The sequence below is a fragment of the Pezoporus flaviventris genome, unplaced genomic scaffold (assembly GCF_033815535.1).
Source record: "Pezoporus flaviventris isolate CSIRO_AGI_PZ_B2104156 unplaced genomic scaffold, CSIRO_AGI_Pfla_v1 ptg000007l, whole genome shotgun sequence".
Classification (NCBI taxonomy): domain Eukaryota; kingdom Metazoa; phylum Chordata; class Aves; order Psittaciformes; family Psittacidae; genus Pezoporus; species Pezoporus flaviventris.
This window is the reverse complement of record NW_026892555.1, coordinates 67,740,647-67,844,349: the sequence shown is the minus strand read 5'-3', so window position 1 is coordinate 67,844,349 and position 103,703 is coordinate 67,740,647. Positions and strand designations below refer to the sequence as shown.

Sequence of the window (103,703 nt, the reverse complement as noted above, 5' to 3'; positions counted from 1 at the left end):
TCTGATGTCTCAGGAAGAAAAGAGGCTGGGTGGGGAAAGGAGGGGTGCCTAGGAGCTGAAAAGGGGAACATGCTTGGGTGGAAATGAAAAGCAAAACAAATGTCAACTTTTGTCAAAACAGAAGTAACAGTGTGAAACCGGGCAGCACAATAGTACTGCTCTGGGGCGTTACCACCCTGGGAAAGAGAATGTGAGGGTTCCCTGCCTGTCTCTTCTAACTTGGTCTGACAAACCAGAATGCCCACTTTACAAAAGGCACAATTGTAAAATATCTGAACATTTTTTCATCTAATAATAAAAGCATAATAATGAGATTATTTGCTTCACTGTATTGCACTTTTATTGAGCATTCTCTGAAAAAAAAAGCAGAGATTCCTGCAGCTCTTTACTATACAAGAATGCTTACATTGGAGGTCCCTGGGACTGCTTGTATATTCTAGTGTTTGCAGGCTTAAACTGTGTTTTTGCAGAATGTTTTGAAAGATATCAGGAACATTACCCCACTCCTGTGGTTTTAAAAATAAATGTGAAGTCCTTAGTTACAAAAATTACCGTGCTTAGAAGTGGTGTTTCATTTGAAAATTAAACTCCAGCCTGCAGGAACATTAGCTTGTCTGTTTCACTCTGTTAATGTTTGTATTAATATTTCAAAACACCTCCATAAAGCCATAGCAGCACAGCCCAAGCTACATGCCTATTGTATTTTATCTGAGTGGTCTTCTGAATGTCAAATAGAGAGCTTTCATTGTGGTAAAATTACATTCCCGTTTACCTGGAGTTTAAAAAGACAGTGCATTAGGACTTCTGCAGACTAATACTGCTCTCACGAGTCAGTGGTAACTCAGTCTGGTACTTCATGTGGTGACTCAAAATACAGACATAGGATGCAGATGACCATGGAAGACATGGAAGTCATCCATAGGCTCAACTGGCCCTCTGCAGAAGGGTTGGATTTCAACCTTTTGAAATGTAAGTGAACAGACTCATAGGTGTGGGGTTTTTTTTTCGGTGGAAAACATAGTGAACTAGAAAACCAGCATGTCTAAAATTTGACTGACATTTCTAAATATTTAGGCCAGTTCTGCTCATTACTCATGCATATAATCACAGTAGCTATTCCTGCAAGTAGAGGAAGCAGACTCAAATGTAGTGTCTGAAGTGGAATTTTTTTTAATGAATGACCAATTTTGTCTCGGCTTCTATTTCAGTGTGTCATTTATCTTGATTAAGTAGTAAATCTCTTCCATCTTGTTATTTAGAAATCTAATTCTGATTTCATCTTTACAGTATTTAAAGTATCCTACTGAGCATGATGTTTTTGTGGGAATTTGCAAAAGTTCAATAGCACTCGTTACTTGTTTGCAACAGAAATACTCATTTGTTAAAAGCTAACAAGAAAAGTTTGAAATGTAAAGATGTTTCATTATTGTGCTTTTCTGACAGAATGTGTAATACTTGTGTAATTTATGTCCTCAGAATAACACCTGTATGTACGCTCTTTCGTATTTAATAGAATAAAATGTTGTTGTAAAAACATCTTTGAAATCATTGTTTATTGCAAACAACTCAAAGTCTGGGTGAAATTCTGGCCTCATCGAGATCAGTGAGACCATTTCCTTTCCCTAGAGCTGTCCTTCCAGCTCTTCAACCACAAACCAGTAATGCTGCATGGCAGAGGTTTGGTGGGGAGGCTCAGCCATAGCCAGTGGCAGCCAACAATTAACCTTTCACTGTTTCAGTGAGTACAGGGATGTGATGCATTCTGAAGGGAAGAATTTGTCACATGGGTATATGTAGGGTATATATGTGTACATACATGCATCTGGTGTGTGTGTATGTATAAATCTATACACATCATATATAGGTATGTATATACATAGATACCTATATATGTGTGTATCTCTATACATGTCTTTCAATACATTGATTCTGTGAAAGTCTAGTAACGAAGACTGCATTAGAGGCTTAGGAATAACACAAAAGCACTTCAGACAGAAAATACCAACACTACTTCTGCCCAACATTTTGAAGCACACTTGTAAACAAGGAATGGCACTTACTGAATGAATCCCCCCTTGCCCTCCCCTGCCCCTGTTTTCACAATGAAGTCTGCTAGCTTGCAATAGTCTGATAGCAAGATCCCTTACAACAACATATCTAGACATGTCTGACAACTCTGGTAATTCCAAAGAAAAAGATGTCGCTTGGAGCATGACAAGACTCTGTCTACATTAACAAATAGTGCTTTATAATGGTAGTACACCTGGAGTGCAGAATGCCAGAAGCTCAGTGCCTGCCATCCACAATACGCTTTTTTTTTTGGAGCTGTGTACCTCAGAGGAGCTCTCCTGTGGTCCTATGGATAGATGGTGCCCATTAGCATCCGCAGCACACTGGTTGTGTCCCAGATCATGTTTTTTATCCATTAGCTGTAGTTTTCACCAAAAGGAATGTCACTCACGTACTCTGAGGCCAGTTGGTATTGCATAAAAAGCACAGTAAACATGGACAATTGAGAGATCTGCTTAAAAAGCATACTCTTCATTTGAGCTAACACAGTAATGTTGGGCCACCTTAAAACACAGCAGATGCTCATGCTGGTTTCATGTAAACCTCACAGGAAGCACAGCAGTAATGTGTGTACTTCTAATAGGAAAACTTATTGCAAAACTTGTTTTTCAAATACTTCTGTATAGTCCGTATTTTCCATCAACAAGATGATTGAAGTGTTTTTCCAGAAGACCGCATCATAAACACAGCAACAACAGGAGAATTAATGCCAAGTTCTACATTGGAAAAGGCGTAACTCTTAAGGTCTGTATGTTGATCAAATGAGTTATTTTGATTCTACACGTATGCAAGAAGCAATGACAGTGAACCTTTCAAAGTTATTGTGCAAGTGTACAGGAGATACAAAAAGGTTACATGCCAATCTTTGAGACTCTAAGTAGAATTTGCAGCAAACTCTTCTCCACTGCCCTGGATTGCTTTCAAGTCTGACAAGTCTTAATTTGCTGGCCCTATTTTGTAAGCAGTGTTCATTGAGTCTGAATACACTTAAAGGGACTATTCATTAGAACACAAAAATTTTTTTCTTTTTTTTTTTTACTGATTCTGTTTTCAGAGGGGAAATCTGAATGACCATTTGCAGAACCGTCACTGCAGACTACAGGCTATAAATTCAGTCCTGAATGGTGAATTTCTACTCTCCTTTCTCACCTTTGTGCCGAACTGAAAGTGTAAAATCTGGCAGTGGAGACTAGTTTAACCTTGACAATCATCTATTCGCATCAAAATACTTGGGTGCAATGAGATCACTACTGTTCACGGCAAACCTGCTTGTCCAGATTGAAGGCCAGGAAGGAAGCAACTCTTACATTTAAGAAAGGTTCTCTCCTCAACTCATTTCTGAACAAGACAGAAAGGACCCATTTTGGTAGCACCAGAGTAACTGGAAAGGAAGCATCCCGTCTGTTTTTTGACTGTGCCACTCTCGTATCAGTTTCACATGAGGGTGCTGATAGCAGCCTACCATGGAGCAGTCAGTCAGCATTGACAACATCCCACGTTAGGGTGTTGTTTTACAAGTTCTGCACTATCGTGATCTGCAGTCCAAATCACAGGGAAAACCCTTAAGAAAATGGAGAAACTTAATCTGGTGATACACTGGTTTAGTGCTCTCTGTATGAGTGCTGTTTTAAAGTGTAAATTATTTTGGAACCTTTGTAAAGGCTGTGTTAAAGGCTGCGCTTAAATTACCACAGGTAAATTAAAGACAGCAACACTACAGGACACTACGTTAGACCCTTGAAAATATTGTACCTGCAGAAAGTGCCAGTGAAAGTGTTGTTTTACTTAAACATCCAAAGCAGGGATGAGGTCTTCTAAATTCTGCTGTGATGCATTACCTCAAAAACAGGGGGAAAGTGAGGTGGAGCAAACTGCAGCCTCCACAGCCCCAAACTACTTTCAAGTCTGGCAACTGATGTGCTGGTTCTGACGGATCCAATATTGCCAGTTTCCTCAAATGACAGATCCTGGCTTTCAATTCTTGGGCCATTAGAGATTGCAAAACATGTTCAAGATTCCCAAGTGTATCAGACTGGCTGATTTCTCACCTCCTTCTCGCAGACAACCAGTCCTCTCAGAGAGAGCTTGCTTTTAAAACACATGCCCTACCCTTTCTCGGGGTACATGCTGTTAGCTTGGGTTGTAAAGAGATCACTTTTTGATTTACTAAAACTGAAACAATGTTATTGCTGTAATTTTTATTACTTTGAAATAACTTGTAACTAAAGTAAAGTCAAGAAGGTTTTCAAATCTGCCTTCTGGCTTTTGTCTTTTTCTTCTAGCTCAAGCATCCGTTTCAGTTTAGAAAAGTGAAATTTGGAGTTTCGGGGAGTCCTGGAAGCAGAGCTGGAAGCAGAGCTGGTTGCTGCCCGTCCAGATACACGTGTTCTGAAAAACAGAAGACTCAAATGTTTTAAAGATGAGGAATGAGAATTAGCATAAAGTAACTATGAAAGTGCACATATATAATTTTAAAAAACCTGAACCTAAGTAGTGTATTTTCATGGGAAAGTCAGCAATCAGAAGCATAAATTTTTAATGCCAATTTTAAGCCAGACATTTCACATTCATGCCAAAACCAGAATTACACATTCCTTGCACAGTCGCTTTTCATTAGAATCTTTGATTTTAAAGGTCGGAAAGCTAAAACTGATCTCCTTAATCAGACCACTGAAGAAAAATAGCTATCAATTTAAAGTTTATTAAGTGACTGATCTGAAATCAGTACATGACACTCATTCCCACAAGACATAACTAACACACTCTACTCAGCAAAACACCCCTTTAAATAGGAGAGAAACAGGTACCTGGGAAATGATGACGGACTGTTCCCTTTAGATCCCAACCTACTGCAGTTTACAGGTGTCACTTTGTTTGCAGACTGAGTTTTTACACCTGGTGTCCTCAGGGTAGATTTAGTACTTGGAGTGCCAGAATTTTGCGTCATGGTAGCCAGAAAATCCCTGCTTTTACCATAATGCCTTGTTGTTTTGTTGCATGATTTGCAAGTAACCAGCTATGGAGAGAAGAAAGGAAGTATCAACTAGTTCTTTCAGCCTTTCCACCTTTTATGTTACAAAGCCATTGTGAGAATTACCCAAACTATTCTCCAAATATCATGATACAAATTAAATATTAGCTTGAGTGAAACATGAGCTATTAAAAAGCAACACATACTCTACACCTAGCATTTTCATTCAGGCTTTGTAAGTCAAACACATCCTATGGGCTTATCTAGAAATGACTCCAATTCCCTAGCAACTAATGTCAGGAGACCCATGCCTCTGAATGGAACATTGTACAGTGAAATACAGAAAATAATCCTGTCACAACAGAAAGATTAAACAGCACCTGAACTGGATAGAGGGTATATTAAATATACATTAGTATTCATATTTTTCTAAAAACCCGTGACATCCAGTGTGATCTAAATTCATTAACGTATTCTACCACTGATGAAGTTATATTACACACTTGCCAGGGAGTCTTAAGATAAAATACTTAAATTACCAAACTCTCAAAACCAGTCATCCACAACTAATAGCAACAAATCTTAGTGAACAAATAACTCTGAGTTACATTCTGAGTCCCCTTCTGTTTGCAGTGAAAAAATACTTGCTACAACAAAGGTTCTAAACAAAGGGCACTTTCTCTTCTCTTCTGTTTACTTCTAGGCTGCAGGGGACTTCGAGCAGCACAGTAAACTGCAGAGGTGCATCAGAACAGATAATGTCAGACAGCCACAGAGACCATCAGATATTCCTAACATCTATTACTGCCATGGCAACTACTCTTATAAGGAGACATGAGAGTAATATTGTGAGACAACTTTCTGAGGCACGCAATTACACTGACTGAAAAACACAGTTACGTGGTGTTTCTGGTCAAATTAACGTATTTCAAAGAACATCAAAAAAATGTCTAAGCAGTTCTGAAAACATCTATACCAAATCACTCATTTCAGTGTGCATATTTCCCTAAATCCAGATTGCTTAGAAAGAATTACATCTAAAAATTCCAAAATTAAATGTTTTCAGTTGTGTTGCGACTGTCTCTAGGTGTTATTTTGTCAGCCTAACAAACCGAAAAAGAGAAAGATCGTTAACTTATACAGCTCAGGTATTGATGTATTTTTCAGTTCTAAATGAAATTCAGATGGGAAAAAACAAACAAAACAGCATCACATGATGATTTAGCACCCCACAGAATATAAATGGAGGCAAACACCTTATAATGCAGGAATTAATGAACTAATCATAGCACTGTCCCGCTAGTTTCCATTCCCTGAACTGCATATGCAGTTACCTCCAACAATTTTTAACAGCTCTGAAGTAGATCCTTTGTTATATGACTTTTCATGGCAGAATTATTCTCAAATCAAGTTCTACTTGCTAAGAAAGGTATCAGAGGCACAATCTGTCACACTGTTGCTAGGTTTAAGTTTTTGGCCACACTCCAGATTTTCATTTTTGCAAGCCTCAGGTATTTGATTATAGGGATCTACATCACTGCTAGTTTTGAAAGCTGCCAGTTGCTGATAGCGTTTTAAATACTTAAAACCATAAATACTTAAATCATAACCCACAATGTAAACGCAAGCAGAACCGAGCAAAACCCAAGTTTAGCAAACTGTAATTACATGCCAAGATTAGAGCATTAACCAGAGATTAAACAGGATCTATTTAAAACTGAATTTTAAACTACTCACATCAATGCTCAGTGTGTCCTACAAACTTCTCCAGCTACAGAATAAATCTAACAACCTATTGTAATTCCACAGGACAATGTCCATCAGTTGTCTAAAGAGACAATTTTTAACGTATGCTAAACGTTTGTGATGCCAGAAAAATAAAGCAAAGATTCCAGCTTCTCAGATGCCCTTTCTGCTGCTCAACTATGATCTATAATTTGGAGAGAGCAGTAGCAAAGGCACCTTTCTGGAGCACCTTATTCAGCCCCGACAGCTCAGAACCTCTGTGATATTTCCCCAGTTTATTTTTATGTTATTGACTCTAATAATTCTGGGTTCCACAGCTTTTACTCCCCAAACCAGCAGACTCTCATCTGAGAAAATGCCAAGTGTGCCAGCCAGCAACTGCCAGGCACAATACAGCGCTGTCCCGTTTCTCAAAACATGCGTTCATATAACCCGTTTTAATAGTAGTGCATGGAGATTTAATACTAGATTAAATGTATACTATTATTCTTCAAATAGTAGTAGTTAGTATGAAAAACAGTAATTAAATCTTACATTCTGGAGTGATTTTAGGTGGAAGAACTGAAACCTCAGGAGCAACATTAACTTGTTTAAATTACCTGCGTGGTTTGGTTTTGAAAGACTTCCTATAAACAGTAATAGTCAGACAAATGTAAAAAACTCAGCTTGTACAGAAGGTAACAATAATCTGCTGTAGCTGTGTCAGTCTACTGAAATAAGTGAAGTAAAGCTCATTGAGCCGAAGTATTTTTACTGATAAAACTGGGGAAAAAAATTACAATCTATGAGTCACTCAAGCCCTTTAGAGCTGAAACAAAGGCAATAAATGGTCAAGCTATGCCTATTGGCAAAACCAGCCTGAATTCAGTCATGTTTTTCTTCTTAGGTATGTTTTGGGGTATTCAAAGCAATGGACTTCTAAAGATTCTAATGGATTTTAGGATGTACATTTGCTGTATTAAGGCTCTGCATCTTGCAGAGTTGAAAATTCATAGAAATTTAATAGAATTAATAGAAAAAAAAAAAAGCAACAGGCAAAAACCTGGAACTTCTGCCATTTTTTGCAGTTATGCTGATGGTGGAAGCCAAAAGCTTCCTGGCAGGAAAATATTACTTAATTTTCAGCAAGATGTTACATATCTGCAGACTCTCCACGCTGCTCTAAAGAGACCACAGGGCAGGCAGAGCTGTTTGTGCAGCTTCTCTGATATGTGGGATTGGCCTGGTTTTGTGGGGAGGGGAAGCTTACTGTTCTTGTCACTGTACTCATGATCTCTCTATTGTAGGGGGGGAGAGTCTAAGAATTTTGATTGTGAAGTTGTCCCAAAAGAAAGGAAGAGTTACATGCTCCTGAAAAAAAAGAGAGAGATGTGTAGGTGTGCACTCATTTTCTAAGAGAAGGATTTCAGGGTTTCTGAAACTTCAGGTTTCAGGAAAATATCAGGTATTTGGCAGCACCAAGTAAATAGCCTTACCAGAATACTTCTTGACTCCCTGTACTTTTTCAGAAGCTTTGTCTGTTTCATATTAAGTTTGTGGTTCTTTGCCTCTCGTTTCAGAATCTTCTCTATCTGTGGGGTCGCTTTCATCTTCGGTTTGAGACGCACCCGGTGGCTATCAGGAAGCAGGAACTGGAAGCAGTAAGGACATACCCTTTCTAATCCATGTTCCTTACCTATGGATTAATAAAGGTAGACTTAAATTTACATGAAATAATTATGGTTTACAGGCAAACACTAAAATGGTATATTCCTATTTTAACATTCTCTAGGTTGATATGATTTTACGTTTCAGGTACAACTAGAATGCAAGAGCACCAGTATATGCACCAGTATGCGCTCAGCTGAGCACAAGTCGTCATCCTCAATTTACACAGTATGCAATTGCCAATTTTCCTGAGAAAAGATGCAATTCCTTCCTAAAAATCATTCCTGACAAAGGCTCACAAATCTGCAAGGAGCTCCACGCAGGCACACTCTCCTGCCAAATCAGCGACACCAAAGCCTCATAAAGTTGTCTGCCTAAGGGCAAGAAAAGGACAGCATCTCAGCCTGGGGTGGAGAAACACTCTGGGATAAATTTCAGACCTAACAGAATCATAGAATAGTTAGGGCTGGAAAGCACCTTAAGATCATCTAGTTCCATGGACAGTGACACCTTCCACTAGACCATGACGCCCAAGGCTCTGTCCAACCTATCCTTGAACTCTGCCAGTGATGGCGCATTTACCACTTCTTTGGGCAACCCGTTCCAGTGCCTCGCCACCCTCACTGCAAAGAACTTCTTCCTTATATCTAATAATAGGAGGCACGCTCCTCATCCACCTTACTACTTTCCGCCGCCAGAGCTGTCTGTACTCGAGTATCCCTCTCCCAGCCCAGAAGGTATCACCAGGACACCTGCCATTCCCACCGGCAGCCCCGAAGCGCATGCTGGGGCAGGGGGAAGGGGGAGATGAAGAAGAAAGGAAAGCCTGCTCTCTGCAGACCGCGCTGTCCCGCCGCGGCACAGCCGGGCAGCCCCTCTCTCTCCTCCGCTGCGGCCGGACCCCTCACTCGCCTCGAGACTTGTGGAGCGTCCACCTGCGCGGGAGAAGGCAAGGCACAGCGTCACCACGCGTCACGTCACGGTCAGCGGCCACGCGGCGGCGCGCCACGGCAGGCGCGAGGACACGGGGCGGGACTACCCACATGCGTCACCGGTTACCTCTGTTCCCACCCCCTCCAGCCTCGTTCCCTCGCCGCTTCGCTTTCCCCCTCCCGTCCCCTCCTCTCCCCGCGGGTTGCCGCGTCACGGCGCGGGGTGCTTACAGCAGGAACCGCGCCTGTCCCGGGCAGGCGCCCGCCAGCTCCTCCGCTGCCACCTCTTGGAACCACCGCTGCCGCACCATACCGCCGAACGCCCGCCCCGCCGGAAGCCGCCGCTAGACAGGTCCGGCGGGCGGGGAGGGAAAGGGGGGAAGGAGGGGGGGGGGGAGGATGTGTAGCGTTTCGCCGAGGCCTGGCGGGTACTGCGGCCGCAACACCATGGTTCCGGGCTCGAGCGGGCCCGCGCTGCCCCTCTGTCTGGCCCGGTTGACGGGGAAGGGGAGGGGCCCTTGCTGCGGGGCGAACCGGGAGGCGGTGGGGCAGCCGGGGGTGGGTTTCGCGCCCGGCCGTGGGGCATGTGCTGCCGGCGGCCGTTGGGGCGGCAGCAGCGTCCGTTTGGCTGTGAGGGACGGGGCGCGGGCGACCCCGGTAGTTTGGAGGGCTGCGGAGAGTGGGGAGGGGAAAGAGGCGCCCGCCCCCTCGGCGTTGGCGCCCTATGGGAAACGGTTCCCGTGTTGCTGAGCCGCTCGTGTCTTCAGGTGGTGAAAGTTATTTTTTTTTTCTGTCGGAAAGAAAACTTTCACCTCAGGGTAAAAAATTGGATGTCTTGTCAGGAGTTGTGAAAAACCCCATCCCGCAGCTCCGGAACCCCGCTCGATGGTCAAAAGTGCCGAACTTCAGTGATCTGCTCTATTTAGGTGCCCTCTGATGAATTTTGGCAACTCCATAATAATACCCGACTTGCTTGGACCATAAAGGGTTAATCTTTACGCACTGTGCTAAGCATGACAGGCAATGAACTGAGCTGTCTCCTACACATGGTGCTGTTTAGCGGGAGTAGACTAGGTGTCCCTGTAAACAAAGTAAAATAGAAAGGCGTCGGCCTTGGCCCTGTTGAGCAAACTGGTAAAACATTGGTAAAAGAGAGACGTTATCCATGAGTTTCAAGAAATTTAAATATATATATATAGGTATATAACTTTTAGGGGAAATTTTATGAATATGTGTGTATTATTGTTGTATAATGCCTGCTTCTGAGAACCCCAGGCAGTTTGGTGGAAGGATCCCCTGTGTCTCCAAGTGCTGCAATAAAGAATGCCTGCTTTCTAAGATTTGAACACAAGTCTGAGAGAGTGTTATTTACCGACTTTTACAGTATCAATGCTTTGCTTTATTATTCTGGATATGTGCTACTATTAAAAAGAAAAAACACCCTCAGCTTTTCAACGTTTGATGTGTGTTTTATTAATTCCCTCGGCCCCATTCATTTGCTAGACATTCTTCTTCTTTGATCTGTTGGTAATGGTGCTCATTTAGGAGAGGTATTCATCTGAGCAGGCTTCAATATTCCATCAAGGAATTTGAATAAATATAATTATTTCTTATTTTCTAACATGGAGTAGCTGAGGGCATCAGGAGTAGAAAAGCATGAGAAGAACTGAATCTCTGGACTTCCTTTAATAAGAGAGCATTACAGTGCAGTCAGTAAATCTGGGCTTATTAATGAAATGTTCATAATAGCTACAATTAGGGCCTCTGCTGACTTTATTTTTGAACTAAAAATGAGTTTTCCAAGGGTCCCTCCAACATCACATTTTTTGTTGCCAGGTTGCTGGCGTTGTTGGTGATGGGGTTTGTATGAACTCTGCCTTTCCTCAGTGGGAGAGCAGGGATGTCACTTAACAGCTATTTAAAACACAGCCAGTGTTTATCGGTCAGCAGAATTTTGGCAAAAGAGAGATTCCCATTTACTAATAGTGGTGGGGAAAAAAACAGGTGTGTTTTTTTGCATACAAGTAAGCGACAGTAATTTCAACACTTTTTTTGGGGGGGTGGGTGGGCCTGTTTCTATCATTTCTTAACTATGTTTTCCCCATAGGAGAGTTGGTTGTAGAGTCGGAGGAATGCTGAGGCAGGATAGTGCCAGGTACTCTCCCAGCAAAAGAAAAACATGCTGGGGATTTTAGTATTGTTTAGAGCTGGGACCTGACCTCTCCCTGCCCCTAGGGGTGGTGCAGGTGGGCCACAGCACTTGCAGCAGCACCTTGGGATAACTTACTTTTTGTGAGAGCAAGTGCCAGAGTGACTTGGTTAACAAGCACTGTACCATGCTAATTAAGCAGTAACTAATAGAAGGTAAAGGATGCGGTTTTATTCCCCCCCCCCCCCCCCCGGTTTTCTTTCCCCCCCAGTCTCTTCCAGTCTCTCTGAATGCTTATGCATTTTTTTATTCTTCTGTTCCTGGAATTATGCTGGGCAATTCTTTATGTTAGTTCACTGGTTTCTCTGTGCATTATAGATTATTTTTGTCCAGCAAGCAGTGCACACACCACCTCTCAGTGCCATTTGTATACAGCATGTCATGTGTGTTGTCCCGGTACCTGTCTCATAAGACAGGAAAGGCAGGAGCCGTGTTTCTCGTTTTAAGTGTGGTGCTGAATATACAAAGCACATAAAACTCTAGAGACAAAGGGAAAATGAACAAGAAACCGTGGTCACTGATTCATGGCTCTGTGCGAGCCCCCTTCTGCAGAACTCCCATCAAAAGTCAGTATTTCTGTGCATCCAGTGCTGGCAGGGCCAGTCCTTTAAAACCAGATAGTCCTCAGCTTCCTGGTACAGTATTTACGACAGTGGTGGGGTGAGTTCGCCCACATTTCAAGGCAGAATGTGTTCATCTCTACTTTTTCCTGGCTTTTATTCACCAAAAAAACACATTAGCAGACCCGTGTTACTAGCTGCTTCCTGCTTCTGTTGCTTAGTGTTTTGTCGCTACCACGGCTGGCCAACAAGCCGTAAATCTTGCCTGGTGTTTTGTAACAAAGGAAAAAATAGAATGATTTGTGTTGACTTTTGGTCATCGTGTATCATAATTGATTTGAGGGCGGGCGGTGGAGGAAAGCATACTGTGTTATTTGTTGCTCGCCAGTTCTCCGGGAAGGCGGTGTTAGCAGGCAGTCAGTAGAGGGCAATAGAGAAATACAGTTTGTGGTACCTAAAGGATTTGAAGCACGGATTATGTGTTTACAGAAAAGAAAAAGAAGAAAAGAAGAGCCAGGAGGATAGGTTGTTCAGTTTACTACTGGAGACCTGACTGTGACAGACCACCAACACAAAATTTTGAAGGAGAGCAAAGACAACCTTCTGCAGCATCCACGACTCTCTCCTGTTTTCTTTGGAGTTATGCAGGATAACTTAGCCAGAACTTACTGATGACTGCATATTCAGTGGGCTCGGGAATGGACTGGGAGATGCGGGAAGGCACTCTTTGGGAGGAACAGAAGAGGAGGCATTTCAAAGATCCTGCAGGTGAATGAGGTGAGCAAACTCACAGCTTCTCTTTCAGATGAGATAATAGATGTCAGTCAGCTGTAGGAAAGTCATGAGCAAACTGAGCAAGTGATTGAAATTATATGAGAATTCTGCTTTTTCAGGCATGCTGGTGCAAGACTAATTTTATCCTGGGGAAAAAAGAAAAAAATAAAAAGACCAGAAAGAGGATAGTGATGCTACAAGGATAAGCATTTCTAAGCATATGTTATTTTGGAGACAGGCTAAAGCTAGTGAGTTGGGTTATGTGTAATATTTTATATTGGAACTGTTTGAAACATGCTCATCATTTTAGAAGGTTTATGTGCTATAGCTTTGAGACTCTACAGATAAATATATAAAGAAGATGTGGCTAGTGTTGTTCCTTTCTTAGACGGGGATTTTTGCTAAGCTGTTAGACAAATGTGACTTGGAGGTTTGCAGAAATTTATTAAGAGATTTTGGATGCATGGTGGGAATGCCCCGAGATTCTTCAAAGGCTTTATTATCAGAGAGATACTGAGAAGTGATAACAAAGAATATAGCAATAACAAAAGGAGTTAAGCCACAGAAATCAAGGGGTTGACAGAGGGCTGGGAAAGCAGAAAAAAAAACCAAGAGACTAAGTTAGGAAATAAGCATATGAAACACTTTTCTATTGCCAAGATTTCAGCTGGTGTCACCATAACACTTAGAAAATATCCTCAGGATGCTGGGAACCATTAAAGCAGTACAGATTATCAGAGGATAAACTTCCACTTCAGCTGTCACCAGTACCAGAGGTGACCAATAAGAAACGTTTGGGAAATAAAAGATGAAGAATTGAAGCATTGACATTCAGGGGATATCACAGAGAAAGTGCAAGGATATCTAGAGGTCAGTCAGACAGTACCCATCTGAAACAAGGCAGGCTGATAAATAAAAGGAATAAATCATATTCTAAAAAATACAAAGCTTTGAAAAGCTAATTGAAGGGAAAGTTATCTAGCGTTCCTCTTGAGCCTGGTTTTATTTTGTAAGTGGTATGATAGATAAGACCACTACACATTGAATTTTCTGTGCTTCAAGTGCCCAAATATATGAAAGATTAATATGATGATTGTTTAGACATTGTTTAGAACGCAACTTCCTTGCAGTATGTACCTCAGGAAAGTGAAAGATAATATATATATAAAGCATGTCACCATTTTCCATGCGTTAGCAACATCCATCTGACAGAGAAGGGACTCAATGAATATAAGAACCCCCCTGAGCTTGAAAGCTAGAAGTTCTAGTTCCAGTCTCCAATATTTTCTTCCTTTCTTTCCATTTCAAGTGCTCTAAATCTTGTATACCCACAAATCAATTCTTTCAAAATGTAATAGAAATTAAAGGTGGTATTGAGCAAAACCCTCAGAAACATGCCTGCAGTTTAAGGAAATCCATACTTGAGTACCAACTCCTCTTTAAAGTAATTTCTGGTAGAAATTATTAGTTCTTTATCTCAAATGTGAAGCTCTAGGGCAGTAAACATTCTCTTACAGCTGATGCCTATTTTCAGTGAAATTAGCATGATTGCTTTTTCATGTTTGTTAAATTGTTTCCTCACAGATTATCTCTCTACAGATATAAAAAAAGGGATTTTTGTAGCGGGGAACCACACAGGTCAGAGGCTGGAGCTGAGAAATCGGAGCTACTGCTTGTTCAGGTCTGGGTTTTGCTCTGCCTCTGTGTGACTTTGTGGTACCATAGGCCTTTTATGGTCACCTTATGAAGTGGCCAGCCTGGCATCTTTCCTGTGCTGAGGGCTAGGTTTTGAATGGCAGGCTGCAGACGTTGTACAGGATGCCCTCCTTGCATAGACATTCTGGGAAAAGCCATCGTCTGGTTGCAGTGTTCCTCAGTACATACACCAGTCTGCTCCTATGCCAGTGCTGCATATGAGTCCTTCTCAACTTGAGTTATAGGAAGCTATTCTTTCTTTTTCACTCATGAAACAAAGAGAAAAGGTTCAAATCTCAAGCCAAAGTTCCACCTGTGAAAAAGATGCTGTTAATTAATGTGTTAATTGTCATGTAAACCTCTGGCTTAAGGAGATGTGAAATAACCCCTACTGTTAGGAATATCAGTGTGCACAGGAGTTTGTCCCAGGCGCTCAGGGTCATTTATTGCTGTGCTGCAGTGCAACCCAGGGCTGCTGTTTCAGCCTCTTGCCAAAATAGGAACATTCACTTTATGATGAGTCATCTGGGTTTCACTTCGATCTCGAACTCACAAGGTTCCCCCACCCTGTTGTTCTTTGCTGTATATTCCAGGCCCTGCCCTGGAGGCCTTGCTTTCCCAGCCCAAAGATGAGGTGGAACCCTCTTCAGCAGCTGTCCTGTAATTAACTTGGAGGGGACTGCTAATGAATGAATGATATGGAGCATTTTCTCCCTCACTGAAGCTGAATGTGCAGCATTCCTAGCCTTTTCTGGCCTGGAGTGTGGCAGAGCAGTATTGGCGACTGAGTCGGTGTTTGCCACACACTGCTAAATGTTACCTGCAACAAGACAGAAAGGGAACAAAGTCAACCAAGGGAGGCTAGATATTTTCCATATCGGTCTTATTTACTTATGAGCAACACAGAAGAGCTATATATTTCAGGAAAACTTCTCTTGCTTTTTCTTTTTTTCCTCGTGGTGCAAAACGGGGATGGGGAAGTCTTATTTTTTTACTTATTTTTGCTTCAAATTATTTTCTTTTAATTCTGAGTGATCTGTTCTCAGTTGGCACTGGGTTAAGCATGAGGCTGGACTAGATGACCTCTAGAGGTTTTCCAACATTACCCTGTAATTTTCAATACTCATGCTGTTATTTTGGATTCTTCCTGACTCCAAATTACCTGGGAGAGAAAAAAGAAAACACAACAAAACTCATTACTATTTTATGATAATTTTCTTTCCCCCCTATTATTATTTTAATTCATTTGAAAATGGACCATAGACAATAAACCAACCCCAGGTACATTCAATAAATGTGTCATGGAATAGTTCTTTGCAATTGTTGGTTTCAGGGTTTTGTGTTCTGGGTTTTTCCATAAAATGCTTTAGCTATCATGTTCAGGCTGCTTAACAGAATTGCTGTTAGTCAGCTGAGGGCTAAACCATTGGAGGGCTGTACTCCCTGCTGCAGTCAAAAAGTGGCTTCTCACTGGTTATAGTATCCAAAGTTGGTATCACATCTAAGAAGCTGGCATCATTGCTGGTTCTTCCAGTTTTATGCTTGATAAGTTAGATGTCAAGAAGGGGTGGAATATTTATTGCTAAAGTATGTGGAATAATATGAACTTGAAAGATTCATATAATTTTTTTCAGTAATCAGTTTTGGATAAATTAATTCAAAATTAAACTGTTTGCTCAGCTGACATCCTTAATTCATCATCCTTGCCAAGACTGAGATCTTCAAGGCCATTTCTAACAGCTAAATAAATGTAACTTCCATTAGCTATGATTAGAAAGCCTGATGAAGCACGCAGAAGATCTGAATCTTTAGAGATGACAGTGATGGATATAATCTAGACAGGAGTGGTAACAGAGTTGAACTGGTCCTTATCCTGAACTTTACACCACTTTCACAGTTGAATATGGGTGGGTGGTGCAGTGCTTCCTGTCTGCTTCAGAACTGCTGCTGAGGCATTGCGGTAGCACAGAATACCTGCACTGGGAAGAGAGCACTTGAGTCTTCACTGTTGGTAATGTGGCATTGTCCCTAGAGCTTAGTCTTTTAAAGGAAAAACTGGAATGGAGGGAAGTAACTACTTCATAACCTGAAGCAGCTACAGTAAAGAGGAAAAACTTCACATGACACTAATATAATTAGACTCCAGTATTATTGCCTCGACTAGTGATGGAAAACAGGAAACTTCTTCCGTGAGGGCTGTGTTACAGCTGCATAATTCCCCAATACTGAGAGGAGCCAGCCTTTCTAAAGTTGGCCTGCATGCAAGGCCCTCAGCTTTCCTCTGCTCCTCAGAGATTTTGTACAGAAAACAGAACAGCAAGGGGTAGATGATTCAAAAGAATATCTTTTTTTTTTCCTAAAACCCCATAGGTCTCTGCTTAAGCATCTCAAGCCAGAAGAAGCTCAAAGAAGTTAGATGCACCTATGTTAAACAAACATCATCAGAGTTGTCATTAACTTGCACCTGAAGTTTGGGGAGGAGGGGATGATGCAATCTCCAGGCTTTTTACAGAAGACCTACAGCCATAGGTTTTCATGTATTCTTTTAGTTATTATCAGTAATGCTTAAAAGTAGTGTTCATGTATGGTCTGCATCAGTCTCCTGAAACGTCATTTTGGCCCTTAGTGAAGAAAAGACTTGTTTTCCCTCTTCAGAAAAATCATTTTAAAGTGGCCAGACTGATGGCATGGCAAACATAACAAAATTTGTCAATTCACAGTCAATTTGTGTAAATGAAAAATACTTTTTTCTTTACTGTGTCTTTAAGCATTTTCCTGCTGAAAATATTTGTGGGTTTGGTTGTTGTTGTTTGGGTTTCTTTTTTTATTAATCTCACCCTTCTCCCTAGGCCAGTTTGAGGTCTCTGCATCCCTTAGCACTGTTTGAAAAAATGATCTGGTTCTCATAAGAACATGGTTGAAAGTTAGGACAGTGGAAAGCCTGAAGGAGTAAAGGTCCAGATAGAGATGTACTGGCAGGTGTAGGAAGAGCTTGTCAGGGTGTCTCTTGGCTCTATGTTACTGTTTCATTTGCTCTGCTGGTTAATCATTTGCTTGAATGCTCAGGTACCATGGTGATGGATACACTACCAGTGCCACAGACCCTGCATGCTGCATATTCATTAAAACACTATTTTTGAAAGGAAACACTAAATAAAATACAACTTTTGAAAATCCTCAGCCTAGCAAACGTTGTTTACTTTCCTCTCTTAACAATACAAATTAGCATGGTAGGATGTAGGCTTTCTCCTTGCCTTTTAGGTTTTTTTCTTCTGCTGTTGATATCCACAGCTTTCTCATGAAAACATAAGTGATTTGAAAGGCTTCAGACTACTTCCATATGTTGAGTAGGGCATGTTTATGCATCGGCCTTTCTGTGCAGCTATTAAGGTGTTTGTTTTGTTGTCATCAATATTAAAATCGAAGAAAGGGCCTTGGAATAAAGGCAAAACACATCTTTGTTAAGTCCCAACGGTTTGCTAGTGTGACCTTCGTGAAACTAAGAGTATCATGTGCAACTTTCAAAATCCTGGCCAGCAACTAACCACTGGAATGCCAACTAGCAAATTGTTCTTCCTTCTTCTCCAAATATGAAGCCTTCTGCTGGAATACCTTCAATGCAGCATCTCTTCTGCAGTGTTACGTTGTGAGGTCCGATCCTCATGTAGACCTCTGTTGCCCTTGTTACTTTTTATAGCGCACTGCTATATATGTATGGTGCCTGCCACTGGAAAGTTATCCCTTAAGCAATCGTTTCCCACAGAGGACATTACTGTGCTAGCATCCCTTCAAGATAACTGCACAGAATGCAGAAACAAATGCTCTCTTATCATGACTACCTTATGAGTTTGCTCCTGGTTTTGGTATCTTGGATTGCTTCACAGCATTGCTCTCTGAACAGTGGTGCCTGGAGCAGATTGAGCTAGCATGCTGGCAGTCTGTGAACCCCCAGCAGATGACATGCCCAACAGGCAAACTGAGCCACAGAGCAGGGAATCAAATAGAGCTAGATGTAAGGTGTGCATCTGCAGGAGCTGGATAATTGTTCCTCAAACTCCACTGGTCATAAAAGCTCGCTTTAACTTTTGTTACATCCCTCAGGAAATGGAAGCGACATCCTTTCCTTCTTACATTTCTTTCATATGATAAAAAAGCAATGATTATTATTAATTTTTTTTTTTTTCAGGTCTATCTTACCATCTGCTCTGACAGCAATTAGCTCACCAATTGGTGTGGGCCGAGTTCCATTAATATATAGTAAAAGCATGCAGAAAAACTCAAAGCTCAGACAATGATGCAAGGATGCTCTTTATGTCTCTCTGGCATGAGGTAGGAAGCACCTGTGATGCACTGCTTCCCAGAAGTCAAAGACACAAGCAGTGAAGACAAAGCAACACAATTTGATCTCCCATATCACTGGATTAAAAAAAAAAAAAAGTAAAATATAGTAAAACCACTAAATATGGCACTTTTGTTAACATTTCTGAGCAAAGCGTGAGTGAGATTTGTGGAACTTGTGGGTCAGGAGAGTCCCTAGCCTTCTTCCTGTGAGATCTGAGCTGATGTTGCAGGGGGGTGGGAGAAAAACAAGGACTTACCCTTTAAGGATTTAATTTGGAAGGCACTGGAAGCAGGATTGCTTCTTCTCTATCCTTCTGCAGTATGGGACTTTCCAGCTTGGCATCATCTGGTCCTTGAACTCTCTAGGGTCTACCAATCCTGTAAAATGAACAGGTACAGCAGCTCTGCTCTGCTCTGGTGTTTTACTGGGGAGAAAGAACAGCCCTTGAAGAAAGTGGAAAATGCCTCCTGTGACTCCAGGACCCAGCCACCTGACCCAGGTGGAGGTCAGGCTAGACCACAGAGGAAGGCAGCAAACAGGGTTCAGGCTAGTATTGTGGGGTATCAAAGTAATACTGTAACAGTTCTGTCACAAAACTGGGCTGTGGCATCAGAATAGACACTACTACTGAGATGGCAAACATCTACAGTAAAGAGTCTATGAGTTGTCCTTCAAAATGCTTTTGTTGCTGTGATGTTGCGGGTGATGGAGGCAACCCTTCGAACCATTTCCTTTGTTTCATTAATCTGCAGTAATTTCTTTGCTGTTCCTTTGCATTAAATCATTCATGGCATTCACAGGTATGGTTCAATTAAATCCCTCATCCTTCTTTTCCCAAGGGTGTTCCATTTTTGAGATCCACCCTAGGAACACATGTGAGTTGAGCATGGATAGAGGCATCTCCTGCCAGCAGACCTCTTTTCCATGGACTATTGTCTGGAACTTGGCAAGCCTTTGGAATCTTTCCTGGATGAGCAGTTCTGGATTATTCACAAATTTTTTTGTGAGCTGAAGTGAAAATAAACATGAGCTTAGGACTCTGAGCTCAAACTGAAACCCGGGTTTCCCAATTAAGCCCAGAACTGAGAGTTTTAATTTGGCCCTTTGTGGATTATGATCTAGTGACAGAATTAGGTTTTCAATCTGAATGGCATCCAGGTTCTGTGATACTCATGTAAACACACTAGCTTAGTGCTTGCAGTATGTTTACAGCCTGCTATTCATTTCTAACCGGTGGCTTTTTTGGCCACAGTGGGAGAAGCCTTGGGCTTTACCGTTGGTATTGGGTTTGGTACCTTCTGATGGTAACAAAATCTGCAGATGTACAAGTATGATAAATGCTCAGATATGAGGGTCAGAAGTGAGTCCATTTCTAAACAATCTTAACATCTGTTGGAATGGGCAGAGAAAGAGTTTATGTAGGTTGCTCATCTGCAGCCATTGACTGTTCACTTTCAGAAAATCAGATGCCGGATTTTTCTGTCCTTAAAAACATGGTCATTTTGGTTTAAAACAATAGACCCAAATGCAAACTGAGTTCAAGTTTTCAAAGTGTCTAATTAGCAACAGGTATTGGTACACCAGGAAAGCAATCACCTGGTGTTGTATTGAAAGGGTTAATGAGGAATTAAAGAGAGGAAGAAAAAGCTGCTAGAGTTGTGTTTAATTTTTCTGTCTCTTTGCTGTCTGCCAATCCTTTACATGAGTGCTAAAAATTTCATAAAAAAAAAAAAAGTATTTTAAAGGCCAATTTAAGAAACTGAACACGCAATACTAACTTTGGAAAATTGCAGCTCTATTTTCTGACACAATTTTACATTTGTGACTAAGGGAAAACTTGATTATTTCAGTGGATTGCTGGAGAAGGAGATGGGAATCTCACTTTATCCATTCTCACCTTAACAGATTAACTTGGAAACCTTCCTTTTCAAAGAAGATAAAGGTGTCAGAGTGAGTTCATATGGAACAGATGGGTTTTCTGGAAGAAGCCTTCAATTTGATAAACTTCCAGAAAACATTCACATGACTGGCAGGAGACAAAGTACCTTTGTTGTGAATGTTTGCTGGTCACACTGAAATTGATTCTGCCTTGGGAATTGACTTCAAATGAGATTAGGACTTTGGTTATAGACTGGTGTGAGTGTTAAGGATGAGGACACTGATCATTAAAGCTGTGTCAGCTTCTCAGCAATGAATTGATGTTCTTTTTGGCTTAAGTTCAATGTTCTTTGAGTGAGAACCTTTGATTTACATTAAGTGTTTCTCAACTATTCTTGTGGGGGTATTAAGCTGATGTCGTGCTACTGTTTGTGGAGCCACCAAAGAAACAAAAATCAAAGAAATCCCACAGAAAATAGTTTAGTGGCTTCTGTTGAATGAGCTTTTTCTTCCCTCTTGCAGCTGTAGAACATACTGGCATTGCAGGTAGGTCATCTGCTAGCTCCCTTTCAGACCTTTGCCAATCCTGCTTCATGGATCAGCCAACAACTGCCTCCCTGCCTCCTGAACTGTGCTTGCACCTGTTTCCTCTTCTGGAATAAGCACTTTTGTCTGAAAAAGAGCATTGACAAAGGCTAAAGTTGCACACCCAGCCTGGCCTGATGTAAAGGACATAATATTTTCTTGATAGCTATAGAATGAAAGCGGCAGCTGTTACCATGGAAATCGTCAATTTATGAAAGAAGAGATTTTGAGGAGGCTGAACATCACCACTAATCTAGGAGATTGCAGTCAAGACAAAAGGTTAAAGTTGGAGATGTGATGATTAGGAGATAGCCACATTTTTGATAATGTGAGGATGGATACAAAGGAATTCTGTTTGATAAAAATACTGTTGTCCTGGCTAATCCCTTGAACCTATTATTTTGGATACACAACATGGATTAGACTAATCCCTAGTATAAATCCAGTGATTTGTTTTCAGACACATGTAAACTTAATGGGTATAAACAGGCACTGTGTCCTGGAAAGGTTCTTTCATGTACTTTCTTAAGATGTATTTTAAGAATTATTGTTTTACATTCCCTTCTTGGAGACATTTTCCTGGGTTTTGTTTTGTATTTTGCAAGTACAAATGTCTTCTCTGTCCAACACATTTTCTGGGGTGTGGAAATTACCATGCTTCTTCACATTTCTCCTCAAATGTGCTAAAAATGTTATCATCAAATAGAGAATAGGCTTTGTTATTTCCGCTGCACTTCCTCTGTTGATTGACTGTGCCAAGACAAAGTGAATAAAACATCATCTGCAAACAGGAATGTTTTGGGCAGATCCTCTCTACTCATTCAAAGTGCCAAATCTTCACTCTCTTCAGGATAAATTCATCTTGCCACAAGTTCTGAAAATGCAGCAATATACTATTTCTTTTAAATTTCTCAGCTTTAGAGCACTGAAACCCCATCTGCCAAACTTCATCTGAGCAGCTAATAACAATTCTAAAGCAATTCCACAGTTTGATCTGGATTATTTCAAGAAAGACTTAATTATTCTTAATTGAAGCTCCTGTTGATTGTGTTTGTGTGAGCCCTAGCTATTCAAGTAATCTTGGGCCATACAGTCTTCTATTTATTTATTTTCACTTACAAGTAGCCTGCATTATCACAGAAGCCTTTATCTGTGTAATTAGTTTTACATGGATTTTGTAATGAAGACTCTATGTGAAAAATGGAATGATAAATGTTTTTGGATATGTCCCCCAAGATGGCACCAAAAATGTCAAAGCAGTAAAAATATCACTACAGTATTCATGGAAGTGCTGAAGGACATTCTGGGACCAGTAGAAACAAGCAATAGGTCTAGGCAATTGTAAAGAGCATTATGGCATGTGATACTGCAACCACATGTAGTTTTGCCTTAACTCTTCTGTCTGGGAGACTGTTTAAGAAACTCATAGGCTTATTGTTAGGTCCCTTCTGTATAGCCTAGAGGAAAGCGTGGCATATATACTGCCTGCCCCCCTCAGCTCCTGCCTCCCCACCTCCTCCCCCTCACTGTTGTTGCTCTTTAGCATAACACTTTTTCTCTCACCTGGAGGCATCTTTCTCCAGGCGTTTCTAGTTCTATCGTTACTTAACTCTTCTATTGCTAGGCTAAACAACTTAGCTCTGTTAGGGTCTTTGCAGGGAGGATCTCCGTTTCTTCACTAATTTTAGAAGCTACTCTGCATTTTTCCTCATTTGAATTCATCTTAATTGAATGTATATAGGATTTCAGGTGAGGCACAGCCCACACTTTGGGCGTGATCACAGATGTCTCCCAGGTTCTGCTGAAAATCTCCATCCTCGTGTCCTACAGTCTCACTTGCATTTTTCATCATGTTACCTGTTTAGTCATCCTCTCATTGGTAACTATGGTCCTCGTTTGTCTCTACCTGGTCATCTCCCAGGTTACATTTGGATTTTTTGCACATACTACCCCATTTCTATGGCTCTCGGCTTGAAGCAGCTTTATTTGTATAGTTCCACTGCTCTTCTGGATTGACAATATAGGAGTGCTCAGGCACTATTGTACCTGGGTCACAATGATCAAGAACTATGGAAGGACAGCAGAAGCACCAGGATGGATCCTGGTGACCTTCACTGTTAATCTCAACTGATTTGACTCGTCCCTCCTTAATGGCACTTATCTGTTACTATTTCTTTAGCTGTTTTTTAACCACCAAAAAAGTCTTCTCCTTAGTCCTTAGATTTCTTAATAATGTATAACATGGGGTCAGATTCCTTCCTAAAGTTCTGAAAGATGAGCTCTATTACACTTCATCCATTCAGAAAATCACCTCATCCAAGAAAATTATATGGATAGTTTGTATGTTGTTCCTTGCTACATTTCATTCAATTTTTCATTTCTATCTGTATCTTTATATGTTGTCTTCCTTAAAATGTATTTTAAGGCCTTTCATGCTAATGAGGTCAAATGGAAGAGTTTGTCATTTCACAACTGCCTTCTCCTCTTATATTTCTTCACAGATTATTTATTTAAGTAAAGAAACCATGTTTATTACTTTACAGTTTCACTCCTAACTTGATGGTGCTATTAAAAATATTTGTCACTGAACCAGCATTACACATGTTGAAAGATTTTAAAAGTCAGAGATAGTGATAAACCAGACACCAAGACTGATGCATTTAAATTTTTTGAGTCAAGCTTTTAGCTGTGGTAGTTTCTATTTGCATACCCACGTTCTCATTGTTCACCCTGTCATTGTCTCTAAATTCAACTGAAACCTTCTGATTAAAGACTGTGGCAAAATATGTATTCGAGGCCTTTCTTTGTGTTGTCTTTAATCTCTACTGCATCTGTCCTCCACAGTGGCACAGCATTTTTCCTTGTCTATTTATTTTTTTATTTATACTGCCAAAGAGCCTTCTGCTATTTATTTTCATATTTTGCAAGGTACAACTCAGTTGTGTTCTTGGCAGTTAAGACTTTATGACTTCTTAGATATTTCTAGTTTGTGGACACTACCGTTGGCATTCTGTGTGGACTCTGCTTATTTCCAGTACCTTTACTTTTGACACCGTTACTCACTCAGGTTAGACCTGGGATCTCTTCTCACAATGTCCCACTAGTTGCTGGCTTCAGCTTTGTAGAAGCTACTTGTTCAATTTATTGTCCTTTATCTAAACTACAGAGTAGACATAACTTGAGAGAGATTAAATGCCATTTTTATTGACGTTTTACAATACTTTACTGTGTTAGTGCAATTCTTAAGTTCCTATGCCTATCTTGCTTCTCTCTTGTATAAATAATCCTACTCATGTCATAATAAAAGCTGTGAAGATTATTTGTGTGAGAAGAGGGTTGCAAATCAGGGTCTGCCTTCCTGAAAGTACTTTTACCAGGTGCAGCATTTTAACACAATGGTGCCTTTTTAGCTGAACTGTAAAAGCTGTTGAAGAGATGCATGTGCAGTATCAAAAGAAGTGCTTGGAAACTGAAGGATGCAGGGATTTGTCCAGATGCCCAGTATTTCTTCAATAGCCTTTTTGCCACTTGGATGAAGTTTTATTTCTGGTTTTAAAGTATTAATAGATTTTAATGGGCACCCTGGTGATTTGCAGATGTACAAGTACTGTACTGAGTGCTCAGGAAAATGGTCTTTCACACAACTAAATTTTTGCATAGAAAGAGTTTCTTGGTAACTACATATTACTTGGATTTTTGTCTGGTCTCAAGTTACATCATGGCTGTATTGCATTAACACTGGAAAACCATATTCAGCAGCAGACACTGCCCCAAAGAACTTGCAGCTGAAGTACATAAAATACGTTTGGGCCAAAGGGAGAAATCATCTTTCTATGATCACTGTGAAATGTGGGAAATAAGCCAGTGTCACCCTCTAGGGCATGACCAGTAGCTGAACCCAGTCTCCTTCACTCTCTTCCAATCAGTTGCAGGGAGATTTTTCCTATTTTCACCCATTACAGTCATTAGTAGAAGGAAATATCAGTAGGATATTGGGAATGAAAAGAGACAAATTTCATTTTGTTTTCTTACTGTTTCACTTATTTTAATAATCTGTCACTATATGACAAAGTAGTTGGTAGAAGGAGAAAGCATAGTATGCTCTCTACATAGTGTTTTTTAGAATCATAGAATAGTTAGGGTTGGAAAAGACCTTAAGCTCATCAAGTTACAGCCCGCCTGCCATGGGCAGGGACACCTCACACTAAACCATATCACCCAAGGCTCTGTCCAGCCTGGCCTTGAACACCGCCAGGGATGGAGCATTCACAGCTTCCCTGGGCATCCCATTCCAGTGCCTCACCACCCCTGCAGTAAAGAACTTCCTCCTTATATCCAATCTAAACTTCCCCTGTTTAAGTTTTAACCCTTGTCCTGTCACTACAGTCCCTAATGAAGAGTCCCTCTCCAGCATCCCTGTAGACCCTCTTCAGATACTGGAAGGCTGCTATGAGGTCTCCACGCAGCCTTCTCTTCTCTAGGCTGAACAGCCCCAACTTTCTCAGCCTATCTTCATATGGGAGGTGCTTCTGTCCCCTGATCATCCTCGTGACCCTTCTCTGGACTTGTTCCAGGTTTAGCCAATCCAGTAGTGGAGTATATATTAGCCATTCAATCTGTAGCAAGGAGAAGGCAGCGGATGTGTCAAAACCTGATCTGGCTGTTAATTTACAAATTTTGAACAATAGCATGAAATGACTGAGAAAAGCAGTAAATGACAATGTCGAAAATATTTTTGGTACATAAAAACCTTCCTTTTAGATTGAGCCTATTCATAAGTAATATGACACACAATTCGGAGAAGATATTAGGGAGTCTCTTGTACATTTAGATTTTCAGATTAGCTGGTGAGCTGCACAAATGTGACCTGAATTACGACTCTCCTGTGGTTTCTACTTACAAATCCTTCTACTAGAAATAAATTATGAAATACATTTAAAGTAATGAGGTCATGAAAAAAGAATGTTGGGGTTTTTTAAACCTAATGGACATAGCTACTTTGAATAGTGTTGTGGGGTTTTTTGCTGTGGAATAAAAAAAAACCAAAAAACCGTTCAGGTCTCTTTCACATATAAATACATGCATTTATTTCAGCAGCATCTCAGTGAATCTAGGTTTGACCAATAAAACTTACCTGGAATGTCACTCCTGGGTAGTCAGAAAGATTCGGGGATGATGAGTGAGGAATCTGGATGTGATTCAGTGCTTAATGCTGTGTCAGCTTCACAGCAAGGCAGGATCCTGGGTCATAGGAAAGAACAGCGAATCAAATTTTGTTTTGAAGAGTGTAATTTCATGTATGTACAAAGCTATTACTTACGTCTCTGGCAGCGAAGCTATGTATTATATTTACCAAAAGAGCATCAACAAATCTCATAGAAGTGGTCACATAATGGTATATTAAGGAATTTCAAAGAAATTCTGATCAAGAAGGTACTCAGGCTATGAATACCTACGGAATTGTCAGGTACCAGCGCAGTGTTGTAAAGAGCACTACAAGAGGGTTTCCGCTGGCACGAGTGTTGCAGTTACTCACCCAACAAATCTTTTGCTCAGTAATTCTTATCAAAAACAACAAAAAAATCTAAATAATTATACCACTGGTAATGTTCTTTCCCCAATCTCTGTTCTAAAACAGCCAACACAAATCTTTGTTTTGTTCTCTTTTTCTGATTGTTGGGTTTTGGTTTTTTTTAGGGAAGAAGTTGGTATCCAAACAATTAGAAACTTTTCCATCAAGGATGTGGATGGAATAGGTTAAATGAGGATAATAAATCATGGTAATAAAAAGCTGCCCCTACCAGTATATGTGTTGACTTTCTGAGCAAGTTTTTCAGAAAACAGGCTCTTAGCCTTAGTATTTTTACTCCTCCATGAACTTCCCAGGAAAGCAATTCTACTAACATTAAGGACACTCCCTCTGTTAACAGCCTGTTGTAGTGGTGGGTGTTGATTTAAAACCAAAGAGGCAAAAATAACTGGTTTAATATTCAGATGTGTGAAATGTACAGATCACTAGTTGGGAAAACACGTAATTTCTTTTAATGCTTATTTGTTAAAAATAATAGCTATTTTTGACCTAGCTTATATATCTGTGTTGATTTTTCTTAGCTCTGGAGAAAAAGCTGCAATATAAATAATGTGGCATAGCTATTTACTCAGCAGTCTGTCCAAACAGACTGACCTGATTAAGGTGAAACTTTTTCATTGCAGCAGTTTCATATTTGTGCATTAGGAGATTCGTAGTGAAAGGCATGTTCTTTTTGCAGGTTTATTTCAATAAAAACAAAGCCCATCTCAAAACCCAAATATTCAACCACAAAATCAGATTATTTTTAATTCCAAAAAGGTTCCATAATACCTTCTGAGTATTTAGATGCTTTTTACTCCTGTTCTACTTTGGGGCCTGTTTTCCTGTCTGGACCTAATCTTCTGTGACGTGTTGCTATCTCTGCTTTATGGCTATGGACATAATCTATTCTCTGATGAATTGAGGGAAATACAGTGTAATAACGTAGCTACACGAGGGAATGAGAATATGAGTCACTCAAAATTTAATATATGTGAGGGCCAAAAGCTCGTATTTAAAGCTCCCCTGGAAAATTGAATTCTTCTCTGAAAAGGGAAAAAAAAACCCCCACAAATATTTTTAATTATCTCTAGACACCTAGTTCTCATTTACTGTTGAATAGGTATGGTGACTTCAGTAACATTAGTTCACAGGAAATGAGCTTAGAATTTGAGCTGAGCAGAAACTTCATGATGTGCGTGAAATGAAAGGCTCAGTCTGAATTTATATACAAATGACTTAAACTGATAGGCAGAAGAGAAGGGTAATGGTGAATTAAGATCATGTTGGGCTATGGGTATTTTTCAGTCGTACTCTACTTGTACAGAGAACTTTTTTGCTGATGGCTCTGTTAATCCTTTCAGTTTTTAGCATTTGAGAGAGAAAGCACAAGTGGTGTGTATGTGGCATGGCCCACACGACTGAAATTCATCTGTGAACTACAGTGTCAGCTTGACATCTATTACTGTCTGAGACTCTAGGATAGGTATCTTTAAACATTGAATAACAAGCAGAAGTTGTATTTCAAAGCCTTGAAACTAGCTGCCAGTCTGAAAGCTTTCCAATTTGGCTAGAACATTCTCAGCTTGGATTGCTTAATCAATGCTCTGTTTTCACTTCAGCGGCAAAAAATAATACAAAAATAAAGCTTCTCTATTAACAAATTGTTTGTCATTTCCAAGCTGGCTGCAGAGGTCTGTGCAGTCATCTCTACTGAGTCACTAAATCTCTTATGCCTCCTCCTCTTTGGAGAGTCATTAAGCTAGAAGCATTAGCCTCTACAGGGCTGACCAGGATGGCTTGTTTTAAAACAGATCAAAACTGTTGGCCGGCACCTTGTTGAAAACTTCCCCATTATGGATCATTCTGATTGACTGAGCATAAATTAGTGCCAGTTCTTTTGTTATTTTTAACACAAGTTGCGAAGATCATCATAATTTAGCCTTTAGGCTAGGGTTGGCACAGGTATTTTGTGCATGTGAGCTCTTCCAATTTTTCTTTTTATTAACCCAAAATCTCTTGCATAGTCTGTCTATTAATTAGAAAGCTGAGTAACTGTTATTCAGTGCATCTACAAGACTGTTGAGAAACTGGGTTTCAGAAAGGCTGTTTGCCCACTTCTTCATTAGTTTTAGCTCAAGTCAACAGTGTCACTGCTTCTGAAGCCTGGATTCGTACAGGGTACACCACAACTCTGCAGTTAACCTATAGTTCTGCAACAAGCTGTTCACTACAAGTCAGCTCTGCAGACCAGCACTTCAGATGAAATGTGTTTGCCAGAGGTTCATGTCCACACATAGAGCAGTGTGCATAGATTTGCACAAGTGTGCATAGATTTGAAGGGGTTATGGAGCAGATGCACATTTCAGCTGACGTGGCCTCTGACAAAGGGGCAAATGTGGACAGCCTTTTGAAATCCTCTGTGCTAGAATTCACTTGAGCTTGTCCCTTTGGTGAGAACAAGGGGGGTGGAAGAGAGGAGAACTATCCTCTTTTCCTCCCTTGTAATTCAGGGAGATTAGTTCCTATCAGGGAGAAAGAAGGAACAGTCCTTGCCCCCAGGAAGAGCTTTGTATGCATCATGGGAGGGTGTTAGCTATGTCTTTCCTCTCATCCCCTCCATTATCTCACAAAGACAGACTCTCCTCTTCTGTAACTAGGTTTTCAGAGCTCATCAGCAAAGGTGCAGGTCCACATTTTCACAGAATACGGCTTGACTTTTTGTTAGCGTCAGAGAGAATTGAACTCTAGTATCCAAAGGCAGCTTTTAGGTCTTTTTTTTAAAGACTACACTCCAAATTAAATAATTTTGCTGTCTGACCAGTTCACAGGGACAAATTACATCTCTGTTTCCTGTCTTGTATGCTATAAATGCAATTTGAGGGTATTATATTTATTATACTTTGAACTTTAAGTATTTCCTGCAGTTTAAGGAAAACTTCATTTAAAAAAGCACTAAGCTACTGACCATGATGTAGAAATGATTTAGCAATTATTTTTAGTAATAGAGAAAGTCCAGGGGAAAAAAATTCATGGCCTACTGGGACAATTTATAAGGAAAAAAATAGGATGAAAATCATCCGATAAATGACATCATACAGTTCATCCTGGCCTAATTTGTGACTTTCAAGTTTTGAACATTTCTTAATTTGATTTGCAGGTGATGATCTGCTGTCAGAATAAATAAATCTTACAAAGTGCTGAGACTGCTCAGCCTTTTGCTGTGGTATCGCTTCCACGTGAGGGACCTGTATTATCATCTTTCTTCAAGTATCTTCTCTCCTGTGGTAAGTTTTTCTGACATAAAATCTTCCTTCTGTGTCAGGAGTTTTAAGAAGAAGGAGTGAGGCGAGTTCTGGTCCTTGATTTTGTTGGTAGAACTGGAAGCTACAGTCAGTAAACCTAGTTGTACTCATGTTGAACACATGTAAGGCTGTGGAGTACAGCAAATACCACAGAACTAGATTACAGGTGTCACTAAGTGTAGTTTGTATTCACTTTGTCCCCATTAAGTGGATCACATTTGCACAGTGTGTAAGATTTCTCTACTTGTCTTATTGTTTGCAGTTATCTTTTTTTTAAATATTGGCATCTGTATTTGCGACTTTCGACTTTCAAAGTGATGTCAGTCCCTCTGAATAATTAAAAAAGAGCCTGTCATCCAGTATTAAAAAGAAACAAACAAAAATCCATGAATAATTCTGACAACTAGCCTTTAGAATGGAGAAGTAATTAGTTCTTACTGAGCTTGGTCCAAAGATCATCAAAGGAATTTGGAGTCTTTCCATTAAAGTTAATTGACTTCAGAGCAAAGTTCTTTCTTGGACACACTGGCTTAGCCGCACAATCACCCTGCTACCTGTCAGCAACATCACCCACAGACAGGGTGTGTTAGGTGTCCTATTTGACATTGTTTCTGGTAAAGATGATGCCTAAGTTGATGATGCCCCTATAGAGGACGTTGAAAAAACTTTGTGCCCTGAGTACCTGTTTATTTGGCAGTCACCAAAGCCTGCAGCTTTCGCTCATTCCAGGATCACTGTGGAGCTTTCATCAGAAGTGTCAACATTAACAAGATTTTAAACTGCAGGCGAATATAGAACATCGTTTGATCCTGGCAAAGAACTGTTTGCCTCAGCACTTGTGGGATAATGTAGAGTAAGCAGCAAATCATTGATGAATCTGTAATGCTACACCAGTCTCAGGAGTGCTCAGGCAAAATTGCTGCAAAGAAGAAGGAAAGACACCAAAAGTGATTAAATGTGGCGGTAGATTCAGACCTTGGGAGACCTCTAGGGAGACTCTTCTTTTTAAAAAAAGAAAAACAGAAAGGAGAAAAGGAAAAGGGGTACAAAATTATGTGTTTAACCCTTTCATTCCGGCTTAATAAAAACCAAAAGGAAAGCACAGATGCTGAATGTTTACTAAACTTTAGTTGGCCTGGAATCATCCTTGCAGTTGACTTCTCGCCATTATCCACAAGTTTCTAGTGAAAATGGCTATGAGGCCATTAATTCTCATCACTGTTATTTGCTTTTGCTGTCTATAGAGATAAATAATAAACATAAAATCTGTGCAACACTAATAGATCAAAGTATTTAATCTTTCTTTGCTTTTTTAAAACGTGGCAAATTCACTGACAATATTCAGCAGTACTTGAATGGTGATGAGAGAACATCAGTGGAATTGCACTGTCAAAATGCTACAACACATCTGTCAATGCAGACAGTTGGTCCTTGGACTAACATTTCAGTGGGTGCTTACTTGCTCTCCATCACTGTTTTGTCTTGTATCTGTCTGACATAGTTCAAGTATAGAACCAGTGGGGTCAGTGGAGGTTCTTCTGTAGTCATGGCTCAGTTTCCATCCCTGTTATGTATTTGCTCTTGTAAAATAGGTGAGTTGCACCTGGGCCAGTCATACTAGGGTTTACAGAGCTTCCTTTCTTACACCCTGGCTTCTTGGATAGTCTGCTTCGTGACAGGGCTTTGTTTCCTACCTAGCATGTTTCTGTGCCTAGGGAGTAGGGCTCCAATTTCATTTGGTGCCCCAGGTTACTTAGCAAACAAATTTAATTTAGTCAGTTTCAAATAATGACATCAAGGTAAAAAAACTCCCTATCACATTAATTATCCTCAGAGTATTGCACTCCCTTTGCAAATTTATTTTGGAGACTAAGAAAGGTTATACTGCAGTATTAAATACAGTCATCTGTTTGGATGAAAGTAGTTGCAAAGTTCCAGCTGATACTCATGTGAAGTTTAGATTTGAGCATACATTCCACCTACTGATACCAAAAATACCAAGTTAATGTACCAAAAATAAACATTCATGTCAAGAAAACAAAGTTTTTAAGTGATTATTCTGAAAATTTCAGTAGCATTTTGCAGCCATTTGCATTGCATGATTCATGCTTGAAATATTGTTTCTTACCTTCTCTTAAATATACTTCTCTATTGTTTAAAATGAAGATGCCTTTTATTTTCCACTAGCTGTTGGTTCTGGAGGTAGATGGGGATGATTGTTAGTCTTTCATTGTTTGCAGCAGTGGGGATATCACTTCAGACTATATTGGGCTTAGATGATGTAAGGATTTTTAGTTTCATGCTAGTGGGCATGCTTCCAGGCCAGTGAACATCCAAAAGAATTTTAGTCTCTAAGGTACAATCAGAAGAGTGTTGGCATTCTGGATGGGCAAAGCAGCCCATAAATCAGCAATGTAGGTCTGCATGTTCCATGAAAAAAGGGCCCGAGGAGGCTTTTAAAATCTGTCATAAAGCACATGCTCAAGGGATTCGGCAGGTCTTAAGAAGAGAATCTACAAAAAGGAATAATTATCTTGGGGAACAAACAAGAGGAATTAGAGGTGTGTGGACTTCTACAGGGGTATAATAGGCATCACAGAAACATGGTGGGATGGCTCCTATGACTGGAGTGTTGGAATGGAAGGTTACAGGCCTGGCAGGCGGGGAGGGGGAGTTGCCCTTTATGTTAGGGATAGGCTGGAGAGTATGGAACTCTGTCTGGGGCAGGTGAGCAGTTAACAGAGAGTTTGTGGGTCAGGGTTAAAGGGAATATAGCTATGGGAGACATTACTGTGGGGATCTGTTACAGACCGCCTGACCAAGGAGAACCTGCGGATGAAGCACTCCATAGACAGATAGGAAAAGCCTCACGCTCACAGGCCTTTGTTCTCATGGGTGACTTCAACCACCCTGACATCTGTTGGAAGGACGGTACGGCCCGGCACAAGCAATCCAGGAGGTTCCTCGATTGTGTGGAAGACAACTTCCTTCTGCAAGTAATAGAGGAGCCAACGAGGAGAGGTGCCATGCTTGACCTCGTGCTCACCAACAGGGAAGGGCTCAGTGGAAATGTGACTCTCCAGGGCAGCCTTGGATGCAGCGATCATGAGATGATTGAATTTGAGATCCTCAGGACAGTGAGAAGAGCATGCAGCAAGCTCACTGTGCTGGACTTCAAAAGAGCAGACTTTGGCCTCTTCAGGAACCTGCTTAGTAAGGTTCCATGGGATACAGCCCTAGAATGCAGGGGGGTTCAAGACTGTTGGTTGATATTCAAGGATCACCTGCTACAAGCTCAGGAGTGTTGCATCCCAACTAGAAGGAAGTGCAGCAGGAGGGCCAGGAGACCTCCTTGGGTGGATAAGGAGCTGCTGAGGAAAATTCAAATGAAAAAAGAGGCTTGTAATAAGTGGAAGCAAGGACAGGTGGAAGGAAGAGTACAGGGATGTTGTCCGGAAAGCTAAGGCCCAGTTAGAATTAAACTTAGCTAGAGGTATTAAAGATAACAGGAAGGGATTCTTTAGGTACATAGCAAATAAAAATCGGACTAGGGAGAATGTAGGCCCCCTCAGGAAGCTCTTAATAGAACTGGCTACTCTGGATTTGGAGGAGGCTGAGGTTCTGAATGACTTCTTTGCCTTGGTCTTCACTGGCAAAGGCTTGACCACACCACCCAAGTCTTGGAAGGCAGATGCAGGGACTGTGAGAATGAAGACCTTGGGCCCACTGTAGGAGAGGATCTGGTTCAAGACCATCTTAAAAATCTGAACGTGCACAAGTCCATGGGACCTGTTGAAATCCATCCACGGGTCCTGAAGGAGCTGGCAAATGAAGTTGTGAAGCCGCTGGCCATCATATTTGAAAAATCATGGCAGTCAGGTGAAGTTCCCGATGACTGGAAAAAGGGAAATATAACCCCCATTTTCAAGAAGGGGAAAATGGGTGACCGAGGGAATTACAGACCAGTCAGTCTCACCTCTGTGCCTGGCAAAATCTTTGAGCAGATTCTCCTGGAAGGCTTGCTAAGGTACATGAAAAACAACAAGGTGCTTGGTGACAGGCAGCATGGCTTCACTAAGGGGAAATCCTGCCTGACCAATTTGGTGGCCTTCTATGATGGGGCTACAGAACTGATGGACGGGGGTAGAGCACTTGATGTCATCTACCTGGACTTGTGTAAAGTGTTTGACACTGTCCCACACGACATCCTTGTCTCTAAGTTGGAGAGACATCAATTTGATGGATGGACTACTCAGTGGATAAAGAAGTACCTGGATGGCCGCACACCAAGAGTTGTGGTCAGTGGCTCAATGTCCAGCTGGAGACCAGTAACGAGTGGCGTCCCTCAGGGATCGGTGTTGGGACCAGTCTTGTTTAACATCTTCGTCGCTGACATGGACAGTGGGATTGAGTGCGCCCTCAGCAAGTTTGCCAATGACACCAAGCTGTGTGATTTGGTTGATACGCTGGAGGGAAGGAATGCCATCCAGAAGGATCTTGACACACTTGTGAGGTGGGCAGATGCCAACCTCATGAAGTTTAACCATGCCAAGTGCAAGGTCCTACACCTGGGTCAGAGCAATCCCAGGCACAGCTACCGGTTGGGCAGAGAAGAGATTCAGAGCAGCCCTGAGGAGAAGGACGTGGGGGTGTTGGTTGATGAGAAAATGAACATGAGCCAGCTTCAGTGTGCACTCGCAGCCCAGAAAGCCAACCGTATCCTGGGCTGCATTAAAAGGAGCGTGACCAGCAGGTCGAAGGAGGTGATCCTGGCCCTCTACTCTGCTCTCGTGAGACTTCACTTAGAGTATTGTGTGCAGTTCTGGCGTCCTCAACATAAAAAGGACATGGAGCTGTTGGAACAAGTCCAGAGAAGGGCCAGGAGGATGATCAGGGGACTGGAGCACCTCCTGTATGAAGACAGGCTGAGAAAGTTGGGGCTGTTCAGCCTGGAGAAGAGAAGGCTGTGTGGAGACCTCAAAGCAGCCTTCCAGTATCTGAAGGGGGCCTATAGGGATGCTGGGGATGGACTCTTCATTACAGACTGTAGCGATAGGACAAGGGGTAATGGGTTCAAACTTAAACAGGGGAAGTTTAGATTGGATATAAGGAGCAAATTCTTTCCTGTAAGGGTGGTGAGGCACTGGAATGGGTTGCCCAGGGAGGTTGTGAATGCTCCATCCCTGGCAATGTTCAAGGCCAGTTGGAGGAGGCCTTGGGTGATATGATTTAGTGTGAGGTGTCCCTGCCCATGGCAGGGTGATTGGAACTTGATGATCTTAAGGTCCTTTCCAACCCTAACTATTCTATGATTCTATGATTCTATCTCTCAGACATAACCAAGATGGAAGTCAGTGTCTTACTGTTAGAGAAACATATATGGAGCACCATGATTAGTTGGGAGTGTTTGTACTTGTTTCATGAGAAATACATAGAGCCTCTTGATAGTGCTGGATGACAGCAATCTGCCCTGTGGGCAGATGTTCACATGATAGATGGTGCCTAAGGCACATTTTTCTACATTTGGTGAATTCTCCTTTTGTGTATTTTCCTATATGGTTTAGTTTTATTATGTTAACTGTTGAGAACAGTATCTCCTTAATGTCAGAAATCAATACCTTATTTATAAGTATCCGGATTTAATAATGCAGTAACAGTAATGATTTTTTTATAAGTGTATGCTAAATATAGTGTGTTGCTATTTTCCTGTGGTTGAAGATACTTCAAAATTGGTGGACTGGTCATACAGATTTTGAAATAATCTGGTTTTGCTGTTGTTCCAGATGATGTAAATTTGTGGAAAATGGTTACAGAATATGTCTAGGCAATGCTCTTGCTTGTTTGAGCGTCTGTGCACTATGTTTAAGAGTCTTGCTCTATGGTCTCAGCTGAGATTAGACTAGGTCATTTTCTTTGAAGTTTTGTTGTTAAGGTTCCAGATCAGTACAGGGCTTTTGTTTGCATGTATTCAAGTACACAAGTAGTCTTTCTGAAATCACTGAATAAGGATCTGACTGCGTTGATGTCAATGTCAAAACTCCCACTCATGTCAGTGAGGCTAATGGTGTTTTTCAATGGAATAGTTCTGGTGCAGGGAAAAGGAGGGTTGTTTTATTATTTACCAGTGAATGAAGGGTAGTCAATATTTTAACATTTTATAACAACATGGTGCAGATATCCATGGAGAACTGTCAGAAATAATTATTTCAGTTTTGTAAAATCTTCTGGTTTAGTAAGGCCATTTCTTTATCTTGTCCTGACTTCTACATTATATATTAATGTTAAATGGATTGCTATGGTGACATGAAATGTAATCTAAAGTGGTTTAGATAGCATTTAGATACAATTGATGTAAAACTTACTATGTCAAACTAAAACCATTCAATCATATAAAAAAAATAGTTTTGTTATTATCAAAATGCTCTTGTTTTAGATTCATGAATTTCTTCAAGACATTTGTTCAGTGGGAAATTCTGAAGTAGTAACATTCTTTCTGATGTAGAGCATAATCAGATTCTGGAGGGTCGTGATTTCCTGCAGAGCAGAAATTTCCATTTTGACCACAAAGTACTTAATTCACTGTGACTGTTTGCCAAGTCAGTGACAAGCTGGATACTAAAGTGCTGTGCAAATTTGGAGCTTAGCAGGTTAATGTTATTCCTGATCAAAATGACATGAACATATGATCATACTGCTGGTCAAATACGTTGTGATGCCTTGATTTTTCAATGATAATGTCAGAAGATAATGACTTCTTATGATTGCTCTTAGTCAGACATTCCTCCCCATTTCTGGTTGACAAGATTTTTTAAATAGAACCAAGCTTTTGTAAAAAATATCACATTTCTTTTACCTTCCATCTGCTCTCAGAAAACAACTTTGTGACCTATAGTCAGAAATAAGTTATGGTCACAGATAAGTCGTAGTTTTACTATTGAAACTTTTGCAACGGATAGATGTGCAATATATTCTCTTTTACTGACCCTTTTTTCACTTCTGCTGATTTCTTAATCTCTTGGTAGTCTTCGTTTCTTGGCAGAGCACAATACACTAACAATAACTCTTTATCCACCTACCTGGTAACTTCATCTGCAGAAGCACAGTGTTGTCTTTATTTTGGTGTAATGATGATTGGCTGTGGTTGACTCAGTCTTTACATTATTTTATACAAATATATGCCCTTCAGTGGCACACACTGCAGTTTATACATGTGGCTGCAAAAAAGGACTTCTGGAGATTTCATCATGTATTGAAGGTGCTGAACTCTGGGGTAATACAAATGCTTGGTTGGTAGTAAAATCCTTAAAAGGTTTCTGCTTGTTTCCTAAACAGCTGGCTTTTCAGAAGTTTTGCTCACAGACAGCCGTGGAGTCTTTTGTTCAAACAGGGCTGACTGTAGTTTAATAACTATCTCCAGCTGTTTGAAGGGAACCTTTCACATACAGGCTGGAGGACATAAACCTTCCTCCACTGTTGTAATGGCTCTTGAAAATCTGTTAAGCCCAGGAGGACAAGGGAGGCAAGATGTAAGAAGTAATATTAACATATCATAAGTGGAAGCAAATATAGTGAGAGTTTTGCATTAAATGAAATTTTATATACTCACAGGAAGCATCATCTAGTGCTTAAAGTATAGAATTGGGAGCTGAGTGATGCCACTTCTATTCTTGGCCATGCTGCTACAGGTTTTGTTCCAAATAGAGAAGAGCAGAGGTCAGAAGTATACCTGTATAAAAGAGCTTTCCATTTTTAATAATAGCATGAGATAAGGCCATATCCCAGAGCATTAAAGAGAATCAGAACTTTGATTGTAGATAAGATTTTTATGAAAGCCAGCTCAGAATTTCAAAAAAGGGACAGATCAGATTTAAATGAAAATGAGTATGACAGGAAAGTCATATTCAGTCTGAAATCATGTGAAGAGAGGTATGTACATATAGTCTGGGGTCAGCAAATGTAGAAAGCACCAAGGGTAGTAATAGCACAATAATTAGTTAAGGGGTCATAAAATGTGGTTATCTCATACACCCATGAAATTTGAATAGCCGCCTAGCAAAGGATATTATAAGCGTGCTTTTGTAAAAATGTAAAATTAGTTATATAGAGAAATTTGTACAAAATTCATGGTAGAATTCATGGTCTCCGCAGGGTTTGTACCTGCAGTTGAATGGGAATGGATTCAGACAAGTTCAAGTCCAGCTCTGCTCAGCTGCACAGGTAATGCCTACATGTGAAACTGCCGTATGATGAAAAGAGAAGCTGAACTGAGAGAGTTTGGAAAGTTTTACCCCAGGTATAGAATAATAGAATTATAGAATGGTTAGGGTTGGAAAGGACCTATGCAGAGCTTTGTCTTAATTTTCTATCTCCTAGCATTCATGTCATCACTAGGTTCTCTGTGTAGTATCTAGAATTTTATTGAGCAGTTGAGATACTAACTTGCAAAGCCCAAATTAATATACCATAGATTTCTCTTCTGCAAACAGCCTGCTGCTTTCTGTTCTAGATTTGGAAACTGGTGCTGTTTGGACATGCTGGAAGTGTGAAGTTACATATTTTCAAGATAAGAATATATAACTGTCTTTGCAATCACATATGTGCAGAACCACTTTGCTCTGAATATCAGGTGTAGTCTGCCTAATGTTAAGATGTTCCTGATGCGCCTGAAGTCTTCCCTCCGTGCCCAGTGTTTCTAGCTTTGACACTGCTGAGCTGTCCAGCATGTGTCTTGCACTGCAAACCTGCTAGGATTTCAGGCTTAGAAACGGATGTCTCACCTGCAGGATCAAATGTTATAGACATTCTTCAAGCATGATATTGACACCCTCAGTCTGGTCTTGTAGCATTCATCAAGTAGTTGGGAGATCCCACTTCCAATACCACATCTGCCGGAGTAGGTACGAATTTGCATTTTCTGCCTCACAAGGGAAGCAGTTTAAACACCAAGCTATAGAGTAAGCTTTGAGAAAGGGTAGTGGGATGTGGAATCATTATTGTCCTTCCCTCAGTTGAAGCTCTTCCAATTTTTAAAAAGTGAATAAATGTTCATTGGTTTGGAGGGCCAGAAGGACAGTGAATGAACTGTATCAAGGACCAAGGGATAGAGGAGAAGGGGCCAAACACCTTCAGATATTTCAAAGATTTGAAGCTGGAGTTTGAGATCCCAAGTGAGAGCTCCAGGTAGGTTGGAGAGGATCTTCTATCTGTTTTGTGAGAAAGGGATGGCTTAAGTGACCATCTTCAGAAGAGTGTTCACTATGAACTGCAGGAGAAATGCCAGCTGCAGCTGTTGGGAAGGAGGGAGGAAAGAGACTAGCACCTCCATCTTCAGCACTGCCACTTGGCCATCCCCAGGAGGTTGGCCTACCATATGTCCCATGCTGAAGCACCTAATTGTCCCCATGCATTATCTAACAGCACATCAGTATCTAAGTAAGGATATGAATTGTAAAGCGTCAGAGCGTCAAGGAATATTTGTCTTTCTGAGAATGTAGTCCATTATAAATTAGGAATCCTAGTGATATCTGAACCCAGGGCATCTCTTTAAAATCTCCAAATGAAAAATGAAATGCTAGTAGTTTTTCTATTCTAAATGGATTAAAAATCTAAGAGAGGCAAGGTTTTAGAGGAAAGGTTATCTTTCCTTAGGTCATCTGCTATACTTGGAAGAAGCAGGCTAGCTTTCAGGCATAAATATCTTTATTGTAATCTTTGTCACTGCTCATTACCACAGGGTTTTGCAAAGTCAACCTCTTAGTTTGTATCTCTTCCTGGTTTTATTGCAGGAAGTTATTTTTTTCCTTTCTGTTACTGATTTTGTGATTATTCCAGTTAGTCATCTTGCCTGAAGTATAATTTTCAGAAGCTGGACTGCATTACCTTTTACAGCTCCAGGGACTTCTTTGCAGCAGCAGAATACCCATCTGCCGTGTTCCATCTGCTTTTCACTTCTATCTCTGCCACCTGAATACAGAGAGCCAGAGAAGTGGGCACAGCATTTTGTATTTTAGCATGCAGGCAAGCAGGAAGTATATTTAACAATTAATAATTAATAAATTTTTTTAAATGGAGCTCTAAAAAGAACAGCTGGTGATTAATTTGTTGAAATTAAGTTACCCCAGTGCACTTGGGCTCATGGTTAAAAAAGCCCTAGGTCGCTGAGGGTTAAAAAGAAGAAAAAAGGTGGGGACAGAGAGAAAAAACAGCGCCATCATTTTTTTCTGTATTTCCAAATGACTGTCAGCTTTTAGTGGAAAGTCAATCTGCAGTGCCAATCTTGCCCTTCTTTGACTTCAGAGATTCTAGTCTGGCATTCACTGGTTTCTGCAAATGCTCTGCAGAGGTGACTGAAGCTGCTTGTTTTCTGGTTTCTCTTTAAAATCTTCATCAGGCTTTCAGAATTTATACATGGATATACATTAATGAGAAAGCAGAAGCTGGGTGAAAAATAAAGTAGGTTTTCAATGGAGTTTGGATGTACCATTTATTCCCAGTAAACTAAACATGCTGTTGTGCTCTAGATGTCCCCAGGACCCAGTTCAGTTTTGTATCTGTCCAAATTCAAGGGGTTCTGAGAGAAGCTTTTTTCTCAAGCAGAGTTGTCAGGCTGGGGTTCAGCTGCTCAAGTGCTAATGTCCCAGTGTATTTTTACCTTGTAGACAGCTTTCCTAAAGTTTTGGCTGATTTATTTTCAGCTTCACAAGACAAACAAGTCTTCTCCCAATCCCCAAGGGTTCATGAATACACTGGTTATATCCATATGAGGCTAAACTGTGACAAGCTAACACCTGTACTTTTACACTGTGAGTTCAGTGAATTATTTATGGAGCAAAGTATTATTCATAGATATGAGTAACGGTAATGACAGACTGGCCTTTCGTCTTCCCATTTTCTTTCTGGTCCTTCTAATAAGTATAAGAAATATAAGGACGACTTCAGGAAACTTGACTTTATGGGAGGAGTCAAAATTAAGAATTGTGATGATACAACCTGAAAATTGCCAGTGTGCATAACAGGGCATAAAAAGTCAATTACTTGCAAGGTGCTGGGAGCTTGGGAAGAAAGTATCATAACAATATCATGTAATGGCTCCATTATAACACTATAGATGCTTTGCAGAGCAACATTAATGAGCTCCTCTAAAACTTTGGGGAAGGTTATTCTAAAGTCACTTGCTGCCTTTGTCTAATTTAGGCTACATTAATGTCTTTACAGTCCCTTGATGCTGAGTAGTGGAAGGAAACCTGCTATAATGCACTAAATATGCTGTCATGTTGTGTTAACAAAACTATCAAAATCAATAAAATACTCTAAATCTATCACAAAATGAGTATAAATTGCAAAATAAAATACAATAAAACAAAATAATAGCAAAGGCAAGTAAGTGAATGATAAAGTGGAGTATTACATTTAAAAGATACTGAAACATTAACATTTTAAATTGGGTTTATTTTTAGAAATTACAAAAATTATGATTTAGGATTTGATGCAAAATTTATCGGCCAAGAATTGTTTCTAGAGTAAGGCATCGCTCTTTCTTCTAACAACAGTAAATTCATTGCAAAGAAGCATGAGTATACAAAATTTCTTGGTATTACAGGGTACTCTGAGAATGGATAGTATTGCCAGTGGAGCCCTCTCCACCCATTCTTCCATCTCCACTCCTTTCAGCATTATAGATATGCTTCTGTACGTCACTGGAACATATTAAAATGTAGCACATTTTTTAAAAGCTATTCAGTCCCTTCTCTTTTATGCAGGTACATGAAAAATGCTTTTATTGTCTCAGCACTGATAAAGTAATAGCAATTTCTGCTAGCTTAAATATTCAATTTCATTATTTATTTGGAGAAATTTCATGGAATAGGGCAGGGAGAGTGGAACTGAGGGAAATTTATTGCAACTTAAAGTTTAAAGGATTTGGTAATCAGCATGAAACAAGCAAAAGAAAACAGAACTTTCCTGTATTCAGTTACTGGTGAGGTTTTGTTTTTTTTTCATGTGAATGTCCTTTCCTTTCACTTAGCAGATGTTTTTAATGTATGACCCATACCTATCTGAGAGTGTGACCACCGCTCCTAAGGTGTCTGTAGAACTTCACTAAGAAAATAGTCTATTAAGTAAATTTTAAGGAGGTGCAAGCAAAAAAAAAGGTTGAAAACTGATGCTATATGATAATATCAGTAAGTATCAGTAAGAGCTTAATCGTAATTAGGCTCTTAAGATCTTATTCCAAAAACCTTGAATTCAATAGAAAAACTGTTACTGACTTCCAGGGGCTTAGGACCAGAATCTCAATTTATTGGAGTTTTGTTTGTGTTTAATGTCTAAAATGTGTGTAAGGAGATGCTCAAATGGCAGTCATTAGAATTTCCTAACTTGGTCATACAGCAGACAAGGGTAGGTTGCTAGAGATTTGCACTACTCTTGTATTGATGCTTTTCCATTGACTGGCTGTATGACCTTTGCACACTGACTTGCTCCTTCAGCCCACAGTTAATTTATTGTGACGAGCCAGAAAATATGAAGAACCCATTTGTTCCCTTTCAGAATCCAGCAGCTGTGAAATTTAAAATAAAGTGTCTTCTGGGGTTCTTGGACAAGGAAGGAGACAGAATGCTTGAAGGCAGCAAAGCAGAGGTTTCTGTGCCTGCAGACTGATCCACAGGGGTTGGTAGCTAAAAAGAGGGAAAAAAATCGCATGTGAAGATACCTGCACAAAAAGATATTTCCTCATAATAATATATTCTTCCAGGTATAATGTATAGAATAAGTCCACTGAAGATGATCCTGTTACTGAAGAAAAGAGCTCAGTTTGGTCCATGAGGAGCAGACCTCTTTCCTCTTTTTCCTTGTGGAAACTGCCATTCACTGGAAGAAGTAGGGAAGAAAGGAGAATGAAGGAAAAAGGAAGTTATAGGAGTGGGAGGCTGCCATGGTAATGACCAACCTTCCACTGCTGTAAGTCCTAGATTACATTGTGCATTCTGGGTTTAATTATGGTGCTGGAGCATAGTGCTAATAAAGCTGCACAGGTTTGTCTTCTCCCTCTCTCTGAGGCAGAGCTAATTAAAATAGGCATTAATTAATATGTGCTTTGAGGTCCCTGAACTTTAAGTGATTAAAATATATAAATAATATATTACAACTTATAGCATGTGGATCACTATGAAAGAGCTTGGTGTCACTGACTGTAAAATGTGACTAACCTTTAAGGCCCTGCATAGCAGGGAACAGAGCAGTTTGAAGTAGCCGCCTACATCTCCATGTCCCTGGAAGAGGTCAATTTAACTGTCAGTCCCTGGGCTCCTTTCTCAAGCCAGCCATGGGGCACATTAATGGCAGAAACTTTCTGTCTTTGATCTCACTACCTTTTTCTGAAGCAAAGACTCTGGCTTTTAGTCAGGTGCTTAACAGGCTATTGCTGGTTTTATATCTGCTCTAGGTAAGTTGTAGGTTTTGAGTAAGGCGTTTTTTTATGTCTTTATTGTTTTAGTTCTCTAATTATCCCTCAATGTCTTTGTCCTCTTGTGGGTGACACATAGGAGGTATTTAATTAAATATTGAAAACATTTTTACTAGCTTCACAATGGCTCTTAAAAGTTTTCTCTTTGCATCCATTGCTGACTTTTTATGATGATTATAATCAAGCATGTGCACTGTCAGCAAACAAGACCTCTTGGTCTAGAATACTTATTTAGAGTATAAATTCAATAGGCAGTAAATGTAGCAATGAATGTGAATAAACTCTATTACGACTTTGTATATGCAAGAGTCAAGACTACCTTAGTGCTAAATAGGGAGGTCCTGGTCAAATGGGACAGCTTTAAAATGATCAGCACAGTGGTGCCACCTTTACAGCCACCTTAGGGATGACGATGCCTTCTCCTTCACACCCCTGCTTAGAAGAAGAGGTTCACCTCTGTGTTAGGAGTGATCTCCTTTAGATCTCCCTCAGATAAGTTAGTAAGTTAGACACTCCTCTTGGTTTCAGGAAAGGGTTAGAGATCTGCTTTTCAAAATGACCTCTCTGGTGCAGCTTTCCGCCCCCTCCATATGTGAGTTAGAAAAGGACTCAGATCAAATACCCTAGCTACTGAGAATTTTGAGTCTGTACCCAGATTTCTAGGCCACTGTTTGGTGCCAATTTCATCTTATAATCACCATGGCAGCAACACTTAACTCATTCTGTTAAAAAAAGAAGCTTTTTAGATGCTTTGTCTATGAAGCACCATGCTAAAAAAAAAGAAAAGGGGGGGGGAAGGGGAAAGATAATTTTTTGTAATTTATTATATGACAACACAAAATTGGAAGGCTGAATCAGTGGGAAGTAAAAGCTTTCAAAAATAAAGCTCCAGGTGGTAAGTTAAAATTGCCGGTTGTCACATCTATCCTACAGCTTTCATCCATAACTGCTCTGTTCCTTACGTAAAAGCCTGGCTTTATTAGCACCCAGTGGAGGCCTTCATATAAGCCCTGTGGCTTATAAGCCCTGTGCATATAAGCCCTGTGGCTCTCAGGTTAATGACTGGTATTAATTACTATCAACATAAAAATTTCTAAGGCCACATACCAGTTACTATGTTTTATCTCTGGTGCATGTAAAAATCCAGTCTCTGACTTGATTTAATGTCATCGGCTTCAGCACTGAGTGTAACTCTAAGAAAAGGCCATTTACAGGTGCCATGAATAGCTATATTTGTATTTGACTGTAAAAGGGTCAGAGTTCATTGCAGCAAAATGGGCCTTCACACAGGTTTCAAAGGGAAAAAGGGAGCTGCTGTTTTGGTCTAGTCTCTTTTGTGAATTCACAGTCATTCCAGATCTTGCAGAAATGAAGGAACAGGATGATTGATCACTTACAGAAAGGATAAGGAATAAAGGTACAACTCTCCAGACTTCTTCCTGGCCTAGCAGTATCTGTCTTGCCTTGTATTTGAAATTCATCCCGACACTATATTGCAGTGCTATGTTTACAGAACCACCCATTCTGGGAAGGTCTGAAGCAGCCATAGGTGCCATCTTCCTGCAAGTAACCCAATAGATTGGTCCAGCCTATAGGCCATCTTCCATGGTTGCTAATGTTTGCGAACAGCCACTTCCATGCTTTCTCCTCTGATGTCCCTTGTGTGGGGGGACTACTCTCTGCAAATACCCATCAACATCTACTACTTCATCATCATGCTTCAAAACTATTTTCCTCTGTAGTTCCATTTATAAGTTACCAACAGAGCACATGACAGCACTGACAGTCAGTGGGTTGACTCCATAACTTCCCACTGGCTAGGGCTGTCTCATTCTGTTTTTGCCACAACAGACAGATGACTTGTGAAACTCCTTGCCAAAGGATAGGTAGATACTGAAGATTTACAAGGCATGCCTGAAGCTCACGAGTATTGCGAAATACATGAAGTGTGAGAAGCTAAAACCCACTATTGGTTTTAGGTATTTTGTCCAGTGCAGTACTACCAGTAGAAATTTAATAGAATCATTTTTTGCCTTTGAAATACCAGATTCCATATTGATCTTTCTCTTTTAAATGCTGTTATTATGGATTTTGATGCCTCCCTGCTTATAACAAGACACATGTTGTAAAGCATGTTTCTGTATATGTTTTGTAAATGAGAGTAATTTTGAGTGATGGAGATTGCTTTTCTTTTTCATTTGGGTTTGAGCTAGAAAAACAGTATTTACAGGAGGAAGAATTTTTTGTATTTTTGAACCCCAGAGAAGGCTTTTATTTAGTAGTTAATTTCTCCTTTACCTGCATTCTTTTATGTGGGACTACAAAGGTGATCTGTCTGAATACTAGAGCACCTACAGGGGCTAATTTTACCTCTCTGTGGCCTCTTAAGGAGAAATAAAAGTCCTCATTTACTGAATACTAGTATTCCCTTTACTGTAGGGTTTTTTTGTTGCTTATAAAATATATTATTTTACTAATTTCCCAGTCTCCTATCTTCTCCCACTTCTATAAGCAGTATTTCCCAAGCTGGAGATGAAGACTTCCTTGCATGGACTGACGGATGACGGCAGTACACTGTTTTTACACACAAATCCTCAAAGATAATTTAAGCACATATTCTTCTGTTGAAGTTGACAAGAGGCTGGTGCCTGGTGGAATTTAGCCCTGCTGCACTGGACTTCTGGCAAAAACTTAAGCAGTATAGCTCACCCCCAGCTCCACCCCAAGGGTCAGCTTTCAGCATCACATTCCATTTCTGTGTTATCATACACACCCACAATCTCGTGCTACCTCTCACACACAGACACTCCAGACTACTGCAGATGTCTCCCTGAAAACTACCAGTTACTCTTGCTGTCTCTCATATATGCATAGCTGTAAACCTCCAGATCTGTCTTCTCATCTGACTGACTGTAGAAAATGTGCAGAGCTCAAAAGTTCATTTTGCATCCAACCAGAAACTTCTCTGCTGTCCCTTGGCATCCAGTTCGACTGTATCTGCTGTCACTGGACAGTGTCTGCTCTGGAGCTCAGCCCACACTGAGCCAAGTATTCTTAGCATGCTCTGGTCACCCTTTACTGTCTTTAAATTGATTTAGAGCCAATTCACTTGAATTAAAATCAGACCACATGCTCTAATCTAGATTTACTCGGAGAAACTTTACACAGATGGCACATTCATTCTCTGTAAATGTATGATCCTGATTAATTTAAGCTATTTTAATTAACTTAAATACAAAGTCCAACCAAAATATTTTCTGTTGCAGCTGGTTTTTATTAACAACATTGGAGAAGAGCTAGTGGTACCTGTAGCTACTGAAAGCTATACTGCTGAATGATTCCGTTAAGGAATGTATAGAGACTTGATTCCTTTGTTTTCTGATTCCGTTTTCATAGAACCATAGAACAGTTAGGCTTGGAAAGGACCTTAAGATCATCTAGTTCCAACCCCCCTGCCATGGACAGGGACACCTCACACTAAGCCATCTCACCCAAGGCTTCATCCAACCTGGTCTTGAACACCACCAGGGATGGAGCATTCACAACTTCCCTGGGCAACCCATTCCAGTGCTTCACCACCCTAACAGGAAAGAATTTCCTCCTTATATCCAATCTAAACTTCCCTTGTTTAAGTTTCAACCCGTTACCCCTTGTCCTGTCACTATAGTCCCTAATGAAGCATCCCTCCCCAGCATCCCTATAGCCCCCCTTCAGATACTGGAAGGCTGCTTTGAGGTCTCCACACAGCCTTCTCTTCTCCAGGCTGAACAGCCCAACTTTCTCAGCCTGTCTTCATACAGGAGGTGCTCCAGTCCCCTGATCATCCTCGTGGTCCTTCTCTGGACTTGTTCCAACAGTTCCATGTCCTTTTTATGTTGAGCACACCAAAACTGTACACAATACTCCAGGTGAGGTCTCATGAGAGCAGAGTAGAGGGCCAGGATCACCTCCTTTGACCTGCTGGTCATGCTCCTTTTGATGCAGCCCAGGATACAGTTGGCTTTCTGGGCTGCAAGCGCACACTGCCGGCCCGGGTTTTCTCATCAACCAGCACCCCCAATTCCTTCTCCACAGGGCTGCTCTGAGTCTCTTCTCTGCCCAACCTGTAGCTGTGCCTGGGATTGCTCCGACCCAGGTGTAGGACCTTGCACTTGGCATGGTTAAACTTCATGAGGTTGGCATCAGCCCACCTCACAAGCGTGTCAAGGTCCCTCTGGATGGCATTCCTTCCCTCCAGCATATCAACCGAACCACACAGCTTGGTGTCATCGGCAAACTTGCTGAAGGCGCACTCAATCCCACTGTCCATGTCAGCGACAAAGATGTTGAACAAGACCGGTCCCAACACCAATCCCTGAGGGACACCACTCATTACTGGTCTCCAGCTGGACATTGAGCCATTGACCACAACTCTTTGTGTGCGGCCATGCAGGCACTTCTTTTTCCACCAAGTGGTCCATCCATCAAATTGATGTCTGTCCAATTTAGAGACAAGGATGTCGTGTGGGACAGTGTCAAACACTTTACACAAGTCCAGGTAGATGACGTCAACTGCTCTACCCCTGTCCATCAGTTCTGTAGCCCCACCAGATTGGTCAGGAAGGACTTCCCCTTAGTGAAGCCATGCTGGCTGTCACCTAGCTCTTTCTTGTTTTTCATGTGCCTTAGCATGCCTTCCAGGAAATCTGCTCCAAGATTTTGCCATTTTCATTTCCCATTTTCATTTCCATGGCTATCTTTGGGAACCTTGTATTCTGTTTATTTCATACCCAATATTTAACTCAATGCCCCCAAAAGTGCCCAAAATTTGAAGTTTTCCACTCAAAGCACCTTTGACTCTGGGAATTGGGGAAAGCATTAAATGATATGCAGGAGAACAAGTTCAGTGTCTTTGATCTATCTGCAGCGCTTTGAAAAGGTTGTCTACAGAGTAGGTGCAAGGGTGACATCTTTTGCCTCGTCTTCACCTCCTTCCACGTGGCTGTCTTGGGGGCAGGCAGCAGGCTGTGAAAGCCATGCACTAATGTGCTAGTCTTGCTAGGGCACATGTTCTGGAGGGCATGTCCCAGCTGTACCAGGAAATGTGCTTTCAGGCTCACCCCTCTACAGAGGATTTATTTAGTTTTGGGAATATTTAAGCTTTGATGCTTCCCTTGCCAGACACTATAGGCACAGTCTCTGGGACCTCAGACTAGTTACTTAGTATTTTGCATGTCTCTTCTTAGTTTGCAGCTGGCTGCAAGAATAGTCATTGAAGTATATGAAGGGCTCAAAGACTCTACTTCAATAGTCTGAACTTCAAAAGATGCCTCATATGTTATCCCTTCCTTAAGTGAGTGCATTTGTTCTCGAGAGGGCTGGATAACAGAAGGACATCTGTGGACAGAATGGTAACATAGTCTTTTATGTTTTTAAGAACTGGAGTGGACATACTTGTGCTCGGTCAGAGTCAGAAGCACATTGCACAAAAATTTCATTGAATTAAAGAGTAATCAAAGACATGGAGAATACAGCAGGATGATTCTCTGGTAGCTCGTTTCATCAGGCTGTATCCGCCTACATCCTTCACTACCAAGCAAATGGAATAAAACAGGAGTTCTGTGCTGAGCAGGCAGGTCCAGTGCTGTTTCCTACTGACTTTGACCCTTCACCAACATGGTACAATGAGACCCCTTCAAAAGCAGATACTGTAGTCAGCTGTAGTATAGACACGTTAGTAAATGGCTATGCCTGAGTGCATGACTTAGTACCAGTTACAGCCTAACATGCCTAAGCAGCAACCAATCTAGAGCTAATTTGTGCCCTGTAGGTAGGATTCCAGGTGCAATACTTGTATAGTGTAATAATTTAGTATAATTTTGTATGTTCCATTACTTGTTATATTCCCACACAGTTCAGCATGGCTGGCACGAATGGAAAACAGAAGGATGTGAGCTAATGGTGCTCGATGCTATTGCACTGAATTTGGTAGCAGATATCCACATCGGTTTGCCATAACATTGCTGGCAAGTCATTGTGTAAGCAAAAATTACCAGCAGGGGTTTTGTTCTTAATTGTATTGATTGGTACATGGCTAAACACAGAGCCACAATCTGAGATGTTTATAGGTTGGACAGGTCTAGGGTGGGGCATGGCAGGGGAGTTGGAACTAGATGATCTTAAGGTCCTTTCCAGCACAAACCATTCTATGATTCTAAGAATCTACTGCAGTGAAATAAGAGGATGGGAACACATATGCAGCAGATCACCTCCTTGGTGGGACATTTCCAGCTGATAGACATTCCGCAATCCTAGCCACACTTTCCAAACTGGTGAACGAAGCACAGCTTAGAGAATGGAGTTAGCCTTTTTTAATTTAATCTTGTCTTTTTCCCTTATTTGTGCATTTCTGCAAGAAAAGTATTTGCAGTCCCAAGTTTTGGAATGGATCCAGCTTTCAAAGTTCAATGGTATAGTGGCAACTAACTACTTTAATTCAGTTTGAAGTTAGAGTAATTTAGCAAGAAGGGAATGTATCACAAAGAGCTATTGAATCCCACACATACATTAGACAGCAAATGGACTGTACATTATTATTATATCATTTCAAATTTCTGTCACTTGTGCTGTGGGAACAGTTTTTTCATATAGAGTATTTAATTCTGGAAGCAATAGTCAGTGCTTAGTACTGGAAGGAAGTAGCAGTGGACAAAACCAGCTACAGACCGGCAAATTTAGAACATCTCTAAATCCATTATTGGCTCCATTATTCACCATGTTTTAATTGCATACCACAGGCAACACTGACAGGGGCTCATCAATGAATATGGAAATCAGTTCCTGGGGAGGTGAAGTTTACAAGCGTTATTTGCACTTCAGATCCGGGGGCTGGCTGGGAGGAGCTACGTGGCAATTGCTGCCTGAGGCTGATAGCACCTGGGAGGCTTGTTGTTACGTTAGTGTAGCACACCAAGCATGCTGTGTCCAACCCTATTTTGTGGTGCCCTCAGGACACCAGCTCAAAACCTGCAGAGAATTTTTACATCTCCCAGCAGATGCCTGTTCAGTCCCAGCTTTAAAATTGTATATTTTCACTGCTGATTCTGCCCCACACTGTCTGTATAAGCATAGGTAAGCTAGTAAAATATCTCTAATAGGTGCCCAGTTCTCAACGAAGCAGTATTCAGTGGCACGTCTCCAGAGATGTCATGTGGAGATATTTGTCTGAGGGTCTCTGTGTCAGTGAAGAGTACCACTAGATGAGACTTTTATCAGTCCACGATTATAGTCACATGCCTTTCCTCAGTCCTGTTTCATTTAATGAATTAGGTTGGTTTTAATAAGTGACTGCCTAACTTGGCTTTGTAAGTTGGTACCCAGAAAGCAATGGAAAGACTGTGTTAAGTGCACAGAAGCAGGTCATGGATGCTGTTACACAAGCACATTTCTGTGGGAGAAGGACAGCTCAAATCACGTCTGAGTAAGAAGTGAGAAAAAAATCATGGCCTGTCATAATGACAATGACAGTCCCTTCGTGCGTCCTCATGCTGCAGGAACAGAGAGACAAAGGAGCCTGAACCATGCAAACCACAGCATCCCCATGGGAAGGTGTGCACCTGTGGCAGCAGGCACATGCTGGTGGCTTTCCAGCAAGGAGAGCATGGCCAGGCAGAGCAAGCCCATGGCAGGACACCACTGCCTGACAAGACAGGGCTTGTGGTAACAGCCTTTCTCCCAAACTCTGATCCTGGCATCAGTTTGGCAGGATCTTCTTCTGCAGTGAGTAAAAATGCTGGGCCTGCTTCCCCTCTCTTTTCCTTGATTTAGGAAGAAGACACTTTTTGTTTAGGAATTAGTGCTTGGATCAGTTTTGGTTTTGTCTGTGGACATGGGCTTTCTCTGTGCTACCTGAGCTGCTGGATAATGAACTGCAGCCTCCTCACAGCATAAGACAGCTCTGCCTAAGGAGGGAATGCTTGCATAGGGACAGATTTGCTAAATACTGATGCTGGAGAATTGCTAGCACAGACATTTTTACCTGGACCCAATGCTCCGCCCTTCTGGACTCCTGAAATAGCTGTGATCTTGACTAATTCATGCATTTTATGCATGTTTACTGTACAGCTGGAAAACAAGTAACACAGCTTTTAACTTTCAAACTTTCCTTGGAGGTTGATGCAGAATTTGGACAGATTTTCCAGAAACACAGTGGCCAGGGTGATTGGATGCATCAAGCATAACAACACAAAGAGATATCATGGGGATATGATGCAGACTTTCTCAGTTCAGTGATGAGGGCTGTCAGCAGAAGCCTCAAAATAAACACACGATTTGTTGAGACTGTGGGCTTTTTTTGGGCCTCTTTTCAGGACTGAACATATACAATGGAAATAGTCAAGCAACCCCCAAAACTTTGCAAAGTCACAATGTGTGAACTAATGAGAAAGAATGGGAAAGCTGACTTCATGGAAGACAAAATGTTTGGAAAATCATAATGGATGCAGGAAAGTAAAAGTCTTTCCCAGACAGGAGTACATCTAAATCAGCATAAAACAAGCATTAGCCTTTAGTATCTTCTCTGGTAGTGCCTCAGCTCAACGGAGTGTAAACCATGACAACCCATCCATGGCAACCGCAGGCCATCTCTGTATCACAGTTTGTATGTTCTAGTAGAGACAAGGCTTGGTATCTCCCAAGTTAACACTGTATCACAGTATCACAGTATGTTAGAGATTGGAAGGGACCTCGAAAGATCATCTAGTCCAATCCCCCTGCCGGAGCAGGAACACCTAGATAATGTTACACAGGAATGTGTCCAGGCGGGTTTTGAATGTCTCCAGGGAAGGAGACTCCACAACCTCCCTGGGCAGCCTGTTCTAGTGTTCCGTCACCCTCACTGAGAAGAAGTTTCTTCTCAAGTTTAAGTGGAACCTCTTGTGTTCCAGTTTGTACCCATTACCCCTTGTCCTATCATTGTTTGCCACTGAGTAGAGCCTGGCTTCATCCTCGTGACACTCCCCCTTTATATATTTATAGACACTAATAAGGTCACCCCTCAGTCTCCTCTTCTCCAAACTATAGAGACCCAGCTCCCTCAGTCTTTCCTCATAAGGGAGATGCTCCACTCCCTTAATCATCTTTGTTGCCCTGCACTGCACTCTCTCCAGCAGCTCCCTGGCCTTCTTGAACTGAGGGGCCCAGAACTGGACACAATATTCCAGATGGGGTCTCACCAGGGCAGAGTAGAGGGGAAGGAGGACCTCTCTCGACCTACTAACCACCGCCCTTCTAATACACCCCAGGATGCCATTGGCCTTCTTAGCCACAAGGGCACAGTGTTGGCTCATGGTCATCCTGTCGTCCACTAGGACCCCCAGGTCCCTCTCCCCTACACTGCTCTCTAACAGGTCGTTTCCCAACCTATACTGGAACCTGGGGTTGTTCCTGCCCAGATGCAGGACTCTACACTTTCCCTTGTTATATTTCATCAAGTTATTCCCTGCCCAACTCTCCAGCCTGTCCAGGTCTTGCTGGATGGCAGCACAGCCTTCTGGCGTGTCAGCCACTCCTCCCAGCTTAGCATCATCAGCAAACTTGCTGATAGTACACTCAATTCCCTCATCTAAATCATTGATGAATACATTAAATAATACCGGTCCCAGTACTGATCCTTGAGGCACTCCACTAGTTACAGGCCTCCAACTAGACTCAGCCCCATAGACTACAACTCTCTGGCTTCTCTCCTTCAGCCAGTTCGCAGTCCACCTCACTACCTGATCATCCAGTCCACACTTCCTCAATTTAGCTGTGAGGATGCTGTGGGAGACTGTGTCAAATGCTTTGCTGAAGTCAAGGTAGACCACATCCACCGCTCTGCCGTCATCCATCCACCATGTTATTTCCTCATAAAAGGCTAAGAGATTGGTCAAACATGATTTCCCCCTGGTGAAGCCATGTTGACTGCCCCTCATAACCCTCTTATCCTTGATATGCCTTAAGATGGCACCAAGGATAAGATGTTCCATCACTTTCCCAGGGACGGAGGTGAGGCTGACCGGTCTATAGTTACCCGGGTCCTCCTTCTTGCCCTTTTTGAAGACTGGAGTGACATTTGCTTTCCTCCAGTCCTCGGGCACCTCTCCCATTTCCCAAGACTTGGTAAAGATGATGGAGAGTGGTCTAGCAATGACTTCCGCCAGTTCCCTCAGCACCCGCGGGTGCATCCCATCTGGACCCATGGATTTATGGATGTCCAGATTGCTCAACTGATCTCTAACCCATTCCTCATCGACTAAGGCAGACCGCTCCATCGACCGGACTTCATCTAAGGTCTCAGGGGTACAGGGCTCTTCAGGACTGCCTGCAGCAGAGTAGACAGAGACAAAGAAGGCATTCAGTAACTCTGCCATCTCTGTATCTTCTGTCACCAGGGCACCCATCCCGTTCATCAGTGGGCCTACATTGCCTCTGGTGTTAGTTTTGTCTGCCATGTATTTGAAAAAGCTCTTTTTGCTGTCCTTGACCCTTCTCGCCAGGTTTAATTCTAAGGATGCCTTAGTCCTCCTAGCTGTCTTCCTACATTCTCTAGTAGCAGCCTTATATTCCTCCCAAGTGGCCAGCCCCTCCTTCCATGACCTGTAAACTCTCCTCTTCCACTTGAGCATACCCAGCAATTCCCTATTTAGCCACACAGGTCTCTTGGCCCTCTTCCTTGACTTCCTACGTGTCGGGATGCTCCGATCTTGAGCACGGAAAAAGCAATCCTTGAATGTCAACCAACTATCTTGGGCCCCTTTACCTTCAAGTAGCCTTGCCCATGGGATTTCCCCTAGCAATTGCTTGAAAAGGCCAAAGTTTGCCCTGCTAAAGTCCAGGGTTGCAATTCTACTTGCTATTCTACTGGTCCTACCACACAAGATCCTGAACTCCACCATCTCGTGGTCGCTGCAACCAAGGCAGCCCTCAACCCTTACTGCGTCAACCCGATCCTCCTTGTTAGTGAGGATGATATCCAGCAGTGCTCCTCTCCTGGTCGGCTCATCCACCATTTGCAGGAGGAAGTTATCATCCATACACTGGAGGAACCTCCTGGACTGCGGCTGGGTTGCCGAGTGGTCCTTCCAGCAAACATCAGGGAAGTTAAAATCCCCCACGACGACACGGCCTGTGACTGTGAGGCCGCTCTCAGCTGCCTGTAGAAGGCCTCGTCAACTTCCTCACCCTGATCTGGTGGTCTGTAACAGACACCTACAACAGTATCCCCCCTGCCAGCCTGCCCCTTAATTCTCACCCACAGACTCTCAACTCGCTCGTCATCTGTCCCCGGACAGAACTCGGTGCATTGTAGTTGCTCCCGCACATAAAGAGCAACCCCACCACCCCGCCTGGCTGGCCTGTCTTTCCTGAAAAGCACATAGCCCTCCATGACTATATTCCAGTCATGTGAGCTGTCCCACCACGTCTCTGTAATTGCCACCAGATCATAGTCTCCTGACTTAACACAGGTTTCCAACTCCTCCTGCTTATTTCCCATGCTGCGCGCATTGGTGTACAGACATTCCAGGGAGCGAGCTGAGCACACCGATTTCACCCTAGGATTATAGGAGGCCTCCCAGTCTTCATTAATTCTGGAGCACTGCACCACTGGGGCAAGCCCAGCTACAACCCCATCCCCCTTTGAATCTAGTTTAAAGCTCTCCAAATGAGCCCTGCTAATTCGTGCCCCAGCATCCTTTTGCCTCTGTGAGACAAACCTTTCTCACTTGTCATTGTCCAGACTGGTGCCCTATAAAACCAGCCGTTATCAAAGAATCCAAAGCCCTGCCTGTAGCACCAGTCTCGAAGCCAATTGTTCATGAACTGAATCTTCCCATTCCTTCCCACATCATCAGTGGAAGATGGAAGGAGTAACTGTACTGCAACTCTAGAGTAACCGCAGTGTTCAACAAGAGATATCGAGTATAAAGCACGAAGGGAAGGAAGCTCCTTAAAATAAAGGCCAGATGAGACACTTACCCTAAAGCTGCAAGAGCCATTGAAATAATTGCTAGCTCCTTAACCTTTCAAGAAAAAAAATTAGCTGAACTGTAAAAAATGAAGAATTAAAAAGTGAGATGGGGGAGAGAGAGAAAACTAGGAAAAGAAAGACTCTTTTAATTTGCAAGCTGCTCTCTTCATCAGGATTACTTCAGGATAATCAGGCAGATGCGGATGTTTCTTGGAAGGTAATGCTTGAGTGGTGAAGGTAGAATGCGATGGTTGGATAAAACATGCTTGCAAATTTGACAGGTTACATTATCTTTTATTGACATCAGAACAGAACTGCCAGACTCTGGAGGCTTTATTTCTGCATCAGCCTCTTTTTTTATGGCATCTGCCATCTTAAGAAATTAAACAAACTTTTTATTGCTGAGTTTTAGCAGATTATCTCAAGCAGTCTTGACTGCTTCTTGGTAAAGACTGTGATGTGTGATGTGCTTCTGACTTCAACCTGCATTTTTTTCTCCTTTTTTTTTTTTGCTGTGAAATCATTCAAAATAATTTATGAAATTCACTCTGTGTTATAATCTACCTTTGATGTGTGGAGACAATACCAAGGTGAAAGAGGAAAAGATGGATTATACTTCCTACATTAATAGACTTGCACAAAAAAAAACCTTACACTTTATGAAATGAGAAAGATAAGAACATGAATTAATAATGCTTTAACAGTGGCGGCACAAAATCCTTGAACGGTAATGCTCCAAAACTACTCATATTGATGTAAAATCTATATTTAAGACAGTTAGGTCTAGAAGGCCCCCTTCAGCCACATCAGAAATAGATTTTCAATTTACAGGATTATTTTAAATTGCAGTCTTTAATTCAGAAAATATCATGTAAAGCCCTCCATGTTTAAAAGTAAATGCCTTCCTTTTACTCTCTCAGATTATGCTAGTTAAACAGTCACCATTGATAAATGCTTCTGTGTGACCATGCCAAGGAGAACTGCCCCATGTGCTGCAGATGCCTCGTCCAAGTTGCATGGTTATAAGGCTTTGGAGTCTGGAATGAGAGAGATTTCGCAGTGAATACAGATTTGAAGAAGATTGGGCTCATGGAGAGCATAAGGTCACTGAAGGCCAAATTCTGCCTGAGCTGATGTGTACCTATTGAGTACAACAAGAGTTTGTGCTCATGCAGGGGCAGAGTTTGTCAAACATGTTTTACTAATAATAAACAGAGATTGATGTTCTTAAAAATAAAGTCAGGCAATTCTTTGTGTTATATGGAAGTAACAGCAACAAGAGACTTGATTATTGCTTTCTTGCATTCCAAAACAGTTCTTGAGGGCTTTGCTGGAAGTGTGCACTGTTCATTCAAAGGGAAATGATTACAGCCTGCAGCTACATTAACGTGCTAATATGTAATTAGTATAGTGTCACCTTAAACACCACATTAATTCGCAGTGGTTAGGTAAATTATAACACATTCTCACATTTATTTTTTCTATAAAATGACTGAATTTTTTAGTGTGCCCCAGTAAGGCTGCCCTTCCAAAGAATAAGGTAAACTGGTATGGAACAGATGTGAAATTTAATTAGAAGAACAAAAGGGCATTTATCACAAACTCAAAAATTGTAACAAAGAATGGGGGCTGGAAAACAAACCTGATTCCAGCAATGGCAAGAAATGTCTCCCTTAACTAACAATCGTAATGGGCAGAGAAGGCAGTATCCAGATCTAAAGGAAAGTGCTATTTTACATTTAATGGCTGGAAGATGCGGACAAATTACACTGGCTCAAATTCAGATTCATATTCTGTGGCTTCAGCATCCCTGTGATATGTTTCTGGAACTGGGAAATAACGCCCTTCCCATTTTGGGTCCAGCCACACCACCAGATTTTAAGGGTGAGTTTGGTGGTGAAAATCAGAATTCCTCTCAGACCTCCAGCTTAGAGTTTGGTTTGATTCCTGAGTCTGGAACAGCAGCTCCTTACCTTGGGGAAGGACCCCTTGTACATGTCTGTAGTCATAAGAGCACATTATATCTGTTCTCGTTCCTTATGCAAACCGTAGAAGTAATGACTGTCTGGCTAATGATAATTGCCAGTGATTTTTCTCACTGTGAAGATTACACTGACCAGCTCAGCTGAGAGGCTAAATTTCAATGATCGTTCACTGCAGCTTGCTGTACCAGCTTCCCACTCTTGTCAGGGAAGAGGGGAGGGAAATGCCACCCAAGAGATGATTTGTAAAGCCCTCCCTCACCCTCCATCCCATCAGTATTCATTCATGAGTCAAAGTTTATAACCATGGAGTGAAAGACGATTGTACGGTCAGACTAGGGAAATGAATCCTGAGGAATGAGCAGGTTTCCCATTTATCCATAAATCGACTCACCTCTGTTGGCTTTATAGCAGGTAAAAGGATGCATTATATAGAGCAGGCTGGAGTGTGAATGCATCCTGCTTCCTATTTGGGGCGTCACATGGAGCAGACAATGAGACTGTTCCAGAGAGGTTTTCAAACTCGAGAAATTCCTCTTGGAAAACCCTTTAGTGAATGAAAACAAGGAGACACAAAAGAAGGAAATATAGACTAATTAAGCAGAATCTTCTCTAACCCAAATTATTTTCATGCTTTTTCCATAGGGCATCAGCAAATCTTTAAGGATGCAATTTCAGAAACCTTGAATTTCCTTGCTGTAATAGGGATGCAGTAAATCCTTTAGCTTTATCTGAACATTTTTTTTCTGTAAAAAGCAGATTAATTCTGGGTCCCAAGGTTCTAGTACGTTGTGTTTTGATTTCCTTTTACTGCCTATATAGGCACAGTTCAGGGAATTGGTAAGACAGATGGAGATTGGCATGATTTTTTTTCATGCTGAATGTAAAAATGGTTGGGGTTTTTTTTGCTGTGCAGCTGAGATAAGAAAGACAGGTGGCTGGAAATAACTGATTTCTATATAAACCCTATAATTTATAGCAAAAATCTCAGAATACATGTGCATAATGATGGGGGGGGGGGGGCTTCAAGTTGCAGACTAATGGCTCAAAACTGTTGTTGCAGAGATCATTAGATAACTTTAAGAGCCATGTTATTGTGCAGAACACCGAGAGCATTTCTTTTGATGTGCTTGTACGGAGAGATCTTTTAATTCATAGCTTTGTCCTTTGCCTAATATGAGCTAGGACTGGTCAAACATACTTTCTTCCTTGCAAGATAAGTCTGGAAACGAGCAAAGCTGATAGCTGTGTGTTTTATTTGAAGTAGATAGGAAAGTTAAAAAAAAAAAAAGGTAAATTAAAAATCTTTTGAAAAGAAGTTCAACATTTTAGAGCAAACAGCCTATATAATGTACCAAATTCTATTAATGTGAGTACTTATCATCAGGGTGTCTGAACAGGCCTTCCTTGGGTCATCTTCATCAAAATAGCAGCAAAGTACACCTCATTTTCTCTCCTGCTTCTTTGAGTTTGTTTGAAGAAGCAAAAGTAGCAAACAAAGTAGTGACAGCACAAAAATTATATGTAGAGAGTCAGGAACAAAAAAAACCAATAAATCTGCCAGGGGTATTTTGAACACAGATAGTGATAATCTGTCTTATATACCTGGCTCCAAGTTGCTGATCTTTATTGTAATGCACAGCAATGTACAGTACTGGATTGACATTTATATATATTTTATACATATATAAAAGTTTTTCAAGCTCTGCCTCTCAAAGCATTTCAGTTGGGAATGGTTTGTAAGTCCGGAGGGAAAAGAACGCATACAAGTAAACACTGCGCTTATAAGATATTCAACAACAGCTCTGAATATTTTCATTAGCATTAATTTATGACTTGAGTTGAGCAAACAGTAAAAAAACATACTGTCTTGCGAATATCCACTTGGGTTCATAAGTGAATTTCAGTTTAGCTTTTCGAACCATTTCTAGGCCTTGTTTTCTGTGAATATTTAGCATGGAGATTTGTTAGCAAGAACTATTCTCTACAGGGCTCATTTTAGATTCAGAAGTCTGAATGCTTACCAAAAGTGCTTTCTTGACCACAGTGTCAGTTAATTAGACAACTAACCTCATCAGGAATAAGTTTTACAGGGTTTATATAATTAAGAAATGCAGTGCAATTTGCAAATGTTCACAGCTTCTTAGGAGTGATCTGCAGACCTGGAATTATTAATTGTGAAGGCATTCATAAATAATTCTGCATAACAAATTTGGAAATGTTGTGATCTGTGTAAGGGCAATTTGCAAACAAGAAACAAAAAGCAGAATTTTTTTATACATGATCAGTTGTTAATTATTTGCTCGGCTTTATCTGCCGTTGAAAGATTAGGTGCTGGCAAACTTGCCAAAGAAACGCTTTCAGTCATCCAAGTTCTAGAGATCATGCTGGAAAGGCAGTAGGGTTAATTCAAACCACTGTGAGCTGGCATGTCTTTGTTGAGGTCAAGCGAATGGCAGCTTTTAACTCCAGCTCTGAACTTGACCTTTCTGCCCCACGTTGGCAGCTACTTGGGTTGTTTTTCCATTTTCAATGTTGACAGTGGCAATAGCACACAGTGTTATCTGCATGATGTCCACAAACACCTGATTTCCATTCTTTTCCCCTTCTTTTTCGCAGATTGACACATAGGTTGAATTCAAAAGTGCAGGAAAAGAGCTCTGCCTGCGAAAGGAGCCTGCACTCCAGAGGGTTTGCTCTAAACTATTGTGAGACCTCCGGCTACAACACAGGACATGGGAGCTTTTCTGAACCCTCGTGTCTTGTGTTGCAGCCAGAGGGGCACATCTTTTCAACTGAGTCTGAGACAAGTAGAAGAAACCAACATGAAAGAGGTGTAAAGAGAGAGTGAGAGACGGGTACAGGCATGGGACTTCACTGAACATCTGAGAGAAGCAGACTTGGGAATGAACGTGATCCTTGGCATTAGCCACTGAAGCTTTCTGCTAGATCCAAAGATGTCAGATTTCTGCCTGTTCCTAAATGCAGATTGAAAGATCTGAATCAGGTAGTAAAAGTTACCGTGCTTACAATGCCACTGGCATTGGTCTTTTGGTTTCTCCCTGTAAATTTGACTAGATTCACTGAATTAAACACTAAATTGTTTGCAAGTATCTTATGATCTGCTTTTTTAAAATTCAGCAGTTTTGCTTCTGTACTTCAGCAGTTTAGGTGTGAGTTTTCAGTAGAAATAGAATTAAGGTCCCTCAAATATTTTGAGAAGAAAATATGCATATGGTTAGCATTGATTTTCATTTATTTTTCCACTGGGACAATTGTTTCACTTCTTCAGCAGCTGACTTCAGGGTGAGCCTCAGCTTGAACAGGAGCTGCAACACGATTTCTTTGTTTTGGCTTAACTTTGCCACATGTTTAAAACATTGCGTGCCAGCATGTGCCATCTAATAAAGTATTAAGGTATACTCAACTGAAATCTTCCTCTTTAATACTGCATTAGTCTGGATGTACTGGGATATAATGTTTTGAATGTCTCTATTAAAAAAGTGTGTGTGCCACTGAAACACTCCAAAGAGGACTCTGGATTTTTAGTTTGAGTTGTTAAAATAACATGGGTGATTTTTAATGTTCTAATTCTGGTCCTTCCATTTTAACTTATTTTAGAAGGCTGCAAAGACATGTCTCCTTGTGTGGCAATAAACACAGTTAAATTCTCGGGTAAGATCTGAATAATTTAGACTACGTTTCCAAACTGTCTGTGATTATTCAGACTTTGACCCATTCTGTGTTCATTGATTTCAGAGGCAATACACACAAAACAAAGCTCTGCTCAAAGGATTAAGAATAGCAGGAGCTGGTTCTTGGATCATCACAAGACAGATTTTTTTTGCAGATTCCCTTACCTGATAAATATTGTGGGTTTATAGTCCATTTTAGGTTGCTGTTTCCCATAGGAAAAATAAACAGTTACAGGAAAGATGAATAAATATTCTCACCTTCACTTCTCTTATCAGTTTTTCCTGCACACTTGGTGTAGCTGTCATTTAAATGAGAGTGCTTTCATTCAGAAAATGGCCTTCTGGGTCAGTACTCCTGGCTTAGTTTTCAATGCCATTTACACTATTCCATTTGTCCTCCCAATCTTTGGTGCAAGTCAGCAGAAAGAAGTAGCAAAATAGCCCAGGAGACCGACGCTCCAGCGCCATCCATTGTCCTGTTAATTCCCATTGGGTTGAATAGCCCAGTTGTTGCATCTCTGTGTATGTGTGTCTCCACCTCCAGCATTTCTTTCAATCCCAGGAGCACAAAAGCTGATAATTGGAAAATTCTTGCTAGAGAAGCTCCGTCTCCCAGTATTCTCACATACAAGTCATGTTCAGATATTTTTTGAGTGAAAAGGGAGTGAGAAAAATTTCCCAGTCACAGTGGAAGACCTTGGAAGGGACAAAACTTCATAAGAAAACACTTATGTGTAGGAGTGGAGGTCTGGGTATAAATCTCTGCAGTTTACTCCAGCCTAAGCATTTTACATAGCAATTTTCCCCTTTCTTAAGTATCCCATACGGGCTAGTAAAAATTACAAGATCTTTCTAAAATACTGTATGTGAGCGATGTACTTGTTTTTTTTTTAAGTGAACTTTATTAAAATTTCTTGCTTGCTGTCACATACGTTAAGTTTTATACTAGAAAAACAAAGCAAATGATTCAACATAAAAATACGTCTGTACTGTGGGTGAGGGGTGGTTTTTTGCTCTGGAATCTACCAGCTAGACTGTACCAATTGGGAAGATCTTTGCAGGTAGTTAGCCATCAAACTGTAGCCCAATCCCTAGTTTAAAGAAAAATGCCCCCAGCAGTTAAGTGTAGTTTAATTGTATTTTTTTTTCCAGGAAGTATTGTCATTATAAACTGTAATTAGTGGTTTTAAGTCAGCAATATTTAATTTCAGTTACAGGAGAAAAAGCTTCCTAGCCGAGCATCTTTGTTAGAGCTGTCAGTGTCTACATTCATAAAAGGAAAAGAGCTGTGATCAAAAATGGGTAATTTCTTGGCAGTTTGGATGCACACCCAGCCAATCAAGAAAGCCAAGGCTTCCTAATGATATTAAAATAACAGAAAATGGAATTTTGTCAAACATTCAGGTGTTTTTTGGAGAACCCATTTGCTCAAGGGAGAAGTTTATTTGTTGGTGAAGGCTGAATACTTAATTAGAGTAGCTGTGCTAAATATCACTGCTGCTGCTTGAGATATATTTAAATTCAGCTCCCTCTGTCTCAGAAAACACAGCAATTAAAATGCAGCACTGTAACATAACGCAACTGATAATAGGTATAGGGCTGAGGAAGGTTTAAGATGTTGCCAAATCTGCTATGGAAACCATAGATGAAGCGTGAAAACTGTGGGAGATTTTTCTTCCTGTGCTAGTCAGAGCACTTACTGCTCTCCATCAATGCAACGTACATCAGCACAGGGATTTTCAAGGGAATCTGAAGGAGTTAGGTGCCTTTGATGGTAATAATCATTATAGCGTTAGTCTTGCTGTCTATAATTTGTCTGTTTTGGGAGATTTGCTTCAAATAATGGACCAAAGCTTAGTCCTGAACAGTCCTAAAGTATTCCTTCAAAAGGCTTTTTTCTCTCTCCTCTCCTTTCACATGAGGTGTACACATCTTTTTGGTCCTGAATCGGACCTTGTGATTCCCACCTGGTCTGGTTTCTTGCACAGATCAGCACAAGTTGATGCAATCATCCTAAGCTCTCCTCACAGGGGCTCTGATTTCATCTTGTGTTTCCGGATGGTCATAGAGAAGAAGACTGAGTATGGGATACAAAATCTAAAAGTTTATCCCAAACATGCCAGAACCTTTTGTGATTTCATCTGTTTTCTGCTTCCCCTTTCTCTGAGCAGCCCTCTCTGATTAAATGAGCACTTAGGTTGTTGAGCCCTATTAAGGCTCAGATCCTCAGACAGTCCTAGCAAAGAGCTCATAGCAGAATTCAAGCTCTAATATGTAATTCTGACTACATTTTTAACAACGTGTGCTATGTGCAGGAGCTCAGGCACAGTAGACCTTGAAGGACAAAATAGGAAGGCATTGTCTGCTTGGCACATACTGTTTGAGTTTGCTGGAGAAAACATGCTTCGCAACATGTATGGAAAAAGCCTACACTCTTGCAGGCTCTGAACTTTCCAGGAATTGCATTAACTTTGACAAAGAGATGCAATAAAGAACTATCCTTGTCCTCATTTAAGCTGTGTTTATGTTTTCAAAGTCTTAAGTAGCTCACTGAGTTTCTCCATCCCTCTTCAAAACATGAACCGATACGGACAAACACTGTATAAGTTACTTCAGCCAGTGAGTTGCTTGGAAAGCAAAGGGGCTGTTCATATTTGCAGGCTGATTCAGTCTGTGATCACTATGTAGAGCATGCAAACAAAAGTGGCAATTCAGTCAAGCCACAAAAAATTCTTACTTCTTATCTGTCATTTACAGCACCATTCTTTAAAGCTCCTTTCTTTCAGTATGTTTTCTAAATTGTATTATTATATGTATGGTGTACGTGGTTTTGTATCACTGCAAATTTAATTGACAAAAACCTCATTTTTGACTGAAAAAGACAGCTTTGCTGGGAGCATAATAATCCATGTACCATTAGCCTTGATTATAGTCAAAAAGGAACAGTAAAAATGTCACCTTCTAGCTCAGGTCAGCTTCCTGAGTAGATCACAGGTGGTGTTTGTTCACTTTACTGACTAAAATAAATCTTATTTCTCTTGGCTGCAAGAACAATGCAGTTAATGGAGATTGAGGTGGGCTTCAGGCTGTGTCGCATATATTCAGCAGAGATTAATTTAGTACTTTAATGAGGAATGTTTTTCAGTAGTCATGATGCAGCGGAAACATTCATTAAGAGCCTTGGGTGAACTTCCAGTAGTCAGGAAATAGAGTATCCCTGTAAATTAAGCTGAGGCAAAGCAGCACAGTGAGCATGAGGGTCCCCATAGTGCTCCTTGAATGGAGCCAGACCGGGCAAGACAGGACAGTCAGGGGACATTTCTTGTCCCTGCAGTTGAAGCAAGGGAGCAAGGCAAGATCTGGCAGAGCCATCCTGTCACTCTGACATAGGGTTGACTCAAAATCCCAGTGGGAGTGACACCATGAGTCAGATTGGTGCCTGTGGCAGCAGAGAGGAGATTTCTTCCCTCTTCTCACTGCCCTGCAAAGCTAGCTAGCTGTGGGAGGACATTTTTCCCCACTGCACTTCTGATGCTTTTCTTTCCTCTTCTCCAAAGACGAGGCAGAGCCAGCAGCAGCAAGGATATTGGTAGGATTTTCTATGTGATGCCATTGCTGAATCTTTTCCTCACCATCACCGTGCCACAGAAGAGGTCTGAGATACACGGGGCCCTCAGAGAGGGTCTGTAGGTCATGCAGTGCAGCTGGAGCAGGAGAGGAGTGTGCTGGGATTAGGGCATCCACAGCATGGGAGTGGGCAAAGCCCCTCAGCACAGTTTATACTGCTCTAAGAGGGGTGGGAGGGAGGGAAGAAAGGAAGGAGGGAGGAAGAGTCAGAGACTGAGGGAAGAAGTGAGGAAGAGGGGGCACCCAGACCCACAGCTTCCAGGACTGCATTGCTTCCTCCTCCAAGAGGTTTTGCAGTCTGTACTTGTACCAAGCTACTATTTCAGTATGAACTTTACTGTTTGGAATGCCACTGGCCCTCAGCATTTGACGCAGAAATGCAAATCTACCATCTCTGCTGTAATTAAAGAAGGAGGCTGGGACTGTTTTGAATTTTGAAGCTATGACAATCAAAAAAGGTTTGGAAAGGAGAATGGTGCAGAAAAAGAGACAAAAACAGTGCATGTGTGGGTGCGTGCAGGTGTACTCTGGATCATGGCCTGAGGAGAGAAGAGGTGCAAACATTTGGGAGCCGATGCTATAGATGCCTGTTAACCCTGGTGTTCATCCAGAGCAACTCTATCAACTTCTGCTGAGCCACCTGGCTTCCCGTTTGAGTAATACGGCATGGAAGTTTGTTCCCAGTCTTACATGAGCCGTTTTAGTTTTTCAGAGGAGTTGCAAACCTGCAAGCTGAGCTTGAATTTCACTCACAAAAGCTGTCCCCTGTACCTCTTCCTCCTGTGTGGTGTGTCGCACCAAGGTTACTCAGGCAGTGCTACAGTTCAGTGCTCTGCGTTTGAATTTGATACACCAGTAAAGGCAAACAGGGTTCCTCCCACTCTGATAGCAGGGGAAAAGCAAGCATGGAAGTGAAAGACATAACTGCACATGGAACACATCCACCAGCTGATGGACAAACGATACCCAGAATAGATGGAAAATACTTTCAACACTGTGGCAGGGCAGGCTTCCCACACATGGTGTGCAGTTACAACTGTGGCTGTCATAGGCATCCTGAAGAAACATCAAGTCCAGCTGGCAGAAGATTCAAAACTTTCCATGGTGTCAACCTCCGCAGAATGACTCCATTGTACGTACTGGGGTGGCACCAGGCAGAGAGCTGCAGGGTTCCCATGACAGCCCTCCAGCTGAGTATTAAGCTGAGTATCCCCCGGGCACTGGCTCACTGCAGCACACTACCCTGCAAGGTAGGAGATTTCAAGGCCCAGTTGGTGGTAGCAATGTCGTCCCTATACACTCCCTGCCAGCAAAAGCCTCTGTGTGGTGGGACCGCAGCCTAGTTACTCTGCAACCTGCATCTCTCTTCTGCTGGTGCGAGGTAGGGGACTGGGGTGAAAGGAGGAGACTTGGTTATCATTGCAGGTTGCCACCACCCAAACCACTGCTCCCAAAGGGCTACCCATCTGTGCAGGTGCTTCTGCCCTCTGTGAGGAGTGGGAATCCTCAGAGATGCTGGGGATACTGGGTTGAATGGAAGCAGCTACCTTTGAAGGGTTTGTGGAAATTAAACGCTGGGCATCTCCTGCCAGGCTGTCTCCAAAGCCTTCTCAGGTTTTTTTTACTTGTGGATTACCCAATTCCCCCCCCCAACATATATGTATTCATGCAATAGAAATTAACACTAACGTGGCCATTTTTAATCTGATCTCTTCCTTTTGCTTAATTTGTCAATGTTCTAAAAATAAAAACTAAATTCTCTTTCTTCCTGGGCCTTATATGGGCTCTGTCCGCAACAGGAGGCCTGTGCTGAGGAAGCAGCGGAGGATGCTGGGTCTTTTGCTCTTTGTTTAGCAGTTGACTCCAATATAACTAAGTTAACTGGCCAAATATGTTAACAGCGGTGTACATTGCTGCGCAGGCTAGGTAGTATAGTAAGGCCTGAATATAGTAAGGGCTAAGAAAAGGTTGCAGACTATTTAAAGGGAGAGTCAATAATTCTTGTTACATGTTGCCTCCTTCTCTGCAGCTGATCCATCCACGCATAAGAAGAGCTGAATCACCTCATTATAAATAGACTCACTACGTATTTTTTGCTCCCTAAAAATTATTTCAAACTGAACATGCCTACTCTATTCACTTTGAATTACTGCTTCTAAGAAAAGAGAAGGAGAGGACATTTTCTAACTCTACTTTCCCTATTAGTAGTCTGACTGTTAAAAAACCTTGACTATCAGCCTTTGGGATGCAAACCTGCTCCCATTTAAGTCAATGGGAGTTTTATCATTGACTTAATTGGAAGTGAGACTGAGCCATTGGGCATGTGAGTGCCTTTGTGTAGAGCTTAGAAAAAAATAATAAAGGGGACTGAGGCAAAATGTAGTGCCAGTTTTTTAATCACAGCAATAACCCAGCTTTGCCCAGCCTGCCCATAGCCATGCTGGAAGGGAAGCCTAGCCTGAAAGGAAGCGCTCATAATATTATAGCTTAATTAGTTTATGGGGGAAAAGTGCTGAAAGGGAGTGAAGCTCCTGTTGTTAAATATTTTACCATTGCAACATTGACTAATGTTGTCTGCCAGACACTAGCCAGAGTCCTTGCCCTGTTCCACAGCAGCCTGCCCGTGTTTCTGTGGTGCCTCCTCAAGCCTCAATTTTGGTTTAATGACAGTCATTCCGGGTACTAAAAGAACAGAAAACATTTCTGTGTATCTAATTTGCCCATTATTAACATTATCCTCAATCTTTTAAGTAGCTGATTATTAAGCAAAGAAATAGCAATGAAGCAAGGAAAAAATGTGATAGGGAGATTTACTGTGTGGGAGGCAGAGATAAAATTAGATTTCTTTAAGCTATGTAGTACAGTTATTAGGAACTTAGGCTAATTTTTCAAGGAGCTGTCACTTAAATAACCTCATCTTATTATTCATGCTGAAGTATTTACTACAGAAATTCTCTCCCCAGGTCATCATTTTTTTCCAGCAGCAGAAGTTGGGAACTCAACAATTGTTTGCATGCCCAAATAATGCAATGCCATGTTATGGTAATGCAAATAATAGATTATTAAAGGACACGATTTAAAAACACTCTGCTGGTTCTAATGGAATTTGTTTGTTTGGCCTCTTTTAGTATTTTCACCATCTCTCTCCAAGTTTTCCATCCACAATCTCTCAGAAGAGAGAGCAGTAAATTTTTCCCACCTTGATTTGTTCTTAATGCTGTTTCTCATTACCTGCTGCCTTTCCTAAGGGTGCCCCAGCCTCAATCACACCGCCTGCTAGTGGCACCAAGTATCTCCACTATCCCAGAGCTCCAAAGTGTATTTTCTGTTGATTGCTTTCTTTTTTCCCCAGCTCTTATTTGTTGCTCCCACCTCCCTGTTACTCCTCATCTTGGCCAGTGTATGAATTAATCAGAATGACTTTTAGGCTAAACTATGGGCTCTTAAGAGCTCGTGTAGCTCTTAACACAGACTACATTTTCTAAGCTATGAACTGAGAGGTAGTCTCAAATTGTTTGTGGGTTTGGCAGTCCCACACTGCTCAGCAAAAATTTCCACTAATGCTCCTTTTGACAGTGTTTCCGGCTCTACTCTTCTGTTTTGTTTTGCTTTACAGGACTACCTCAGCAGGTACTTCTAACTCCAGGTTGCTGGCATGCCACCCTGAGTGTTCCTGCTGACATTCCCAGTGAACCAGGAGAGTTCTGCATAAACCCATGTGACTCTTCACTGTAAAGTCAACCTCTCAAACCTCAAGGGGACTTTCAGTCTACAAATGAGGAAGCTGATGGGCAACAGCAGATTATCATTTTTTATAACAGAAAACATAATGAAGGTATTGAGAAAGGAAACAAAACATATACTTTTGTCATGCTTTCATTATTTAAAGCCTCAGCATAATCTCTTGCAGCTGGTGGTTTGCCAGTAAAATGGGTCCTTCCTTTTTTAGAGGACACTTTTTAATCATTGCCCTCTGCTGTGTGGTTGGCCAAGTGTGATCTCACATGCCAAATGCTCAAGGTTTGGAAAAACAGCCAGCCCACCATTCAGAGCTGTGCTAGCTGTGTTAGGCTGCTCGCAGCGTGCGTGGTGTAATTTGAGCAGAGGAAAACAAATGATACTGAAATGAAGATGATCTGTAGTCCCTCAAAAATAGCTAAGATCTGGGAACCTCCTGAAAGTTGCAAATCCATATGAGCCGAAGACCTCTCCAGCTTAGGCGGGGAAGAGACACTCTTGTTTCCACAAGATACTGGCTGCTGCTCTCCTGCCTCAGAGTGCATGTTCCTCTAGGAGAAATTTGGAGAGGTTGAGGCTACCACACATCTCAATTTTCAAGAGAAATGCTTGCAGTTTAAAATGAGGTAGATATGAACATGAAGGTGAGCAAAATGTGTCTTTAAAACATGGACTCTGTTCTACTAGGGGAAAAGGAAGATCCTAACCAGCAACTGAGGCCATTACCTCCAAAACATCAGCATTTGGGGAAAAATCAGCTTTGATTTGTGAAAACAGGTGTAAAAAATGCTGAGGAAGCTCTGAGGTAAGAAGAAAAAAGATTAATATGGACTGGTTGAGGCTGGGTGAGAGGTAGTGCATTTTTGAAAATGCTGAGACTAAGATAAAATGAAAACAGGGTTATTGGGAGATGTATTTGTCTCTGAAGCTTGAGAGACTATGCAGCATTTAAACACCCCAAGGAACTTATTTTCAAGGCAGGTACAGAACTGGTGGAGTGCAGAGACATGGACAGTGTGTTGGTGATGTATATACTGTTCTCATCTCTGCTGCTAACCCCTTGTGCTGCTCTTGGTCCACATGTTTCCTACCTTCCTCTCTTCATATCTCTTCTTCTCTCTTTTTTGTTAGAGCTGATAGGTTAGGAAACAGAGGTTGAATCTGCCTGGCAAATTTGCATGCCAAATTCACAAGACCATCAGGCTCTTCTCATTCTCAGAAGTATCTGTCCTTAAACATACTTGTAACAGAAATGACACTGTCCCCAGTGGGTGAATGAAGTTTTCAGAACTAAGTTTTCAGTAAATACATCAGCATTCAGTCAGTTGTTTTCTTAGCCTGACTATGGCATTGCTCTTCTTGTAACAATAAATATTACATTAGTTTTGTTCTTTTATAAGAAAAGTGGGAACTATATAAGGAACTATAACATGGGACTGCGAGTACAGGCAGGAAGAGTGTAACTGGGACATGGATTCAAGGCAGAATATTTTGAAAACCTTTCAGATTTGTTTTCCTCTGTCTTAGTGACCTTGTTCAATTACTTTAGTTTTCTTCCTGCCGCACATGTGACTGCAGGATATCAGGACAAACTCCCTTTTCCACCATGTAAGAACAAGAGACACTTCCTCCCAGTCTCCAACACTCATTTGCATGCATCCCTGCACTGGACTCTACGTTGCATCGACATCAACATGTGCATGTGTGCCAGAGCACAGGCGCACTGTGACTTGGTTTGCTCGCTGCATGCAGGTGATGCAAGTCATGTTTGACATCCGGGTTCCATTGGGCTTTGCACTGTGACTGCCTTGCCAGGGCTGATGCCCACCAATGGGTGTTGCCTTCCTGTGTTCCCTTCATCGAGTGGCACCTTCTCATCCCAGCCTCTCAGCTGCAGGAATGGGGATGACTCTGGTTTTTCTCCAGTCAAGCACAGCCTCATAAGCCTTGGTGAACAGCCCTGAACATGGAGCAGACAGTTCAGGGCTTGGCAAACACCCATCTGTGTTTCAAATGACTGCTCATTTCCAGTCTCCTTCTCCTTTGTTTGGCTCTTGTGGTCCTTCAAGTGCTGTGGGATTCCTTCCCCTGCCCCAGATTTTCCTTTGTGTCCCTACACAACTCCTGAAGGCCAGAGGTTCAAAACTTTGAGCCAGACTGTTCTGTTTTTGTCTGAACCCTCTGTGAAATATGCTTAATCACATATTTACCTAGCTGAGAGGCACATTGTAAGGCCTAATGAATGGCTCCACAGTACCTGGTATGATGTGAAAACCTAGAAGAGCCTGATAAAGAGGTGAGCTTTACTTAATTAAGTTAACCTTCAGATTAATAGAGCTGCTTTCTGAAAAATGCAATGTGAGAGCGCTCAACTCCTCCAGGGCTCTAATTCTGCAGGGCTCTAGTCTTGTTTCTGGGACTGCACTCAACAGAAACAGCCAAACACAGTATCTGTCAGAGAGTATGTACATTGCTGGGGGAGCATGCTGATCCTCCCTGCTTATTTATGCTTTACAAAGTATAAATTTCAGAAATAAATAGTTGATGCACTCTGCATGCAGGGAAACTTTGCCCAAGGCTGAGCTAGTGATGGTTTTTCCTGTGTGTCTGCTTGCTCCTTTGGATGATGCCCACATGCTGCTATTTCAGTTCCTAACCTAGCAATTATCCAGCTACATGTATGTGCAGCAAGCACACCGAACACAGCTGCCCCCCCCCCCCACCCCCCATAAGTTCAAGGAAACTTAGGTATTTCTTTGCCTCCTTTTATTGAATTGACCCTTTGCATGTTATCCTGTAATTCTTTTTCTCTAGCAATTTATAGCTATAAAGGAATATAGTTTTAAACCTCTCTTTTGTATCTTGACAGATTACAGTTCTGTTTTTTTAAAGACTGATTGACCAGGTCCTGTGTGGGTAAGCTGCTGACTTTAGTGCCTCACTTCAGGGGCCTTCCTATTAAGTGTAAAAGACAGAGAGGTCACCATAGCATTGCTCAGCACAAATTCCCCTCCCATTGGAAATCTGCCATCCCCCTTTTGACATGAAAAAAGGAAGAAAAGAAGGAAAATCATGGAGAATCTCTGTGGTGTGTTGTCTGGCAGTCTGACGTGTTAATGTTTCTTTTGCAGGAAACAGCTGAAAAGAGAAAGGACTTGCTGACTTGCTTCTCTGGCCATCCATGGTCAAGCAGAAGGAGCCGCTGAGTGGGAAACTAGAGCTGGTGCAGCCAGTATGCTGTGCAAAAGCAGCCATAAATCCCCCGTCAAGGTACAGATGAAGCTCAGTCAGCAGAAAGTTCTCAGGAAATGCTGGATACCAGCCTGGGTGGAAGAAGGCAGAGGACAAACAATGTCACCCAGTGGAGGTGGGGCAGAGGGGAAGGGAGCCCTTAATGATAGGGGTGTGATGTGGGGCCCCCAAAGTGCCTCAGCAGAAGACCAAGAGCATTTCTGAAGAGGGAACTGCAACAGGGGCCCCTACTAACTGGGACTGCTGGGAAATTCTTTAATACTGCGTAGCAGTGTCTCTTGGAGGGGGTTCTTTTGTCTTCCTGGGGTGAGAAACGTGCATGGAGCCAGCATGACTCTAGACAGTGATACCTGGTGTCAGCAGGAGCTGCTTCACATGTTTAAACTGTTTAAGCCTATTGAGTAATCAATAGCTTAAACATTAGTTGAAGACAGTTAACAAAAATTACTGGCTTTTTTTCCCTGTGAAAAAATAGAATTCCAAGAAATGATGAAGACTGCTTGAGAGTTGATCTGGGTATCTCTGGCTTTGGGTGATCTGTTGAATTTCAGAAAATATTATGGTCTTTGAAAAACCAAGCAGATGTAAAATGGAAAAGTGTTTTACCTTTAAAGGAAAGATCTGTAGTTTAGTCTTGCAAACAACTAATTTATGTATGCATAATTTTATGAATTTAAGGATTATTGTTTTCAGTTCATATTTATCATGCTTTTAAGATGTATTTCAGGGGACAGAAAACATGTAAGCAAGGAAATAAACTGAAGTAACTTCTTATTTGTTGTTTTTGATCACTTCAGCTAGGAGGAAGAGTGCTTAGGAAGAAATCTACCAGAAATATTTGCAGAGGCACGTCTGACACTACACAGCCTGGGTTTTGGCTCAGGAAGTGAGATAGATAGGCAGACAAATCACTTTTTCTTATTGGAGTGAAAAAAAGTGCATTAAAAGGGGTCTTTTAATGCATACTATAGTGGTAGAAATGTGGGTTTTGGGGGGGGGACACCACTGATTTATTTTCTTAAAGCCAATATACATCACTGCAAGCCACCCTGCCTGTTTTATTCTGTGTATCTGTCTATACAGCCATTTCCTATTCTAATTTAATTTCAGGAAGCTGAACTTCCATAAAGAGATTTATTATGGGTGTTATGATTTCAGACTTTAAAAAGGAGCCACAGGTGATTTTAAAACATGAGATAAACTTTCAAATACATCAGATGTCTCATTGGATGAAAGATTAAGATGAGCTTGATTTTATCTGGATTTTCAGCAGATGCCCAAATTAGCTTTCAGACTGTCTGAATGGAGGTAGAGACCTAGGGTTCGCATTTGTGGATCTGAAGGATGAGGCTGGCTTCGTGTCTCAATGGGAAACAGGATTTTTTTGATTTTGGATGCAGACCTGATTTCTCTAGAAATATGCTCTTTTCAACCCAGAAATTTTGTCCCCACACAGTTTGGAGACTGGCTGTTTGTCAGGAGTTTGGGTGCTAAACAGAGCTTGCCGGGGGACAGTGCTGCACCTTGTGATGCTTCTCAGCTGGGCTGGGGGTCTGGGGCTTGTTTGAGTTTTGCTGCATGTGTGCTCAGGGAGCAGTCTGTGAGTCCCAGCTTAACCTCTGCTTGGAGACTGTCTCTTGAAGTCCCACTAGCTGGGACTGGACCCTCTTTCCCATTGCCTCTTCAAGTGTATGGATAGCTATGAATGCCTGTATGAGAAATATCCATGCTCCCTACACAGAGAAGCTTTCTGTTCCCATTTCTAGCCAAGATTAAGTGACAGCGTCACACACAACTACAAAAGCAAAGGGTCCAGGAGGGAGTATGTGGTCTGTTGCTCCCACCTCAATTCTCTGCTGTTAAATCAAAGCTATCTCTGAAAAAAAAACAGGCTACCAGGATCTTAAAGAGAAGATCTTATTCCCTACTTGCTAGTGCTTGTCACTTAGTGGTAAGGTTTATGATCTCTGATCTTTTCTTCAATGCCCCAGTTCCTTGAGTCACACAGCTTGGAGAGAATTGTTTTTCTCATATGTTAATTTCTAGAGAAAAGCCTGAAGATGTGACCTGAGTCCTCCTTCTACAATGAGAAGTGAAAAGAAAAATGGTCAAACTCACTGTCCTCAGCAGACATTTTAAAATTTCAATCTTTTCTGAGATCTAGCTTGTAATTTTTTAAAGCCTAGCTGTGACAACAGTGTGTTATGATTATCCAGCACAGTGTAACAATGCTCAGGGTTTCCTACCACCATCACTACCTCCTTCCCTTGCTAAATCTGACAAATCCTTTCTGCTTCTCCATCTCCTTCCTCCTGGAAGCCCTTGGGTCCCCTCTTCCTTGCCTCTTCCAGACTTTCCTCCCTCCTCATCACCTCCCTGTCCTCCTCCAGTCACTGCGAGCACCCAGTGAGCACCATCACAGCTTTAGTCCCTTGGTCCCCTTCTCATGTCCCCTTCATCGGGCGGCATCTTTCTCGCCCCAGGCTCCTGGTAGCTTTCAGGGGTGGTGAAGACAGCACGACAACTCAGCACTTGCTGCCTCCTTCAAGCCAAACACAGACCTGGCAGAGGGCAGTTTTCATGCTGAGGGTTTGGTGATTCTGACAGATACTGTTCCAAGTATTATGTTGTATCCCTTTAGAGTGTTCCACCTGTGTGATATTTTAACGCGATATTGTCCGTTCACTATGTCATGTATTGAGCAATGATTTGCAGCATTTTCTACATATGATGTAAGAGTTGCGAATAATCATAACATATATTTTATCAACACGTGTTTGGGTTTTAAATATCAGGTTTGTGTCATTGTCTGCTTAATAGCAAGGTGGCTTATCTATGGTAACACAATCATTATTGATTTTCTAATTGATGATTCAATTGAAACAGGTGGGCATTTCTGGGGAAGCATTACCAAAAACTTTAACAGCAGCAGGATGATGTATTTTACTTTCATCTTTGAGAAGACTGCAACACAAAAAATGTAAAGCAGACTTTGGTCTTGGTGGGGTTTTCCAGACAGGTTACCCTGTTAGAAAGAAGGAAAATCTGCTGTGCACTAATTCTATGTTTTGCACTGCTGTTATCAGCAGCTTCCCAAGTGAGTGGGCCATAAGGTTTAGTTAGAGTCATAGCCACAGTTCCAATTTGGGGTAAATTTACCATAACAGGTTGCCCTGACTGTAATGCCATCAGATACCTTCTTTCATTAGAAGGTGGAGCATCAGGTTCAGTTTTTGCAAAGAATGCTCAGCTCACAGAGCTCCCAGTGGATCTATTCCAGTTATTCAAGTGGTGAAGTTCTTTGGAAAGTGGAGTATCTCAGTGGCTTAAGGCTCTTTTTCAATAATGCACTAGCTCTTTCCACCATCTCAGTTGACTGGGACTAATATGGGGTGTGGAACACCCATTGAATTTCTTCTTGGCTTGCCCATTCTTGTACCTCCTTGGAAAAGAATTGTCAGCCATTATCACTTTGGATGGTATTAGGAGTTAGGTAGACTGGAGAACCAAGATGAGAGCCCTCATACTGTATTTTGTAAACCAGGCATTTCAGCATTCAGTTGCCATAAGTAAGCCAAAGACTATTGCTACTCCCGTGGGAATGTATCAATATCCTACAGACAGTTTGAATGACATGATATAATCAATTTGCCATGTAGGCCAGAAAGTTTTTCCTTGATTGATATGTAGGGGTGGTGCTTTAGCACAGTGACTTTTGTGTAATTCTTATCTACGTTGAAGATATTTTGTGAGAATAATTTCACAAGTTTTCCTGTCTAGGGGCCAACCCTTGCTTTATGCAGCAAAATAAATTGCTTCTATACCTATGTAACCTAATTTTTGTTGTAGCCATTCTCCTGACTGCTACCACTCAGGATTTAAGGAGCTCCATGTTTTTTTATCTTCCTAATTTTAATCAATTAATCCACCTTTTGATTCCAGTTTGTGGCTGTCTCATTATCCTTTGTGTGAGCTTTCACCCATCCCATCTTGAATGGTGTTATTCTGTATTTAATAATACTTGCCAGTCTTGAGTTCTCCAAACCGGAGATCTGTTTGCTTCCCAGTTCAGGGGTTCCTATTGACAGAGTCATTGTGTGGCACCAGGCCACAGAGCCTTGGAGTCTACATATATGATTTTTGCTCCAATCTGTGCCGCTAAAACAACTGCTTGTAATTGTCCTACTTGTGCACTATCTTCATCTTCTTCTATTATTTGTTTGCCAGTGGTAATGTTTAATGCAGCAGCCTTGTATTACCATTTATCATTTATCCTTTTTGCTGAGGCATAGGTGAACAAAATGCCTTCCGTTGGTGTTTGCTCGGTGAGGGAGGTGCATTTAAAATTGGTGAGGGTTTAAAAGGTTGTTGTAATGCTGTAGTATGTCCTCTGGTTAATTTAATTTCCTCTGCAATTCCTGTCAAGTAGGTATATACCATTGTCTGACCATAGGTTTTTGTGCAAATCCCTCTGGGTGAGCAGTTCCCTTTACAGCTGCTTCTAGCAAATTAAATGGTCCTCTGGTTTGCACAGGCTGTTCCTGGTGTGTTTCTCAACTTGTTTTACTGTTCAGACTAAGGACAAAAGTCCCTTTTCCCACCCAGGGTATCTCTGTTCTGTCTCTTTAAATGCAGTTGAGCTGAATAATAAAGATCTCTTTGGTCCCCCAAGGCCAGTTTGAAGTAAGTTACAGTAAGTACCATATCCAACAAAACCCCATTCTGCTATAATAGGGTCGTGGGGGTGTACCGGTCCCAATGACTGATATGTTTTTCACTCCTGTATTAGTGTTGACTGCCTCCTCATGTTCTGGGCTACATCTCCATGGTTTTCCCTTTCGTAAGAATGAGTGCAGTGGGCGAGCAATGACAGAAAAGCCAGGTACATGTTTCCTCCAATATCCTAAAGTTCCCATTAACTGTTGTAATTCTTTCCTAAATTAGGACATCTGCAGCTGTTCTATTTTTCTTAAGGTATCTGGAGGAATTGCCACACTGCCTGCTATCCATCAAGTACCCCCAGATGTGACTTCTCTTCATGTTCCCCGACATGTCTCAGATGGGATCTGAACTTCTGCTTTATGCAGTGCTTGCCACACTGCTGTTGCCGCTTTCCCTTTAGGGGAAATCTCCTTCAATTAGAATATTATCTACATGTCGGTACAGTTTCACGTTCTGAGGAAGTGAGACTGTTAGAAAAAGTTCAGCAAGCGCAGAATGAGCAATTGTGATGAACTCCCCGTGGGAGTCTGTTAAAGGTGTATTGTATACTGTCCCACATAAAAGCAAATTTCTTTTTATCCTCCTTTTGTAAGGGGAACATAAAGAACATGTCTTTTACATCTAGTGCTGCTATCCAGGGGCGTGCAGCTGCTTGCAGTGGCTGTTAGGGTTGCAATAGCGGGTACTGCAGGTGTTAGTGGGGCTGTGTTGGCATTTAAGCACCAGTAATAAATTGTTAGTTGCCATTTCCCATCTGGTTTTCGGACTGGCCAGACTGGTGAATTATATGGGGAGTGGGCTCTGGAGATGATTTATCATTTCTCTAAATCAGTTATGACTTCAGAAATTCACTTTCCTGCAGCAGCAGCGGAAACCGAGTGTTGTGGTACATTAGTAATCTTTGAATCAGGGAGTGCAGGTGCTGTGTGGAGTACATGCACTGTAGCCTCTCAGTTTCTATTTAGGATTAGGGTCCATATTTGAACCAAAGGACCACATGCCGCTGTCCAGCACATACCAGGTTTAGCCATTCAGAACATCATAGTGCAAAATGTTTTCATTGTGATCCTTAATTGCAAAGAGAGTAGACAGCATGTGCTTCTCGCCCAGGAGCCATAAATTAATTTTTGCAGTCTGGCAAATAGCACTTGCTCCATTCACTCCAGTGACTTTAAGTCTTTGCTGTCTGGGTCATACATCCCGTTATATTAATATTGAAATTTGTGCTCCAGTACCTATTAGAAATTTCATCAGTTGTCAAAGGAACAACTGGACTCAAAATATATGGGCCATCACTATCTATCCATTGAGAGAATTCCATTTGTCTGGCAGGGAAGCCCAGTTGCTGTCTTGGCATTACTTGCTATTTGGCCTCATGCTTTGCAATTCTTCCTTAAGGGGGAGAAAAGGGTTATTGCTCTTCGTTGGAGCAGGTGATGGCACTGGAGTATTTGGGGCGTGTTCCCTCCATTTGCCATCATTGTGTTTCTCAAACACTGCAATTAGATATAGGGTAATGCCAGTAGGCTGTCTCTGAATCCCATCCCTGGGAATGCTAATTCCAGTGCTTTCTTCCACAGTTCATTTAGGCATGTTCTCCCTTAGTCTAGCTCCAGCTGTTACACTCGATGATCTCCTGTTTGGAGTTTTGGTTTGATTATCTGGCTAGCAGATCATCCCAGCCCATTTCACAGGCATGGTTTATAATGCCATGCATTAATTCTGCCCAAGTAGGGAGTTGGTTATGTAGATCATCATCGCCTAATCCCTCATTGTGTTCTGTATCTCTTTTCATTTCATTCCATCTTGCAATTGAGTAGGGTTTAAGAACTGCTGGGGCTTCTCTAAATAGCGGGTTTAGCATTGTATAATCAATTGCAGCAGATACTGGAATATCATTGGGTTCTCATTTATGCATGGCTTGTATGCAGGCAGCTTTTGTGATGGCTGTGGAGAGCTTGTTTAGAGATCTGACTGGAGTTACAAAGGGTTGGTCACACTCCACAACTTTATTCCCCCAGCCCAGTAAACTACCCTGCTGGTGATAGAATGGGATGCATTTGCCAGGTCTGGTCCTAGATTTAAGAAAACTCCTGTACCACAAAAGCTGTTTGCTTCATTTCTACTCGGTGTTATTCGATCTCCGCCGCTTAGGCAGGCTTGCCACAAATACTCTGTTTCAGTTTCACCTGGCTTTCTGTTAAAGCTTTCCTGTAAATTGCCAATTGTAACAGATCCCAGTGAGTGACTTGTACAATATATTGAGGAGCACCACCCCGAGGTCTTTCAGATTGTTCTGCTTTAATGACGGGTCTAGGCTCACATTCAGGGGGATTTGAGGGAGACAATGAATTATCTTCCCCCAGTTCGCTATTGTCAGGTTTACCCCGTATGTTTCCATCACATTCTTCAGGGGGTACAATTAATTTCCTAATCCACAGAAGCATAATGTCAACCTTTTCTCCCAACTTTGGGTTGTTTTTCTTTCCCTTTTCTTCCTGTAACTGTTTCTGCAGCTGCTCAATTTTCAAAGGCAGTATTAATTCAGCTGCCTTTCTGCCTTCTATTTCTTCCTTTAGGTCCTGTTCCTTTTTATTGTTATTCTTCCTAAACTGTCAAGCAGCTTCTAGGAAGGTGCCTAGCATTTTGTAAATAAGTCCTTTCCTTTTCCATCCTTTATATGTCCCCTTGGCACCTTTAGCTGTTCTTCCATGACTTTCCATCCTGCCAACTACGCCAATTTGTCATGAACCCTGATTTAGGATCCTCAGAGAATCACCATCAAAGGTATTAGCAAGAGTGGTTTTAATATGAATTTATAAAAGTGTGACTTTTATAAATTGCCAGTTCGATGGCAAGGTTCACTCTATTACTTACTACATGAATGAAACACACAAAGGAAAATCGAGGTGGAATCAAGCTAAAATGATTCACACAGAGACCAAAGATGCAAAAGGGTAAGGGACACCCTCCTGTTCAGTCATGAGGTTCAGAGCAGTCCCTCCCTTGTTTTCTATATTCCTGATGGAGTATCCACCCCTAGGTGTGACTACATCCAATCTTATTCTCAGACTTGGACCATGGTGTGTGTCTAAAGGAACTAACTCAAGGATTTCACTATTTAGCATACTATAACAACTTAACGAGGATCTGTTGCGAATAAGGGGTTGCTCCACCTTGGGTAAGGAAGGATCTCTCAGTCTCAGATAAGGGATCTCAAACCTTGAGAGGCATCCCAGCTCAAGGGGAAAGTCACGGTGTCATGCAGTCCAACTGCAGTTCAGAGAGAACTGAGATTTGACTCATCCAAAGATCTGTTGTTAGTAGACAGGTCTCTCTGCCTCGAGGAGCAACCTTGAGAAGTGTCCCAGCTCAAGGGGAAATCACCACCATGCAGGCACTCAGCCTAGTACGTAGAGCTCAAAGAAGGCTCACTTATGTAGGCTTTCATGTAGCCTTATATTTATAGGATAAAATGGTCGGCTTATAGTCAAATTGTGCATGATGTGAAAGGTATGCATGAAACTCCTTGTACCCACAACTTTCTTTGTTCCTTGATAAATGAGTTTTAGAAAAACCACCTGCCATCCATGTGTTAACTGCATAATTGGTGTTCCAAGCTCATATGCATCAATGATCATTGGGTCATTCTGCTTCTTTGTGGGTTTCCTGGCGGAGTTCTTGGCCTGGTTACGGCTCAAGCCTTTATGTTGTTTGGAGTGCATACCAAGCTACTGCTGGTTGGTTAAGGGGGTAGAATGCATCCATCACACTCAGCAAGGAAGAAGATACAGGGGAAACAGATGGTGCTGGTGGTTTATAAAAGGAACAGAAATGGGGGGTGGGGTGGGGAGGACGGAGGGAGAAAATGGTTGGATTTTAGACCTAATGTTTTATAGTGTTTTACAATTTAGGCTTCATTTTTTATCCAGTCAGTCTGTGGGACTGTAATTGCTGCCTGCCGAATGGAAGGCAAGCGAGGCAGCAGCACAAGTGAACTTCTGCCCATGGTGGCCTGTCTCCCTGGGGTCCCCTGGCATTCAGTGGGAAAAGCTGAACTCCCCTGCAGGGCAATTCAAACCAGAAAATTACCTCCATGTTCTCCTTTTTCCATCCAATGCCAAAGTTCCCCTTTCTGAATAATGCCCTCCCTGCTTTACTTAACATGTTGCTTTGTTGGATTAAATGGGACTCGGCATGTGAGTTGACCTGGACAACTGTTGGTGAACGTGTATAAAAGCTACACCTGCAAGGAACAATTGCAAGGAGCACTGTCATGCAGCTCCATAGGCTGCTCTGGCTCGGATTAGAGCAGGATTGGCATAAAGAGCGATGGCTTTATTTGTACACAAGCTTCAGGTGTAAACAACAACTGCTTGATGCAAAACCTTCTGTCCATAAAGCTTTTCTCTTGCTTACAGAGCCATTTAGCCATCACCAACCCCTATTCAGGTACAGATGCTGTTTTTATTCTGAAGATATATGTATCTATTTCTTTTTGATACCTTACTGTTCCTACTAGCAGCTATCACCAACATCTGCTTGAAATAACTCTTCTGGCCTATTTCTCTTCCCTGCTCTACGTGTTTTCAATCCTGCTGATTTTCCATGTAACCATGGGAAGTATTGGCTTGTGGTGCTGTACTAACTGTGAGTCAAGCGTGAAAATGTGCCTGTACACAGACAAGTAACGGTCATGTATACCATCAGGTACAGCTGTAGAGGAAGATTAGCTCTGTGTGTCACCACCACAGGAGAACCTCTGCTGATACTCAGGTGTAACTCCCAGAGGTTGCTGAGGTGAGGTACTGATCATCTTTAGTTTTCAGGAATTCCTATGGCTTGTGAGGCCAGGAGGCTTTATTCGCTATGGAAGCTTTACCCTTTGTACTACCCTGCTTCCCCAACCCTCTTCTATGCAACTTTTGCGAATCACTCTGAGCCATAGAAAACAGCTCCAAAGGGGCAACCACTGGTGTGCAAGCACTGCAGGGCTTAATAGTCCTATTATGAGGGCAAGAGTTTGCATTTTCTTTATGCATGCAAGAAGTACCACCTCCACCAAGGCCCATTAAGGTTTTCCTGTCTCCAGCTGATGCTAAATCTGTCATTTAAAGTAGAGGTGACTCTCTCGAAAATACAGCTTATGTCCTGGGTAATTTCCTTAAGTGGCAGCACAAAGCCCCTGGAGAGCAGCCTTCCAATTGCTTACAAATCATCCTCACAGCAATGCATAAGGTCAGGAAAAAAAGGTTCCCAAGCTCAGCAGAGGTATGTCCATGCTTATAGGCGCTACCAAGGGATACCATAGCTAGGCACAGGCTATACAAATGATGGTGGGAGAATGAAGGCAACTCAGCTGTGTGCCGGGAGCCCTGTGTTCATTTGCCAATTCAGAGTTGAGTTCAGCTTGCTTTGGGGGAGGAATGGAACCCACATCCAGAGTGAGGCATCCCACCAACCAGCCTATTTGAGAATCTCCAGATCACATTTGTTCACACCATCCTCTTTTGAGCACATGAGGAAAAGCTGCTAGGGCATTCCTACTGTTCCAGACAGTGAGTTGATTATCTGATTTGGCTTCTCTTTCTGGCTGTCCCAGACAAGACAGAGGAAGGGTCATGGTTCATTCAGCTCTGAGCCGCAGGTTTTTGAGGACTCTTCCTCATGCCACCTCACTCATCCTTGCTTTAGGGGTCCATACCTAGAGCTTTGCATTCCCATATGTGGTTAGTGGCCACTGCATGGAGTGGAGCTCTGGCCAGGTGGCACTGTCAGGGACTCATTTGATAAACCCTACAGTGAGAGACTATTGCCAGCCTTCTTCCCCTTTTTCCTTCCCCTGGACCTGCCCCCAAAGCCATTTGCTATTAGTAGGCTGCTGTTGTCCCTGCAGCAACATCAGCACAATGCATCTGAAAACCTCCCAGTACAAGGTGGATTTTTGTAAACCACAGCACTTAAACTATGATATAAGCACCAATGTGGGTGAGGAGTGGGTGTTCAGTACCCTTTTTTCAGTTCTTTCATTCCTTTGGGAAGGAATGCCATCCAGAAGGACCTTGACGTGCTTGTGAGGTGTGCTGATGCCAGCCTTATGAAGTTTAACCATGCCAAGTGCAAGGTACATGGGACATGTTGAAATCCATCCACGGGTCCTGAAGGAGCTGGCAAATGAAGTTGCAAAGCCACTGTCCATCATATTTGAAAAATCATGGCAGTCAGGTGAAGTTCATGATGACTGGAAAAAGGGAAATATAACCCCCATTTTCAAGAAGGGGAAAATGGATGAACCGGGGAATTACAGACCAGTCAGTCTCACCTCTGTGCCTGGCAAAATCTTGGAGCAGATTCTCCTGGATGGCATGCTAAGGCACATGAAAAACAACAAGGTGCTTGGTGACAGCCAGCATGGCTTCACTAAGGGGAAATCCTGCCTGACCAATTTGGTGGCCTTCTATGATGGGGCTACAGAACTGATGGACAGGGGTAGAGCAGTTGATGGCATCTACCTGGACTTGTGTAAAGCGTTCGACACTGTCCCACACAACATCCTTGTCTCTAAGATGGAGAGACATCAGTTTGATGGATGGACCACTCAGTGGATAAAGAACTGGCTGGATGACTGCACACAAAGAGTTGTGGTCAATGGCTCAATGTCCAGCTGGAGACCAGTAACGAGTGTGTCCCTCAGGGATCGGTGTTGGGACCGGTCTTGTTCAACATCTTTGTTGCTGACATGGACAGTGGGATTGAGTGTGCCCTCAGCAAGTTTGCCGATGACACCAAGCTGTGTGGTTTGGTTGATACGCTGGAGGGAAGGAATGCCATCCAGAGGGACCTTGACACGCTTGTGAGGTGGGCTGATGCCAACCTCATGAAGTTTAACCATGGCAAGTGCAAGGTCCTACACCTGGGTCAGAGCAATCCCAGGCACAGCTACCAGTTGGGCAAAGAAGAGATTCAGAGCAGCCCTGTGGAGAAGGACTTGGGGGTGTTGGTTGATGAGAAAATGAACATGAGCCAGCTTCAGTGTGCGCCTGCAGCCCAGAAAGCCAACTGTATCCTGGGCTGCATCAAAAGGAGCGTGACCAGCAGGTCGAAGGAGGTGATCCTGCCCCTCTACTCTGCTCTCCTGAGACCTCACCTGGAATATTGTGTGCACTTCTGGTGTCCTCAACATAAAAAGGACATGGAACTGTTGGAACAAGTCCAAAGAAGGGCCACGAGGATGATCAGGGGACTGGAGCACCTCCTGTATGAAGACAGGCTGAGAAAGTTGGGGCTGTTCAGCCTGGAGAAGAGAAGGCTGCATGGAGACCTCATAGCAGCCTTCCAGTATCTGAAGGGGGGCTATAGGGGTGCTGGGGATGAACTCTTCATTAGGGAATGTAGTGACAGGTCAACGGGTAATAGGTTAAAACTTAAACAGGGGAGGTTTATATTGGATATAAGGAGGAAGTTCTTTAGTGTAAGGGTGGTGAGGTACTGGAATGGGTTGCCCGAGGAAGTTGTGAATGCTCCATCCTTGGCAGTGTTCAAGGCCAGGTTGGACGAAGCCTTGGATGACATGCTTTAGTGTGAGGTGTCCCTGCCCATGGCAGGGGGGTTGGAACTAGGTGATCTTAAGGTCCTTTCCAACCCAAATTGTGCTATAGTTCTATGATTCTCTGAAAGTGAAGGTAACCACTAGCTGAGGATGGCTGGGGGGAAGTAGCATCTTACATGATCGCAGTTTGAAGCTAAATGAATAGGAGGTAAATCCCTACATATCTCTGGGGTTTAAGCTTAAAGTGCTTTACATGCTTCTGGGAAACCAATTTTGTGTTGCTGTTGGCAAGTTTTATAGGTAAGTTTTTAATCCTTGTTCTGTTAAGGAGTCAGCTAATGCACAGAGGGTGAGATCTTCCCCTCTGTTGTAAGACGTACCACCAACCATGCAATATGTCCCCAGATCAGAATGGCAGTGTCTTATCTGCACCTCTGAGGATGATGCATGCACAGCAAGACACTTGGCTGTGGATAAGAAAGGCCAGAGAGATGTGAAGCTTCCAGGGACCACACAAATTCCTGCTGATTTTTGTTTGGCATGGGATGTTTCAGGAGTGATTTGCCTGGGGCCAATCTATCTGTGCAACTCTGAAACACATGACTCGAACTCTGGTCTCTGAGCCCTGCTTCTGTGCTTGGACTGGGTTCTGCTTCCCTTAGCACACACAGAGAAGCATATCAGGCTCCATTATTCTATTTCCCCAAGAACCACATAGTTAATGCTGGAAATGCTCTTTTTGGAAAACATTTGTAATTGGCAGCTCCTGCCAAGTATTAGCAGGCCAGTAAAATCTTTCTACATAAATTGTGTTGTAATTAGTGTGATTTGTTTAATGTCACCTTGTCTGGCTGGCTGAGAAACTGTCTCAAAATGTAAAAGCACCGCACTTTTCAGTTGAGAGAGTGGAGTCTCACTGCACCAAGATGTTTTATTTCTCTCTATTATTTTACAATGGCCTTTTCAAATCACTCAGGTTGGTGAACTTAAGCCAAGTTAGTCAAGAATTCCCAGGTGAGGAAAATTACAGACATAAGACATCGTAACAAGAAGCATGAAAATAAAGGTAAAATGCTAATAATAATTAATGGCTACTGAGGTCAGTACACAAGGCAACACAGTAAAAACCTCCTAATACCCCCAAAATACTTGATACATGTGCAAATAAGCCATTTTAGGGGGAAGCGATGGAAAGGGTGAGAGGACAAAGTAGTTTGCTTGCTGAAAAAAAAGGTATTAGGAACTGACTAGCTTCCTTGGTGTCCTTCAGCTCCCTGAGAGTCACACCCAGGTCTAGAAGGCAAAAGTGAGTGATGGCAGTTTTCCTGGTAGGTGGAAAAAAGGGGAGTAACAGGAAAGCAGTCAAGGGACACTGATAAGACCAGAGTGCAACAGGGGAGCTGCGCTGTGCTTCCCTGTGGACTTCAATACATTAAATAATGCCACAGCTTGAATGTGGTTCCATCATTGTCCATCAGTGCCCAGAAAACACTCATGACAGGCACAGCAGGAGGAAAACCAGTCGGGTCTTACACACGCTGGGTGTTGCAACCTGATAAAATGACTTTTACCTTCTCCATCCCATGAACATGAGCAGCAATCTGAGAAACAGAAAGAGAGAAGGAAGAAAAAAAAATCAGGGAATCTTTTAAAGCTTAAGAAATGGTTTGGGGTGAGAAAGGTGCAGAAGGAGCACTGGATGCCCAGCTCACCACTAGCATTTTTCACCTTTAATCTTCCTTCCAAATGTTCTGCTTTTATTCCAGCTAATTGAACGAATGTCTTAGAATTCATAACACAAACTGAATTTGATTAAATCTAACTTGGTTCATATGATAAAGCACTGCAGTTAGAATGCAGCTAGAAAAATACATTATGCTAGGACAAATAAGTATGGTTAACTTCAATAAGAGGAAAGGTAAATTGCTTTCTGTGTGAAATGTGCAATTTCACCTCAGTATAGCTTTAATCAAAGTAAAATATTATAGGACACGGGGGAAAAAAGCCCCTCACAATGTAACATTTTGTCTGCTAACCACTCAGTAAGATTTAAGGTAAAAATTGCTAAATAAAACCAATGCTGTATGCTGTCTGTCCCTAGTTAGTATGTAAACAATTAGGGCAATATCTGGCTATAAACTAATTCATATTTATAACAGATCAAAACTCAGTGGTAGTCAATGTGAATGCAAGCTGTTCATCAGAAGCTTGTCTGACACCAAAAGTTTCACTGTAAGGGAAAGAATGGAACTAAATTAAAGTATTTAGTGGAATTTGTATTTACATTTATGCCAGTGTTTTCACTCTTTTGTCTTTGCTCTTCAGTGTCCATGGTTGATGTTATGTTACCAACACTGAGTGCTCCAAATTCCCATTTATGGCTTATTGCAACCTGCCTTCTATTTGAGAGGACCTGCTCTCTTCTGAGGGGCCAACATTACTATGCTGCTACCATTCCCTGTTTTGGCTGTATGGATGCCTTCTTGTGTCAGAGTGGGGTCACCTGTAACCCCTTTCTCATGGGACCATAGCTGAAGTTGTACCACTGTTTGGGACACAGCAGGAGGCTCTGACACACTGCAGTGCAGCCCAGATGCTGGAGAAAAAGCTTGATGTTTGATTGCATCTGGGCCTTCTCTGTGTCCAGGATGGGAAGACAAGGTAGGTTTCAACAGAGCCTCAAAAGGGTTTCATGATCCCATATTTCTGTGTGCTACGGGAATGTACTGTCTAACATGAGGAGACCCACACTCTCCAAAGGGACAGCTGACTGTATTAAAAATGGAAGCCACAGAAGACACAGGCTTCCTTGTTCATTGCAAGACTCCTTTGGCTCCAGCATACCCTCTCCGTGAAGGTTTCCTCCTTCGCTTGCCAGCCGGGCACCACAACCAGCCAGCGTAACTGTAGAAGAGGAAACAGCACCGGACAGTAGGAGTCATCAACCCTTGTGCTGGTGAATCAGCAAGCTGCAGGCTTCTGAGACCAAAAAAACCTACCAGACAAACCCCACATATCTGTCTGCCTTGGAGGAAACCGAGGGAAGTTCTGTGACACGGTTCATGATCTGTACATGCTGCCTGTGGGCTGCCTAAGTGCATAGGGAGTGCTGAACTAGCTCAGACCTGAAGGTGAGCAGAGCTTGTGCAAGGATCAGGTGCCTGCTGCCCTTGTCACTGTGGTCAGTGTAACTCCCCTGACCCCCAGACCCCAGTCCAGCTGAGGCATGGCAGAGGAGCTGTGTTTCAGCCACCAGTTCTGAGAGCGTCTGCGCTATGGGTAACGCAGCAACCTGGAGAGACATCAGAAATGCCTTGAGAAAACTAATCAGGTAGTTCTCCTCCACACCGTGTCAGCTGGGGTACAAACAAATTAAATCAAATGTGTAAAGCTTCAAGTTTAGTTAAATGTTTGGTAGAGGCAGAGATGAGAGTTCATTAGATAGAAGACATCATGGACAGTTTAGCACAAAGTACCATATACAGTCATTACTCAGAAGACATAAGGGGTTTGTTGTCTCATCATTCAGCATGCTTTTTAATGATTATACAACCAAAACCATCTTAGCTTGAATTTTATGTGAGAATTTTAGCTTCTTGGAGGCAAGAAAAAGAAGCACGTCACCCTCTAGTCTCTTCAAGTTCAAAACTGTTTTATAGAATCATAGAATCGTTAGGGTTGGAAAGGACCTTAAGATCATCTAGTTCCAACCCCCCTGCCGTGGGCAGGGACACCTTACACTAAATCATATCACCCAAGGCCTCGTCCAGCCTGGTCTTGAACACTGCCAGGGATGGAGCATTCACAACCTCCCTGGGCAACCCATTCCAGTGCCTCACCACCCTAACAGGAAAGAATTTCCTTCTTACATCCAACCTAAACTTCCCCTGTTTAAGTTTTAACCCTTTACCCCTTGTCCTATCACTACAGTCCCTAGTGAAGAGTCCCTTCCCAGCAACCCTGTAGCCCCCCTTCAGATACTGGAAGGCTGCTATGAGGTCTCCATGCAGCCTTCTCTTCTCCAGGCTGAACAGCCCCAACTTTCTCAGCCTGTCTTCATACGGGAGGTGCTCCAGTCCCCTGATCATCCTCGTGGCCCTTCTCTGGACTTGTTCCATCAGTTTCATGTCCTTTTTATGTTGAGGACACCAGAAGTGTACACAATACTCCAGGTGAGGTCTCAGGAGAGCAGAGTAGAGGGGCAGGATCACCTCCTTCGACCTGCTGGTCACGCTCCTTTTGATGCAGCCCAGGTTTTGCACAGAAACTAATTCTGGTGTGATGGAAAGGTGATGTGTGCTCTCAGGTGTCCTTTACACCAAATGCAGAGCTCAAAAGAGACCTTTGCATGGCCTAGCTTTGGGCATCCAGCTTTAAGCTTTGGGTGTAAGGCTGGACTGGCTGTGGAGAGAGACAGTCACTTCCTTCCAGCACCAAGGGCAGAGTCCTGTGCTGGGTCACTTGACAGCCAGAAACTCCAGCCTGGGAATTGGGCATCCTCCCCAGCAGATAGTAGATATGGAGATGTGAACAAATTAGTGCCTCCATTACACGGGGAGGTCCTCCTCACCAGCTGGCGTAAACCAGGGCTCACAGTCTTGCCAACAGACTGCTGAATCTCCTTTATGGCTAGCCCTGGCAAGAAAAGCGGTAGGGGAAATGTGACCAGCAGTCTCTTTGCAGAGGCAGGTGAACAGCTTCAGTTACCTCTTACCATCCCCTAAAGCTGTGGCATAGGTCTGGGGACCCTGGAAACCAAACGCACTTCAGCAGTAGCCTGAGGTGTGGTCATAGGCCATCTGAGAAGATAGGAAAGCACTGAGGTGAAACAGCCCATTTCTGCTTCGGAGGAGACTCTCCCTCCTTTGAAATGGACAGAATGCGCCTTCATGTGACCATGTGCCCCTGATTTCATAGGGACTCCTGGATCAGTTCCCATGAAGGCAATGGCATTTTCTCTGCTTTCCTTCTCCTGTTCCCTGTGGCCACATCCCTGGCATCCCTAGTCAGCTGATCGGAGCTAGCCTAGCTAGAGCCACAGCCGGCACGCTTCAGCGACGCGATGGTCAACGGAGATTAGGAAAATCAGAGGGGATAGCGCAGAGACATCGCGATTCCCGACATCTCCCGATCCCCGAAGCCCCAGCAGCCCTTGCGAGAGAGAGGCTGACGTGGCGGGGGGCGTTCCCACGGTGACGGCGACCACCCCCCTGCTGCTTGCCTTGAAAAAGCCTTTGAGAGCCGGGCAGAGGGAGGAACAAGCAGGTAGTGTTGCTGGTGTCCCAGACTGCGCACCAATATGGTTGCCTCCAGAAAGAGAGCTTGCAGTAAGGTGACTACAGCAACTCAGACAGAGACCCCGTCCCACACCGTGGCTGTTCAGGTCTCTGGGTGCAGGGAGTGCCAGAGCCTGCTGCTGCCGGGGGAGGGAGGACAGCATTCCACCTGCGGGAGGTGTGAGCAGGTAGAAGATCTGCTTAGCCTGGTGGCAAGACTTAAGGAGGAGGTTGAGACGCTGAGGACCATCAGGGAGTGTGAAAGGGAGATCGACTGGTGGAGTAACTCCCTGGCGGGCCAGTCGAAACGGTTCCAGGGAGATACCCCCCAAAAGGGGAAGGACCCCCTGCCTTCTCACACAGAGGGGGATGGCCCGAGGCAGCCCCTGCCCTGTAGCTGTTGCGCAGAGGTAGGGGACCAAAAAGACGGCGAGGGTTGGAAGCGAGTTCCAGTTCGACGTCGTGGGAAACCCTCCCCCCTTCCTGCCCTGCTTCCCCAGGTGTCCCTCCGTAATAGGTTCGAGGCCCTGGATCTTGAAGGAGAGGTAGGTGAGAATGTGGGGCAAGGCCAGCCCACAAGGCCACATAGGAAAAGGGAGTCGACTTTGCACCTCAAGACTGCCTCTCTTAAGAAAGAAAGAAGGGTCATTGTAGTAGGGGATTCCCTTCTGAGAGGAACAGAGGGCCCGATATGCAGAGTTGACCCTCATCATAGGGAAGTGTGTAGTCTGTCTGGAGCCCGGATCAGGGATATCACCAGGGCGCTCCCCAACCTGGTGCACCCGACAGACTATTACCCGCTGCTGGTCTTCCAGACAGGTGGGGAGGAAGCTGCTTCCCACAGTCTGAGGGGGATGAAGAAAGACTACAGGGCCTTGGGGCGGATGGTGAAAGAGTCTGGGGCTCAAGTGATCTTCTCCTCACTCCTTCCATCTTCCACTGATGATGTGGGAAGGAATGGGAAGATTCAGTTCATGAACAATTGGCTTCGAGACTGGTGCTACAGGCAGGGCTTTGGATTCTTTGATAACGGCTGGTTTTATAGGGCACCAGTCTGGACAATGACAAGTGAGAAAGGTTTGTCTCACAGAGGGAAAAGGATGCTGGGGCACGAATTAGCAGGGCTCATTTGGAGAGCTTTAAACTAGATTCGAAGGGGGATGGGCTTGTAGCTGGGCTTGCCCCAGTGGGGCAGCGCTCCAGAATTAATGAAGACTGGGAGGCCTCCTACAATCCTAGGGTGAAATCGGTGTGCTCAGCTCGCTCCCTGAAATGCCTGTACACCAATGCGCGCAGCATGGGAAATAAGCAGGAGGAGTTGGAAACCTGTGTTAAGTCAGGAGATTATGATCTGGTGGCAATTACAGAGACGTGGTGGGACAGCTCACATGACTGGAATATAGTCATGGAAGGCTATGTCCTTTTCAAGAAAGACAGGCCAGCCAGGCGGGGTGGTGAGGTTGCACTTTATGTGCGGGAGGAACTACAGTGCACCGAGTTCTGTCCAGGGACAGATGATGAGCGAGTTGAGAGTCTGTGGGTGAGAATTAAGGGGCAGGCTGGCAGGGGGGATACTGTTGTAGGTGTCTGTTACAGACCACCGGATCAGGGTGAGGAAGTTGACGAGGCCTTCTACAGGCAGATGAGAGCGGCCTCACAGTCACAGGCCGTGGTCGTCGTGGGGGATTTTAACTTCCCTGATGTTTGCTGGAAGGACCACTCGGCAACCCAGCCACAGTCCAGGAGGTTCCTCCAGTGTATGGATGATAACTTCCTCCTGCAAATGGTGGATGAGCCGACCAGGAGAGGAGCGCTGCTGGATCTCATCCTCACTAACAAGGAGGATCTGGTTGACGCAGTAAGGGTTGAGGGCTGCCTTGGTTGCAGCGACCACGAGATGGTGGAGTTCAGGATCTTGTGTGGCAGGACTAGTAGAATAGCAAGTAGAATTGCAACCCTGGACTTTAGCAGGGCAAACTTTGGCCTTTTCAATCAATTGCTAGGGGAAATCCCATGGGCAAGGCTGCTTGAAGGTAAAGGGGCCCAAGATAGTTGGTTGACATTCAAGGACTGCTTTTTCCGTGCTCAAGATCGGAGCATCCCGACACGTAGGAAGTCAAGGAAGAGGGCCAAGAGACCTGCGTGGCTAAACAGGGAATTGCTGGGTATGCTCAAGTGGAAGAGGAGAGTTTACAGGTCATGGAAGGAGGGGCTGGCCACTTGGGAGGAATATAAGGCTGCTGCTAGAGGATGTAGGAAGGCAGCTAGGAGGACTAAGGCATCCTTAGAATTAAACCTGGCAAGAAGGGTCAAGGACAGCAAAAAGAGCTTTTTTAAATACATGGCAGACAAAACTAACACCAGAGGCAATGTAGGCCCATTGATGAACGGGATGGGTGCCCTGGTGACAGAAGATAAAGAGATGGCAGAGTTACTGAATGCCTTCTTTGTCTCTGTCTACTCTGCTGCGGGCAGTCCTGAAGAGCCCTGTACCCCTGAGACCTTAGATGAAGTCAGGTCGACGGAGCGGTTTGCCTTAGTCGATGAGGAATGGGTTAGAGACCAGTTGAGCAATCTGGACATCCATAAATCCATGGGTCCAGATGGGATGCACCCGCGGGTGCTGAGGGAACTGGCGGAAGTCATTGCTAGACCACTCTTCATCATCTTTACCAAGTCTTGGGAAATGGGAGAGGTGCCTGAGGACTGGAGGAAAGCAAATGTCACTCCAGTCTTCAAAAAGGGCAAGAAGGAGGACCCGGGTAACTACAGACCGGTCAGCCTCACCTCCATCCCTGGGAAAGTGATGGAACACCTTATCCTTGGTACCATCTTAAGGCATATCCAGGATAAGAAGGTTATGAGGGGCAGTCAACATGGCTTCACCAGGGGGAAATCATGTTTGACCAATCTCTTAGCCTTTTAGGAGGAAATAACACGGTGGATGGATGATGGCAGAGCGGTGGATGTGGTCTGCCTTGACCTCAGCAAAGCATTTGACACAGTCTCCCACAGCATCCTCGCGGCTAAAATGAGGAAGTGTGGACTGGATGATCAGGTAGTGAGGTGGACTGCGAACTGGCTGAAGGAGAGAAGCCAGAGAGTTGTAGTCTATGGGGCTGAGTCTAGTTGGAGGCCTGTAACTAGTGGAGTGCCTCAAGGGTCAGTACTGGGACCGGTATTATTTAATATATTCATCAATGATTTAGATGAGGGAATTGAGTGTACTATCAGCAAGTTTGCTGATGACACTAAGCTGGGAGGAGTGGCTGATACGCCAGAAGGCTGTGCTGCCATCCAGCAAGACCTGGATAGGCTGGAGAGTTGGGCAGGGAGTAACTTGATGAAATATAACAAGGGAAAGTGTAGAGTCCTGCATCTGGGCAGGAACAACCCCAGGTTCCAGTATAGGTTGGGGAACGACCTGTTAGAGAGCAGTGTAGGGGAGAGGGACCTGGGGGTACTAGTGGACGACAGGATGACCATGAGCCAACACTGTGCCCTTGTGGCTAAGAAGGCCAATGGCATCCTGGGGTGTATTAGAAGGGCGGTGGTTAGTAGGTCGAGAGAGGTCCTCCTTCCCCTCTACTCTGCCCTGGTGAGACCGCATCTGGAGTATTGTGTCCAGTTCTGGGCCCCTCAGTTCAAGAAGGACAGGGAGCTGCTGGAGAGAGTCCAGCGCAGGGCAACAAAGATGATTAAGGGAGTGGAACATCTCCCTTATGAGGAAAGACTGAGGGAGCTGGGTCTCTATAGTTTGGAGAAAAGGAGACTGAGGGGTGACCTTATCAGTGTCTATAAATATATAAAGGGGGAGTGTCACGAGGACGGAGCCAGGCTCTACTCAGTGGCAAACAATGATAGGACAAGGGGTAATGGGTACAAACTGGAACACAAGAGGTTCCACTTAAACTTGAGAAGAAACTTCTTCTCAGTGAGGGTGACGGAACACTGGAACAGGCTGCCCAGGGAGGTTGTGGAGTCTCCTTCCCTGGAGACATTCAAAACCCGCCTGGACGCATTCCTGTGTAACATTATCTAGGTGTTCCTGCTCCGGCAGGGGGATTGGACTAGATGATCTTTCGAGGTCCCTTCCAATCTCTAACATACTGTGATACTGTGATACTGTGATGTTGCAAAGCCCAGCCCCTGCCCCTCTGTGTGAGAACTCCAATAGGGGGAAGAGACAGGAGCCGCAGGAAAAGCATGGTCTTCTGATGCTCTTGGGATGCAGGCTGAACACATCTAACTGACCATGACCCTTTGGACATGATCTTGGCTACATTTACCTGGCCAGTACTTTGCCTTGAGGCATGAAATCATCCCACTCTGAGGGAAGCGTTCTTGCACAAGGACTTGGACTCATGCTGGAACATCCCACCTTGCTTCTGCTATTTTTGGAGACTGTCTAAAATAGTGAAGCATGTGACTCCGGCTGAAATTCAGCAAATCTCGCTAGTCTTCAGAAAATGTGCCTTGGTGCCTATGGGATAATTTTTAATTCACCACATCCAATGACTCAGATGCTTCTCATGTCAGGACCAAGAGGTCTTGAATGCAGAGATGAATGTTCTTCTGTGTAGCACCTCCCTTCTTCCTCCTCAGCCACCTTCCTTCAGCAAAGGATCTACCATCTCTGTCTCTTGAGGTTTTCTGCTCCACATTTTCAGCTGTGATTTAATTCACATCCTTCCTCTTAGACCCAGAAAATGAATTTTTCTCTTTCCAGCCCCTCAGTTTCATTGGCGCACAAAGGTTGCACAGAGCCTTGAAAATGATGTGATTTAACTGGGAGTGTTTCACCTGGCCGGATCAGAATTTACCTTTTCTTGACTGCACACAGATCAGTGCCTCAAAATGCAATACTTCATGTAATTTTGATTCTGTCAGTAAAGGCTTCATTGAAAATCTCATCTGGGTTTGTCAGTGATACATTGACTAAAAATGCCAGGTTTAAAGGAGGTTAGGAAAACAAAGGAAGAAAGACTCTAATCTCCCTCTGAAACTAGTCCTTTCAAGAGAGAATGAGAAATTGGGGGAGTAGAAGTCGTTTCAGTCCAAGGGAGACAGATATTGTGTATTTCAATAAGCCAACATATTCGTTGTGGATACTCCACCCCTGGCAGTGCTCAAAGCCAGGCTGCATGCAGCTTTGAGCAACCTGGTTTAGTGGAAGGTGTCCCTGCCCATGGCAGAGGTTTGGAACTGGATGAGCTTTAAGGTCCCTTCCAACCCAAACCATTCCATGATTCTATGATTTCTGGATTAAGCAGTGGTATAATTATTCAGTTTCTAGTAGGTGTTGTTAGGCCACAGTAGGTGTAGTTCAGGCCACAGTCTAAAACCACATCAGTAAAAACTGATCACTTACCTTAAGCTGCAAGTCTCAAACAGTTTAAGCTATGCCAATTGTAAAACAGCTTAGATAATTTCCCCCGTGCAGGCAGGCTTGAAGAATCATAGAGTTGTAGAAGAAAAGAGTCTGTTGCATTTCATGTAAGTGAAAAACATATGACATTCAGTTGCTCACCAGAGCCATTACTAAATGAATAATGGATAAAAATTGTCAGTTATCCCCATGCCCTTAACTCAGGCACAAGAAAAACCACCAGTGGTTGAAGGTTTCGTTCAGCCTGGTGTGAAACTTCCCAACAGGAGTCCCAGGAAGAAAAAGGTATTTGCCCCTGCTTTATATGTAGATTACTTTCCCCATGACCACTCACTCCACTGTAAATTTCTTCTGCTCTGTGGATTTATACACTAAGAATATGAAACGGGGAAGGAATATAAACTCTCACTTTGTAGTATCGCTGGCTTGCACATTGCAGCTCAGCAGTCATGGACAGCATCCAGCATTAACACTCAAAGGGAGCTGCCATATTTATGACTTCTCCAGCCTCACAAGAGCAGGGAAGGCTGGCGAACAGTGACTGAAGCACAGCTGAATGAAACGCATAATATAAAGAAGGCAAAAGTCAAACATGTTTTGAATCTGAATTCCTAAAAAATGCAGTTTATGCAGCCCTGGGTGAGGGGGTGTGTGTGGCAGGTTACTCCTTCCACAAGCCCCACATCAGAGTTTGGTCCTGCTGACCTGCTGATAACTTTTGACAGAAGGTTTAGCAGCCTTTGAGGAAATTCAGTTTGTCCATGCTGGATGGAAACAGATGCTTATGCCTCACAGGTGGAAAGGCTAATAAACTCACCCCTTGTTAGGCATCAGATTATGAAGAGAGGGCAGAGGCTTTTGAAAATTACCCACTTGTTCTGCAGCCCACAGAAGTTCCCCTCCATGGCTTAAACTCGGTATGGCCAGGATGAAAAATATTTCTGCATGTATTTAAGATGCGTTTGCCAGGTTCTTCATTAAAAAAAAAAAAAAAACATTTCTGATGTGCAGGTCACCTGGGAAGAGGTGACTACAGTCAGAGTCTGATTCTGCCACCCACTGGCTTCTGTGAAACTATTGCAGATGCAGATGCTTGTCCGTGGGAGCAGGGCTGCCATCACCCAGCCCAGGCTTTGCTAAGGTCATTATACATCACATGGGGTAATAGTTTCTTCTCCGACCAGATAATGCAGGCAGCACTCGGTGTGCACTGCTTCTTCTGAATTGCACCAGTTCCTGTGCAATGTGAAGTGGGTACTTGACTCTAAAGTGTCTGTTCTTTCATTTGTGGTGGTAAAGTTCAGGCTCCTCAGTAAGTGGAGAAAGTGTAAGTGCTGAATCTACAAAGTGGACAAACAGCATTGGAAAGATTTTCTAAGCCATGCTCTGCCACATAGTGAAAGAAGTTTGAATTTTGGGTTGGCCATATTGGATTTTGGGAGGGGGAGAAGCTCTCCAAGATCTACATTTAGAAGAATGTTTTGCAAGAGCTGTGATTTTACACATATCCAAATGGCACTGCTTCCATTAAGATCCCCAAATATACTGATTTCCACAGCTGGCAAAGAAATTGATGCAATGACATCAAAGACAGTCAATTACCTGTGTTTATAACTAATGTGTTTATGTTGCAGGAGTGGTAAGTGGACATTCGCTGCTTCTTATTGCAAAGGGTTGCAGTGCTTAGTTTTTTGCCTCCATGTTCATAAGATAGCAAGAGGGGACGATTTTCAAAACAGTGGCTAATATCAAATGCCTCCATCCAGAGAAGGGTGTGAGCACACTGTCTGATGTTCAGAGGTGAAAAAGCACCAGCAGCATTCATTTCATCACTTTGAAAATCAGATCACTAGCTCTACGGCTGCTGTGATTGATGTCAGCACTTGCTTCAGAAATGTCCATGCTCACACCTCTGAAGAATATCCAGAACAGAAGTCCAGGACTATGAAAGAAGTTTTGGCCTACAGTGCATCTGAACAAAGCAAAGCTCGCACTGGAGTACTGATTATTTCAGGTCTGTGGGATGGAAGCAAGCCCTCTCTCCCCACACGTGGTATCAGCCTCCCCTCAAAAAACCTCCCAAACAGTAAAAACTTTTGACTTGATTGCAACCACTAAAGCGAGATTAAATGTATAACTAGTGCGTAAACTGAGATCCCTCTGACTCTGAAGAGAGCCTGAAGCAGTGATTACATGAACTTTCAACTTCAGCTCATTCAGGGCTGTGGGCTCTCAGTTGTGAAGCTGTGTTTTTTAAAGGGTATTTTTTCTCTCTCTGTCTTTTTTTCTTTTAGCTACAGGGTTCATTATTTTGCAGAGGATGGGTCTTTCTGCCCTACAGGGATCTATCTATCACTGCTGACTCTCTGCATCTTCTCCACAGGGAAGAAGTAATTGGATTGTACTTTCTGCACGTGATGAGAGCTGTAGGCTGGAGAACTAAGCTGTCAAGAGGGTAGGAAACCATATGATGCCTAAGAAAACTAAATGTGTGAGTGTAACTGCAAGACCTTTCCTTTCTTTCCATAGAAGAGCTGGAACATGCTGAACTGCACTCACCAAACTGCACTAGAACTTTGGGAAGGTCCGTGAAGCTTTAAGGAAGCAGAGAAAAACATAACCACCCAAATAATCCCAGGGGCATTAAATGTCTGTGAATATATAACACAATAAGCCATACTATGAATATGAACAGCTAGGGACATTTCTTAAAAATAAAGAAACATTACTGCAAACTGTAATGGTGTTTTCGTAATGTTAGAGCCTCCATGTCCTATCACATAGCTGGGGTATTTGATAATGTAGGAGCAACTGCAACCCTTCAAAAATGCAATTATTTCATATATATCCAGATAGGGTCATATTTATTGCTATTCTGTTACCGAATGCCATGCTGTAACCTTAAGCATTGTGCTGTTTCTCTATTGTTAAAGACACCAGAATCCTGACATCATAATGTTCCTTGGAGTGATTTGGGGAAAGTGACAATATTGCCAAGACTTTATGCTCTAAGTCTTCAAGCACTTAGCTGATTTATACTTTTCCTTCAAACAAATGCCTGCTTGCCACTGTCACCCCTGCACTCCTCATCCCCACCTCCACCCCCTTAGATCCAAGCTTAAAAAAGAAGCTGTTTGGAGCCTGATGTGTTTCTTGTAGCTATGTTAGAGAAACTACTATTCTGGGAGCAGTCATGCTATTCCAAACAGCTTCTCCAGCTGTAGCATCATGCATGGTTTTCATCTCAGCCATAAGAGCTTTCACTGGTCTCCTACCAAGCCCCACCAGCCAAAACTCAAGTGCTGGCTGATCGTCTGCAGGGCCTAAGGAACATATGTGTCCATGTGTGAGTGTGTGCACATGGGTGTATGCATACACACTCATTTATTCATGTGAAGGAGAGGTTTCATGGTCAGCTTGGATACTACCCCAACCCTGTTACAGCAAGATTCATCCTGTTGGTCTGATTTAGACCAGTGGCTGGCTTGTTCTAATGTGCAGCACTGACATGGATTTGCAGACCTGAACAAACCACTGATGAAAGGCATATCAATGGGATGTGTTGCTTTGCTCTGGACAAGCCATCATTTCCCTCTGCCCCTGCAGTGGAGGCAGAGGAAGGTGGTACATGCCCATATGAAGGTCTGTGCCTTGGGAGAGCCCCCACCCAGGCCGTGCCATGTTAGATAAACATGAGGACTGCTTAGCACGACTGTGCTACACCAGAATGGCACCCCAAAACTTGTGCTCAGCAGCAGGGTTTCTTATGCAGGCTGATTCTTGCATTTCTCCTCAATAAATATTTGCATCAACCTTGACTGGAATAAAAGCACTGACACACAGGGAAAACTGTTTGCTATTATTTTCTAGTTATAAAAATAAACAAATCTGCAAGACGAACCCAATTCTCCTACTGCAAAGATTATTTGTTACATGAAACAGCTAGAGCAGAATGGCTGAAAGAAGCCATTCCTGAAATTTACGAGGAAAAATATTGTTCTTTACAGCCACAAAACACCCCATTGTCCCACTAAGTGCATTAACATTCACAGTAAAAAATGGCAGTTGCAAAAATGTGGCAGAGTAGGATCAAATCAGTATTTCTTAAATGGTTTTGGAGTGTGCAAACTGATGTTTTGGAATAATAACAGAGATAGTGCAATGTTCTGAGTTGTCAGAGTTTCTGAGGGGTTAGATTCTAAGGTCTACCTCACTTAATGCCTTCCAAACTCCAGCTGAATGGAAGATGTTCCAACAGGACAGCTCAGGGTGTTGTACTTACAAGTTGGATGAGTTATATTTTATTTCCTTTTTTATTTTTAAGCAAACCCATGATTTAATAGGTGCTGTGGTGGAAAAGTAAAATTATGCAGTGCCATACACTAATCTGCTGCAGATACAGTATGAGTTGGTGCATATGTGCATGCCCGTATTTGTGTTGTAATTTAAAACATAACGTCATCCCAAGCTAAAAAGGTTTAGAGACTTTCTCTGAGAGAAAATCTTTTCACTTCAGAAAGAGAACCCAGGGTAATGAACGTCAGTGTGGCAGCCAGAAACAACACTTAAACCTTTACCAGCAAGAGATAGCAAAGAAGTTAAATAGATCTCCCTACCTTCCATCCCAAACATCACTGCACCAAGACCAGCCTCTCTTTCTCTGCTGACAACTACACGGTGTTTCTTGTCCCCACCAGCATATACATCATGCTTGCTTTGAGACCACCCTCTCCATCTCCATGTGTCTCAGCTGCAGTAGATTTGGATTGGGCCGTGGTGCTATGAGATGCAGCAAAAACAAAGAAACACAGACCTTTAGCTCATGAGAAGCCGCAGACACCAGGATTTCAGTATGCAGTATGGCTGAGGCTAAACTTGGTATCATAACAAAATGTGGGTCTAAATAAAAACTGTCTTAAACTCCCAGGAGGTTTGCTTCTTCTATGCAATGACAGTTGTTAGAGAGTAGCTCTCCTACAGAAACAACCGTGCCAAATATAACATACTGGAGTAAAAGCAAGACTGGAACACTGGAAGTAAACTAAAGATACTTTCCTTGCTCTCTGAATGCAACCCCGTTTCTGCAAGAGGTCACGGATGTCACATGTGAAGGTAGCTAGCCCTCTAGCTGTGTGATTCCCTCAATTACTAATACAACATAGCCAATCTTAGTCTTTCTTGAGGCCACGGTCTGAGTTGGGAGACTCCTTTATGCACCAGACCCAGAGAAGCTGGTGAGCAACTTTTTCTCCTGGTTGACTGCCAACTGCTTTGAAGGGAGGCCATTGGGAGAGCCTTTGTATGTCACTTTTTCTGCTGGTCTGCTATTGATCAGTCGCATAGCTAGCCTTGATTTAGACGCAGGCAGCAAGATGCAACTAAGAAAAGGAAGAAACTAAATGCAGATGTGTCGTGGTTTAAACCCAGTCAGGTAACTTGTTCACTCACTCCCAGTGAGTGGTGCCGAGCTGACAACAATCAAGGTCCGTGTTCGTCTCCCCCCCCTCCCTGCACCGGGGCTCTCCCCTTCCCCGCTCCCGGAGGAACGGGGAGGAGGATGGAGAGAGTGCAACTCCTACGGGTTGAGACAAGAACAGTCCAGCAACAAATCACCACCGCTACTATCAGCTAAAACAATGATAAGGGAAAATAACAAGGGAAGAGAATACGATACCACCGGCCAAGAAAACGAGTTCCACCCGGAAGCTCCTGTCCTTCCGGGTAACTCCCAGTTACCCCCCACCCCGGGCATGACGTGCTGTGGTATGGAATACCTCCCCGGCTAGCCCGGGTCAGGCGCCCCATCTCTGCTTCCTCACAGCTTCCCCTCCTCCCTGGCAGAGCATGAGCCTCACAGAGTCCTTGGTCAGGGTAAACATCACTTAGCAACAACCGACAACATTGGCTTCACCAACGCTGTTCTCAAAACTAGAAGTCAAAACACAGCACTGCACCAGTTAACACAAAGGAAAAAACATGACTGCTACTGCTGAACCCAGGACATTATGTTTGCCCACTTTGCCACATTGATGTATTTTCTGACAATTTCTGTGCTGCCTCTCTCCTCCTGCTCTGCACAAGGTGGTGTATGGGTCCCTCATGCAGCCTCTGGGACCTGCAGGAATTTTGCAGGCATGTACAAGCTGCAGGACCTGGAAGACAGAAAAGTGATGACCTTGCCTGGAAACTTAGAAACACCAAAGGCAAAGCTTCCCCTTTCCTCAGAAGGCCTGGATTTCCAAGCATCAACAGCACTTGCAAGAGAGCTTCTAAGAAGATTCATTCCTTGACCTTTTTATTCCACAAAGGCTTCCTCCTCTGCATCTTTTTTCTGATTATTTGTTTTAATGTTGGTGTGTTTGTAGCTGCTCGAGCTTCAGCACACAGAGGACAACTCCACAAAGCCCCTTGTATGTAAGTTCAAAACCCCAGCTAGAAATGGTTTCGCCTGAAACCAGGCCGGCTTTCCTCTGCCTCATCCATAGCCCTTTCAGCTACCCTGGAGCCATATTGTGGGAAAATGCTGCAACAAGACGAGCCTGGTGTGGCTTTTTGTCAGGTCAGATGAAAACACAGCCGCACCGCTAAGTGCTGCTGCTGGGCTGCGTGAGGGATGAGATGTTCGAGCACTTTTGTGTCCCCACAGTATGTTACCACGCTGCAAAACGGGGGTCTCACTTGCTATGGGGCCAGGACAGAAACTGCAGCCTGAGTGAGAAATACCTTCCTTAATGATGCCTGCTATAAAATTCCCCTATGTGTGCCAGTGGGAGTTTTGCCTAAATGAAAACTAGACTTTGGACTGCTACAAAATGGGAGATGTCCTAGGGGAGTTTGCATGTCTCTAAGTGGTGGCTGGGCAGCTCATGTAGCCTGTGGCTGCCAGTGCTGTGGAGCTCGCTTGATACTTAAAACATAATCAACAGTCTAGGCTATAAGCCTGCACCATTTAATTTTAAAATTAAAGTCATTTTCTGAGTAATAGGAGCACATTTGTGCTTGGAAAACATGGAGCACTTAGCATCTTTTTGATTTCAGTGCTAGAAGAAAGAAGGGGGCACAGCGCCAGGAAATATTTTTTCTTGGCTGAACTCTTGTAGACCAAATTTTAGTCCAGAGTGGGGTTTTTATTGTGACTCAGTGGTAAATTTCTGAACAAAAAGCTTAATGATGTAGAGGCAATACTATAAAACGCGTTTAACTCTAGCTGTGCTGGTGTTTTTGATAACTCCTGGCACCAATTCTTTCCTCTCACAGCAGCGTGAGAACACTTGTAAGTAAGTGGATTGAAACCTTCCTTGGGGATTTCTGTAACAAAGTAAAAATTTAAGTGCTTTGTAATCTCTGTGGGAAGACTTAGTATCAGGTAGACTAGATAATTTGAATTACTTAGAGGAATCATGCTTTTGAAATCTTTACTTCATTCTTGCGAAAACTAGTTTGCAGCAAAATTACCTTCCAAAAGCTTCTTTACATGCTCCCCTAATGAAGTTCCAATTTACATGTAGTTTGTAGATATGACTTCTCTTTGCTAATGTAGTTTTCTTCCATTTATTCAAGGCAGACTTCTGGTTTAAGGGGAAATATTATGTAGTGTGGATAGCTGTTTTTGGAGGAATTACTGCAAATATCTCATTTGTAGTGCTTATGTTCTTCCACTCAGAAATCCCACACCTCACTCCTCCATGGAGGAGAGGATATTGTGTTTGAGTTATTACAAAGCCTAAAGCATTCTTAACATTGACTACAACTAGCGACATATATTTTATATGCCTTCTCATTTTGGAAATGTTATGACTCTTCAACATGGGAGAGGTGCTTCCTACTTCAAAATCTATTTAACCTCTATTTTTTCCCCACAAAGGTCTGGGCCTATGCTCTCTCATCAGCATGCCCATTAATGTCACTAAGACTAAGAAAGTGAGGAGGATGAGACCTCCAGTGCCTAACAGCAAAAGCATGGTAGTGCAAGGGTCGAAACCAAAAGTGACCAGACTTCAGACAATGAGTGAGCAGGGAAGCTGCTGAGGTCTCCACCTAGGTGTCTGACACCAGTACCACCAAGGTGGATGTAAAACTGTCTCACAGCTCAGCCTCTTCTCCCCAGTGCCTGAGGATGCAGCTTCCACCACAGCACATCTCATCTTTGCTTCTCCAGGTAAGGCTGGGATATTAGTATGAGAGTTGTGTAATTTTTGTTTTCTTTTGACATACAGTAACTTTTTTCCATTCTGGTTTGGGTCCTTTTGTTTTGGTTTGGTTTGGGTTTGTTTTGTCATGACAGCAAATATTTATGATGCAACTTATTTATGTAGTGTTTTCAGATTATACAGGACTAGGGGCAGGCATGAGTATCTTATTAAAGGATAATGCTGAAGAAAGGGACATCAGATACCATGCTGTGGTTTAGAAAACTGACCACTAATCTAAAATTATTTTCCAACGAGCCACTCTGAGTTACAGGATGGAGTAAAAGTGGTCTCAAAAAAAGAAGTGAAATAAACTTGTGCTTCAGGGCATAAACAAGCTTCGTAAAAGGTTGGGATAGGAATACTATCCCCTTCTGGCACATTCCTTTATAATTACAGAATATGGGACTGCTTGCATCTTTCTCTGAAGGGTCTGGTGCTGGCACTTTTACACACTAGGTAGGTAATTTTTCAAATGTATGGATCCTTCAATGTCTTTCAATGGAAATACAGGCTCTCAAGGACATTTTATAGAGGTCAATTGCTGTGT

At 42.6% G+C, this 103,703-nt stretch overlaps 1 protein-coding gene and 1 long non-coding RNA gene across 3 annotated transcripts; one reads left to right on the top strand and one right to left on the bottom strand.

Moving 5' to 3' along the window:
• Window positions 1–4,253: 4,253 nt before the first annotated feature.
• Window positions 4,254–9,967, bottom strand: CUNH18orf21 (chromosome unknown C18orf21 homolog). 2 transcript variants are annotated; one of them, XM_061449091.1, is made up of 5 exons: window positions 9,598–9,703; window positions 9,347–9,369; window positions 8,263–8,462; window positions 4,878–5,086; window positions 4,254–4,458 (listed from the first exon to the last, which is right to left on the bottom strand). In XM_061449091.1, the coding sequence occupies exons 1-5, from the start codon at window positions 9,675–9,677 to the stop codon at window positions 4,293–4,295; spliced, it is 678 nt and encodes a 225-aa protein (XP_061305075.1). In that variant the 5' UTR covers window positions 9,678–9,703; the 3' UTR covers window positions 4,254–4,292. The 2 variants fall into 2 exon arrangements, with proteins under 2 accessions (XP_061305075.1, XP_061305074.1); XM_061449090.1 differs by lacking the exon at window positions 9,347–9,369 and having other exon boundaries at window positions 9,598–9,967.
• A 1,885-nt stretch (window positions 9,968–11,852) lies between these two features.
• On the top strand, window positions 11,853–97,699 carry LOC133267112 (uncharacterized). The gene is made up of 3 exons (XR_009742638.1): window positions 11,853–12,912; window positions 30,139–30,265; window positions 97,259–97,699. It is a non-coding gene; the product is annotated as an uncharacterized LOC133267112 (long non-coding RNA).
• Window positions 97,700–103,703: the final 6,004 nt, after the last annotated feature.

Excerpts from the sequence above, each read along its gene's own strand:
- CUNH18orf21 (XM_061449090.1), bottom strand. The coding sequence starts at position 9,952 with ATGCCCCACGGCCGGGCGCGAAACCCACCCCCGGCTGCCCCACCGCCT. Across the intron at positions 8,463-9,597 it reads GGACAGGCGCGGTTCCTGCT|GTAAGGAACATGGATTAGAA; the intron begins GTAAGCACCCCG and ends ATTAATCCATAG. Across the intron at positions 4,459-4,877 it reads AGTCCGTCATCATTTCCCAG|AACACGTGTATCTGGACGGG; the intron begins GTACCTGTTTCT and ends TCTGTTTTTCAG.